The sequence below is a fragment of the Candoia aspera genome, chromosome 1, assembly GCF_035149785.1.
Source record: "Candoia aspera isolate rCanAsp1 chromosome 1, rCanAsp1.hap2, whole genome shotgun sequence".
In the NCBI taxonomy this organism is placed as follows: Eukaryota; Metazoa; Chordata; class Lepidosauria; order Squamata; family Boidae; genus Candoia; species Candoia aspera.
Genome location: NC_086153.1, coordinates 296649869 through 296794047, shown reverse-complemented (window position 1 = coordinate 296794047; position 144179 = coordinate 296649869). Strand labels below are relative to the sequence as shown.

General features: G+C 39.5%; 1 protein-coding gene across 3 annotated transcripts; it reads right to left on the bottom strand.

Annotated features, from left to right (window-relative positions):
- Nucleotides 1-46266: 46266 nt before the first annotated feature.
- Nucleotides 46267-105839, bottom strand: ESRRB (estrogen related receptor beta). Of its 3 annotated transcripts, none has more exons than XM_063290143.1 (6): nucleotides 105430-105839; nucleotides 85969-86085; nucleotides 61368-61478; nucleotides 59149-59310; nucleotides 49399-49668; nucleotides 46267-46872 (listed from the first exon to the last, which is right to left on the bottom strand). In XM_063290143.1, exons 1-6 carry the CDS (start codon nucleotides 105824-105826, stop codon nucleotides 46628-46630), a joined length of 1302 nt encoding a protein of 433 aa, XP_063146213.1. In that variant the 5' UTR covers nucleotides 105827-105839; the 3' UTR covers nucleotides 46267-46627. The 3 variants fall into 3 exon arrangements, with proteins under 3 accessions (XP_063146213.1, XP_063146214.1, XP_063146215.1); XM_063290144.1 differs by having other exon boundaries at nucleotides 61362-61478; nucleotides 105430-105826; XM_063290145.1 differs by lacking the exon at nucleotides 85969-86085 and having other exon boundaries at nucleotides 105430-105826.
- Between the last annotated feature and the right edge of the window lie 38340 nt (nucleotides 105840-144179).

Sequence of the window (144179 nt, the reverse complement as noted above, 5' to 3'; positions counted from 1 at the left end):
CACTGAGCTTCCTGTTTGCAAAATCATCTGTGGAACTGAAAAGAGATTGGCAGGGGAAGGCTTAGCACAAATTAAGGTAGCTGAAGAGAGTCAGGAGTAAATACCTGGCTACAGCAGTGTTTCTCAAGCTCAGCAATTTTAAGATGTGTGGACTTCAACTTCCAAAATTCCCCAGGCAGCACGGTCTACAGGGAGAGAAAGAACTGTTTCATTTGAATTCTGGAGTCTGGTAGATGGATGAGGGACAGTTAGGAGTGTGTTGTGTGAAAGAGAATATGGGAGAAGGACAAAAAGGGGTAGCTCCTTAAAGTGATTTCTGATGCCTGGGCAATTCTTCTCCAACATCCATCTACCGTTTTCCTACTCTAAATGCTTTTCCCAGCACTGGAACTGTTTCCTGGATAGGAAGTCTGCCTTGTGTGGAACAGCCCCACAAAGATGGGCAGATGTTGCCATTCTTCTTCCACTCTCAGATGGCATGCTTGATAGACAGGCAGACATTCCACTGAAGGAAGTAACATGTGTGAGGGCTTCACTGGTCTTTTTTAACCAGATGTTAGTTGAAACGACTAGATCAGTGCTCAGCAGGGTCCTGCTGGGGTGCTGTTGCTTCTTCTGGGTGGAACAGAAAACTCCCAGTTTCTGAGAAGTGGCATGTATGGCACATCATTTGCTTGGCTTCTAAGTCATGCTGCTTCTCAGATGCCCAGGAGGCCACAAGGTGCAAGTCAGGGCGATGGGGGTTCCGGCCAGCCTGTAGCATACCTTTGTAGTATAGAGCTTAACCCTTTCAAGTCAGGGATCTGGAGTCCTGGTTTTCCAAAAGCTTCATAATGCAAACTTCAGCAAAAGGAAAATGGAATAAAAGAAGCAGAAAAGTAAGAAGTGCAGGAGAAAAGAAAACTGATAAATAAATTAAAAAGTGCTTAAAGCGGAGAGATTCTCCCCTGCTTAGAATTCATGAACTCCATTCTTACATTAAGTCTATGTATGACACTTGGCCTTTAATGGGAAGCTGCCTACAAACATTAAAAATTAAAAGCAGAAGGTAGGATCCATCTATCTCGAGCCTCGCTTCTCCCCTCCTATCTGAGCTCTGCACAAAGCTATTACACATTGATAAATTATTTTGGGTAATAGCTGAGATATTACATTGTTTCTGAGTGAAGGTAAAATCTTTCCATGACATGGGCATTTATCAGGAGCGCATTTCATGCTATTTATTACAGTCGAGACGAGATCACGGCTGTGGGCAGAGCTGGCACGTTGGGCTGCCCCCTCCCCCCGCCTCCCATCCTGCTGTCAGGCAGATGATATGATATTGATGGAGTTCATGACAACTTAATTATTAACTAAAGATATGCAGTTCACCTTTGTCAAGGGAGGGGGCTTGGTGTGGAGTACGGATGGTACATTTGTTTTAAAGTATCTGTGTATGTTTATATATACCACAGGGGATGTATGTTACTCCCTTGGTTCCTGTCCTATGTTAATCATGGACCAAAATCATACAGTTGGAACCTATCTTAGAGGCCATCTAGTCCAACCCTCTGCTCAGTGCAGGAGCCACTATAGCATCTCTGACAGATGACCCTCCTGCCTCTGTTTGGAGACCTCTAGTGAAGAAGGAGAACTCACCGCTTCATGTGGCAGCCTGTCCCACTGGCTGACAATCTGTACCATCAGGAAGTGCACAGCTCCTTGAATCCACCTCTCCAAAGTAAAGTTGGTGAATACAGAACTTCCATTCCTCCTTCCATGTAGAGCAAGGTTAGCTGGAGAACTCACTGAAGTTTAGCAAAGAGTTTCTCTCTCCCTGCGACTTAAACTGCCTTTCACCTGTCATGTTTTAATTGAGTTTCACAGCGGAGTAACCTGTACTGTGTACAGCAAAACATCTCCCTCCCTGCCTGCTCTCTTGGGAAGAAGATCCCAAAGCAGTGTGCAAACACGGCAAGGCAGCTGCGTCTCAATAGAGGGGAGGGCAAACATTTCCTGCTCCTAAGTCTTTGGACCAACCATTTCATTCTAGTGTGTTTGGATTTCCATCATCCCTGATTACTGCTATTGCATTGCTCTGGGTCTAAACCTCTTCCAAGTCTGCACTCCTATCAAGAATTGCCTACATGACAGCAAATACTGATACACACATTGACTCCCACCTGGGGAAGCAGCTAAATGAAGATCAGAGACCCAAGTGGCCTGTGTTGCATGCTCTCCTGCTGCTGTGGGATTATTGGATTTCAGAAGGAGTGATCGGGGTAAATTCATTCAGTTCATACTTTACAGAAATCTATGCAAATGGAACTCCCCAAATTTACATGTAATCTAGAACACAGCTGCATACCAAAGATCATACCTTTGCGATGCATTTCAGAATTCAAAGCAACCTGTCCATAGTCTAGAAAGCAAAAAAAAAAAAAAGGCCCTCAGGCTTTTGTTCCTGCCCATGCTGGCCAGCTCATCGAATTACCAAAACCATTTGGGCAGCCCACTGAGGCCCCTGCAGCACCATCTTGCATCCCTGCCATCAATGGATGGTGGCTTGGAGGGAGGAGGTGGTAGAAAGCTGATGGTTTTCCCCCAGTTTCCCATATCTTCAAGATAAAGTTCATTTCAGCCCATTTCCTCATCAGTTTAAAATTAAAAAATAATAATAATTGAACAGTCATGGAGATTCACATTTGAAGTTACCCATTTTCATATTTATGCATTTTTCTAACAATTAAACATTTTTGCTATGTATTTTTTTTACCAAAGTCAGCAATTTTTCCCTCATGGAACGTGTTTTTACATGTATTATTTTAACTGGTGCATTTTACTCCCTCTGTTAATGAATAAACTGAATTTACTTGTGGTTTTTATGATTAGCCAGCTTGAGTCTTCTTTCTGAACAGAAAGGCAGCACATAAATTGGATTGAAGGATGATTGGATTGGGCTCTCCTTTTGCCCACTTTGGCTACAAATCCTTTCTCCCACCACTGGCATGTAGCTCAAAGAAGATTTATTAGAGAGGGAAATATTGTAAATAGTGAGTGACATAAAATGGCACAGTGGCCTTTGTTCCTTTTACTGTGATGGACTAGCAGGCCTATCCTCCTGGATGTTAATATGAAGACATGACTGTAGCCTGCTGCCTAGTGTGTAGGACCAACATGGCATTATAAGTTCTAGCAAACAAAGAAATAAATTCATGTTTCAGGGCCAAATCTCTTTTTTACATCCCCCTAACTGCAATTTGAACATTCCCTTTTTTCTGTCATGTTCTCATGAAGTTGACTTCATCTCACCCCCAGCTTAGTCCTTTTTAGCTGTCTTTAGCAGTGCTTTTTCTTCTCCCAACATAGTTTTGGCTGTGGATATGATCTGGCATGCTTCATCAACAATGTGGTTGTTAGTGTGGTTAGAGGGTGTGATTTGCCCAGCTCTAATGGACACTTTAGGCTGCTCTTGGCACACCTCCTCCACCCACTGGGAATTGTTACCCATGGGCATTTTAGGCTGCAGAAGAGGCCAGATATAGTATGTGGCTTCTGAAGAGGCATCTGCCTGCACAGTGTCTGATGGGTGTTTTCTACAGTGCTTGTCCTATAGGATTCCTTATAAACACAAGTTTAGCATGCTTCTAAATTACAGTGCTGTTTTTTAAATATGGGTTTAGCACTCTTTAGACCTGTGTTTCAAAATCAGGATTAATGCTCCAGGGAGCTGGGCTATTTCTCAACAGGGATTTAAAAAATTTTCAGAGAAGCACTAGAGCCATTTCAGAAATAGCCCAAGCAACAGATCATAGGCATAGAGGAGGGGAAGAGTTGCATTGAGCAGGACTATTGGGGATGCTGACTCCCATGTCACCTCATGCACCTCTCCAAGCCTATAATCTGTGAATCAGGCAATTTAACAGGCAGCTAAATCTGTTCTAATCTGTTCTGGTGTTCTAAGCACCAGCCTGTCATCACCTAACTGCCCCACTTCATGTTGGGAAGAATTGTAAGTGGTTGCAGCATGTTAAAGGAGAAACAAAATTAGAGGAGCCTAATCTTCTCCTGAACTTGGCCCAGAAGTACATAAGGACAACACCTTTCACCCACCCCATTACTGCTGCTAATAAGTGATTGGCAATGGAGACAGCACAATTCATGCAGGCATACTTTTCTGGCAGCTTAAGACTGATGGAGAACACTTTAGTGCAGCCACCTGGAAGAGCCAGATATGTAATTTTGGGGAAAAGGGATGGGAACGTGGCAGCATTTTTAAGCAACTCTGCTGCCATTCTAATCCTGATCAAGTCCCCACAGCAGCCATTTCAAGGTCTGGATTGTTGTTCTCTTATCACATAATTCCTATACATTGTACATAACATATAGTTTGGGTCTCATATAAGAATACATAAAGGATAAACAAATAGAATTATGAGTAGCTTCAGAGACAAATGATGATAGTACTGCAACACTGGGTTACACGTTCCAAATGGTAAAAGGGTTCAGAACTCTCTTCTCCAACCTAGTCCTCTCCAGCTGTTGGCTGGAAATTATTAGAACTGAAGTGCAATGTAGTTAGAGAACAGTATCAGGGTTGGAAGATTGAATTAGATGATCCTAGAGATTCCTTGAACTTCTTACTGACTTCTTTATCATTTTTGCACTATTATGCAATAAATATGTTGCATGCCAATGTGAATCTTCAGTGACTTTACTGAATGTATTCTTACCTACATTTTGCACGTATTGTATTAAGGACAGCAAGAGACCACAAGCTTCCCTAAGGATCCTTCAGGGTTTGCCGCTATTCCAAAAGAGTTGACCTCATTGTAATTATGTGTGGGAAGTAAGAGGATCATCCGATGGAAGTTGAGGAGTTTCCATAAACCCATCGCCTCAGCTCAGGGAGCCTGCTAAGGGGCAGTGGTCAGAGAGAAACAGAGGGGGAGAAAGAGATATCAAGTGTAGTAATCAGAATGAAAAATGGAGCTCCAGTTACTTTAAACAAGAGCTAATTTATCACAAGAATGAGTGGATAAGTAGCTGAGTTTCAGGCGTTCAGTAAGTTCCCCGTTCTGCTCCAAAAATTATTCCACCCCTGTCTCCATGCTCCCATAAATCATCCCCCCTTCTTCACTTCTGCTCCAATTACCAATTACTCCTGCCTTCAACATGCTTTCTACTGCCCAACACAATCTGATGGGGCCCTGCTTTTTAATTTTACAAATGCTTTCTTCTCCCTCTCTCCTAGTCTCCTTCTTGCCTTCCATTCTCAGCCCCTACCTTTTGGGAGAGAAAATGTAAAGGGGAACCCCCCCTCCATGGTATCTTCCATAAATTGGAAGACCTACATTTTTTTTCTGGGAGTATTGGGGATCCCCAAACTATTCTAGATTAAAAAGGCTTGTTGACAAAGCTTCATTTTCTTCATAAGTAAAAAAGGGGAGAGAAAGTTGTAAGGACCTATCATGTGACTGCAAGTATGGCCTTTAGTTACTGTATGCAGAATGAGACACACCCTTGCTCTTTTCCATCACCTGATATCTTGATCATGGATTGCACTAAGGGCTGGGGGAGGCTGCTTCAAGCCCATAATCTTTGCCACCTAGGTAGAAGAGGCATAAACGGAAATCTTTCATAAATGGTATCTGGCCAAAGAAAGGAAATGCCATCAGAAAACTAGAGATTTAGAAACATACAGTATACAACACACTGCCAGCATCTAGCTAAAAACAAGACCTTCGTTTTCCATTATTACTGCTGTGGCAAAGAGTCAACATGTGAACACTTCATGTTCTGGATATATTTTTAGGTAGAGAGAAGAAGAAAACAGATTTATCATTAATGTGGAAAAAAGATTAAAAATTATCTCATAAATGTGGAAAGCCAGTGTAGGCTGAAATGGTTGAAACAGGACAGAGGATTCTCAGGTTCAGAGTGAATGCAAATATGTAGCTAGTGGGGTTATTTGGGCAGAGTTAAAAGAGGTTTTCCTGGATGAGAAGAAAGAGCAATGTAATTCTATATCTTGCCTGTGCAATGGCCATCAAAATGGCTGTGACAAATCTACTTTCCCATTTGTAATGATTGCCTATCCTAAAACACCATCAGACTCATGAACAGGTTCATAAAGATATCTGATTTATTAAAGAATAGTATGCAGGATCACAAAGAAAGCTGAGAATGGGAAAAGTGTGCCAAATGCAAACTAAAAAACCCTCGGTACAAACGAGATCCCTCCCCCCGTAGAATCTTCCCAGGCTCACAATCCCAGGTGCTCCTAACGGCCTCTGCTGGCCTGCGGGAAACGTCCTTGAGCAGAGCACATAACCCAAACACATTCCACAGATACAGAGCTTGGCACAAGGTTTCCCAGCAGCTCCCTCCCACCATAAACGCGCATCAGCACCATGGCATGTGAAACGTTGCGCAGTGCACATTGAAACAGTGAACATAATTGTTCTTCCTCAGCAAATTTTATTCAGAGGCATTGGAACACTGATCTTGGTGGTAGCATTTAGTGCCATCATGAGTAGTAATAATTCTGTCTTCCATGATTATCCAAGTTGATGTCCATCACCACAAATTCTAGTATTTAACTATGTATGACATGAGGAAATACTTGCTTATCCGTTATCTATCCATGGAGAAGATACAAATGTTAGATGGTACCACAGAGAATGGAGCCCATAATGCAGTTTCCATCTTCTATTCCAAATACTTTCTTCAAGGCAAGAGATCTGTGTGTATTCCTGCTAATGTGAAAACACACATTTCCTATTATAAATGTAACAATTTTTGTGTTGAATCTAGGCAGATTTCTAATTAGAGGTTGGTTAAATTTAGAAGTTCAGAAGGGTGAGCTGCTGAAGTTGAAAGATAGTAAAACTATTTTTCAGTGGATTTACAGATGCTGTAGATGCATAATTCTGGATTGCAACCAATAAGGGCTAGTTTACTAATCACTTAAAGCTTTACATTTCAGCTGAAAGTATCCTGTTTACTTAAAAGACACCAGTAGCTAAATCTATATTTTTTAAAGCTCTTAATATGTAAAATCAAATGTGTTTATCTATCTCACATTTAGCCCAAAGTGATTGCTTTAAAGTTGTATCTCTTTTACAGTTTTCTACTTGCAAAAATAATTCTACTCCTTTGGCTTTCCCAGTATTATTCTCTGCTAATTGTTGAAAGTAAATTGGAAGAGGAAAAGAGCAAAGAAGAAGAGGAACTGGTTAGGTCCTGGTGAGGTAGCCCAGTATTAGGAATATCTTGCTGAGAGAGGGGAGCTTTTCAAGGGTTCTCTAGGCTGCACTAATGTTCTTTGCCACATTCATTCTGTGTCTTGAAAACAAATCTCTGTAGGGAAGGTTATCTCAGAGGCTCTTTAACCAATCTCTTCTTGTGTCCATCACAGCAAGAAACCAATTAGGAGGCACCTTTTGGCTGCCTGAGCCTTGTTTAGAAGGGGGAAAAGTCTGTCGCATTAGAGTTGGAGAAACTGATTCACCAGGAAAGTTGTCCTCCCTTGCTCGCAGGTAAATTTGGGTATGAGCAATCCATATAAGAGACCAGTTTGGTGTAGCGGTTAAGGCAGCAGGCTAGAAACCAGAAGACTGTGAGAGTTCTAGTCCCACCTTAGGCACAAAGCCAGCTGTGTGACCTTGGGCCAGTCACTCTCTCTCAGCCCTAGGAAGGAGGCAATGGCAAACCACTTCTGAAAAACCTTGTCTAGGAAACTGCAGGGACTTGTCCAGGCAGTCTCTGAGAATCAGACAAGATTGAATGGATAAAAAAAAATCCATATAAACTTCTTCTCCAGTTTGGTGATCCTTCCCATAATCCCTCAACTAGCACAGAATGATGCATGCTGTCAAACCATCTATTCAACCCATATAAAATGCTTATAGAATCAAAAATGGCTACTGCTTTAGTTAGTCTTCTGGATCCAGTGAAATTACATGGCACAAAAATTCTCATTTTGCCAGGATCTGATTTTGCCAAAGGCCCTTGATTGTCTTTTGCTTTTCAGAGAAATTGATTGTTTTTTCTTTTTTCCCTTTTCTTATATTGTTATAAGCCTTAAGACATCGCATTGCTTCAATGTAGTGATATTTATATAAAATGACTAAAGATGGTTAACATTCTATTGTTTAAAAATAGAGAAAGAAAGGTATAAATTCTGTCAACATTAATTACCATTTAGGATGTCAATATTTCAAGCGTTAAATTATTTAGCTTTCCATTCAAAAGTTCAGTATAACATTAGACGAAGAAAGAAACCACTGCTACTCATGTCAAAGTATTAGTCATATGAAAATATAAGTCACTCTCTGAGTGAGATGGGTGGTGACTAAATTTGAAATATAAACAAATAAATAATAAATAAAATGGTTTCAATTTTAAGCTAATTATTTAATGTTAAAATTTCCATTGCATTGTTACTTCGTGTGTGTGTGTATGTTGATAAAAAGGAAAGAGGAGAGTATAGACGAAGCAAGTTTAGCAAAAATTAGAATACCTGGAAAGGAAAAAGAAAAAGAAAAAGAAAGGAAGTAGTTGTATTTAAAGAGAAAACAAAAAACAGACAAGCCTATGGGTTTCTGACTCTCCTGTTTGTTAACTGGTGATATTTGTAAGCATTCAGACCCCCTTAAAAGCTTGACTGTATGTAGTTATATTTACCATGCTGTATGATGTGTTGTGTGCAAGGGAACCATTCTTGCTTACATTTAGTTAAAATTCTATTGGGTAAATACACTGTTAGTTTTGTCATTGCAGAGTATTTTCCAAGTTTGAGTTCCCGGTCAGATATTGTCTGGATTGTGTCTTTTTTCCAGTGTTGAGTAAAGTTTATTCTCACTGTTGCAAGCATATCTAATTAAATTGTGATATTTCTTGTTATTTTTTTCTGAGATTATACCTAATAGGAAAAGTTCATATTTGATCTCCCAAATGTTCTGCATTATTCTATATATGTCTTTCCAGTACTTTTGAGTTCTTTTACATGTCTACCACATGCCATGAATGTATGATTTGTCCATCTTAGATAGCACTGATGCAGTTGTATACCATCTATAAAACGGTTTGTTCCAATTTTCCTTTAAGGTAAAGGTAAAGGTTTCCCTTGACATGAAGTCCAGTCGTGTCTGACTCTAGGGGGCGGTGCTCATCTCCATTTCAAAGCCGAAGAGCCGGCGTTTGTCCGTAGACACTTCCGTGGTCATGTGGCCGGCATGACTACACGGAACGCCGTTACCTGCCCGCTGAAGCGGTACCTATTAATCTACTCACATTTGCATGTTTTCGAACTGCTAGGTTGGCAGGAGCTGGGACTAGCAACGGGAGCTCACCCCGTCATGCGGATTTGAACCACCGACCTTCCAATCGGCAAGCTCAGCAGCTCAGGGGTTTAACCCGCAGCGCCACCGCATCCCTTTTTCCTTTAAGTGAATATAAATGTTATAGATTTAGTCCATAATTATTGCCATTGTTGTACTGTAACTGTTTCTTTGAAATTTTGCATCCATTTTATCATGCAGTTTTTTGTTTGTTCTGTCTCTGTATCATATCGAAGTAAGAGTTTATAGGCATTGTATAAGAGTTTCAAATTCTGTTTTTTAATTAAAATCCTTCCTTCCAGATAAATTATTTATTTTCTGTAGGTAGGGTCCTATAGGCCTTGGCAGTAGAGTGTCATATAATGGGAGCAAGAGGAATAGAGGGATTGGCCCTTCCTCAGTTTAGTGACAGGACAGTTGCTTTCTTATTCTTTTGGTGGAATGAATGAATCATATTCTATCCAGAATGTTCAATTACGGGGCAAGGGCATACAAAAGGGGTGCCATCATTTGGGGGCTGGTAGGCATATTGGGAATTTTGAGAGATAATATGGGCATGCTCAGAAAATGACTGCTATGATGGCCATGGCTAACAACAAAACAACAATTTCTCAGAAGTCAAACTGTTCAGCTTCTGAGGTAGGCCAAGGCAAGAAACAGGCAAAGGTAGGGATTCCAGAAATGCTCTTTACTGTAGTAAGGTAGAATGACAGAATTCATGTAGATAAAAAGTGCAGTGGTTGAGGTGAAACAACTTTATGGAGATGAAGCAGAGATTTGATTATTTAGATCAGAAAATAGTGGAATTAAAAGCCTTAGTGATTCACATGAAAAATCAATCAGCCATCTTGAGAATTCAGACAATCAGCATGCTACAGATGTTGAAACAATTTTGATCTATTCACAAGGTCTACTTTGTAGAACTTATTTATTATTTTAAAATATTATTTACAAAGGTGAGCAATATCTGTTTATAGTACCCTTTGTGGAGAAATTTGTACATGAGATTCTTTCACTACAGCCTGAATACAAGATGGAAATTGAAACATCATTTAGGTTTCTGTGTCCATTCAGTTCAGGAGCTTCGTCGTATTATAGTGAGATTTTGAAGATCTATAGTATGGGATTATATACTGCATTTATTTTGGTAAACTGGATCTTTACAATAGAATACAGAGAAGATACTGATTTTTCTAAACCAACCTCCATGTATCAGTCAGAAATGCAAGTTATTTATGAAAATGCAATGGACAGAAAAACAAAAGGCAGTAAAATCCCCCTCCCTGCCCCCATTTTCAGTGATTATTTTTTATCCTGGATTTTGGGGAGACTGCAGAAAGGTTTATTGTGTTAGATGTGAAGTAAAGAAATAGCCATATTTTTTATATCTAATGTTTTTTTAAAAAAACATTTTTTGTAGCAAGATGGGCCACCTTGGCCTGGGACGGGGAATTCCTGTACTATGTTTTCAGTATGTTTCTTCCAGAAGTCCCTGCCAAACTAGATATGGGGGTGGGGGGAGGGGAGAGGTAGTTTCTTATTTAGTTTGTATAATTTATCTTATTTTAGACTTTTATTATTTTTAATTTTCTAACTGGTGTTTTCCATTTTTTTTTCTATTTGTAATTTTTCATATTTTTCTGTTTGGTTCTGTAAAAACTTGAATTAAAATTCTTTGTATTTTTCTTCCTGACCTACAGAAATACTGGCATTTCTTTGCATAGTTTCTTTGTACAGTGTCATCTTTAGTTGTTTCCTGGAATGTAAAAGCCCTTAGATGTCCTTCCAAGAGAAGTCAGGTACTTATTAAATTGGAGAATTTAAAAACTGAAGTTATTCCAAGAGAGGTATATATCAGTGAGAATTCAAACTGTGTTAAATCTGTAATAACTTTAATGGTCTTCAACATTTGTAACAGAATAAGAAATAAGTAACCCAGAAGGATATTTTTAAAAAAAATTGGTGATTAAGTATTCTAATAATCTTATTGCATTTATCAATTACTATGGTCCAACTAAAACTATCCACATACTTTACAGAGGTGTTTTGAATGTCTCCTTAGTTAAGCTGTGGATCAAATAATTATGGCTGAAGAATGTAATCAAAATTTTAGATTCTTTGTTAGATCAAAGTATTAATCCAGCTAAATTTATCTCTTGAAAAATTCTGTTGGTGCATATAGTGATTTTTAAAACCTTCATACCAAGTGGTTTTTGGAGGTTTTTTTAAAATCTTCACACACATTCTGATTATTTTTTAGCATTTCAATTTTTAGTTGATCAGATAATTTCAGTACTGGATCTATTATAATATCTGATTGTGCTCCAATAACACTTCGAATTATTATTAGAAAAAATGATCCTATTTTTCCCAACATGGTATTTAAATACATCATTATTAACAGATCTACTTTTTATAAAATGAAACAAGATTTTTAAAAAATCTGCAAATTTGAGATCTATTGTTAAGGTACTTTTTTAGAGCATATCATTCCAATGGAATATTCATCGACTGAAATAAAGCAGAGCTATTAGAAAGGAAGGGAAAGAACTGGTAAATTCTTGGCCTCTCAGTTGAAACAATAGCAACAATGCAATATTCTTTCTGCTATTAAGGATGCTCAGGGCAAAGTATATAATGACTCTGATTTATAAAATGAGTAGTTTAAAAGAAATTTCAACTCAACTTTATATTACTGAGTATTATAAATTGCTTTTTGAATAACAAAGGGTTTTCAAGGATTACTCATGACCAAGCAGATTACTTAACTGTTCCTTTATCTCTTCAGGAAATAATAGTATTAAATCTATGAAAACAGGAAAAGCTCCTAGTTCCAATCTTGTCTCCTGTTGAAGGCTGGCTGTATATGGTGAAGCAGAGAAGAAGACTTCTACCAGTAGAAGCACTCCTTTATTGCAGAGGCATTTGTTACAGCACAAGAAACTGTGATCGATTTGCGCATTATGCTCACTATGGTTTGCTTAACCATTATTGTTGCATAAACTGCAGTTGGCTGGGTTTACACAATATTTAAGTACAGTATATATCTGATTCCATGCCACCAAGCTGATTTCAACTCTTAGTTGCCACATGTATGGAACTTCTCCAAGATGACTGCTCCCCAACCTGGTCCTTCAAGTCTTTCAACGGTACACCTATTGCCACTGCAATCAAATCCATCACCCAGCTGCTGCTCATCCTCTTCTTCTCTTTCCTTCCACCTTTCCCAGCATTACAGACTTCTCAAGTCTTTGCATAATGTGCCCAAAGTATGATAATTTGAACCTGGTCATGTGAGAACTGTGGATTGATTTGTCCAATGATCATTTGTTTGTTTTTTTGGCTATCTATGGTATTCTCAGGAGTCTTCTCCAACACCAAAGTTCAAAAGTATCAATATTCTTTCTATCCTACTTCATCAAACTCCAACTTTCACAGAGTGTCACAGGGAAAACCATTACCCATATGATTCTGATCTTTGCAAGTACAGATACATCACAGCATTTGAATATATTTTCAAGGCCTTTATTGCTACTCCACAAGTGCTGGTCTGTGGGTATTTTTTGACTGCTGGTTTCTTTACTGTTGATAGTCAATTCCAAAGGCAGAAGCTATCTACCACTTTAGTATCTTGATCGTCAGTTCTAAGGCTGGTTGCTGTACCTGCTGTCATTAATTTGGTCTTCTTTACATTTAATCTTTGTCCCATTTTCCCCCCCGCTGGGCTCCTTGACTTTCATTATAAGAACTTGTAGATCATTTGCATTTTCTGCTATCAAAGTAGTATCAGCATAGTGTAGGTTATTGATATTTCTTCTCCAATTTTAAAAACCATACTCTTCTTCCAATCCAGCTTCTCTTAATATATATTCTGCATATAGGTTAAATCATTAAGGGGAAAGCATACAAGCTTATTTCACTCCTTTGCCAACCTGGAGCAAGTTTGTTTTGCCATGTTCCATCTGGTCCATGACTTCCTGATTTGTGTATAGGGTTTACATAAGGACAATGAGATATTCCAGGATTCCTATTTTCCTAAAGACATTCCACAGCTTGACATGATTTGTACAACTGAAGGCCTTTCTATAATCAATGAAGCATATATTGACTTTTTTATATATGTATGTATGTATGTATGTATGTATGTATGTATGTATGTATGTATTTGGCTTTCTCAATTATCCAGCATGCATCAGCAATAAAGTCTCATGTTTCTTGGCCTTTTCTAAAGCTAGCTTGAACATCTGGCATCTCCATTTCCAAATAGGGTTCTAATCTGTGTTGATCCTAAGAATTATTTTGTTAGCATGTGAAATCAATGATATTGTATGATAGCTTGCACTTTGTTAAGTCTTTTTTTAAAAATTGGAATGTAGATTGACCTCTTCCAAACCACTGACCACTGTGTTGTTCTCCAGATTTGCTGGCATTGTTTGGTTAGAACCTTTAATGATTCTTCTTCTTTGCTTGCCATATTTCTGTAGATACTCAATTAATGTAGCCTTTCAGCTTGCCAAGGACAAGATATTTTCTAAGATATCTCAGATGTTGAGATCTTTACTATATGGAATTTCAGCACACTCCTTCCATCTTTGTTTGATTTTCTTGGAATCAGTTATTATCTGTCCACTGGTGTCCTTGAGCATACCAATTTGAGGTTAGAACTTCCTTCTAAGCTTGGAGAGCTTTCAGAAAACTCTCCTTGTTTTTCCATGTCTGTTTCTATCTTCATTGACTTTACAGATGTAATACTGCTTCGTGTCTCTTCTAACAACTCTTTGAAATGCTTGTTGACTTCTTTCCTGAGATCTTTGTCTTTCTTCTTTTTGGCTTCTCTTGCTGCCTTTGCTGTTATAACTGTGTTATGCAATGTACCACTCCATAAACTATAGCTTTCAAACTACAGTGGTTGGATTCACACAGTGGATAAGCCAAAACTAAGCAACCAGCATGATAGCTTAATGCATTTACAGTATGTGAGTATGTTCTGAGTGTAGCAGTAGAATCAATGGTGTTGCTACCAAAATATGGGCCTATATAGAATATTCCAGGATTATAGGGCAGCTGTCTTAGAGTAGCTTGGATTCACTATACCCAAAGCCCCCTCTTTCCCCACTGAAAGATATATTTGTGATTATATCATGACGTTATGATAGGAATCATATATATTTGTACCAACAAATCAGTTTCAGGGCTGAATGGGGATTTAAACTTTGTGTTTAAACTCTTAAACACAGAAATCAAGGTCAATGTTCTAAGGCAACTTTCACCAACCTGGTTCTTTTCATATATATTTGGACTATGTCTCCCGGACTTCCCTTGGGCATATTGGCTAGGAATTCAGAAGTGTTACTTCCAGTGCACCTGGAGAGGAAAAACTAATCTAAGGGTTACTACACTATATTATACTATAGTACTGTATACTAATTTTTGAATGTCAGTAATTGCAAAGTCTGATGCTGACCAGATCTATGATCATATTTCGTATCTCATATTTGTCCTTTGAGGCATGTATCCACAGGTTACTTATCAGGCTAAACACAGATAGTGTCTTTTAGATAGGAAAATAATTTCTTCTTTATTGCTATCTTTATTATGAATAGTAAACATGTTTTTAAAAAAATAAAATTGCAAACAGATGTTTTAAGTTTTTATATTGTGGTTTGGTGTATAAATTAATACATAAATCGTTTTAGCACTATATTTTCCATAGAGTGAATACATTTGCATCCTATATTTGGTTTCTCTTGCCATTTAGAGAATTCTTGGTGATCTTTTTTCCAAGTGTGATTAATGTTCAAGCTAGAAATCCAGTTTCTTAATTTATACAGTTTATCCTGTAAATTATAACTGCAAAAACATAGCTTACTTTTTCATAATGGCCTAGAATTGAAGAACTATTTAACAGTTTATTAATGGTATCTCATTACCTTCATTACTTTAAGCTTATTTCTCCTATTATTTATTTGTGGATATTTATGTTTCATAAGGAAGTCCATATCTTAGTGATACATGCTTTGGATGTATATGCTATTCAGGCCTTCATATCTCTAAGTAAGAAATTTTAGATCAGAGAAGTAGGAATGTATGATTGGATGAACAATGTTGCCCTGCTCAGGCTCAGAAAATCAATTGATCTTACTCAAGAGTTGGAAAATAGCTACTTATGCTGAACTCTGAGTCTCTAGTATAACTCTGATTCTGTCATCAGTACTGAAGACCCACTCCATGAACTCCAAAAGTAGGTTCCATTTAGTAAGAGTGGATGTAACTTCTGAGCACTCAGATATAAGACTGGGCTGCATATCTAGTACAGAGAGATCAGAACTCCAGAGTGTGCCATTTTAAGTAGGACTGCCAACTTTAGTGGTCCTATCACTACAGTGAATGAGTGATGGTCAGCAAGAAGCTTAAGAAAAGCAGTCTCCCCACCCAGTATGAAAATGGTAATAAAAAGGAAAGGTGCATTTGTTTCTCTGTCTTATGTCAGTAAAGCATCTGTTAAATGCATAAGGCCTTTATAAGGACCCAAAGTAAGAATGTTGGGCTAGAATTGGGGAGATACAGGTTCTGGTCTCTTCTCAACTATAAAACTCACTGGGTGACTTTGGATCAGTCAACCTAACTCAGAGAGCCATTTTTAAAGGGATGGGAATGGAGTAGAAATATATATGTGGTCATCAGCTCCTAGAGGAAAATCCAGCTAGAACTGTAATAAATAAATAAAAATTGCAAGATCAACATAACACAAAAAAGATGAACAAATTCATAGCAGAGAAGAGGGGACTCCAATTTTACTGCAACTGCTTCTAACATTTTCACTCATGCATTGTTTCATATTTTTAAACACAACTTTAAATTCTCTATTTATATACAAACAGAACCTACTGAGTTACTTCACTGTAGGATTATTTTTCCATAATTTAATTAATTTAATTAATAGAAAAATACAAATGCATACAACAGCACTAAAGTATCAACACAGCCTCAAAATTAATAAATATAGCAATTTTTGAAAAAAGGGAAAGGGGTCTGGATATTATGTTACAAAACTTAGTAACTCCAAAAACAAGAACCATATTGCTTAACACAATAGGATCATGAAGACTAATACAAGCAGGTTTCCTACAGAATGGAAGTTTTAGCAATGCCATTGGAAAGGCTAGTTAGATGGGACAACATGAGGAAAAGCACTGGAAGATCATGCTGGGAATTTATTTATTTATTTATTTATTTATCAAATTTGTCACAGATTTGTCAATTAGGTTTCCTTCCCTCCTTCTGACTGAACCCTGCCTCTCTTATTTCTTGCCTTCTGAATTCCATCTGCTCCTGTTCTGAAAGCAAAATCTTAGGTCCCTTATCAGAATTCTGCATTGCAAAAAGCTGTTTTTAATCCTCTCCATATCTCCCTTATTTTCCCCGTTTGCCCAGCTTGCTGGGCTGTAATGTTTTCCTCCACGTAATCCATCACAGACACAATGTCGCTTGTGCAAATTAAAATGCACCTCAGAATAATAAAAAGGGGGCCTTCCCCCCTTTCTTTTCCAGCAGCAGTACCAAAACACAATCCATTTGTCACAGGGTAGGAATTCAAGGGAGTTAACCCTGTGCGCACTAACTCGGGATGGAAGTTGCAGACCCTGTATGGAACCGGTCATTGTTGATCAGGCTGCGACAGTTCTGTGAGCTAAGAATACCCAGTGTAGGGACAAAGTGGCTTTGTGTGTGTGTGTGTGAGAGAGAGAGAGAGAGGAAGAGAGAGAGGGAGAGATTATCTTTCGTTATGATTATCTTTCGTTCTGCTATCATTATTTTTCTAGCTGGCAATTTCCCACGCTGCAGTTAAAATCCAGATTGAGGAAGAGATCTTAGAGAGGTGGTTTTTTTTTTCCAGATCAGGAAGCCAAGTGGCTTTGGGAGAATGCAGGACAATGTACAGATGTGCAATAGAAAGGAAAACACATGTGTGCACACACAACTCTCCACTTGAAAGCTGAAAATTACCCCCCAAATTAAGCAGAAAAATGAGATCCTGTTTTGCAAGGAAATTGGAGGAGACTGTAGGCAACAAATTAAGTAAAATCCTGGTCAGAAATACACTACTACAGATCATCAAAGTATTATCAAGGCTGCAGAATGAGTCTAAGCGTCAGGACCCCAGGATCCGTGGGCAGCTGCTTCATGTAATGACACTGTGAACAGCAGGTGGCAGTTTCTGAGGTATATGGTCTGTAATGTACAGGTATTGTAAAGCAGCTCATCCCATTTCTTTTAATTCTGAGTACTTGCATGGTGGGCCAGTCAGGATCAACATCACCAAGCATAGGAAGGAGGGAGTCTAATCCTAAACTTGCAAATGTTGAACAACAACAAAAGAATTCTGTGGGTACCAGTGGAGGGGGGTTTAAAAGAAAGTGTTTATGCACAGGATGCCTGTGTGGATTTTTCTGTGTTCTTTCTTAGAGATTTCCTGAGCCAGTTATAATTTAAAACTATTATTACATAAGAGTTTAGACTAGCACTTGTGCAAAACTCAGTTTTCTCTCCAACCCTCCCCTCCTAGGTCCTTCCTCTTCCTGCCTCCTGGAAGGACTCCTGGAATTTGTAGTATTACACTATAAATCTTATTAAGAAAGGAAGGAGCTGGCGATGGGAGGAGGAATTTCCTTTTCTCTCTTTTCCAGAGTACAGGACAGGGAATAATAGATTTCAGTTACAGGAACACAGATTCTGACTAAACGTTGTTTTTTTTTTTTAATGTAACAGTAAGAGCAGGAATTAATTGCACAGAGAGGTGGTAGACTTCCTTTGGATCTGCTAGCAGAGTCTAGACCAGTGTTTCTCAACCTTGGGAACCTTAAGATGTCTGGACTTCAATTCCCAGAATTCCCCAGCCAGCATATGCTTGAGAAACATTGGTCTAAATCAATGTTTGAGAAACACTGGTCTAGATCAAGGTTTCTCAACCTCAGCAATTTTAAGATGTCTGGACTTCAACTCCCAGAATTCCTCAGCATGCACTGGTTTAGATAACCACCTCTCTGCTCTCAAGTGGTGCAGAAAGTGTATGTATGAGAGAATGAGAGCATGTAAGGATAACTGGCTGAATATGGCAGAGGCTCTTTATATGTATATTTGTTTCAGCACAAGGAAGGAAATAGGAAGCTTTGTGCATGAAAGTCGGAATGAAGGGTTTAGTATCTATGGCCATTAACTACTACCATGATGAAATCTGATTGTTGTCACCAGTGTATGGAACCTCCAAAGAACCAGCCATGCAGTCCTTGTAATGAAAGATTGTCCATCCCAAACTCTAGGGACATTTCAAACATGCTGCTATTTTTGTACTTTCAAAAGAATCTGAAAAGTTATTTTACTGATATCCATGTTTACTCAAGGAAATAACCAAAGCAGTCTTCCAGTGTTATCCTCACAACAGCCCCATAAGATGGTTTGGATGAGAGGGAGAGACTGGCACAGACACTCAGCAAGCTTCTATAGAGGAGGGTAGGTGGACAGTTGGGTTTCCCAGTCATACACCACACTGGCACCCAGATGCTGGGGTAACTCCGGGGACTGGGTATATCTATGAGCCGTATCCACATCAGGAGGAGCTAGCTGATGTGACAGTGGAGAAGTGACAGCAAAAGGCTAAGCTAGGTGCAGATTGCTATTATTCTTAATCAGTATTTGAAATGTAGAAATAATGCAATCATGTTCAGAATTCTAATTAGGGCTAATGAAGAATAATGGGATCATAAGTGTTGCTTCTATATGTCCAAAGGAAGCCAAAGGCATAGCTATTTCATTTGCATAAAAAGTGGCATTCTGGTCTTCAAAGAAGATATTCTTTTATACACTGGAAGATTTATAATGGGTATAATATATTGCCCAATTTAACTTAACAGAAGCTGCACAAAAACTGGGAAGGCTCCTGGTGGGAACACTCTTGTGTCAGTGGCAATCAAGCGTATCTCTGCAGCTCTACTTTCTGTGTGACTGGAGTTGATTTCATCTGGAAAGTTTAGATTATGATGTTTTGCCTCAGTTTGTAGTTCACTAAAATTTGCTTTGAAGATTAAACCCTGCTTTTATTAGTTGTCTGACCAAGCACTGCATGAGGTCCTAGTAAAAAATTAATAAGAAATGTAAGAGTAAAAAACTGTGATCTCAAAAGTGAGTTGCTGTTGTTGCTGCAGCAAGTTTGATTTTCTTCCTTTCTGGTGCATACATAGCAGGGGGTGATTTTTTAGGGCTGCAGGAGGAATCAGGGGAACTTGCTTGCAGAAATGTGTTCTGCAGTATAAAATGCACATGAACATGCACACCAGGGTGCACAGCACCCCTTATTCAGTTTCAGAAAGGAGTGTCAGAAGTTTTACTTCTTCCCTTTCTCTTACTCTCTCTCTTTCAAGGAGGAGGAGCAATGCCAGCAGGAGCATATGCCCACCATGGCCTGCATACAATTCAAAAGATGGCTCCCAAGTAGTTTAAATCCAAGTGGCAGATGTACAATTCATGTATAACAATCAGCAATGGCAACTTCAAACACATGACCCTTCCAGAACACATGACAGAGTCAGTAAACTCAACATTCATTTGAAACATTAACCAAATCTCCAAATAGGCTGTCTTACCATCTTTATTCTTGCTCCCTATTTATATGTAAATTGTTAAAAGGTTTCAATTTTGCTTCTTAGCCTATTTATTTATTTGTTTGTTTGCCTAGTTACTGCTGATGTTTATTTTTCTCAAGACACTGTCTGTAAATGATTTGGTAGCCATCTGCCTATGCTTCTGACATGATTCTATGAATCAAGAATGGGCAAACTGTGCCTTCCAGATGTTTTGGAGTATGAATCCTACAATCACTTGTGGTCTTGTTGGCTAAATATGATAGGAATTCCAGAATTTCTGAAGAGTACCACAGAGTTTCCTCCTGTTGTAGACAATAGTTACTTACTATCATAACCAGTTGATGTCATTCTCTTATGGAAAACATCCTTCATCCTTCAATTCCCTGATTATGTGGAGGACAGACTATTGTTTACCATGTGGTGGCCAACCAAATTACCAATGGGAAGTCTACAAGCAAGAATCACATCCATAGCATCTTGTAGTTTGTGGGCTTTGCTATGTTTAAAGCTCTCTGAATTCCACAGTCATTATTTGCATGCACCCTTCAGCTTCCTTTGCAGTTCCATGAGAAGGAAACTATGGAAGATGAATAGATATATTGGCTCTGATTGACCAAAAATGACTAGACATTTTGAACCCTTCTGAAACACAGCAGTCTTCTGAAGCAATATCTTGTTATGTGCCACCTTCATTGCTCTGACAGCATGAAAGATGCTTGGTTTTATTCCTGCTACTGTTGCTATTCATCATCCTCTTGTAAAGCCAAAATCTTGTGTTTGTTCCTCACTGGTTTAATACTCCCTTTCCCTCTTTTTGCCAGTGAATGTTCTACATTCAGGAAGTGAACGTACTTCAGTTGCAGAAACTGGGAAAAATATTAGCAGTGCCTATTTTGCTTTGGATAATTATTAACAAAATAAGAGTGCAATCAAGGAAGCATGGTGAGGACCATTGTTTTTATATACTGTAGGTCTTACAGGCATCCACAGGAATGGGGGAGGTAACAACATGGGCATGATGAATCATGCAAATGCTCCAACTTACATATTTGAATCCAACATCCTGATACAATATGCAGTCATGGCATCTGTGTGATTTCATCATTGCATGTGTGTCATCGTTTTGACATCACTGCAGTTTCCTGCAGATACTGCTGATTAGGGCTGGGCAGAGAAGTTCCCCTGCATTTTTTGTACTGTACCTACTAATTTTCAGTTAATTTGATGAAAGAGAATTTGCTTTAGAAATGTTTTTAAAGGAGATGATTTTAGGGAACCAATGGGAGTTTAGTACCAATGGGAGGCATTGTAAGGGAACTCCTCCCATGGGGTTTATCAGTAACAGTGCTACTCTCTCTCCACTAAGGGGGAGCTCTTCCACTGGAGAAAGCATCCACAGTTTGAAAGAGAATGTCAAAAGGCCTTTTGTGTCCCATCTTGTATGAGGACCTCTACAAAACTGATTTGCCAGCACCACTGTCTTCGTTTGTATTTTCTTTGTGACACTGAAATTTCTGTGGTGTTTTTGGAGTTTCTCTAAATAAGCAGTACACTCTTTACCTCTAGGCTGACAAAAATAATAGCTGGAACTCTTACCTTCCATCTATGAGGTACTTCCTCATTCATTGTCCATTCTGTGTTGATTTCATCATCCTGATTCAGTGTGAGTGCCATTATAATTCTGCCCAAATAATAAAGAACATGTTTCCTTTCCCATTTGCCCTCTGCTTTTTGATTTTTCCAGGATGCATTGTCCTGTGAACTTGTAGTTCTTCAGATCTCTTCTAGAGATCTAAGTCAATTTAATTTAATTTATTCAAACCGCCCAACTTCATCCAAGATGTGTAAATTAATCTGTAATCTGGTTCATACTTAACTCTAAGCAATAATACGGTTTGCTTGTTTTTGATTTACCATCCTATGTAAACCTGCCTGGTATCACTTAGTGCTAGGTATGATCAAGCCAGTACAGTTGATCCATCAAGTCATGGTTAAAAATCCTGGTTCAGCATGATGAGAGAACCCAGCCTATCATGGTGTATGTTATTGTTACACATATTCAGTTAGAAGTCTATCTCTTTATTTTGCATAATAAACAAATATATTTTTGTACCAAATTTTGCTTTATCTTGTATGCCATTTTTGTGCTATGAAATATCTTCCAATATTTGGAGTAATGTGCTATCTGAAGGACAGCTATTCCAGCCTGTCTATTGAATATACAAAAATGCCATTAGTTTAGTTTGCTTAAAATAATAGACCAACAAACTTATTTGACTTCCCATCCCTTCCATTTCATTTTTTTCTTTTAGCCATTGGCTTCAGGATCAAAGTTAGAATACAACAGAGGTATATGCTAAGTTAGTACAGCAATAAGAAGCTAATTTATTCTGAGATTGCCCAAAATTTATTTTGAAGTGCAGAGCTATAAAGACGTGTCCTTTATTTCAGTTACTCATTTTGAACTTTTGTAGACACCCAAAAAAGGAACTGGGATTTAGGAATTCATGTTAACTTTGTCTTGCTTCCAAATACATCTACTCAAGATCACAACGTGGCTTCATCCAAACTAGCCACATGATAACACTATGATGCCTATACATTTGTCAGTTTCATCTATCCTGTTTTTCTTGTATAACTGCATAACACTCCTTCACCTGTTGCTTTTGCCCTCTGCAATTTTCCTCTTTTCTTGATGCCTTTCAAATGAATAACAAACGAGAGTAAACTATTATTGCATTGCACCAAAGGCACTGACTTTGTAAGATCCATAACAGGACAGCAGTGTTATATGTGAGATTTGCCTATACAGCTGTTTAAAGGCTTCTTTGTCCCACTTATACCATTCCCAGTGCTAAGCTGTGTATGTAAGGATCCCGTATAAGACCTCACAAATGCTATGGGAAGTGCTGGTCAGGCGTTACACAAGCAGATGCCCTTGTGGAAGCTAGGTGGAAGCTTGCAACCCTGCAATGGACGGGAGGGTCATATCTGCAGCAGCCTGAAATTATCAGTACGATATGGACAGATTCGAGTCACTGACAGCACCAGGGACCAAATAATCAATGAAACGTGCCAGATCATATTTGCAGCAAAAATTGTGTTGGGAGTATTGGGCGGGGGAAATGGAACAGCTAAGGATGACTATAAACTGTCTCAGGTATGGGCTGAGGATGAGAAGGAGGCAACATCATGAAAGGGCAGAAAAAAAATAGTAACCAGAGCACACTTGTCCATGGTTAGGAATAAATGAGGAAATGCCCAATGTTTATTTGTAGTTCATTTTCAGAGAGTAAATACTCCGAGTAACCAATGGATAGAATGATGGAAAATACACAGTTGGTCAACATGGCCCTGGCTTCATTTTAATGCTACCTGAAAAAGTGACTTCTGAAAGCACATTTTATTCTGCTGAAACAGATGTCAATTCCCCCCCTTTGCTCTTGGGGCTATTGGTAACAACTTCTTATTGCCCTTATTTATAAGGTGCCATAAACATTAACCACACTTTACAGACACATAAAAGATAAAATTCTTGCTCTCAGAGGAGATGACAATGTTCTTCAGACTTAAAAGATAAATGTAGGATAATAATTCAAAGTGATGGTGCTGAACAGGGAATTAACTACAATGGGTCTTTGCATATAAGCATCTGTACAGAAACATCAGTGAAGGAGAAGAAAATTCTCTGGAGCCATGAAATTTGGAAACCAGCCCAACAGATGTTGTGTCATATGCCAAAGGAGAGAGGGTAAAAAAGGTGATGAAATGACTATTAGATGGAAGAGCAGGTAAGGGCCACATGGGATGGAAGGACAAGGAAAGGGAAATAGATTTTTTCCAGTAACAATTACAGTACCTTGATACCTTTGGGATCCAGTAATAGTAGTTGCAGATGTTGCTGAAGAGTGTGTACTTGGATTTGTTAGGACATTTTCACTTTTCAATCCTTCTGAATCAGTTGAAGATCTGTAATTGTCTTCAAACCAGTCTATCTCAAATGTTTGAAACAAGGAGCACACCCTACTTTACTAAATCTCCTTACCCCATTCCACACAAAGAAGAAATAAAATGAATTGCTTGCATACTTCCTCCTCCTCCCACTCCTTACATTGTTTTGTGTTATGTTTACATACAATGTACATTGCAGAATAGGTTCAGTGTGTGCAGTAAGCATTCTGTAAACACAAAGACATCACATGAAAAGCACTGTTGTTAACTTCATCTACATAGCTCACCTTCATGCTATTTGTGCAGGAATGGATCTTCTCAAGATATTACAGCCTCTTTCTATTGTAGAATTGACGCACACTCATTGATCATGTACAGTAAGAAAAAGCTATGATGACATGTATTGAAAATAAGAGTGGAGTTAGAGCAGGTAAAAACATGCCCCCCCCAACTGTTAGTGTCAGTGCTATAGCAGATTGCAACTTCATAAAAACATGCTTGGTGCAGGTGAGATAATTTAACACTGTGTAATCTTACAAATTTGTTAACTGGTTGTTTAGTCCAGTTTTCAAGAACAGTGCATTTGAAATAAAGGGCTTCCCCTGTGTTTTGTAGGTCAGAATGGCTTAGAAAAGAGAGTCCTATCTATTGAGAGGGTTTCTGACACGACAAAAATCAGGCAAAAGTGTGAGTAGACTTGAAGAGCCTGTTTAGTATTATGCCAGATTACTCTTAACTGTAATTAAAAGTATCTTCCATTGCAAGTTCAAGGGGGATGCGGTGCCATTTACAAATGTCCATTACATTCGCTATATCTCATTTTCATATCACTTGCATTATTCTTCACGCCCATAGTTTATGTCTCACAGCTTCTAATGTGCCGTATTCCTGCCGCAGTACTAGCTTTTGGAACTTGAAATAAATTATTAATAAAGATAGGAAGGGTGCTTGTGGACAGACATGCCCAACTTCAGCTCTCTCATTTAGAACTGCTAAATGACTTCTTATCACTTTATAGCCATCTTTCCTGGGGCAGACATCACTGGCCCATCAGTGTTATGGATGTCGTCAGTCACTGGCATGAACGTGATTAGGACAGCAAGGAATAGCTTAGACAGAGAACACTTCCTTATGGTAAGCATTTGCCTGCAGTGATTGATGCTGATGCATCCTCTAAACACATCTACATTTTGCATTTTAAACAAAGCTATTGCAACGGAACTGCTCTCTGTCAATCAAGGCAAAAGACTTTGTTTCCTCCTTGTCTACCTGTTTGTAGTAGATTTTTTCTCCTAAGATAGGACAAACAGTATAGGGAAATACAGCAAGGATCTACAACTTGGCTACCTTCAGTTTGAACAAAAAGGGGCATCTATATAACTATTTTATATTATTCTGACAAGGTGGTAAAAAAGAGGATTCTCAGTGACATGGGGAAAAGTGGGGCCAGTATTTAGGTCCCCAACCTAAAATAATGTAACTGCATCATTGAGAGAAGAATGCGGCTTGTAATAGCATGATTACAATTTATTATACTTTGAGGACACTCGAGTTAAGTGTCAATAATTTATAGGAAAGTAAATCAAGCCACATGGCCCAAACCTGGACATTTGGTTATGGGTTGTGTTGGACCACCAAACATGCATTTATAATCAAGCAATGCAGAAAAGCTGGAAAATATTCCTTGGGCACTAGATTGCCTACATTTCTTTTCTGCAGGGAAATTGCTAGGGTTTTCTTTTCCACCAGATCCTTGAATTTGGGGAGTGAATTAAGTCAGGAGAGGAGGCGTGTCATTCATTACCATATATACTCACAGATAAGCCAAGAATTTTAGGTTCCAAAATACTCCTCCAAAATTGGGTTCTGCTTATCCATGGATGGGCTTACCTGCGAGCACATACAGTAATACTTTTTAAAAGTACCTGTATTTACTCATAGATAAGCCCATCCACGGATAAGCTGACCCTCAAATTTTTAACCAAAATACCATGAAATAAACGCCACCCACAGATAGGCCAATTGTGAAAATTTAAAACAGAATCTCTTCTGGAAAACAACATTTATTGATACAAAATATGAAAACAAATGAAGTCCTTCAGAGTATATTGAAAAAACATTTGAAAATTTTGAGGGTTGGCTTATCCACAGATGGGATTATCTGTGAGTATATATGGTATTCAGAATCAGTCAGCAAAATTTCAATGTCATATCAGGATTCTTCCTTGGAGAAGGAGGACAGGTCAGAGAAAAGAACTAGGAATTTGGGTTCCCTGTTGTGACTCAGTGCTGTGGAGGCTGAAACAGAACCAGTCCCTGTGATGTCTTCAGGCCCTGCAGCTACATCCTGTGATCTGCAGTCTTTGACTGCTAAGCAACATGGCAGGAGAGCACCAAATTGTGCGGTTGGGCTTCCTGGGAATGCTGGCTGAGCCTTGGAGGACTGATTGCTGGGAAGTCTACCAGGCAATATCAGAGGCAGAACTGGTTGCTGGAAAGAACATTCTTTCAGAATGACTTGAACCCCCTCCTGTTTGGAGTCTGTGACCATGAACTGCTTTCTTGGATACACCAACCATCACTTGAACTAGAATCACCTTCTAGCCTGATTCTTCTTGCATCTGGTTCCTTCCTTCCTTCCTTCCTTCCTTCCTTCCTTCCTTCCTTCCTTCCTTCCTTCCTTCCTTCCTTCCTTCCTTCCTTCCCTACCCCACTCTTGCTTGCTCCCTTTGCCTCTATGGGACAGAACATTGAGCTTAGACATTATATATCAACATCTGAGATAGCTTTCTCCCAATTATGTGTTTAAATGAGTGGACTAGAGCTGGCATATTTATTTTCCTCTATCTGTCCCTTTCTCTCTCTTCTTTTTGGAACACACCCTTCCCGCATTCTCCCTTTCTTTATCCCTTCTTTCTCATTTGGTCTATGAGCTACTGGATTCTCACCTTTGGACCTCAGCAGATTACCTATGAGAGAAGGGAAAGAAAAACAGATTGACCAAGTGAGGCAGTTGTAAGATGTTCAGCAAATTTCTCTGAGATAAAGATGAGGTCCGTACAAAGGCCTCTCTTGCTAAAGCTTGGAGGCAGCTGACAGGGGTAAGTAATGGTAATCGTAATTTGTAGTGCATTATCCACAAAGCAGCCCAGTGACAAAGCTGCAATAAAGAATGTGTCATGGCAAGTGACATTCATCATTTGTCCCTAATGGGCATTCTCTGCACACTTTTTTTGTCATGAAGCCAGAGCTTATTTCCCTCACCCCACTCCAATTTGAATGAGCTGAGGCCAAATTTGAGTAAGCAAATTGAGGAAGCTGGACATGGTTCCCTGGAAGACTCTGCAAACTTCACTCTTGCTTTCTTCTATTCTTTGTTTATTCATAAATAAGTAAAGATATTTATTCATTCATTCAATTTCTACCCCACCTTTCTACTCTAGCAAATACTGAAGGTGGTACTCATGCTGTTGCATATGCACTTAAGGATATGCAGTTGCTGTCTGTGTTAATACTCTTCTAGTCTGTGAGTTTATGAGTGGATTTCTAAGAAAAATCATGGAAAATCTGCACGTTTGTCATTTTTTGTTGTATGTGGGCTTTAAATAGGGCAAAGAGGAACATGCGGCCAGAGTGAGCCTGAGCGTGCATAATAGAGAGGAGGTCACCAAGAACAGATTATCAGGAGACAAAAGGAACAACAGTGCAAGGAGAAAGTTTCCGCAAATCAATTCCTCCCATGTTGAACCTCTGCTAGTTTCAGTCCTAAGTTATGTTTAAAGGTAAAGAATTAGAAGAAGAAAGATCAGGGATCCTGAAAATGTCATTCACAGTAAGCATCTCTGACTTTTTAAATTTATATCTGCATGTAAATCAGCATGTGCATATTCTGTGCCAATCAGTGTTGTCTTTTGCCCTATTTTTCTTTAGCAGTGAGTACAATGATCATTCTAGTTCCACTGTTAATCCTTACCAGAACAGAACTTGCCAGACATATTGCTCAAGAAACCTTAGGAGAACCTCACAATAGGAACTAAGGAAAATATCCAAGAATCCCAGTGGTCACCCTTCATGACTGTCTTAGTCTATAGAGTGGAAAGCAATGGCTCCATTTCTGGTCAGGCAAGTGGGATCATTTCATTAGGCCTGAACAGAAAGCTAAGAATAGTTATCTGTGAAATAACGGAAGAAAGCAAGTCAGCTTTCTCTAACCTGTTTAAAGAACAAATTGAAGTGTAAAATAGAGTAGCTCCCTCAAACTTGGTGCCCAGCAGAGGCAATGAAGCTGTGAACCTCAGTATTCCCGTCCTTTAGCTAACTTCTTTGAAATATTGCCATCTGGTGGCACCTTAGAGATGTTCCTTCTCCATGGCTGCCAACCTGGCTCTTCACCCAGGCTTGGGGCTAGGATAAAAGTGAACACGGCAAATGCAAGAGTATGTAGACTTTATGGGATGTTGTGGTGCTGTGGTCGAGATATATGGTGTTGTCATGGGATTTGGCTGATTTTATCTATTTTTCTTTTAATGACTATTATTCTGAGCCACTTATATCTTGCTTAAGATAGACAGCCATCTAAATTCTAAATTTCTAAATAAATAAAATTCTGGAGATATTACTGAAAAGCAAAACAGTAAACTGAGAAATGCTGGGCAGGAACAAACTGCAATTATAAAGCAGAGTTCAAGGGCTACATCTCATATTATACTGGAATGTACTGCAGTTTGTAGATGTAATGCTGCAAGTACTGTTTTGGCTATGTCCTTAGCTATTTTGCAGCATGTATTTTAGGAATAGAGGTACAGCAACAAAACATAGAAATATGCTTTCTAACCCTGAGAGGGTACTATGAAGAGTGTGGCCAGTCACAAACCACCTATTTAAAAAAAAGCAACATGATGAGATTATTCCCTCAAGGTACAATGTTGGAGATTTAGGCTTTAAATCAGACCGTGTTCACCAAATAGGAAGAGATGTCTTTTTTCCCCACTTACCTGTGAATTGGAGAGGAGGATCATCTGACATTTTCCGGGAAGAACAGAAGAAGCAAAGGAATGGATGGGAGGTACAGATGATCGCCCATGCCTCCTAAGAAACATGGTTGCCTTTGAAGATCAGCCACCCCTTGGAATAACTTGAGTGCATAGTGAATGTTACCCCTTTTTGTAACACCTGAAAGGGACTCCTCCCCCTTTCTTTCCCTGTTCAGTTGCCGCTTCTTCCTCCTCCACCCTTTTTTCCAAAGTTTCTGCTGAAAGAAGGAAGAGGAATGGGTGTATGTATTTATGTCTTTCTCCATGTGTGTCGGCTGTGTGTAGGAGAGGGAATAGTCAACCCATTAGGGCTACCAGATTTGGGCTGCAAAAATCCAGACAGGCACAGCAAAGAAATACAGACAACTCTAACTCTTTCCTACCATCTGGTGGTTATCTGGATTTTTGCATTCCTGACTTGATAGAAACATAGAAGGAATAAATTAATTGAATAAATTGGATAAGTTGTTTTTACAAGCAATTAATTTTCAACAGTAGTTATTAATTCAATTAATATTAATTTATTAGCCTGCCCCTGGCCTTTATTGGAGCAGCATGGCTTCTGGCAAGTTTATATACACATATACATATATGTACAAACAACTTCAGCAAAGGATCGTTACCTTGTCGTGGTGCTGGAGCTTGAGCACCTCAGTGATGCCATGAGCTAAACCGTGAACGGCCACCCAAGACGGGAAGGTCATGACAGAGAGGTCAGACCAAATGCGATCCCTGGGGAAGGTAATGGCAACCCACCCCAGTATTCTTGCCGTGAAAACTAAATGGATCAGTACAACCAGAGATATGTCGGTATACCATCGGAAGATGAGACCCCCAGGTCGGAAGATGGTCAAAATGCTACTGGGGAGGAACAGAGGATGAGCTCAACTAGCCCCAGACGTGATGACGCAGCTAGCTCAAAGCCGAAAGGACGGCTAGCGGCCAACGGTGCTGGTGGTGAACGGCGAATCCGATGTTCTAAGGATCAACACACCATTGGAACCTGGAATGTAAGATCTATGAGCCAGGGCAAATTGGATGTTGTTATTGGTGAGATGTCAAGATTAAAGATAGACATTCTGGGCGTCAGTAAACTGAAATGGACTGGAATGGGCCACTTCACATCAGATGACCACCAGATCTACTACAGTGGACAAGAGGACCACAGAAGAAATGGAGTAGCCTTCATAATTAATAGCAAAGTGGCTAAAGCAGTGCTTGGATACAATCCAAAAAACGATAGAATGATCTCAATTCGAATTTAGGGCAAGCCATCTAACATCACAGTGATCCAAACATACACCCCAACCACAGATGCTGAAGAAGCTGAAGTAGAGCAGTTCTATGAGGATCTGCAACACCTACTGGACAACACGCCTAAAAGAGATGTTATTTTCATCACAGGAGACTGGAATGCTAAGGTGGGCAGTCAAATGACACCTGGAATTACAGGTAAGCATGGCCTGGGAGAACAAAATGAAGCAGGACATAGGCTGATAGAATTTTGCCAAGACAACTCACTCTGCATAACAAACACTCTTCCAACAACCTAAGAGACGGCTTTATACGTGGACTTCCCCAGATGGACAACACCGAAATCAGATTGACTACATCCTTTGCAGCCAAAGGTGGTGGACATCTATACAGTTGGTAAAAACAAGACCTGGAGCTGACTGTAGTTCAGATCACAAACTTCTTCTTGCACAATTTAGGACCAGACTAAAGAGATTAGGGAAGACCCATAGATCAGCTAGATATGAGCTCACTAATATTCCTAAGGAATATGCAGTGGAGGTGAAGAATCGATTTAAGGGACTGGACTTAGTAGATAGGGTCCCGGAAGAACTATGGACAGAAGTTCCCAACATTGTTCAGGAGGCGGCAACAAAATACATCCCAAAGAAAGAGAAAACCAAGAAGGCAAAATGGCTGTCTGCTGAGACACTAGAAGTAGCCCAAGAAAGAAGGAAAGCAAAAGGCAACAGCGATAGGGGGAGAGATGCCCAATTAAATGCAAAATTCCAGAGGTTAGCCAGAAGAGATAAGGAATTATTTTTAAACAAGCAATGCACGGAAGTGGAAGAAGACAATAGAATAGGAAGGACAAGAGACCTCTTCCAGAAAATTAGAAACATCAGAGGTAAATCCAGGCCAAAATGGGTATGATCAAAAACAAAGATGGCAAGGACCTAATAGAAGAAGAAGAGATCAAGAAAAGGTGGCAAGAATATACAGAAGACCTGTATAGGAAGGATAACAATATCGGGGATAGCTTTGATGGTGTGGTCAGTGAGCTAGAGCCAGACATCCTGAAGAGTGAGGTTGAATGGGCCTTAAGAAGCATTGCTAATAACAAGGCAGTAGGAGACGACGGCATCCCCGCTGAATTGTTCAAAATCTTGCAAGATGATGCTGTCAAGGTAATGCATGCTATATGCCAGCAAATTTGGAAAACACAAGAATGGCCATCAGATTGGAAAAAAATCAACTTATATCCCCATACCAAAAAAGGGAAACACTAAAGAATGTTCAAACTATCGAACAGTGGCACTCATTTCACATGCCAGTAAGGTAATGCTCAAGATCCTGCAAGGTAGACTTCAGCAATTCATGGAGCGAGAATTGCCAGATGTACAAGCTGGCTTTAGAAAAGGCAGAGGAACTAGGGACCAAATTGCCAATATCTGCTGGATAATGGAAAAAGCCAGGGAGTTTCAGAAAAACATCTATTTCTGTTTTATTGACTATTCTAAAGCCTTTGACTGTGTGGACCATAAATAATTGTGGCAAGTTCTTAGCGGTATGGGGATACCAAGTCATCTTGTCTGCCTCCTGAAAAATCTGTATAACGACCAAGTAGCAACAGTAAGAACAGACCACGGAACAACAGACTGGTTTAAGATTGGGAAAGGAGTATGGCAGGGCTGTATACTCTCACCCTACCTATTCAACTTGTACGCAGAACACATAATGCGACATGCTGGGCTTGAGGAATCCAAGGCTGGAGTTAAAATCACTGGAAGAAACATTAACAATCTCAGATATGCAGTTGATACCCACTTTGATGGCTGAAAGCGAAGAGGAACTGAGGAGCCTTATGATGAAGGTGAAAGAAGAAAGTGCAAAAGCTGGCTTGCAGCTAAACCGCAAAAAAACAAGATTATGGCAACCAGCTTGACTGATAACTGGCAAATAGAGGGAATAAATGTAGAAGCAGTGAAAGACTTTGTACTTCTAGGTGCAAAGATTACTGCAGATGCAGACTGCAGTCAGGAAATCAGAAGATGCTTAATCCTTGGGAGAAGAGCAATGACAAATCTTGATAAAATAGTTAAGAGCAGAGACATCACACCGACAACAAAGGTCCGCATAGTTAAAGCAGTGGTGTTCCCCGTAGTAACATATGGCTGCGAGAGCTGGACCATAAGGAAGGCTGAGAGAAGGAAGATAGATGCTTTTGAACTGTGGTGTTGGAGGAAAATTCTGAGAGTGCCTTGGACTGCAAGAAGATCAAACCAGTCCATCCTCCAGGAAAGAAAGCCAGACTGCTCACTTGAGGGAATGATATTAAAGGCCAAACTGAAATACTTTGGCCACATAATGAGAAGACAGGACACCCTGGAGAAGATGCTGATGCTAGGGAGAGTGGAAGGCAAAAGGAAGAGGGGCCAACCAAGGGCAAGGTGGATGGTTGATATTCTAGAGGTGACGGACTCATCCCTGGGGGAGCTGTGGGTGTTGATGACCGACAGGAAGCTCTGGCATGGGCTGGTCCATGAAGTCATGAAGAGTCGGAAGCGACTAAACGAATAAACGACAACAACAACAAACAATGGTCTCATATGCACGTATTTGGGATTCAAACTGGAGTTGGCAATTCTAAGGTGAGGAAGTTAGACATGGCACAGTTGTTGTTGTTTTTGTTCTGTTTATATGTTTTTTTTCTGTATTTGTCCTGGGGAGGGTCTTCATAAATTTAGGGTCAACTTTCTGGGGTAAATTCAGTATCCTCCCCCCATTTGCTTATACTCATGCCTCGTAACCTGAGCTCAGTCACTGCTGAGTGGTCAGCAGGGCTTCTTCCTGAAAGACAACCAGACACAACTTTTCATCCTGCGTTTCTAAACAGGGCCCATCTGGTCTGGACCTGCCTCCTCAGATTTTGTCAGAATCCCTTTGATCCATACAAATAATTGATGCTGTTTCTCTTCCACTTCTTTGTCATCTTTGAAAATAAAATTATAAATCTACCAGATAATTTTTTGCCACCAAAGACACCATGAATGCAGCAAGTCAAAATGCCACCTAACAATGATTAGCAGGAGATGCCATGTTTAGCCATCTGAGTAAACTTCTTAAAGAGAGATAAAAAACTTTTTAATTGTGTCTGTGTGTGTGTGGAGAGAGAGAGGGAGAGACTCCTAACCCTCTTCATACAGAGAGAGTGAAGGAGATCTGAAAACACATGAAGGAGTCTATGTTTGAAGCACAAATACCCTCACTGAACATCTTACTATGAGCAAGCATGTACTATAACAAAACAGGTAACTAATGAGAAACGAGATTGGTTTTGACAACCAGGTGATGGCTTTTGTATAGCATCATCATATATAGTTTGGTCTGGCTCTTCTTTTAAAGGAAAACAAAATATGCTGCCCTAAAAGATAGTTGTCCTGGCTGCTGTGTATAATGGGAGATGCTCTTAAAAAGAAAGCAAGTCCAAGCTTCCTTTTAGTAGATTTCATATCATATTGCCATTAAATCAATACCAGGGCTGAGAAGTGAGGCTTTTATCCCTTGTGCTTTAGCCTTGCCAAACTGCCCTTCATGTTAAGCCCTTTCCAGAATTCTCTTCATCATAGTGGGAAATACTGCTTTTCGTAATTTCGTGATTGTTCACAAAAGCACTGAAAGTGTTTGATTATATTGGGAAATGCAGGCAGAAACTATAGAGTCCTCCATCCATGACTTATCACATGAATTAATGCATGTAAGTGTTTTTCTGATTGCTTATATTCTTGGAAGGCTTTATCATGGTATTACAGATAGTCATAACTGGTTCCACGTCTTTGCCTAAGGATCATCAAGCTCCTGAAACTCTCTATTGCTGGGTAATCATAGATCTGCAACTCAGGTACTGTGAGCAGCTTATATACTTTCAAAAGTAGCACCTGTTTCTAGCTTTTTCTCCTCATCTGTGTCAGGTGCCTTCTGAAATCTTCTCTATTTAATTTTTGCCAGCAGGTGGTCCATTCCTGGTTGTAAGCAAAGACTTAAGAAGAAATTACCAACATATGAATAACTTTATGAAAAAGCTCAGCAAATTCTTTGATCTGCCCATGTATGTTTCCTGTCATTGTGATGGTTCCAGTAGTATACATCATGCACACACCAGTTCCATCTCCTAGCATCATAGCAGTCAGCTTCCCATCCTTCTTTAGAAACATCTGGGATGAGTTACATTCTTTGTAATTGTTCAAATAACTCCTGTAGCACTTTTGAAGCCTCTTGAGTAAGTAATTTCTAGTCAAAGATTAGGAGTGCAAAGCTTGCACGCTCCGAAACTCATGAGTATGCCCCCCCCCCGATTATTTCAAAGTTTGAGATAAAGAGAACATTATTAAATACATGTTTAGTCACTGGCTACTTAATCCCTGAAGAGATCTGATGGAGGAAAATGAGGTTAACAGGAGCTAGATAAACTATAGAAACTGTTTATAAATGGGATTACAGAATGACAGAAACATTTATAGAGACAGAGTATATCTGGAACCAACTCCACTAAAAAGTTAAGTATGAGAGGCATTATGCCTGCTGTTTAATAGGAAAGTACCAGGCACAGATGAAATAACTACAATGCTGCTTAATTGCCGATTCTCCTGCAGTTTTAAAGTGTTCACAGTTCTCTGTCAACAAATATGAAACAAGATGTGGCCAGATAAGAAAAGTGTGGAGTCCTTGGTGCTCTCTGAGCCTTGTTGTTTTCTTGCAGATGTTTCATTGCCAGACTAGGCAACATCTTCAGGGCGAAAAGGGAGTGGGCCTTGCTTTTGTAATGCTATGTCTAGAAAGGATAGCATTCCCACATATACAACCCAAAGTATGGATCTGGTATGTAGATGACACCTTCATCATAATAAAAAAAGAACTGGAGGAAACACATGAAACCATCAACAATGTCTTCAATGGAATAAAATCCACAAGGAAGAAGAAAACAACAACACACTACCCTTCTTGAACATCCTCATCGGTAGAGGAAATGATGGCAAGCTAGAAACACAAGTCTACAGGAAAGCTACCCACACCAACCAAGTGCTCCACTACCAAAGCAACAACCCAGCCTCCTACAAGAGGAGCTGTATAAGAACATTATTCAGACGAGCACTGCAGAAACCCAGAACACCAGAAAAAGGAAACAGATCATCTATACAGCATCTTCCAGCAAAATGGATACCCATTCACTTTATCAAAAAGTGCCTGACCACCCAACCCACTACAACCCAACCAATGGAAACTATGAAAAGGATAACACTGCCATACATCAGAAACATCTCAGAAACTACCAACAGACTGCTACAACCACATGGCATCACCATAGCACACAAACCAACCAAAAACCTTCAAAACATCTTAAGTAACCCAAAAGACCCAGTAGCCAAGAAAAAAAAAAAACAGGAGTTATTTACAACATACAGTGTAAGGACTGTAATAGCCACTATGTAGGACAGACAGGCAGAAGACTAGCAGAACGCATCCACAAACACCAACTAGCAGTCAGAAGACACGATGAGAACTCCTTAATCTCACATGGACAGACTTAACAATACTTTCAACTGGGAAGCTGTGAGCATCTTAAACCAAGCCAAATCCAAAAACACTAGAGAATTCCTGGAAGCTTGGCACTCAGACAAAGCAGCCATCAACAGACACACAGAGGTAAACAACATTTACATACCATTCAAAAGAGACAATAGAAAAGCCAAAAGACCAGAACACCTCTTCACCAGCAATCAGCACCCAGATATGCAAAGATTAACACCAGGATTAACACCAGATGAACCATCAAAACAGCACACTATACCCTAATCAAGGAACTATTAATTAAGTCAATCAACCAAGCAGCAAACAACAGCCCAATCAAGGAACTCCCAAGGAGAGAACAACACCCCTACCAACACAAGCAGGACAAACCACAGTATATAAACAGAGAGCAAGGCCCTCTCCCTGTTTGCACTGAAGATGTTGCCTAGTCTGGCAATGAAATGTCTGCAAGAAAACAACAAGGCTCAGAGAGCACCAAGGACTCCACAGTTCAACCCTGAGCTACAAATATTCTCTTTGACTGAGATCAGAAAAGTTCAGTACATATAGCTATGCCAATGAGGAAGATGCAAGAGACAACCATACCATTGCACTATTTTCTCATGCAAGCTCAGTTTTGCATTAGATCTTATTAAAAACCTATTAGAACTGTACAGGGAACAAGAAACACCAAATGAATAAGCAGGCTACAGAAAAGGTAGAAGGACATAAGATCAGTTAGCTACCATAAGATCGATAATGAATAAAGCAAGAGAATCTAAGAAAGAGGTTACTGTTGCTATACTACGTACATCAAGGTATTTTTTGACTCTGTGCTCAAAAGTCTCTCATATAGTTGAGGAGTGGTGTTTCGCATTCTGGGAGGGCAGGGAAGGGTGAAATATCAGGAGATGTTGATACACAAATGGACCTAAGAACAAGCTGGGGAAACGTCTACCATCCAGCATGGGTACTGGGTTCATTGTGGGGGGCAGGGGGGAGAGTGACCTGTGTCTTTCAGATGTTGCTGAACTTCAATTCCCAGCATCTCTCACTATTAGGTATGCTACTTGGAGCTATATCAAGCCTTGTGTGGCGCAGAGTGGCAGGTGGCAGTATTGCAACTGAAACTCTCCCCATGACCTGAGTTCGATCCCAGCGGAAGCTGGATTCTCGGGTAGCTGGCTCAGGTCGACTCAGCCTTCCATCCTTCCGAGGTCGGTAAAATGAGTATCCAGCTTGCTGGGGAAGGTAACGACTGGGGAAGGAAGGCAATGGCAAACCACCCCGCTATAGTCTGCCAAGAAAACGTCGCGAAAGTGGTGTCCCCCCAAAGGGTCAGACATGACTCCGTGCTTGCACGGGGGATCTTTCACCTTTCACACTTGGAGCTATGGGGAGTTCTAATTCAGAAATATTTGAACAATTATTGATTTCCTCATCCTTGCTTTACTAGTATGTTTTGTGAATCAAATGGAAGGGCTCATTTAAAGAGTATTACCATTAATTAAAATAGCCCAAGAAGGGACCTATGTGGCTTGCTGGAGTTATGTGTGGTATAAATGTAGCATTATTTTTAAGTAATGTGTAAACACAAACACTAGTAGGACATTCTTTATATAACCGGTGTGTGTTTCTTCCAGTTACATGAAAAAATTACATGGATAAAGATTTAAGAGTTCTGAATATATAGGACTAACCATTGTATGTGTGTGTGTGAGAAAAGTGCATTATTCAGGGATCATGCAGGTTGCATTGTAATTTCAAACTGATTTCTAAAGGGTTGTTTCCTGATGCTAAGATGACTAAGCTCTCAGCTTGTTTCCATGCATGTGATTTTATTTATTTTTTATTTATCAGTCAGTCACTTGTATAGCACAAACTTCCAAGAACTCAGGGCAGTTGACAAACATGCACAATACAATCACAAAGAATAAAAATAAAGCCCAAACTAACAATCATCTCTCTACCAAGTAACCCCATTCAACTATCTGCATTCAAAGTTTGTTAGGAACAAAAATATTTAAACGTCTCATGAAATGCAAGCAGAATGGGAGTCCCCCACCCCAACTTCAGAGAGCAAAGGGTTCCATAATATGGGGGCCACAACCAGGAAGGCCTGTCAGGAGCCAAGCCATCCCATTTTAGACAGTTGCAGCTTCTGAGTTGTATTCCAGGGCAGCCCAATATAAAGCGTATTGCAGTAGTCTACACACAGGCTCATGTGGGCACGGATCACAGTTGTCAGGACTTCCCAGTTCTGATTATGGTTGGTTTTAATGATTATGAAATGATTATGAGAGGTTTTAATAGTGTAAATGGCAATATACATTATTTGCAGGATGGAGTGGCTTCAATATTAAAATTGAAGTCAATTTACAATTTTGAAAATGGAATTGTTTGAAGTGATTTAATCTAGCTTTAGATCATTTTCTGCCCAAAAATAGCATTCTTCACTCCAGTATGATTATTCATAACCAACTTACTGCACTCAGTTTAATTGACAGGCTACAGGCTATGCAAATTCCTTCCTCATTGCCACATGAAAACAACATTTATGTAATTTGTTGTTTTTAACTTTGCTATTAAATTGAGGGTTGGGTTTATATCAATCCCACCTCACCCCACCCCCAGTTTAGCTTAAGTTATTTTCTCTTCTAGCTTACCTCTTCCTCTTCTGATGAGAGTTGTCCCTTTAGTATTGTGTATTGAATATACTGACAAATATGTTTGATATTTACTGAAATTAGTGCAGTTAATGAATCCATGTTATTGAGCAGAACAATTCTGGACAGGAGTTACTTGTATTAAAATTATGTTGTTTATGTGGTGTTTCTGGAATGAGTAGACTGAAAGGAAACTTAAGTATGGCATATGCTGATGCACTTAAAACATTTTTCCATTGTTTTTGCTAAAAATTAGAGTAATATGATATGACAACCAGGTAGCTTAACCTGAAACTGATCGTATTGGTGATACAATTTCTTATTTTCTCTTTGGAGCTAAAACCAAGAACATTCCATATAAGTGGTGGTGGTGAAATGGGAGGGTTGTCCAAATTTCTAAGCAAAGTGATAAAATATGGAAATTAAAATTATTCCCTGGGTTTTGCACTCCTTTGAATTTTGTAATATACTTATAAGCTAAAAAAAGATGGAAATACATACAAGATCTGCATTTTAGGTAATGTGTGTAGGAATATGTGTAAAAATGGATTTTAAATTATATGTTTATAAATTTATATTATTTTATATATTATTAAAAATGTCAAAACCACTATGTCAGTATAGTTTTTAAAAGGAATAAATTGACATGGAAATGGGACAGAATTGACTTACGAAAGAACAAATGCTAACAGGGGTGTCCACAGGGTATGGTCAAAAAAGTCAAGATGGCAGCCACAATGGTGTGATCAAAGCTCTGCTATCTATCTATCTATCTATCTATCTATCTATCTATCTATCTATTTATCTATCTATCATCTATCTATCTATCTATCTATCTCACAAAAACAAACTGTTCTTCCATCCTAATTTTAAGAATGCATATTGAATTTTCACTGATTTGAATAAAAAATTCTTTGATGATGATGATGCTTCTATATTGATTTATCACTGATGAAAAATTGTGGGCTGTAGATTTCCTTTGATAAGTCATCCACATTGTCAAGAGGGAATACTATGATGCAAAAATACTTCTCTTATTAAATATTTATATTCTGTCTGTCCAACTTAAATTGACATACGTCAGTCTTCCTCAGTTTTTTTTCCTGCTGCCTGGACATTATGGGAACTGTGGTCTGGACACATCTGAAGTATTCCTAGTGGGAGAAGACTACATTAAGAATAATCATACATGAGTTTAAACAATAAAGAATACAGCAGCTAATTAACTGCATAAAATTTAACAGCAAGAGTAGAAGTCAGATCATGCTTACATATGATAAACATTGCTCATTCTCAAATTTAGTAGCCACTGGGCTATGTTGCTTTGGTAGTCCTCTCTCTCCTCCATGGTGGACATGGCATGCTTATGTGGTGGCAGTCAGCAATGCTCCAAATTATACCATGGATTTTGATCAGCCACAATTTTAATTTTCCAATGTGCCATCAGAGACAATGCAAGAAATTTAAATGGCAACTAACCCAATTGCTCAGGGCTACTCAGAGCAGATATTTTTAAATATGGAAGGCAGGCCAGACAACAGCTGTGGGCCCTGCTATAACACCAGGATCACTGAAAGTACCCCAAGATGCCAGGTACTGGACCTGGGAATTAAAATAAAATTTGATCTCTGAAATAAGATTCATTAAAGAAAGGCTACCTAAGTCAGAGTGATCCACAGCATAGTGGGGGGGGGGGGGGGTTAACTCCAATGTCCTTCCAGTCAAGCCATCTGAGACAGTAGACTCTGACAGTGATCAGCATGGACAGCCATTATCATAGACAGAAGTCTAATTCTATATTTAGAGACTTCTAGTGTACACTCATTGAAATAATAGCACTTACATCATAACTAACTTAAGGCTCATTGATTTATGACCGGAACTGGGATCCAGCCCAGAGGGTACAATTGATTCAGAAAATATGTGGAGCTTTTTATTACATTCACTGATTTTCCAGGCAGTTTTTTTTTAACCATAACCAAAGATTCCCCCTTCCCCCTTTACTTTTCTACTGAGGATTGTTCTTCTATAGCTACTGAATATAGTCCATTCTAATTGCACTTGGAATTAAAATCAGAACACCCCTTCCAAACTTAAAAGAAGAATTTGATCCCAAAGTGGTCTGACCTGGAAAAAGCATCTCTTGAGATTGCCAAGCTAAATGAAATTAAGGGTTTTTCCATAGCTAGCACAGTTTCATGTTGTCCACTGTGCTTTCAGAGATTACTGAAGTAATACATTTCCTGAATCCTCAGGATAGGAGATAACACCCCTTTTGTGCCTCTAAGCTATGGAACACCCTGGCTGTGTTAGCTGTGATCAGGAATTGACAATTATTGTCCTCCTCCGGATGAGAACTCCAGTCATTTTGGCCCTAACACCGGAAAAATGGATTTGTAGTGCCTTTCTAAAGGCCACTGGGGTTGGGACCAACCATGTGTCAGTGAAGACTATTCCAGAAGGCAGGTGCTACAACAGAAAAGGCACACCTCCTACATCACAGCAGATGGCACTGTTTTAGGGAAGAGACCTGGACGCCCACTGTGTTACAGCATGTGGAACAGGCAGATACCACTGGGGAAAGGGATCCCGTAGTCCTGTACCATGTAGGGCTTCATAGGTGATAACCAAGACCTTGAATTGCACCCAGAAGCCTACAGGGAACCATTGCAGCTTGCAAAGTAATGGTGTTACATTGGCATGTAGAGATATGCCCATAACTATCCCGCCACTGCATTCTGGAGCAATTGTAGCATCTGGAGGGGGGGGGGTGTCTTCAAGGCCAGCCCATATAGAGCACATTGCAATAAGCTAACCAGGAGGTGACTAAGGCAGGAGTGACAGTAAGTGAAGTCTCCCGATCCAGGAATGGGTGAAACTGGTGCACAAGAAGTTGCCCAAAGGCTCTCCTGGCCACAGCTGTTAGTTGCCATCTCTCAATGTCAGCAGCAAGCAACGCTGGTGTACTATAAAAAGTATATATTAAAAAGAAAGAAATGGAGAATTCTTCCTTCCTCCACCATAAGACCAGGTGGGATATGATTATTTGCATTTCTCAGCCTGCTGTCCACATCTCAAAATAGTGTGCCATTGCTCAGTTTGGGAAGAAGCTCGGTGATAGAGGCCACTGTTATTCCTGGAGAGAAGCCATAGGAGGAGAAACCGAGAAATGTTTAGGTATTAAGGGGAGCACTGAATTGAACATTCAAAGCTGGCTTCCTACAAACTTCACCCCACATCTTCAGTGCAGATATTGAAAACAAAGTGGGATGAAAAAGGGTTGCATTTATCCTTGTGGCTGACTTGCAAATGGAACAAACTGTGGGATGGCTACAGTCAAAATCCAGATGCGCCTTGAAAAGTGAGTACACAAAGAAAACAATTAGTGTGGAAGCAAACTTGGACTATAAAAATGGGAGCTGAACTAGGTATATCCAAACCACTGTTAGCTGATCTAATTTACATGAATGCTTATGCCATTAATTTATGTATTTAGTGTGTAATAAAAGGGACAATAATACAAGGTAAGGCAAGTGTGCCAATGCCATGTGTGTGATGATGCTAAATGCTTCAGAATACTCAATAAATGCTATTTCAGCCAGTTTTGTTCGTACATTGTTTTATTTCTCAGATTGTTTGAAATGATCTGTAGCACAAGAATACAATTTATTTATTTATTTATTTATTTATTTAATTAATTTATTCAGCAGGGCCTTTTTCCTCCAGAAGAGGATAATAGTTGAATAGATACTGTTGATTTTGCTCCTAACTATGACACCCTGCCTAATTTGCACAGGCTTCCCATTGTGTGTGTGTGTGTGTGTGTGATAATTATCAAGCCATAGGAGCTAAGCCTGGTTTTTGCCGCATTCATTGTAGAATGGCTACAAGTTGGAAACTCAGTTCGAACTTGTAAAAAGCTCAACCAATTACATTCTTCAGTCTTTCTTCATGACTTTGCCCCCCCTCCTTTTTTTTTCCTTTTCTTTTACAGTTGTTTTAGCTTGGTTTCAAAATATGCATTTAACAGTTTCAGAATGGGAATCTAGTTATGAAGAAAAAGATAATAACCCCTATTTGGCATAAACAATACTGTTTGGCTGGGGGTTTGAAGTTCCTTTACATTTCCACTCCAGAGTAATGCCCATTATTTCTCAGATACAAGTGGAACGAGTATCCATCCATCGGTCTGAATTGATCCCCATCAAACTGAGGGGGTGATTTTTCCAGTCAAGGCCAGAGATCAATGTTCCAAGAGAGGAATGTAAAATAAAAGCAGCATCTGTTGCCTTCAGGGCTCACAGAAAGGGCTAAGTGTCACAGCAGAAGACAACTACTGTCCGTGTATAAATATGCAAAGCTTTGGAAGGGAGAGAGTACATTGCAGGATTTGGGCACAGGCTCAGAAGAAGAATGATGCGCCTCTCTGGGAAGGTGCAGGGTTTCACTAGCGTCATCACTATATCCTAATGAGGGCACTTACCTGCATGCCTTGTCCTAAACTAATCCTGGATTAGCACTTGGATAAGATTTCAGTATTGCCTACTCCATAGAAGCTATAATTGTACTTGCAGATAACAAACCATTCTTATACTTAGGAGACTGTTCCTTACATTTAACCACTGTATATCCAAGATTGTTTAAACTGCAGTAAAGAACAAAATATATCTTTGCACATTCACAGATACTTTTCTGTATGGGACTGCCTGTTTTGGTTAAAATCTATTGCTGGTCAAGGGCATTCTTTCCCCCATAAATTGCTGCTGTAGTAGATTGCTGTAGTCTTCCTTTGGAACATGTTTGATCATGCTAAACCAAAACATGTGTTGCAAATGGCCCTTCATGTATCACTTTCAAATAAGAAGGAAAATGCTTTTCTTTTTCTCATCCTCTTTACATTCACTGAATATTACATGGTCTATTTGGTTCAGAGTGTTGCAGCTGTGGGCTTTAATGATCCTAAAAGGGCCCAGTGAGTAGCAGAGAAACAGGATCTAAATTTCTTCTGACTTTCCAAAATATATTGTACTGTACAACAGTAGAATATATTCTAGATAGCCCAAAGATGTGGGCTGTTTACTTCCATGTCAGAGCCAGAGATGCTGCTGTTTCTGACGACTGAATGCTGGAACCTCTGGGTCTGGACAGGTTAACAATGGCCCAAATAAGTTGCAGGGCTTAGTCAACCTTAGCTGATCTCAAAAACTATTTAAGATCAAATTTGATAAGTATCAGGATAGCAGATCACCAACAAATCCCAGAATTATAGGCTAGACTTGGAAGCTCCCCCCCACCAAAGCCACTTCCATACTGCTTCTAAGAAAACTATGGGGAATGCCTCCATTAAGTCACTAGGAATCAAACTTAACTTGAAGAGATTTTACTTTAGCCTACAAATGATTGTAGGTTATGTACAATCAAAAAATAGATTCACGCATTGCACTAAATCATAATGTGACTTGTTTGGTTTTGCCTTAATAATGCTGTATGATCAGCAAAGTTATTCAGACTCAGAGACTTATTCAACATAGAATGATGAAGGAAATTGTGGCTTAGAACAATTTGTGAAGCAAGCATATTCTCATCGGTAAAGGAAAAAGGAATAATAGCTCCTGCATTGATCTTCCTCTTTCCTGTTTGATAGAGTTTCTTCTTCTTTTTATTATCCCTAAGTGACAAGGAGGAGTCCTTTCTGGAAATGCCTTTGAAATGTGCCTCCCAAATGTAATCTAAGCCATGCCTGTAACAACAGGCCATGAACAAAGAAGCTGTCTCATGAAAACAGACTCTTGGTCCAACTGGCCCAGCATCTATAATATTTGGCAGTGGCTCTATAGAGTCTCCTGCAGAGGTTTTTCACATCTGCAAACAGAGACACCAAAGAGTACACTTGGGAATGTCTATATGCAGAGCAGGTAGTCTGTTCTTTCTTCTACCAATGATTGCTGTCTTGAAGAACAACTGTTGTTAGGACAATAGTAGTAGTAAGGGAGCCTACTAAAATGATGTGGAAAGGTCTTCTCACTCCCCCTACCCCATGTGAAGAGAGGAGGGAAATTCCAAACTTGGAAGAGTAAGGATGAATCAGTACATCCTCTGCCATTCCAAACCATAGGTGAGGTTTGCACTTCCCAAAACAGAACTGCCAGGACAATGTTACAAGACTCTACTATTTTAATGGAGTTTGGCCACAAATAGTTGCTAATGGGAAACATAGCAGTAACTTGTTTATTTTATTTTTTCGGTCCGAGCCACAGAAGAACATTTTGCACAATTGGGTGCTCTCCTCTTGTTTTCCTCTCTCTAATCTTATATTAAAAAAGTCCTTTGGACTAGAATCTCAAGACAGCAGAGATTAGTTCAAAACAAAAAGATCAAAGCTTCTGTTCTCATGATCTGCGGAAAGATGGTAAGCATCCACTTGGCAATAGACTTTTTTTTTTGGCCATCTATATCTTTTATTGCTGTGGTTAGCTTCATTTCACTGGGGTTTTGGAGTGTGTATGTGGTGTTTTTATTTGTTTTTGACAACTGCTTTTCTAAACCAATTTCATCTGTTTGGTTACCTTGTCTCTTTCAGTGTAATTAACCCTTTAATTCATTGCTGTATCTCAAAAAGTCTGTGAAAATACAAACACAAGATACCGTCCCCTTCTGTTGAAATGCTACAAGTCAGGCAGTCGAGATTTAACTGTGCTTTTGGTTCCATGGGGTGATTTGATGAAATTCAACTCATCTCCCAAAGGGATAATCATGACCCAGGTCAACTTGGAAGAAAATTTTTCATGACCCTGAGGCTGTACCTCCTAGCATCTTCATCCTGGTGAGGGAACATGTACTAGCAGATTTGAACCAGGCATTCAAAAGAGCTGAGAGTTAGGCCTTCAACTAACAAAGTAGGGGCTAGACAACTTCTGCCTTTCCACCTAATTCGATAAATCCTATGTAAGTGACCAGCTCTCTGGCAAGAGCTGTCTGTCCTCCCACTGGCAGTTTTCTAGGAAGCAGGGTAGTGGTGGAGAGGAAGAGACATAGAGGCCACACCCATGTCCTGCTGGCTTTGGCTCAGCAAGAAAGATATTTTGTTTCCCTACACTCAGCTATTTAGATTGGATTCAAACAAATGGCTGAAGAATGAAAAGAAGGTATTCAGAAAATAAGACTTAAATAACTCCCTTAAGGAATTTGATATAAATCCCTTAATATGGAACACAAGTCCAGCAGCCTTCTTGAGATATTTTTTCCTAATCTATCAAGGGATCTATCTAATATAAGGATTTGCTGAAAGAGCTGAACAAAAGCCCTAGTTCAGGACACCTTTTCATTTTGGCTAGATTGTTGTGGACAGCCTGGGTCTTGGGATTCATGCCAGGTGGGGAAGAAAGAAGGCAGGCAGAGGGTTTTTAAATAACACCATATATAGGAGAAAAAAGGAATTCTGATGGAAAAAGCTTTGGAATAAGACAGGGGCTGGGCTTGTTCTCTCTGCATGCTCTGAAACAGTAAGACCTTCTTCTCCCCAGGATATATCTCCAGCTTGTGTAGCAACTACCAGTGGGAATGTTCTGATTGCACAGGAATAGGAAAAGCCAGATGCAAAGATACTGCTCAAGATCACACAATATCTTACACAGTCACACCTGCTTTTCCTGATAGGAAATAGGCCTCTATGTACACATTACAAATAACTTGAATTCAGTCTGAAGGTGCTCCTTTCCAAAGAAGCAAATGGCACACGGGGCTGTGCCTTGAAAAATGGTATCAAGCTCCAGGTGCTGGATAATGATGCCCACTTTAAAAAAAAAATCCTCTCATACCACCATGCTATAAATGCTATACTTCTGTACCCCACCATTTCCTGCTTCTGGTTTCCACTTCCTTTCATTAGAAGGTGGGAAAAGCTAGGAATCAGCTGCCCTAGATAGTGCAAAGAGCATCACTGCTCAGGGGCTCCAAATTTTCCTTGGTTCCCTCTGCAAGTGCAAGAGCTTAGTTGCGAATTTCCCACAAATAAAAAAAAAGATGTTGATTAAAAGAGTTTCCCTCTCTGTACATGATATTCTTCAGATGGCAGGCTGCCAGATGAATGTTAAATTACTCCTCCACAGTAAATGATTGAAGATAAAAGCCAGCTGCCATCTTGGTTTGGTTTGCTCCATGGCTGCTCCTGTTTCCAGTTTGTTTCCTGGGCTTTCTAGGTGGGGCTGGGCATGTCAGACCTTGGCCTCAAGCATCTCTAGGAAGAGTTTGTGCATGGGGACCTTGCCTTGAAGTTTGATGCTGTAGAAGTGCTGCACAGCTTTGGCAGCTGTTTGCCGCAGGAGGGGCAGGGTCAGCAGCAGCTTTCCTGCACGTCGTGGTTCCTCGTGACGTTGACTCAGCTCGTAGTCCTGAAGGGCTTCATGGAGAAGATCTTGCAGTTTCTGCACTGCCTCCATGTCTTCTATGTGCATTGAATCTTTAGAGGGAAAAGCAAAACCAGTGAGGGAATCAATTTAGCTAAATGGTCAGGGAATGTATTTAATCTTAGAACACAGAGCTCCATGGTAGAGAGGTGCTATCTGAAGAACCAAGAGAGACAGCTTCTGGGAGGTATGCCCTACCTGAGAATCTATACAAAAGGTGTGTTGGAAGAAACAGACATACCACCAGGCCAATCTACTCTTGCATTAAATTATGTAACAAAGTTATTAGAATATGACTTTTGATATACCTGAAACATACAGTCCTATAGAAGAGAATATATGTAGCTCAGGGTTGAACTGTAGACTCCTTAGTACTCTCTGAGCTTGGTTGTTTGCTTGGAGACATTTCATTACCAGACCAGGTAACATATACCTAATCAAGGAACTAAACAATACCCTAACCAAGGAACTACCAAGGAGAAAACCACACTCCCACCAAAACTGTCAGGGCAAGCTACTGTATATAAATAGGGAGCAAACTCCACACTCACTAGCACTGAGGATGTTACTTAGTTGGGTAATGAAATGGCTGCAAGCAAACAACCAAGCTCAGAGAGCATGAAGGATTCCACATACATTCCTCTCTTGTTAGACTTTTGATTTCACAATGAACAACAAATTCAGCACTTGGAGCTTTATATCATGAGCTCAAAACCTGACCTAATTAATGTGCCATACTAACATTCTACATTCTCAAGAGATTTCTCCTTCTAGATCAACTGGAAAATACTGAAAACTAATTTAAGAATCCTTGAAAAATTGGAGGGCTTTGCTTGCTTTTTGCTAATCAGCTATCAGTTTGTTTGTCTATATTTCTGCTTTCTAATTTGTACACCAATACATGGATTTTCACTCGGGAAACAAACAAAAAAAATGTATAGGAATGGAATGAAATGGGGAATACATAGCTTCATACTTGTGAAAAAGACACTGGAAAAATAGTTGATTGCAAACTCAGAATGTAATTTTTAGTTGCATCAATAGAAAAATAATTTCTAAATCACAGGAATTAATTTTTTGCTTTATTCTGCTTTTATCAAACCACCTTTGAGTACAGTAGTGTAATATTACTATTGCACTACTCCTACAAGGAGCTGGGTGTGTTTAGCCTCAAGAAAAGAGAGCTGAAGGGAGGTTTGATAGCACTTTTCAAGGATGTCATATAGAAGAAGCCCATGACCTGCCTTCTTTTATTCCAGAGTGCGGGACATGAAATAATGGATTTAAATTACAGGAACACAGATTTCAACTGAATGTGTGGAAAAAAAACCCTCTTCCTAATAATAACAGCAGTTTAACAACAGAACCAATTGTCTTGAGAGGTGGTAGACTTCCCTTCATTAGATGTGTTCAAACTGAGATTAGATAGCCATTCATGGGATGCTTTAATTTGGATTCCTGCACTGAGCAGTGGGTAGGGCTCAGTGGTATAAATAGCCTTTTCCAATTGTGTGGTTTTATGGATGGTTTTGTTGGCTCTCTCTCTTCCCTCTGCCCAACTCTGGGAATTCTTCCTAGTAGGATGTTGGTATGAGTAGACAAAACAGTCCAAACTGCAGATTTCCAACAAGCCAGAACTAGAAGTTTGGAAGGCAATGGAATTTTACCAACATGATGACCACAGAAATATGGGAGAACGCTAATAACTTACTCTCTTTTATTTCTGAATAGAGGGGAAAGGGATTTGTGTTTAGATATGGAACAGGTTGTAGAGATATGGCACTTGGTTACTTGCTGTTAAGCAAGCCAGTAAGTAATTGGCTGATAGCTCACTGTGCTCAGTTTTTGGCCAGAAAGTAAAATCACTGATTGACTGAAGGGTCTCTGTAACTCTAGATTCACAAATATATAAACATACTATACTCATAGCGTCGTACCAGCCAAAAGATCTAAAAATAATCAGACCACCCAGTTTATTTTCAGGTGCATTTAAACTATTCAAAATCACTGCAAGATGATAGGCTGGTGGAAGAGCCCTCTCCATGTGTTGGTACCTGAGAGGGTATGTGTGCATCCATTTAAGTGTATGTGAAATTCACAGGGAACAAGTCAGTGCACATTCTATACTGCCTTTTACATTTAATGAAGGGTAATACAAAGAAAATATATGTAGCAGCTGCAGAGTAACAAGTACCCTGATCAAAACAGACTCAAAGTGGCAGTTGTGCACTCATCAAGCTGCCCACCCTTGTTCTCTCAAGTGCACATGGGACCTAACTTTGATACGTGATTGTAAAACTAAGCCAACATTATAGGATTTATTTCCAGCAAGCCAATGCTGAACTGTTATTGATATAGCTCTGGTGAACTGTTAATTACAAAATCAATAACTATGATTTTTTTCCCCTACAGCTGTCAGGAGATGGGGAGCTATGAGCCTGAATCCAGATGTAGGGCAATTTCTTCCCACGTTGTAACCATGGGCTTATTCTTCCTTTCAAAGCACAGCTACTATTTTTGATGCTCACAAAGGATCTCCCCACATTCCCAGCTGCTGACCATTGTGTTCATGACTTTACCTGAATTGGCGAGAGCCAGGGCCTTAAGAGTGACAAACTCTTCCTTCTCCACCTTCAGCTTTTTGTACCTCCGCACCAGCTGCAGGATGGCCAAATAGAGCTCCAGGAGCCCCGTCAAGCGTGAATGCTCCTCATCCATGATGTAATCTTCAGCGTAGACCAGTTTATCTTCATAAGGTAATGAGCGATACACAATACCCAGGATGAGGATTTCCATCCAGGCGCTCTGCAGTAAGCTCATCTGGTCTCCCAAAGAAAGGTTAGAAAAGCCTGGCAAGGCAAGGGCACAGCAGGTGAGGTCCATGGACCAAGGAGAAGGCACTGCATTGCTGCTTCCTAGAAAGCTGGCAGATGCAATTCACTATGTCTTTTTTGACATAAGAAATTAACCCCAAAATAAATGCAAAAGTGTATCTTAGATTAACCTTCCAAGTTGGTTGCCCTTTGCTGCACTGTGACTGCAACTCACAGAATCCTCTGGCTGTTACAGGAAAAATGTCCGTAGACAAACTGCTCAGTGAAATGATTTTGATTTTGAGCCAGCCATACAGACATACTTCGGTAAGATAGAGGCCTATTCAGATTTTCAAAAGAGAAAGCAGCTTCACATAAGGAGCTACTTCCTATTCATCTAAATATTTATCCCTAGGGCTGTACAAAGCATTCCCAAGAGATACTTCACCAAATACCCTCCTTGAAGTGTTGAAGCAGCTGCCTTTGCCAGAAGGCTCTCCCAGCTGACTCTGTATGTATGGGCACACAAAGACCAGACTTCCACTGGAATGACCAGCAAAGCAAAGTGGTGGAGCTGTGCAGGTGGAGACAATGGGGAACGACTTCAAAGCAGCTGCACCAATCCCTGTGGAGAATGCAACTGCTTTAATAGTTCAAGATCTAGTGCTTCAACGTTGCCAGCATGCCTTGTAATATGCCCTTTTTGGATGCTTTGTAGAGGCCTAGTTATTGCCATATTAACACAAAAAGGAGAGATGATATACTTAAAATCACCCACCCCATGTGAAACCAATCACATAGTTACAGTATATGATCATAGAAACCACTCCTTCAAATGCATGTGTTCCAGTGGCAACCATGGGTGGTGGTGGGAAGAGGGGTCAAGAAAGGCAAAATGGTGGTTGCAGCAGCATGATCTTTTGTACATGTGTGCAACATTGCTATACAGTATGTACAAAGGGACAGGGGTTTGACCATGACTCAAAGAAATAGGGACTTAATGTTAGCCACCATTGAATCATGTATTTCTTCTCTTCCTTAATAAAGGGTTGAAATTTCACTCATAGAAGGACAGTGAGGCTTATAGGAAGATACAAGCTATCACCTTATCTGGATAAATACCTTTGTAAGCTACTTCAGTCAAAGCAGCAGTACCTAACTTTAAGACAAACATCAAATCACTATGGAATCCTGAATACCATTATTGTATCTTCAGGCCAAGTGGAAAAAGAACTCCCATGCAGACATGTGCATTGATTTAGCTGTCAAAGCAAAAAGATAAAAAACAAACAAAAAAACCCTGGAACTAAGTCCATCAGAACCAATAATGTCTAATGGCTGAGAACAAATGTAATTGCAAATAAAAGAACTCTCATCTGCTTTCCAACTATAGATCTGTGAAAAGTCAAAAGGAAGCTGCAAAAGGAACTATTCCCTGTCAATGAAAACGTAAAATTGGGCATTCTAGCAAATGTGGGAGAGGAAGCAGGGAGTTGATTTTGTTGTAGTATAAAACACAAGGAAGTGTAAGAATTGGCTTATCTCCCAATACTCCAATTTAAAATCCTTGAAGTGCTAAGAAATTTACACCAGTGTCAGTAATGATTCCACTCTGAAATAAAATGCCTTTACAATTACAATAGTACTCAAGAGAGTATCATACTATTTTCATTCTTGCAATGTGAATATGTTGATGTTTGCTTGTGGGATACCCTTTCAAAATGATCAAGAGTCAGACAAGAGTCCTTGTGTAAAATAAATATTTTTTTTTCCCTTGCTAGTGGTTGGAAAACAGAATTATTGGCAAATACAGCCATGACCCAGATATCTACAATGTGTCCATATACCATCTCCAATCTGGTGCCTTTCAGAATGATTAGAACTGTATCTCCTAACACTTCTGGAGGTACTAATTTGGGGAAGACTGTACTAAGAGTCAAAGCTTTGATGTATTGTGTGAAGATTTAGTTAAACCAAACAACATACATGCTTCTTCTATAGAGGATACTTTGTTTTCATTTTTACTTGGTAACAAATGGATACAGCAGTATAAGCAGTTGGGATAGCAATGGCCTCATATTTTTCCATGTGTCTTATGAGATTATTCTCCTCTTTCCTTCTTTTAGTTTAACTGCTTTCACTATTACCCTACAGTTCTTTCTTATGACTTACCAATGTGCATGTCTCACTAACTGTGATATATCCTTATCCAGAAGCCTTTATTCCCAGAAACCTCAGCTCACGCAGTTGGGTGTGCCTTCCTGCACTTGGGCCAAGGGAACCAGGATGATTTGATTCCTCTTGCTATCAACCTGGCAATTAACAAAAGAGCCAGTGATTGCTATATTGACTGGTCGGGAGTTCTATTTTTCTATCTCAGCCATCTCAGCTAAAGGAAGGGAGGGCAGAGGGATGGGTCAGTGGCATTTATTTATCACTATACTATGTTTTGTATTTGTGTTGCCAGAGGAGGTAAGGGATGATAATGGCACAGCAGTCCTTAGACATCCAATTTCCCTTATCAGGCCACTGAATAGAAAAGAGGCTCCAAGCCACATTAATTAACAGATACCAATCAGCTGTCACATGTTGTATGTGTGTGTATGAAGTCTGATGGGTATGAGGTAGGGATCGATAAAGCACTGGAGAGGAGGGCAAGAAGAAATTAGAGGACAGCTGAAAAGGAATCTGGGGCACTCTGGAGATGAATTATAAATCTGATCCTTGTTTGGCAGATCTGGCAATGGAAAGGAGCTCAGCTTGGCACAACTGGGCTGCAATGCTTTGGTGACGACAAACTTTTGCTCTGTCCCCTATGTCTGAGCAACAACCATCTACACTCAGCCATAGGAAAGCAAGGGAGATTTTATTTTACTGTTACACTACATTTACTTAGCAAAAAATTGTGTTCATAAAGCTCTGGATTTATTGGAGAATTACAATGTACAAAGTACACAGATTATTTTGATGCCCATTCTTCAGAAGAAGTTTCTAATTTCCACAGTGAAAATGACCAAGACACAAAGACTGCCCACCTATTTAGCACATTAAAGAAATGAAATCTACTTTGAGTCAGCCAGATGAAATCTAATGTGAGATAATCCATGCCAACCAGATAGAAATGTCTTCAGCCAGGTAAGGACTACGTCTAATTTTTAATTCAGGTCCTCTTCTCATTTTGACAGGTACAGCTAAACATTTTAACTACTGTACATGCTTTGTGCTTGGATCTTGCATTAAGATATTCATCAGGCACTCTAGTTTGGTTTTTGGTAATCTGTGAAACAGTCCCTCGGTGAATTGCCTCAACACTGCTGAATTTAACATAGTACATACAACTCCAGATCTTGGGCTATAGCATTCTCCATCTCTGACTGGAGAAGATGGTATAAACCTCTTTTTCAGATTCAGGTCTGTCAGCCGCTGTATCATTTATGCTTGCACAATCTTGACAACTAATATTGTTAAGTGTTCTATGTGAGAATATCATTCTTCTTTCCTTAGTTAACAATAAAAAGAAATAAGCACTGATTATTCCTAATTGATTCCTACTGTTTTTAGAGATTAAATTTTGTTTTTCACTATTTCCCTTAATCTGAAATAGCAGGAAGGTGCAGAATGCCTCTAAACTCCAAATATATCTTATTTTTCATTTCTCTATAGCTTTTTCATTCATAATTTCATTCATAATTTCTGCTCCTTCTCTGGTGCGCTTGTATTTTGTTTCTCAGAGTGTCATTCAAGCTAGTCAGGGATCACACAGGCAGTAAAATGTTATACCGCCATGTGCCCAACCAGATTGGTAACATAATGGTGTGAAGAAAGACAGCATTCCCACTCAGTTACTTAAGCAAATTCCTCTGGTGGTTCATTGGGAAGGCAGTCAATAAAATCATTATAGTGCAATATTAAAAGTGGAAGCTTAGGCAATTTAGGCTGAATTCTGAAAAGTCAGAGACTTTGTGGAGAGATACTTACAAGATACTAAAACTGAGGAGTCTGCCTGTAAGTCTGTACTCTCAGAAAGTTTGGGAATGGTCTTACAATTATTGTCATTAGAGAGCCAAGTGATCCTGAGGTCAAGAGTGCCAATCACCAGTTTTGGTTGGTATACCAATTATACCTATTCCTGGACAGGAACAACCTTGCTAAATACATCTATACACTGATAACCTCATACTGAAACGATTGCAATGAAATGTATATGATATTCCACTGCATATCATTCAAAACCAGCTGATGCAAAATGCAGAGGGCAGATTGCTGGGTGGCCTGTCAATTAGCTCCCAAGTCAGTTTTAGTGCTCCCCTTTCACATACGGTGCCTTAAATATTCTGGGGCCAGGATATTTGACAGACTGCCTTCAGTTACAAACCTAGTCAGTCACTACGATCATCAAATGATATGCTACATACTGTATGTTGAATCTGACAGAATGTTTTCTTGTAGTCTCTGTCTGTCTGTCTGACTCTCTCTCTTAATCTAACCACTGCACTCCAAACAACTCTTAGTACTGAGATTATGCATTCTGGAATGTTCTCCCCATCCTGAAATTTGTGATTGTACCTTTTAGGCTTCTGCTGAAAACTTACTCCTTCATCCAGGCCTTCACTGAATGTTTGTTATGGAGGAATGATTCTGTTTTCTTCAGTCTGCCTTCCCTTCCCCACCTTTTTAATTAATGCTCTTTTGACATTGCTTTATTTTATTTTTATTACTGCATTTTAGTATTTTTAATTGTAAACTATTTTGTGATGTGACTCTTGAGAAGCAGGACAGAGATACACTGAATAAAGAATAAAGGTGTGAATGCATTGCATCACTTCTGAGATTCCACTGAAGTGATTTCATTTCCCACCTTTGCAATGCAGAATTTGAAGAGGAAACACCAGAGAGTTTGTTAAATCCCCATAAGAAAGAAAAAGACAAAACTAATTACAAATGAAACTGAAAGCAAATGCCCAATATTACATTTTATAAAATCTTGACTTAATAGACTGTTTAAGAGGGAAAGGGTGTCCATTAAATCCAAGTGTCTATTAAATCCTAACTTATGTCATTGACATAATTTATGCCATCTGTCCAATTACGCAATTGACATTTGTATATTTGTGTCAGGAAGTGTGATTTAAATGATGTAAAGATGTAAATTTCATAAATACACAAATGTCATAAATTGACACAAATGACTTACATTATGTCAATTATCCAGTGCTTCAGAAACAACTGATGTTGTCCATTGTTTGGCAGTGAAGTCTGAAGTAATTTTTTTCTGTTGCATCAAGAATCTGCTTAATGGAGGTCTGGAAAATCAAGAGTTTACTGTATATGCTGCAACTCATGCTCAATAAGGGAATGCAAATCAGCTTTGATCCGATTCAAATTCCTAAATTGATTTGAAAAGTTGAACCAACTTGATCTGGATTTTTGAATTTGAAAAATCAATCCACATTTGAATTTTTGAACTGATCTGGAAAATTGAATTGATTTGGACTTTCAAACTGATCCATAAAAAGTGTGTGTTTGCCCATAAGTAGAAGTCTTTCAAATCTCCAAACCATGTCTAAATCTTTCCGAAGTGCCTCATTTGATGCTTTGAATCAGCTCATAGATTCAATCTGAAAATTTAAAAAAAAAAAATTTTTTTTGCAGATTAGAGACTAAACAACATTGGCCCTGATTAGTACTTCGATGGGGGAACTGCCTAGAAATTTGAGGCTTGTAGATTGGACTGGGAAGTTAAAAGAAGAAAGAAAGAAACTGGGAAAAGGTAATGAGTAATTGCCAACCACTTCCATACTTCTGCCAAGAAAATTGCATGGCTATAGTCTCCAACAGTCAAGTTTGACTTGAGGGCACATTTACTTTTTCAAAGGTTAGTGTTCTAAGTTAGAACATTTTTTATTATGAAGAAAGATTTAGTTGGCTAATTTATTATATTTTAAAAAGAAGATCACTGTAGGTCAATCATTAGCTTAAAGTTCAGGACATATAAAAGAAAAGATGATGAGAAAGATTCCATGCATGAATAATCAAATTTATGAAGATGGCAGCAAATTGGGTACCATTTAAAAATGATTGAACACATTAGATCTATTAGTAGCTCTTAGGCAAGACACCTAAGACAGAGCTTTCATATTCAGTGATAGAATGCCACCAATAAGGTGGAAGATAGGACCAAACAACAGATATCTATGTATATCATGATTGGTTTGTGAAAATCATAAAGGCATCTCATGCAACTATTGGATATGAGAAACCAGAACCAAATACAGAGTTCAAGACTGTTGCTGCTGCTTATACAATTAGGAAATGTGCACTGATAATGGTTCTAAGCACCTTCTCCTCAGCCCAGAAATAGGTTTTCCATAGAAGGCAAGAATAAACAAGAGCACCCAACTTTCACTACCAGCTCATTCAAACTAACATTTGGGCAACTTTCTGGATTTGTAAAAGGCAAAAGATTTACATGGTATGAATAGAAACCAGAGTATACTGCTCAGTGGCAGTATTTACAATAACTTATTTTGACATCTCAGTTTGGACCTGTGGCATTTTCAGCTTCAGAAACATTGAACATTTTGCAAGTGCTTGAGTTACCATTAGACTGAAAAAAATCTAAAATTACTTTTTAAAAAATATGTTGGTGTTGAATCAATTTGATATTTAAATTTTAATGGCTGAATGTAATATGGAATTAGAGATTTCTGTTTTGTGTAGACAGTGGGAAGAGATGTTAACATCACTATCAAAAATTTCAATAAATCTTAGATTGCAACTTATTCAACCACAAAATATTTTGGGCTTATTGGATTTAACTGTATTTATTTATTTATCATATTTCTTCACCTCCCACCTCGTGTTGCGACAACTCTGGGCTGTTTATATAGAAAAGGTCTGAGTAAACTGTCATGTTGTTGGAGACACATGCTTAGTGTAAATGTATGTTTATACAGCATCATATAATTGTTTTATTTTGGGAAGATTACTTGAACTAACTCTGTTTTAATATTCTCAGTTGTTTATATTCTTTTGAACTATGTTCCTATTGCATGGAAAATAACATCCGGACAAAGAAAAGGGATTCTCCAGTGCTCTACTTATAGCTACTTATTCTTCAGCATTGGAAAGGTAAATGTATGACCTACACTATTCAGCAATCTGCAGAGTTAATGTTACCAGCAACCTATGAATGAATCACTTATTGATGTAGATTAACTATGGATGATTAAAATGAAATATGGCTGCCATCCATTAAAATGCTTATGCAGAACTTTTATATGTATCAACAAATATATGCCCTGTACATTTTTCTTTCTTTCCTTCTTTCCTCCCTTCTTTCCTTCCTTCCCTCCCTTTTTCTTTCTTTCTTTCTTTCTTTCTTTCTTTCTTTCTTTCTTTCTTTCTTTCTTTCTTTCTTTCTTTCTTTCTTTCTTAGTTCCCTTATTTTCCTCTTTATTACTGTCTGTATTATTTATTTTTTATTTGTGTCAGTTTTTTGTATACAATTAGTAAAAGCAAAAAGGTAAAAAAATCCTTCTGGCATCTGTCATCTGTCATATTAAAAACCATTGCATAAAACCCTGACATGGCATCTAAGGGACACTATGTCCATTCCATCCTGCAGAAAAAGCTCCATTGCCTTTACACGAAAGGAACCCCAGATGAACTTCAAACACTTCTATAAAAGCTGTAGTATTTAAGTTCATGGAAGTCATAACCTTACATTCTTTTTCAGCATTTGAAAGTGAGAGTTTTCAGAGAGAGAGAAAACGCATAATTTGTAGCAAGTAGAGTTCATAATCTGTTAATTTATTATCATTTCTGTCGTCCTGGAGGGCCATTAGCAGCTGTAATAAAGAGAGATGTAATTACAGGATCTGAGGCCACTCTAGACACAGCTGCTGTCATTCCACTAGCCGTATTTCATCCTGTGCATGGCTTTCGTCTTCCCAGCCAAGGAAACAGCAAAACAGCCACCCTGGGAGAGCCCCTCTCATCAGAACTTCTCAGCAGAAGTTTCCTTTTCCTGCAGAGATGTCTGGTGGAAGTGGAAGCAACATACCAGCCATTAATGCAAGGGTAGTTGCAAAGCTGGAGGGAATGGATTGCCAGGGAAGAGGGAATATTAGATACTCTATTAAAACATATTTTTATATATTCAGTGGTAGAAAAAGGGCTTTAAGTTTTTTACTCTCATTGCTTGATACGACGAACAGGGAGTTTGCACTAGAATAAGAAACTTGTAGAGGCAAGTTCTGGAATTAATGCAGACCTAAAATGTGTGTATACCACAATAACAGAGAACTAGCAAGTGGGTTATATGTTCAGGATTCTTATCCCCAAATGCAAAACGAAACATAGAATTGATTCAATTACTCAGGGAGTTAATCATTTAAGTACTGTGCCCAAGTTCCAAATAATGGACTATATTTTACAAAATGCCACACTTTGCTTTAATAAATAATAAGGAAGAATGCAGTCAACTGTGGACCAATGAAAGGTGACAGTAGTCCACATTGTATCCAGAGAAACAATGAATGTATTATCTGGGAAATGCTTCATATATTTTTAGGTAGATACATATATTTTATGTCCCAGCTGCTAAGAAAATGTGGTATTGCTGCAACCAAAACTCCATCTGGGCAACAGAGTGTCTGGCTGGTTAACTACAAACTGATTTCAGAAATTCTCAGACAGGAAGAACCATATCAAAATGAAATAATTGGCCTGAGCTTTAGAGAAGCCATTGTCTGCCTTGGCCTGTGATTATCCTCCCTGTTAATTCTCTTCAGCTTTTGGGTCTTCAGGCTGAGTTGCCTTAATCAGTAGCCTAACTCGGTTGGTGCTGAATCAGGTCCTGTCAGATTGTGCAACTAGTGAGTGGTGTAATCCCTAATACAACAGGCCTCCTTCAAGAAGGACACTACCAGGATTAAGATTTGCTGAGAAGCAGTATCCAAAGACTGACCTCTTTCTCCAAATCTCCATCTACTTGAGTTTTTCAGGTCAAAGCTAAAGCTATAACTTAATCACCAGGAGCTATGGGTACAGTAATTTACATAAATAAATCAATAATTGCACTGGAATTCAGACTACAAGCAAAAAGGTACTGAAGCTACGAACTGTCCTCCTGTAACCTTGTTTGCTCAAGAATGCAGATTTTTCTTGTGTCCCCTGTGTGCATTAGCTCAAGAAGCAAAAGCAACACAATAACAACAAATATTTGTACAGTTTCATTTCCACTTCCTGTTCATACTGGTGACATTAGAAAGTGGAACACATAGATTTCTTTATTAGAAATGCATGTTCCCCCCCCCCCACATATTGGAAGCAGCAACAGAAAGGTGTTGCCAATCAAGTTTTGTTATTCATGACATGCAAAAGAAGAGTGGATTGCTCCCATGCCCCTCAGTGGGCAAAGATCCGTTACAGTTTAGCCCCAAATAATAAACATCTCCCTGCAAGAGTAATTTTAGTCCCCACTTTCTATCCATCTTATCTCCCACTTCTTACCTGGGATGTGCTTTGCCCAGCCAATGATGACAACAAGTTCTCTGTCTGCCAAGTCACAGAGCGTCGTCAGTGCTTTTATGTCACTTTCTGGCATGGTAGGGTCAGGCATAGCATAAATCTTCTCTGGCTCTGCCACCAGCAAGTGGGAGACTACCTTAGTCACTGCAAACCCCAAAGCAGAAATTAGTATATACTTGTGGTGAACTCCTGCAACTGAAAAATAAAAAACCTTGAAAAACAGAGAGGGTAAGACTATTCTTGTTCCATTGTTTGTTTGGGATTCCTAGGAATATACTATTTGTTCATCTTGATCCAGCAGCTCAGATGATCCTTCACCTGATATTGAACACTTTTTAAATGGAAACACCATGGACTGAACCTGTAACTTTTAGCATGCAAAGTGTGTGCCCTACCACCAAGTTATGATCCCTTCCTGATCCTCACAGATCTTTACATGTGTTAATTACTATTTAAGATTCCTGTATCAAGAAATTAAGTTACATTTCTGAAAGTGCTGAATATTGTAGCTAATTAGTGTTGTATTTAAACTAATTAATTTTGTTAGGGTAACCATATCAGTGCATATTTTATATAAAGGAAATGGAACTCCTGAAATAAAGTGAGAATGCAAAATAAAACAGAAACAAAAAACAAAAAACCCTTAACCCAATGCCTGGGAGAAAATGCAAATGAAGTATGATTCATTTCTCACTTCTACTTCATATGTTTTTCTAACTATTTATATGAGCACTTTTTATGTGAAGTGCATTGGATTCTGTTAGTGTACATACACAGAACATACCTGTTCTGATCTTGCTCAATCTATTAACTACACACACTGCAGAACCAACACAGATAGTGTGGTCCACCCAGTTCTCCAAAAAGGAGGATGCCCCTATTGGAAAGGGGACTTTATCTTTTTCAGGGATATTTTCTGCTCTTATATAGTCTCAAGCCAAGCCAAGCCAAGCCAAGCTGCTGTTAAGAGGACCTATTAAGTTAGGGATGGGCAACATTTGGTGGTCAGGAATGGCATTAATTTGGAGGGGGGAAGGGAGAGAATTGGGAGGTAAGGGCAACAGAGGTTGGGATCACCTTACATATGTGGGTTGAAATTTTAACAGTGGGTAGTGTTTGGGGTCAGGTTTTTTTTTGTTTAATTTTGCCTTTAATTATATTAAGCTTATTTACACCACAATTTCTTGTGTTCGTATCTCAAAATAGTTGCACACTGATTTTCAGCAATTACAATCAAAGGAGGTTGTGGGTCAGAAAACAAAAGTTTGGGGGCCATATGTGGCTGCAGGGGGATAATTTGCCAAATCCTGCACTAGATATTGTATGAGGAGGGCCCTGTTAATCTATGGTACTATATAATTGATTCACAAGAAATGCACTGTTGAAGAAGGACTATAATTAAAGTGTACGCCTCATACAGGTGAAAACATCAAGCTAAATGTCCATTTGGTGTCAGGATTAGAACTGCTTTTGTAGTTTGCCAAATGCCTCTAGAATTAAACTATCATTACCACCACAACCTTCCAGTCATGAAATACTTGAAAAGGTTATTCTCAACTGACTGAGAGAAAGAGTATCAGCAATGGACAAGCTGATAAATTAGCAAGTTAAAAAAAACTGGAGAAAAGAATTGGTGATGGTAGGCCATCATATCTGCATGGAAGTTGATGACTGGACGGCTACATGAGTTGGGAAATAACAGCCCAGAGTCCCCCTCTTGGGGGAAGATGGGCGGTAATAGAAATGTGAAGAATGAATGAATGAATGAATGAATGAATACATAAATAAATAAATAAATAAATAAATAGAGTCTTCCTTATATTTATACTAATATTCTCCCTTTCTGATCATTGTGATTGTGAAAACATAATCCTTTTACTGACAGAATGGCCTCCACTGCTGGATCAGCCCTTCCTTCCATTCTGTCATGTCTCCCAAATTTATTTTGGAAACCCTGAAAAACAGAATTGAGGGACCCACAAGGAGAAGCTGGAAAAAAATGCCAGTGGTGTCAGTGGAAATGCTTTCTATATAACATTAGTCTTGAAGACTATAGCCTCAGATTACTATCTTTAGACAGTGCTATTTAATTGCTGCATATTTAAAACTATTGAGAGTTTGTTTCTTTCAATGAAAATTCAAGCAGATAAATGCAAATTGAAAGTTTAGTCCATAAAGAAGAGTGTGATGCTGGCACCTACATGGTTTTTTGGCTGGAGGGGAGATCTGTAAGCTCAGATAAGTACTGCTTTCAGAGTCCAGTCTTCTTTTGTACTTCTGGCGACCTCCACGCACTCGATCCAAACGCACTCCTGCAAGCAAAAGAAGGAGATCCTAAGGGTCTCATATAAGATCCTGAAAGGGGGGGCATCTTTTTACCATCTATAGCAATGACAGATGAAGAGAGATTGATGCTAAAAAGAAAGGGGGAAAAAAGGATTCCTAGTAGTTTAACTGTCAAATATACTGTACATAAAATGGCTTTTAAGCTTAAGAGCTTAGAGAAAAGTGTACAATATATGTATACATCTGCAATTCCTTCTCAGTTAATTGGACAGAGAAAACAGCTTCTTCCAAGCTGCTATCCTCCAGATTTACTCGGCTTTAATTTCCATGATTTACCAGCCAAATAGTGCTACCTGATTGGGAGAGCTGTGATTATGTAAATCAATGGTAGAAAACATAGTGTCCACCACATATTTTAAATTACAGCTCCCATAATCATCACTGGTTGACTGCGCTGCTGAGGATTATGGGACTTGGTATATAAAAAAGGCAAAGCTCAGTTGTTGTTCCTGGAGTAACTCATTAAAGTCCTTTTGATCAAATAACTTCCTCAATAAATTAGCCTGCAGATACTTTCTAAAATCAGGATCTCTGAGGGCAGCCATTGTGAGAGAAGATTTCACCTTTGCTTTGTACAAAAAATGCCCAGTATGGAATATTATCTGTTGTAATATACTTGTGACAATCTAAAAAACAAATGTGTGTTTCCCACTCAGTAATACTGTTTTATTCCCATTAATTTCTGTAGATACAGTATTTCAACTATAACCTAAATATACTTTTCAAAGAATCAGCCCCAATAAGAAAAAAGGCTTAACATTGCATTATTAATTAATCCTAAAATGGGCAACACCGTTTAAGATTTCTTTCACTGGTTATTAATGAATGAATGAATGAATATATATATATTCCACTCCCAAATTAGAGATAAATATATATAACACACTTTAAACATTATCCCTTCCTGTCTCTCTAAATCAATAAAATTGTTTTTCTTTTTTATCAGTTGTTCATTAATATCCATGGCAACCTGGCCCAACCATTAGGCATAATGAAGGAACCATCTCAAGCAGCAGATACAAGAAGGCAGACAATGGCATTGATTTGGAAAATGGAGCTGGTTGTGGATGGTGCCATCTTGGCTTTTCCCTTAAGCAGAAAAAATATTTGGGCAGGCTGAAGAGGACACCAACAGATATTGACCCAATTCCCAGAACACCAGTCTAACTCTTAGGTAATCTATAGTTTGCAAAAAGGAGAAGCAGTCAGCCTTCATAAGTCTTACTGAATAATTGTGGCCTTCAAATTACAAGGAATTCTTCTTGCCAAATCACTCTATTTTTTTAACAGAATAAGAAAGGGTTTCCTATTTCACTTTACCAATGAATGGGCATTCTTTTTATCTGTTTCTTAAACGAAGTCATGCTGAACCTTCATTCAGGCTAATAGACACATACCAAAACATGGTTCAATGATCTGAAAACTACCTATTTTATTTTAGGAACTTACATCTGAGTTAAAATGCTACAGCTTTTTGTTAACAAGGACACTGTATCAGATGTACCAAAGCATATCCAGGTTTGTGCATCGTAGTCACAATCAAGCAGGAACTTATAGGGGAAAATAGGAGGAGGAAGGAGTACTAGCTATGTTCCCCGCCTTGAGTTATTTATAAAAATAATAAAGGCGGGATAGAAAATAAATAAATAAAATTAAAAAATAATAGTTGACAGAATTGTTTATAGAACACTTTACAATAACATTAACTTAATTTTATAACGTGCTTTCTGAACTTAGATCTGGATGCATCAGAAGTCCAAATCAGGACATTCATGTTTTGTTTGTTTGTTTATGCAATGTATATGGCTGCCCAACCTGCAACTCTGAGTGGCTAACATAAAATTAAAACCCCACAACCCCCCCAAACCACACAAAACCCCCATAAGCAAAATATAAAACAGCACAAACTGAGATCAAGCCCAACATCTTCAACAACACAAACTATTAACTAGATGAGGTAACCCAACATCCTGATCCAGTGGTTCCAGTAGATAAAAATCAAGTTTTTAAAGCCTTATTTAAGGCCAACAGGGCCACCCAAATCTTGGGAAGCAGAGGGAAAGATGACTATGCTATTCTAAAGGGCAGGTGCTCTAACAGAGAAGGCATGCCTTCTGAGGCCCATTGGATGATATTACTTAATAAAGAAACCTGATGTATGCCCACTCTGCTAGATCTCATGAGACAGGCAGATGTAATCAAAGATAAGCAGTCCCTGGTCTAGCTCTCTGCTGTGAAGGGCTTTATAGGTGATGGCCAGCACCTTGCACTGCACCTGGAAGCCTATAAGAAGCCAGTGCAGCTCTGGTGTTACACAGGTATATCATGATATACTGTAACTACCCATGCTGCATTCTGGGCCAAGCATAGATTCCAGATGATCTTCAAGGATAGTAGAATTCATTGCAATAGTTCAAGTGGGAGGTGACGAAAACATGAGTAACCATGAACAGGACCTCCTGATCCAGGAACGGGAGGAGTTGTGTGATGACCCTCTCGGCCACAGCTGCTACCTCCTCCTCAAGCAGGAGCTGTGAGTCCAAGGGGACACCCAAATTGTGTACCAGTTCTGTCTGAGAGAGTGCAACCCCACACAGAACTAAAGATCTCAGGATCTTGGAGGGGCCTAAAACCCACAGCCACTGGGACCTGCTTAGGATGAGACAAAACTTAGCTATCTCCATCCAATCACCAGGAAACACTTTGGCCGGGGAAGAGATTTATAACTGCATACCGTCAGTGAACTGATGATACTTAACCCTATGCCTACAGATATTATCTTTCATCCTTTTGTTTCTTAGTTCTGCACTGACCACACAGATGAACATCATCATCTGTCTCTACCTGGCGAATGGTAAAATCACCTTATCGGTGCAGATTCACCCAAAAAGCAGTTTAATGTGCATATGGCATGGTTAATATATCTGCATAGCATAAAACTGGTACAACTTTTGGCTATTCCTTGGTATTCTGAAAATACCAAGATGTCTGTAATCCACAGAGTACTTTCCAAAAAAATATCTCTGTTTACAGTTATGGTTTTAATAGCATCCAATTTCAAACTGGATTTCTGCCAGGATCAGTTAAGCTAACGTACCTAAAGGGAAGCAATATTAATATAATATAATACAATATAATAATAATCTGCAATTGCCTGATTCCAATGGATATGGAGCTTGTCATTCTGTCTGAGAAGATATATGCTCTTACATTTGTAGTGGTATATATGTACTTGCCAATGTATATACCAAAGCAAAGGAAAAATGAAGGAAAAATGGTTTCTCCTGGCCATGTCCCAACTGCCATGCACTTGCATTTGGAGTGAAAGATGTCTAATGGATGTTTGATATCCCACAGTCATACTAATATCTAATGTGGAGCCTTTCAGGATAAGTTCTGGTATTTGGAAAAAGATAAGCACATAGCAGCCAAATAATATTGAAAATAAAATACAGCATGACAAAAAATTAAAAGCATAAACCACACAAAATGAAATAAACCACACAGATTGAGAATATATATAAATATATTTGGACCATTCTGAAATTGGCAGCATGGTTAACAGGCCTGGTCTTCATATGTTCAATGTATGAGACAGGGAACGTCTGCACAAGGCTATAGTAAGTGTCATGATAACTTGACCATATGTTTCTTAGGGCATGGACTGGTTAGTAAACTGAACTACCCAAACTGCAGCTGCAGGGCCAAGACTATAGTTACAGGATAAGGGAAAGACTCAGAGAATTTACTAAAGAAGTGTACATATGTATGAAACATTTTGTTCTCAGTGCTTGGCTGGGAAGATGGCTGCACAGGTTGCAGAGGAATTAGGCATTCTCAATCAGATTAGAGTGACACAAAAGAACTTAAGTGTATTAGAAGAGATAAGAGACAGAAGTACAAGAAGATTTAACCTCCACATCTCTTTTCCTTGTTGTGCATATGTCTCTTCATTCAAGGACTTTACCTCATTAATTTCCAACAAGACATTGTTCTCCTCCTGTTCCTGTATCCTGTTCAACACTCCTTGAGACAAACACTTTAAATAAGGTCACTGTTGATTCATCCCAACACAGACATCATCACAGACAGTGTTAAAGAGACAGCATGCAGGCTAGCCAGTGTGATAAACATCCCATCCAGCCCTGCAATTGCCATTCAAAGAAATTCTAGATGTTTGGGCAGCAGAAAAATGAGCTCCTATTTATTCACTGAACAAACAGGCTGAAAAGATACATCCATGCCCTAACAAGTTTGCAATCTCACTCAAAATTATGGAAATGCCACTCAGCAGGTGAGGAACTATATCATCTTTGTCATCCATCTTGAAAACAAATGAGAGAAGCAGATACATTAGAAAAGTGTGTGTTCATACAAATTTGTTGGATGGCATAGCAATTATCCAAAATTCTTATGGTAACAGGCAGCAGGTACCAGACTGAAAGATAAAAGCTGACTAGAAACAATTTCCCATAGATTCTGCCAACAAGGATGCAATAGAGGAGTGGCCAATTGTTGGCTTACCCTTTCTCACTTCTTTAAGGCAATGTTGGTAAGTAATATTTATCCCCCCACCCCAAACAAACAAGTTCTCCAGGTTTAGAAGTAGTAGCAGTAAGCACCTTTTTTTTTGGCAGCTATGATCAGCTGCTTCACATGGATCCAAAGCAGCAGTGACAGGCAGTGTTAAGGAAGTGATGCTTGATATCAAGAAACGTACTGCCTCTGATACTGGAGGTAGTACAGTATAAACATATATCAATCATGACTCTTGCCATTGATGGTCTTATCCTATTATTATTATTATTATTATTATTATTATTTACACAACAGTGTGAAATCACAGCTGCCAGTTCTTCAGCTGGTGTTGGCCTTCATTCGCATTAGGTTCTTCCCAGGAACCTAGGATGTTGTAATGTATCAGCATAGTATATGTGCAGATCCAAGCAGTGTGGCCTTTTTTAATTGACAGATGGAAATTTGTCAATGGTGGAGATTTTCTAAGTGCTGTCCAAGGTTTTTTGGTATGGCACCCAGTGCGCCGGTCACCACTGGGGCCACCACTGCATCATCATCATCATCATCATCATCATCATCATCATCATCATCATCATCAATCATGCCTTTGAATCAGTGTCAACTCTTGGCAACTGCCTAGTCACATATCTGCAGTTTTCTTGGCAAGATTTTGGAAGTGATTTGCCATTGCCTTCTTCCTAGGGCTGTGAGAGACAGACTGGCCCAAGGTCACCCAGCAGGCTTTGTGCCTAAGGCAGGACTAGAACTCATGGTCTCTTGGTTTCTAGCTTGGTGTCTTGATCACTACACCAAATTGGCTCTCTTTATCCAACAAAAACATATCTGTTTTTTTTAAACTGTCAGAGTGATGTTGGTGACCATCACATCTTTAGGTCACATATGCCATAGTTGCACCATAGCACCTACAGAATTCTCTCTTTTTAAATTAAAAATGGCCAACATTTTGTAATACTGCAAAATCTCATAAGGTTTTAATGTTCTTGCCTAAAACCATACAAGATTGTTTGTGGGGGAGGGGGGTTGTGAATACTAGAAGTTTGGCAATTTTACAAAATTTGATTTTATTGTTTAATTACAATTTTAATTTGTGGCTCCTGTAATATTTTACAGTTCCATGTAAAAGTTTAGAAAAGGCTGTCAAATTTAATCTTTCGATGAATCCCTAAATTGAACAGAAGCTGACAAAACCTCTACATGGGACAAAGTTAAAGCATGGCAGACATAGAAAGAGGGGCTCCAGATGTTGAGCTGGTAAAAGAGAGGATTCTGGGAAGAAGCAGAAAGGAGGAGAACTGCAATGGAGGCTTGGGAAATGGCTCACAACTAAAATGGAGAAGAGTTATGCTTGGAAAAGAATCACATTCAGTTCATGCAACCATGGGCACTAAGTTGGATGATGGTGACCAAGTACTGCTGTCACTTCAGCTTGCCATCATTCCCACTCACACACACCATGACTTAAGGGATCTCTTATTATCATGTCCCTTCCTTATACCTTTTGGTCTTAAACCCCTCATACATTGTAACTTTTAAGAAAAGCACTATTATAGGTGCACACTGGGCAGCCTTTGTGATGTGGATGGGCTACAAGAAGCTGTATTTGAGCAACTTTAGGAAAGTTACACACTGTGCACCCACATATATAGCCCAGCATTTCATTTCCATGATGGCCAACCAAATAACCATGGGAAGCCCACAAGCAGGATATAATACAGTGGTACCTTCCACTCATTATGGAATAGTTTTAGCCTTAATTATTTTGATTGCACTCTCTCATTCTCTCCATCTTTACAATATACTGTTTAATGGGCAGGTAAATGGTTTAACTATTATTATATACTATGTAAGGGCATTATGACTTTGACAGATTATCTCCATGCATTTATTTTATTTATTTATTTTTTCTATCCCGCCTGAAAAATGGTCATGATTTATAGATTCTGAAAATGTACACAGAATGATTTATGGAAATTATATAATTTGAACAACTTACCGTTTTTGTTTCTTTTTTAGTCTCAGTCCATAGAAATTGGAAATGGAGAAGTAGATAGATGACAGAACTGAACAATGTGCAGGAATAGGAATAGAAACAGGATGGATATACTAAGCACAAGATGCCAACAAGAGGATGCCAATTGAAAATGAGATCATAGTAAGTTTCTGCATTTGATCTAACCGCTGAGATTCAGAAGTCTGACATTAGCTGAAGTTCCATAACAGTAGAGTCAAGTCACTATCTGAGAGTAGCTGGGAATTGTTAGCAAAAGGTTCTGCAGAGCAAGCTGTCATCCTACAATAAACCTGATCTAGTTTGTTGCTTCACTGGACACAAAACAAGAGGAGAACAAATTCTCCTGCTGCCTTTTGAAGCAGCTCCCAACCATGATTTAGTACTTTTGCATTGGGAGAGGGAGGCTATCTAACACAAAGCTGTTTTAAACAGTCCCAATTAGTTTACTTGCCTAATTAAAAGAAAACAAAAACTCATTCTCAATTGTAATTTATCTGAATCATTAAATCTCCATGCATTTAAATGACTTAGCATATGAAGATAACAAAATGCTTTTCTTTCCTCTGGGAAACATAATAAAGATGAGTGTGTGTGTGTGTGTGTGTGTGCACATGAGAACATGCGCCAGTGTATGGAGTGATATGGAATACAGAGCTTAACCCAAAATTTTCAGAACAGACTTTTTAAAGGAAAAATTCTGAAAATTTTCTTTTTCAGCCCTATGCCAAAGGAGGGCATTTTGTTGAATATCTTCAAAATGAGCATGCACTGGTCTCCATTTTTTTCTACAACGTCCAAAAACAATGTTAGATCTGAAGCACAGCGGGAGATGCAAAATGGCAGCTGGTCTGCCAATATAGGAGTTCATCTGTGTCAATGCTGTTACTTCTGACAGCCCAAACATAAATTCCTGGAGGAGAAAGGGACAAAAGGGCAAGAATGACCATCCCCCCGCAAGTAAAAAGTGGGAATTAGTCAAGGAATTTGCCTCCAATTCTATCACTTCTGAAGACGATGGAGATATGGGGATAGCATTTTAGCTCAGTTCCTAAGATTCACAATTTTTTATAAAATCTGTTAGAGAAAATTACGTTCTGAGGCAATAAAGCTTGCAGTGCATGCTGGAATGGGTCCTTCTTTAAGCTAAGTTTTTCCATGAAGGCTTGCTCCTCACTAAATGCAATGTAAACTGTTTGAGGATGGCCCTCAGGTATACTTTTCCTGGTCACCCTTCTTTTGCGATATCACTGTCTTCGTGCTAACTTTATGAAAAAAAAAGAAAACACTAAATTGATTTTACAGAAGTAAGCATTATTTATAGAAGATATGATGAAAAATAAAAGACCAATTCTAGTGATGAACTGGAATGCAAAAGCTAGCAACTGGGCACTTCTCTGGGCACATCTGGGATTGTAAAAACTGCTCTTATTATAACCCAGAAAATGGCCTCCAGCAATCCTGTCACAATCCTATAGCTGAAACTTTGGAGGCCTGGTCTCCTAAGGTTGCTCAGTCCACACACTCAACTGCCCTGAGGATCTCAGATGAAGGCTGGGTTGTATTTCCAATAATTAAACATGAGCACTGGATTGGGGGGAAGGGAGTTTCTCATCAAATGAAACTCGTATAATGATCAACTTCATATGCTACACTTGTTCCTATTTATCAAGGTCAACCCTCTTTCATGGTCCTTGCATCTCATAAATTACTGCCCCTATCTTTATCGCTTTGGGGAAATGTCTAGGGAAGTATGAAATGCTAATTGTTGTTATTCTTCAGGGTACAATCCCCTTACTCTTGGAAGTCTCTACACTTTAAATGCTACCCTTGGGTGCAAGGTGGTGGTGAATGCTTCTTGTCTTACGTACAAATGGACTGTCTGTATGAATACTAAAGCACCAAGCAGTACAAAGTCAATGAACTCATACCCTGCAGTTTGACTGTATTTTTTAAATCTTGATCACATTGCTGTAAGAAAAAAAAAATCTTCCTTTATCCAAAAGAGTAAATAGTTTCCTGCTTTTTAAATTACTAGCAAGGCAGCTATTTAAAAGTAAAACCATGTAATTTCCCAACCTGCTTGCTGATGTTTTCAGAAATATCAAGTAAAGGTTTTTCTTCTCCTTCCTATGCTTTCACTTTCTGCTTTGTTTTGTGTTATTTTCGTTTCTGAATCAAGTGCTATGGTGTGGAACCCAGCAATTAAAAAAAAAGTCTGCCTGCAATATGCCATTACCTCATGCCTCAAATAAGGCTGACAATTTTCTAACCATCCTGTTGGTGCCACTCATGTTACAGAAGTCCTTCAGAAACATCTGTGCCCCTATCCGTCCTCTGCCGAACAAGTAACTGTTCTAAGGATCCATTCAAGTGGCAATTCACAGTGTGGTCCAGCCAGGAGACATCTGTCCAACAAGTTTGAGATCAGATGTTCCCTCACTGACTTGATAACATCAGCCTTTGGAGAGGGGTGGTGTTTTCCCCCGCCCCCTTTTCTTAATGGATGTTAAACAATTCTATCATTTTCTTTTCTTTCAAAAATATTGGATGCAGCCCCAGTTTGTTACAAGTAAAAATAGCCAAATGTGCAGAGGTAGAACAAGCAATATAGTTACATTTCCTTTTTTTCCTCTGGAGACTAAAATACCATTAAAATGTCCAAGAAACACACCAGACAGTGGAAAATGAACTTCAGGCATAGTATTAGGTGTCATGTTGAATTTCCAGGACAGCGTAGTTCTCAACTGTATCCTTATGATAGCAGAGGTATCCTGACCTATGATTCCTAGAGAAATCTACATCCTAAACCTATGCATTTCTGCACTAGTATATTGAGAATGTGTGTATGTAAATATTGACGAGGTTTTCTACATGTTAATTTATAATACAACAGAGGTACCTGAGATAGTTGGGATCAGCTACTTTATACTACAGTAAAAGTTGTTCTTAAAATAACTCAGTGTCTTTACAAATACACTTATAGACCCTAAAAGGACCTGCTTTAAAACTTGTGCTGTTCACTGAGAAAATTTTACATCATTTACTTTGTTCATCTAACTGTGTGGAAAAATGGTATTTCTGGCACAGGATTGAAGTAGAATGCTCTATAAATACAAAGCCATTAAACCCAAGGCAGCAGCAACCTGATCAGAGCTGCCTTTTAATTTCCTGACATGAGCTGGCCACTAACCCAATTACCCAGAATCCCCGGAGGAGTCCTCATCCTTCCCAGGAAGCACAAAGAGAAAGCACAAACATACTGCCTGGATGTCAGCAGAGCTTTCACTGAAATCAAATATCCTTCAGAAAACACATGGAATGGAAGCTGGGATGGGGGAAGGGAACTCAGCAGGGAGGTTTGACAGACAGAGTTCTAGAATGGCAGTGTGCCATTGAAAGGGACTTAAGGAGAAAATGAGGAAGGGGGGAGATAATTGTTTCTATTCTAATATTTATTTTTTAAGCAAGTGCCTTGATTATAGCAGTAGCTATAACAGAAGTCACTTTGGATTTCTGGTGCTTGCAGCACCCTATTCAGTGACATAACATCTGTCTTGGTCTGTCTGGCCTTGATCTTCCCTCTGCCTTTGAGAACTGCATGACATGCAGAGATTCAGCAGCTGAAGCATTTTTCTGCAATGGAAATGCTATCAATGGGAAAGATTCCCTATTAAAATTTGGCCTGTAAGTTAGTGTTGAAGACTACAGGGTCTTATATGGAATATAATAACAGTGCAATGCCTTTGCAAGTTTAAAAAGGTTAATGCAAAGTTAAAAGAAGAACAGCTTTAAAGTCAAGGCTTGTCTCAAACCATTTTTAGCTGGATCTTTAGTTGGATCTTTAGTCTTCAGAATGTAGCCAATCTGCTGTGTATTTGACCAACGTATTTCCAATTCTAGAGCATCATTCAGCAAAAACACAGCTCTGGTTCTCATTCACTGTCTAGAGTAGCAGGTGGGACCCCAAAGTGCTTTTTCTACTTATAGAGATATGCCTTGTAGTGCCCCTTTAGATCTCTCTTGTCTCTGTGAATGGCAGGATCACGGAGATTGTATTACAACATATTTGGAAGGCGCCAGGATGGGAAAGGTTTCTATAGATCAAAAATCACATCTACAGCAGTCTTATGAGATTTGGTCTAGTGGTTAAGGCAACGGGCTAGAAACCAGGAGACTGAGAGTTCTAGTCCACCTTAGGCATGAAAGCCAGCTGGGTGACCTTGGGCCAGTTACTCTCTCTCACCCCAATTCACCTCACAGGGTTGTTGTTGTGGGGAAAATAGGAGGAAGGAGTATTTGGTATGTTCACTGCCTTGAGTTATTTATAAAAATAATAAAGGCTTATTTATTTATTTATTTATTTATTTATTTATTTATTTATTTATTTATTTATTTATTTATTTATTTATTTATTTATTTATTTATTTATTTATTTATTTCCAATAGAGTTATTCTCCACTTGAGCATGAAGCTGATCTGGAATAGGGTGATCCACGTAGTACTTGATATGGAACTGAAATGTCTAATACATCCTGTTTCCGGTGCAAAAATCCTTTGGGCTCCACCTCTAAGAAGCAGGCTGGGAGTTCAGCATGTGGTAAAGGATGAAGATAATGACAAACTTCCAAAAGACAATATATTTTCAGATAGGATCTTTTGGTGCTTCTTCACATACCACTGTGATTGAGAGGAGGAAGGACTGAATTTGGGACTCACAAACAACCATATTAAGACTTGCCTGAGCACTTCAGCAACAATATGGAGGAAAAGCATACCTCAGTTTTTAAAATTTTCCATTTAAAGGGAGAAAAGTTGCCTGTAGTCCCCGAAAGCTGGTCCAATGGGGAGATAATAGGAATCCTGAAAGTTCCTCCTTTCCCAAGGCCCGATACATATTGTTATAAGTTTCTGTCTTCTTCCTGCCCTTTGTTCTTGTAAGTTGAATCTGCCCCTCATCCTACTTTGACCCTATTGATAGGTATGTTTATACGTTAATATAGCAGACAAAATGTCCCCAAATTGAGGGAGTGGGTCTCAGTCCAACAAAACTGCTAAGAGATTACTGGGTACTCTTGTTTTGGTCAAAGCACTGTAATACCTACACTGATTCCATTAACATTTGACAAGCTTCACTCCTGCACAATGATCTAGATTTTCTGTATGTTGCATTTGACTCTTGTGGAAAACACAACTGATTTGGCACTCAGGTAATGCACATTGTAAATTAGTGTTATTCAAAAGCCCCAGTATGGATTCCTGTGGAATCTGGTGGACTCTATCCCCTCATAATTTTATCCTGTTATAATAAAAATAAATAAAAAATAAGAAGTATAGGTACCACTGGGCATTCTGTTTTCCCCATGCTAGATGGGTAGAGTATTCTGCTTGCTGTATTCTAAAACCAGATATCCTTCACTGCTTCAAAGTACATGTTCTGTAACAGTGGGATTGGATGACAAGTTGTTCTCAAAAGCCTCTCAAAGAAGCACTTCCATTACAAGTTGCATAATTGTCTAGGTGAAAATCCTCAACACTGGAACTCATATTTCACTCATAATCTGTGGTCTGTCAACAGCGAGATTTCTGACAGCATGTAACTGGCTACAGCAACTGACTGCTGCTCTTAATGCTTTGCTCTGCCTTTCTACTTTTTCTCTTGCATCACTTATGAGACAGAACTATTGAGAGTATATTGATTAGGCTGGTTGTGTTTTATTTATTTATTTATTTATTTGTTTGTTTATTTGTTTTCTATCCTGCCTTTATTATTTTTATAAATAACTCAACGCAGTGAACCTACCTAATATACTATCCAACAGGTTTTATGGAATTTTAGCTTGCTATCCAACTTAAGGATCTTTGAATCAAACGGTAGAATATGAGCCTTACAAATACATACAGACATTTTGGAAAATTAAGGAGATGCTTCTTTAGTCTATTCAAGAACCTTGCAAATAGGTTCCGTCCAGGCTTTTTCAAAGAAAGGCTTTCCCAGACTATAGGATTCTGCTGCATTGTTCATGTTCAACATAAGCTGCCAAGAGACCATTGCTCTCCCCATGCCTGCTAAATGTTCAAAACTATCTAAGCAGTTGTGCAAAGCTTTGCAGCAACTTTCTCACATAGAAAATGTTCAGAGTAGCATTTTTCTGCACCAGTACTTTGGAAGTTCAAGATCACAAAAGAATGGCCTCAGCATAAGATCAGAAGTATGAACTGAAAGAAAAAAATATGCATGCATGACATTTGATCTCAGTTACCCATTGGTGTTTCTCCTGACTTTAATAAAATAATAGCAGAATTTGAAGAAGCAAATGTCTAGTATCTTCCAACACGCAATCTTCCCTATTTCAAGCATGCTTGAAGGTCAAATCCTCCTGGCCAAAATCTGGAACCAAATTTTTCCTCCAGGGTGAATTTCATATTTCAGAGTTATGAGAGCAAAACTGTATATTCAGCAAAAACACATTATGCCACTTTGGACAATCTCTACAGATTTAAAGCCCCTGAAGGGGTATTAACTGACATATTTTTGTGAGAAGGATGATTAACAGTAGGTGACAAAGCCAACATACTGAATGCATATGCTCCAGACTTATATCTCAAAATTTAAATAGGTAGTTTTCCACTTAGAATTTTAGGCATCTCAGGGAGTCTCTACTCTGCAGTGCAATAATGGAAGTAATTGAGATGGCCCTATGCACATACATTCTTTGAGTTATACTGCATTGATTAGGGCTCTTTTGAAGAAAGCAGCCATGATATCTGAGAAACCTATTGATTGTTCACTCTGCTCCCTTCCTGCCTCTGTTTCTTACTCACTTTCTGTATTGCTCTAGCAAGCCCCACTGCTATCTCCATCACAAGGGCAGTCTTTCAGAGTCTCGAAGTGTCCCTTTGGAAACTCGCTTTTTCCCCTTTACCTGGAATATCAGCTTCCACTGACCCTATTTGCCAATGACAAACCTTACCTTCTGTCTTTTCTCCTTGGGGATGCCAATCATTATTTCCTCAGTAAGTGAGCAATACTATGCAGATGATACATGGGTAGGATGGATGGTTATGGTGTGAGAGTAGCTTGCGTTATCAAATTTGTTGGAGGGGTCCAAACCCTAAATTATGAAGTATCTATAGGGGTGGTTAGTGGGAATCAAGTATGAAAAATGCTAATTTCTACTGAAGCTTCAGGGGAAGTGTTGGGGTCTTTTTTTTATCAGTAATAAAGCGTAAGAAAACCAATTTGTTGTTTATTTGTTTAGTCGCTTCCGACTCTTCGTGACTTCATGGACCAGAAGCTTCCTGTCCACGCCAGAGCTTCCTGTCGGTCGTCGACACCCCCAGCTCCCCCAGGGACGAGTCCGTCACCTCTAGAATATCATCCATCCACCTTGCCCTTGGTCGGCCTCTCTTCCTTTTGCCCTCCACTCTCCCTAGCATCAGCATCTTCTCCAGGCTGTCCTGTCTTCTCATTATGTGGCCAAAGTATTTCAGTTTTGCCTTTAATACCATTCCCTCAAGTGAGCAGTCTGGCTTAATTTCCTGGAGGATGGACTGGTTGGATCTTCTTGCAGTCCAAGGCACTCTCAGAATTTTCCTCCAACACCACAGTTCAAAAGCATCTATCTTCCTTCTCTCAGCCTTCCTTATGGTCCAGCTCTCGCAGCCATATGTTACTACGGGGAACACCATTGCTTTAACTATGCGGAAAACCAATAGCTTGATGAAATTTGAAATTTGAATTTCAAATTTGAACTTTCTGCTTCCTTTCCAAGTGACAATATATGGAAAAAGACATAGCTAAGGTCTATAGCTGGTGATATGACTAGGGTGTAATAGATTGTTAAACTGAGGAATTTGCAGGGCAATAATGTATTATAGAATTTATGGCAAATATTCTGGAATTTGATTCCACATAATGCAGTGTTGACTATTAATTTAGATGAGTTTATGGGGAGATTAGACATATTCATGAAGAATAAGGTATTGCTAGCGCTAGTCATGCTGGCTATATATTGCCTCCAGTGCGGAAAGCACAAGGCAGTATGCCTTTCAACAAGGTACAGGTATGTGTGGTACTATTACATTCATGTCTTCTTTCTGGCCTTGCCATAGACATCTGCTGAGAAGAGAATGCTGAATTAGGCAGGACTGTGGTCTCATGAAGCAGGCCTCTTAAGGTCTTGCAATCGTACATCTGAAATGAAATTGCTGTCAGAATAATTTTTTTTTTCATCCAGTTTGGACAGTTTGAAATGGCCCTAGATATAAACACCAAACATGGAAAAGTTTTAACCCTCCTGTTAAAGAGATCAGCATTTTTATTAGTATCTGTTGGAATGTTATTGTAATGATGAGTATTAGGCTACTAGAGAAGCAAGGTTATTTTTTTAAAAACTAGACAATAAGAAGACAGTGTGGAAGACCTGTCTTTAATTACAAGACATCCTATAGTCTGGGGTCACTTCATCCTCTGTAGTATATAGGCATGCTGCATGTCTTTCAGAACAAAGGCAAGTATTATTTAACTAAATGTTAAGAAATGGCAAATACAGGGAACAATTTGATTGGCTAGATTCTGGAAAAGAGAAAGATGGGGTATTAACTTGAGTATCAAGATTGTCTTCTGAACAGTGAACATGTAAGGGCAGCTCCTCAAGAGAAGCTCCCTCCCTTATAACTGTTAAGGCTGATTTAGATACAGAATGAGAAAAAACAGAGCCTGCACTCCACTCACTGCGAGGTGGAATGGATACTTTAATAGAGCTACAGGAACCAGAAGAAAGGAAAGCCAATGATTGCTTTAGAAACCAAACCCCCAACCAATTCTATATCTCTGCAGCAAGTCAAACAATTGTGGTTTTGTCCTTCACAGAATATTGCTGACTCCTTGGATGCTAAAGATGATGAAGCTGTATTTCTTTGATGGAATTCATTTTTTTCTGTACAGCCCTACTGACTGAAATAATACAACAACAGCATCTATAATAGTTTTATATTGGGAATAATTCCTAGCTAATTAGATACATTCATAGTTATCACAGGTAAGAATCTATGTTATGGCAGACCCAGAGCTGTTGCCAGAACAGTGGTGTTGCCTTTCCTCTTTTTACTTTCTTCTGTGCATTTACAAATATATCACCTTGATTTTTTTTCCTGCAGCTTTTCACTGACTGTCTTACATGGGGAGAATGAAACCCGCATCACCATCATGTTATATTTCAAGTATTGTATTGCTGAATCTTAGTGGAACAGTTTTGTGAGAGGAGACAAATGGCAGCCATGTATATCTAGTTCTGCCATTATGCTACTAATTCAGAGATGAGCACACTGTGGGTCTTGGGCCTTAAGTGGCCCCGGCCCCACCATTCAAGCAGCCTAAGATCACTCAGCCAAAATTTGGCACTGCAATTTTGGCCAATTTTGAGGTCTGGAGAAAGAGGCCTCCCCCTCAGAGGCTTCCCCCTATCATTCCTAAAACCATACTTGTTGTTGTTTATTCATTTAGTCGCTTCCAACTCTTCGTGACTTCATGGACCAGCCCACGCCAGAGCTTCCTGTCGGTCGTCAACACCCCCAGCTCCCCCAGGGACGAGTCCGTCACCTCTAGAATATCATCCATCCACCTTGCCCTTGGTCGGCCCCTCTTCCTTTTGCCCTCCACTCTCCCTAGCATCAGCATCTTCTCCAGGGTGTCCTGTCTTCTCATTATGTGGCCAAAGTATTTCAGTTTGGCCTTTAATATCATTCCCTCAAGTGAGCAGTCTGGCTTTATTTCCTGGAGGATGGACTGGTTGGATCTTCTTGCAGTCCAAGGCACTCTCAGAATTTTCCTCCAACACCACAGTTCAAAAGCATCAATCTTCCTTCTCTCAGCCTTCCTTATGGTCCAGCTCTCGCAGCCATATGTTACTACGGGGAACACCATTGCTTTAACTATGCGGGCCTTTGTTGTCAGTGTGATGTCTCTGCTCTTAACTATTTTATCGAGATTTGTCATTGCTCTTCTCCCAAGGATTAAGCGTCTTCTGATTTCCTGACTGCAGTCAGCATCCGCAGTAATCTTTGCACCTAGGAATACAAACTCTTTCACTGCTTCTACATTTTCTCCCTCTATTTGCCAGTTATCAATCAAGCTGGTTGCCATAATCTTGCTTTTTTTGAGGTTTAGCTGCAAGCCAGCTTTTGCACTTTCTTCTTTCACCTTCATCATAAGGCTCCTCAGTTCCTCTTCACTTTCAGCCATCAAAGTGGTATCATCTGCATATCTGAGATTGTTAATGTTTCCTCCAGCGATTTTAACTCCAGCCTTGGATTCCTCAAGCCCAGCTTGTCACATGATGTGTTCTGCATACAAGTTGAATAGGTAGGGTGAGAGTATACAGCCCTGCCGTACTCGTTTCCCAATCTTAAACCAGTCCATTGTTCCATGGTCTGTTCTTACTGTTGCTACTTGGTCGTTATACAGATTCTTCAGGAGGCATACAAGATGACTTGGTATCCCCATACCACTAAGAACTTGCCACAATTTGTTATGGTCCACACAGTCAAAGGCTTTAGAATAGTCAATAAAACAGAAATAGATGTTTTTCTGAAACTCCCTGGCTTTTTCCATTATCCAGCGGATATTGGCAATTTGGTCTCTAGTTCCTCTGCCTTTTCTAAACCCAGCTTGTACATCTGGCAATTCTCGCTCCATGAACTGCTGAAGTCTACCTTGCAGGATCTTGAGCATTACCTTACTGGCATGTGAAATGAGTGCCACTGTTCGATAGTTTGAACATTCTTTAGTGTTTCCCTTTTTTGGTATGGGGATATAAGTTGATTTTTTCCAATCTGATGGCCATTCTTGTGTTTTCCAAATTTGCTGGCATATAGCATGCATTACCTTGACAGCATCATCTTGTAAGATTTTGAACAGTTCAGCTGGGATGCCAAAACCATACTTAAAACCAGTAAAAACTGAAAAACAGAAAAATTGGTTCCACCCTTCCAATGACATCATGACAACACAGAGTCAGTGGACTGCCTCCTGTAGCCCTCTGGAAGGATTGGGAAGGTAAGTTCTGGCTCCAAGTCAGTTAAATGTCACCCATTCCTGCACTGGGTAGTAAGCTGCCCATATTGCAGAAGTGGAAACCTAGAATGGTGGGCTGTCTCAAAAGAAGCAACAGCAACCAGAAGAGGCATGTACTCAATCATGGGTCAGGCTACTGCCTTCTGAAGCAACTGCAAGAGTTAGATACACAGTGGCCTTCTGGATGATAATGAAGACCTGGCTTTTCCTCCAGATGCTGGACTGAGATGTTAGATGAACCAAATAAAAGTGTGGTTTGTGTGGTTGAGTCTGTTATACAATGCCTTGGCTATTGTATTATAATTAATTTAATTATTTTTTTGCTTTAGCTTTAGAGGTTTTATTACATTGTTTTTGTTGATTGTTGTTAGCCACCTAGAGTTCATATATGGTATAAGCGGCCATATAAATTTTCTAGAATAAAACAATTAATTAATATTACTGCATAGTACACAGAATAATTCTAGATTTTGAACCTCAATAACAAAACAGCCACTGACTTGACCTGAATTAAACTCTATAATTGGGTGGAGACAAACATTTGCATCCTTTTTGGCCTGTTTTGGAAAGTTTTCAGGGGCAAAATGCATGCCTTAAGCCTTGCAAGTGCTTAGGTTGCTTATTTTACCCATTAAAACTTTCAGACCCCCTCCAAAAAGGGCCTGGCCTTGCCTGCTTTTGGAATTTCTCTCTTGATGTGCCTTGCAAAGACTGATGCAGCCCTCAGGCCAAGGGAAGGTGTGCCCTCCTGAATTTAGGCAAGCTGGTATAAAGATGTCTTGGTATTATAAGAAAAAGGAAAAAACTAGACTAAATCACCTCAACAGCAAAGGATCATTACCTTGTCATGGTGCTGGAGCTTGAGCACCTCAATGATGCCATGAGCTAAACCGTGAAGGGCCACCCAAGACGGGAAGGTCATGACAGAGAGGTCAGACTAAATGCGATCCCTGGGGAAGGTAATGGCAACCCACCCCAGTATTCTTGCCGTGAAAACTAAACGGATCAGTACAACCAGAGATATGCCGGTATACCATCGGAAGATGAGACCCCCAGGTCGGAAGATGGTCAAAATGCTACTGGGGAGGAACAGAGGATGAGCTCAACTAGCCCCAGACGTGATGACGCAGCTAGCTCAAAGCCGAAAGGATGGCTAGTGGCCAACGGTGCTGGTGGTGAACGGCGAATCCAATGTTCTAAGGATCAACACACCATTGGAACCTGGAATGTAAGATCTATGAGCCAGGGCAAATTGGATGTGGTTATTGGTGAGATGTCAAGATTAAAGATAGACATTTTGGGTGTCAGTGAACTGAAATGGACTGGAATGGGCCACTTCACATCAAATGACCACCAGATCTACTGTGGACAAGAGGACCACAGAAGAAATGGAGTAGCCTTCATAATTAATAGTAAAGTGGCTAAAGCAGTGCTTGGATACAATCCAAAAAACGACAGAATGATCTCAATTCGAATTCAGGGCAAGCCATCTAACATCACAGTGATCCAAATATACGCCCCAACCACAAATGCTGAAGAAGCTGAAGTAAAGCAGTTCTGTGAGGATCTGCAGCACCTACTGGACAACACACCTAAAAGAGATGTTATTTTCATCACAGGAGACTGGAATGCTAAGGTGGGCAGTCAAATGACACCTGGAATTACAGGTAAGTATGGCCTGGGAGAACAAAACGAAGCAGGACATAGGCTGATAGAATTTTGCCAAGACAATTCACTCTGCATAACAAACACTCTCTTCCAACAACCTAAGAGATGGCTTTATACATGGACTTCACCAGATGGACAACACCGAAATCAGATTGATTACATCCTTTGCAGCCAAAGGTGGTGGACATCTGTACAGTCGGCAAAAACAAGACCTGGAGCTGACTGTAGTTCAGATCACGAACTTCTTCTTGCACAATTTAGGATCAGACTAAAGAGATTAGGGAAGACCCACAGATCAGCTAGATATGAGCTCACTAATATTCCTAAGGAATATGCAGTGGAGGTGAAGAATAGATTTAAGGGACTGGACTTAGTAGATAGGGTCCCGGAAGAACTCTGGACAGAAGTTCGCAGCATTGTTCAGGAGGCGGCAACAAAATACATCCCAAAGAAAGAGAAAACCAAGAAGGCAAAGTGGCTGTCTGCTGAGACACTAGAAGTAGCCCAAGATAGAAGGAAAGCAAAAGGCAACAGTGATAGGGGGAGATATGCCCAATTAAATGCAAAATTCCAGAGGTTAGCCAGAAGAGATAAGGAATTATTTTTAAACAAGCAATGTGCGGAAGTGGAAGAAGACAATAGAATAGGAAGGACAAGAGACCTCTTCCAGAAAATTAGAAACATTGGAGGTAAATTCCAGGCCAAAATGGGTATGATCAAAAACAAAGATGGCAAGGACCTAACAGAAGAAGAAGAGATCAAGAAAAGGTGGCAAGAATATACAGAAGACCTGTATAGGAAGGATAACAATATCGGGGATAGCTTTGACGGTGTGGTCAGTGAGCTAGAGCCAGACATCCTGAAGAGTGAGGTTGAGTGGGCCTTAAGAAGCATTGCTAATAAGAAGGCAGCAGGAGATGATGGCATCCCAGCTGAACTGTTCAAAATCTTACAAGATGATGCTGTCAAGGTAATGCATGCTATATGCCAGCAAATTTGGAAAACACAAGAATGGCCATCAGATTGGAAAAAATCAACTTATATCCCCATACCAAAAAAGGGAAACACTAAAGAATGTTCAAACTATCGAACAGTGGCACTCATTTCACATGCCAGTAAGGTAATGCTCAAGATCCTTCAAGGTAGACTTCAGCAGTTCATGGAGCGAGAATTGCCAGATGTACAAGCTGGCTTTAGAAAAGGCAGAGGAACTAGAGACCAAATTGCCAATATCCGCTGGATAATGGAAAAAGCCAGGGAGTTTCAGAAAAACATCTATTTCTGTTTTATTGACTATTCTAAAGCCTTTGACTGTGTGGACCATAACAAATTGTGGCAAGTTCTTAGTGGTATGGGGACACCAAGTCATCTTGTATGCCTCCTGAAGAATCTGTATAACGACCAAGTAGCAACAGTAAGAACAGACCATGGAACAACGGACTGGTTTAAGATTGGGAAAGGAGTACGGCAGGGCTGTATACTCTCACCCTACCTATTCAACTTGTATGCAGAACACATCATGCGACAAGCTGGGCTTGAGGAATCCAAGGCTGGAGTTAAAATCGCTGGAGGAAACATTAACAATCTCAGATATGCAGTTGATACCACTTTGATGGCTGAAAGTGAAGAGGAACTGAGGAGCCTTATGATGAAGGTGAAAGAAGGAAGTGCAAAAGCTGGCTTGCAGCTAAACCTCAAAAAAACCAAGATTATGGCAACCAGCTTGATTGATAACTGGCAAATAGAGGGAGAAAATGTAGAAGCAGTGAAAGAGTTTGTATTCCTAGGTGCAAAGATTACTGCGGATGCTGACTGCAGTCAGGAAATCAGAAGACGCTTAATCCTTGGGAGAAGAGCAATGACAAATCTCGATAAAATAGTTAAGAGCAGAGACATCACACTGACAACAAAGGCCCGCATAGTTAAAGCAATGGTGTTCCCCGTAGTAACATATGGCTGCAAGAGCTGGACCATAAGGAAGGCTGAGAGAAGGAAGATCGATGCTTTTGAACTGTGGTGTTGGAGGAAAATTCTGAGAGTGCCTTGGACTGCAAGAAGATCCAACCAGTCCATCCTCCAGGAAATAAAGCCAGACTGCTCACTTGAGGGAATGATATTAAAGGCAAAACTGAAATACTTTGGCCACATCATGAGAAGACAGGACACCCTGGAGAAGATGCTGATGCTAGGGAGAGTGGAAGGCAAAAGGAAGAGGGGCCGACCAAAGGCAAGATGGATGGATGATATTCTAGAGGTGATGGACTCGTCCCTGGGGGAGCTGGGGGTGTCGACGACCGACAGGAAGCTCTGGCATGGGCTGGTCCATGAAGTCATGAAGAGTCGGAAGCAACTAAACGAATAAACAACAACAACAAAGACTAAATCACATGAAACAAATCAGAGAATAGAGGAGAAACATTCTTTTGGCTTTGATTGGCAGAAGACAATGCTTTAATATGCCAATCCTCTGCCTTTAAAAGAGGCAAATGTTTTATTAGGTTTCCATTAACATCCTAAACCAAAAGAGTCACAGGGCTGACCTCACCAATGTAAAAAGATCCGCAGGCTTCAGTCTGAAATATTTTGTACACGTGTGTTTAGGCCACATATCACCTGAAAGCAGATTTTTTTTTACTCTGAGGAGACATTTAGCTACTGGGTAAAGCAACCCAGCTCATGTTCTCTTGCATAAGGTTATGCAGCTTTTTACATTTACCTTAAGATCTCCAGCTTTTAAAATACAAAAATAGTCTAGTTTCATTCTGATCCCTTTTTTTCCCTTTCTGCCCAAGTACCCATTTTCTTCAAGTAAGGATGAAGACAGATCCAGATAACAAACAGAATCTAGCCCCGTGCCCCTTTCTAAAAAAAGAATATCCTACATTACGTTTTTCATCTTAGTATTCTTAGGGGCAGTCCTAGATGCAATCTGAAACTTTCACGGTATCTAGTACAGCCTAATTTGAATGGCCGCTACCTCTTCACTCATTGCATCTTGAGAGTAAAAGTACAGAGACTCAATCACTTTAACATCATCCATCTTTTAACCTGTTTTCCTCTTCACACCTGCTGCTGCAGATGAAGAAGCCCTGAGGACTCAATAGCTTGCATGCTGTATTCTGTGGAGGATTTAATAAATGAATTGCCCTAATAATAAATGGGGAAGTGAAGGCTATTTCACAAATGAGATCCTTAGCTGCTCATCAGAGAAACAGAATCTATAGGAAGTTTTTCCCCAACTTCATATAGCAAAGCCAAGAAAATGATTTCTCTCTGGTGAGTTTCTATGTAGTATTTATTTATTTAATTTATCCTTGGTGATTTACAAAACAGTAATTTAAATAACCAAAATATAAATGCAAACAGCACATCAGATTAAAAGAAGTGACAATATTTGATGATGGTAAGCCAGTACACCATCAACACATATCTGCTGATGTACTATTCCACACACCCCTGGCCAAATATAATTTAAGGCTGGGGTGAGTAAAAAAAAAAAAATCAAGATGGTGGCTGTGACTGAAACCCTGCAAACCAAAATAGTGCTTCAATAGTGCTACTACTATCTTGCCTTTTTTTTAAACCTCCCCTAACAATGCCCTTATCTAAAGACCTTCTCTAAGATCCTCTACATTCTGAGGCAAGGGACAGTGAGATGAAAGTAATTGGACTGATTGTTTTTCAGCCATTCCCCTACTTTGTTTTGCTTTTATATTCTTGTTTGCTTTAATTATAAGCTGATTCAGAAGTTTATTTATTATCAAAGATGATGGATGGATGGATGGATGGATGGATGGATGGATGGATGGATGGATGGATGATAGATAGAGATGATAGATAGGACTCAAGCTGTCTAACTGAAAATAGGGTTCAAAATATTAATTACAGTTAAAAGCTTGAGTATTCTTCATATACAATAGTGACTATATTTTTCCCATAAAGAAAATACAAGAAAAACAGACCTGAAATAATTGCCAGGCTATAGGATTAGAGCCACCCAGAAAGACTTAGAATTGTGTCCTGTCTTGATCTTAGAGATATCCTGGTCTAAGCACTTAACCAGTAACAACACTAGCAGTAAGAGTACAGCCATTAACCAGCCATGATATCACAGTTACATGCACAATTTTGAACTTTTTGGTGTCTGCCTAGTTTGGCAAAATTCAGCATTTTCAATATTAACTTCCTTGAGTTTTGAATCAGTTTGTCCTAACATCCTTGGGTAACTGAGAGAGCCCCAGTTAATGCCTGAGTCACAGATGCCACAATATTAAATTTCCCTCAAGATCCAGCAACACCCAGTATAGCATCAGTCCAGAGCATTCCGGAAAATGTTAAATTGTAGCTTCCCAGCTTTCTCTTACTTCCATCTATTAAACCTGTAGTCATGGAGGACAAGGAAATCTGCAAATAAAGGATGTTTAAAATGCACTTCGCCAAATTCCTCCTACCCACTCCTGCTACCCTGGTACCAGCCTTAAGATTGTCTATAGTGAACTGCTGAAGAAAGGTGAAAAATAATAAAGTGTGAAAAATCATCTACCAAGATCCTTTGTATATACAGTTGGGAACAAGTGATGGCCTGAATGGGGGCACACTCTTTCAGAATTTTCCAAATAATTCATTGCCATGTTTAGCAGAAACACAGTTCTCCTCACTGCAGTTTGGAAACAAATCCTCTAGAAAACTCAGTGATGATAATGTTGCTTGAGAGACTGCATGTGAGAAACAGCCCTTTGGGCCAATGTCCCCTGATCAATGCATTTTGGGAGATTTCCTCATTACTACAAAAAACCAGAAATCTTGCACATAATGAGAAAGTATACTGTCCACTGGCAGGTTTACTCAAAGTATACCAATAGATGATTTTCACATGTCTGTTAATGGCAACAGAATGCTTTTATAGATCAGGCTTCTTCAACCCACTACCCTGCAGACATTGTTCCCAGACAGAAAGACCAGTGACTAAATTTCATCTGCTTTTGCTTTTTCATCCAGGTTGCAACAGAATTTTACTATATGGCATGTCGTTATGCTCCTTTTCCAATCACCTCAAATTCTAACCACTTATGCCATTTCTTCCTGCCTACACCAAAACATCAGGTTTTTTCCCCCCTTCAGGTGCTCACAAACAGATAGAAAGCACACTGCAGCCACACCTTACCTTCTTTCAGCATCCCCACTTTGAGGCATTTCATAAAGCGACAGGCCTGACAGGATTTGCGCCTCCGTTTTGTGATTTCACACTCATTGGTAGCTGGGCAACTATATTCAATGTTCCCTGCAAATAAGAAGTGAAACAAAAGTGAGGACAGATGCAAGCATGCTCTTAAAATACTCTCCTGAAAACACATAGGAACTACTATGTTGACCAAAGTCTGTCTGCCGGAATCAGAGGAAATACTAGTACATTAGAAGCACCAATCTACATATGTTCCTTGGACCAATTCACTTGTTTGCCCTGGAAATACCTTAACAACAAGGTTGTCTGGGGATTCCTGTACTGGGCCCAATATGTCAAAACATAAAGAGTCTGAATAAAACATTCATTCATTCATTCATTCATTCATTCATTCATTCATTCATTCATTTGACTTGAAATAGAATAATCCCAAATGGTGTATGTGAATCCTGGACATTTCCCAAGGAGCCTCCATTTTTCTCCTCCAAGATGCTTTATGGTACATTTAGCCAAGGGAGGGTAACCAGCCCAAGCGGAGCTTTGTGACTCAATAGGAGTTGCCACTTGAATCTTCTCCTCAATCTCCAATGAGAAACTGGCTCATTCTAAGAATCACATGGATTCTTAGTAAAGATGTTTGGAGATATGTAATTTTGGCAAATAATTCATCCTTAAGACAGATAGAAATAGTGGAACCATCAGAACAATACTTTGGTTTCATTCTTCAGAATGACATGGAAAGCACATGAACAGCTGGACTGGCTTACCACACTGTAAAGTGATGCAATGCATGCTCCCATCTAAAGAACATCCCTCTGCCCAAACACCATTAAGTCTAGAGCTGAACTATATATCTGGAGGCAAATATTTCTTTTCCTTCTCTTGGACACATTCATACAAGCACAATTACGTAAACGTAGGTTAAGTTTTTCTTGGCTCTGATTAACTCTAGCAATCAAGACTATTTCACAGTAGTTTGCAAAAGCTCTTTGCATGGAATGAGATTTGATGAGATTGATGGAGAAAGAAATGCCAGAGTTCTTGGGCAATCGAGAATTAATTCTTCTTGCTTTCTTACTAAAATAAAAATATTCTATGCACAACCTAAAACAGCAAGGAAACAGCTGGGGAAGCTGAAAAGTATTTCCCCATTTCAGCTTCTTAGTTTGTGGTGTGGTGGCTTTTGAACAAGGCTTCCACTGCTAAACATTCATTCCAAAGGAAACATCAAACAAATCAGCACAATTAAATCATTTAAAAGCTAAAACAGATTTTTAGTGGGCTGCCGTAAAAACCATCCTTGTTGGTCTAAAACCACAGTTGTGAATTTTCCTGCCATTGTTGTAAAGCGCTTCTTATGGGTCTGCCTCAACGATTTGCTAAAGGAGATATCCAAGGGGGGGATTTTGGGGTCATGAATGTAATGAGAAAGGTGACTCCTGAGTTGATCCATCAGAGCCAATTCTGAGAGTCAAACAGCTTTCAGGCCTCCAGGCTGCCACTCTGAAATCTCAAGCAATGAAGCACATACGTTTCTATTTCCTTTTCTTTGACTTTCCTCGCACTGTCAGATTTGCTCATGAGGACCTGCACTTCTACCTGGCATATTATATGGTCTCATACCTGAGTTCAAAACAGTGCAGTTATCAGATCAAGCACTGTGGTTGAATGAACCCATGACAAAATACTATTTATTGCACTCCCTTCTACATTAATAACCCCAGCCTCGATTTCCTACATTGGGTGTGTTTCTCAGAAAGGACAGTATTTGCTGATTCAGGGCCAGACACAAACACAAATAGATAGACCTCTGAAGGGCAAAATGCATGCTATGCTAAATATACTCCCCATATCATCTTTACTCAAAAGTAACAGTGAATGCCTGGACTGGATTAAGGCCACAGTGCATGGGAGGGGAGGAATAAGCCCCCCTTCTCAATTTACGACTACCATATCAGAATCCATCAGAGGCAGTAAAAAATTCTCCACTCCCCTTAGAAGGGAGTGATTCTAGGGAGATGGAAACTGTGTGTATGAAAGGAGGATCCATCTTCTGGATATGGTTCCAGGCTGTAATATCGTAAGAGTGGAAAAAGTCATTTAGACTGAAAGTGTCCAACCCTCGCTTCATGCAAGAATCCAAATTAAAGCAGGCATGACAGGGGGTTTTCTAGCTTCTTATTGGACACATTCAGGAAAGTGAGCCCACCGCCTCTCTGATTACATCTAATTACATCCACTATTAAACTGCTCCTAATGTTCAGAAGTATTTCCTATCATTCAACTAGTCTTGCTGTAACTTAAAATCATTATTTTCCAGTCAGTACTCTGGGATGATAGAGAACAGGCCTTGATATTTAAAGAGTGCTATCATATCTTCTTTCAATCTTGTCTTTTCAAGGCTACACATTTCTGATTCCTTCTGTCTTTTTTGTTTTGAAGCCATATCACACTATTGCTTCACATTCCATTTATAATCATCTACTGTTCTAAGACCATTTTCTCAAAAACAATTACATTTACTGCTGAGGAAATGAAATGCAGAAACTCTGTTTCACCTCTTGAACAGGAACAGATCTGTTGCAAGTGGATGCTACTCTTCCTCATCCATCACTCACCTCTTTAATCATAGAAGCTAGTCTAAAGCTTTGCTTTTTAAATAGTGCTACTTGACTTTCCTCATGTTTCATCTCTGCAGGCACTCTTCTCCCAACTCAGCAAACCTAACCCAATCTTGGTGAATGTCTGTCTTTGGTCCTGGATGGGTTAGCACTTCTCCATTTGGGATTGGTGCACAATCTCAGGGTTTTCCTGGAGTTGCAGCTTCTGCCTGAGAGCAGTTGGCAGCTATGGCTAGGAAGGCCTTCACCAGGTTCATCTAGTTGCACCTGTTTCTGGACTGGGAAGCCCTCCAGTAACTCATACCCTAATCACCCCAAGGGGTTGTCCTTGAAAACTATTCAGAAACTTTAGTTGGTCCAGACTGCACTGGCACAGGCAGTATCGGACATACCTCCACTGTGTGAGCTCACTGGTTGCCAATTAGCTTCCAGCTGCAATTCAGGATGCTGGTTACTACTTATAAAGCCCCTCATGGCATAGGGCCTGGCTATCTGAGGGACCATCTGTCTCTGGTAGTTTCTGCCCATCTGTTTGATTGGACAAAGTTGGCATGTTCCAGGTCCCATTGATCAAACAGTATCATCTGATGTGACCCAGGAAGCAGGTCTTCTCTGTTGCTGTGCCTACCCTGAATTTCTGCTTTGCTATGGTTCTGTACTGTTTTTATTGTTGTAAGCCATCCAGAATTATCATGGAGTTGTGTGACCTCCCATAGAAGGGAGGGAGGGACGGAGGGATTGGTTGGGAAAAAAGTGCTTCAAATGACAGAGTGCAGAAGGCCAGCTCGAGGTTTGAGGGAGTCTTCAACAAAAGGGCTCTCCTGTGTGCCCTTTCTTACATTGTTGCCATTTTAATTCCATAATTTCCAGAGAATCAATATGTTGAGAGCATTATGGGACATTTTACTGAGGGCTCCTAGCCACCTGAAGATATTACAAAATGCTGGAAAATAATTAAAGGGAGGCACAAGATGAGTGTTGGAAGTGGACTCTTCTTGGTCACTGGATTTTTGGTATCTTCCTGAGAATGCCACACAATGGACCTAAAATGAATACAATAGTGGAAACTGAACAGTTAATAATGGCTTCTAGCTCACATGGATTAGACTTATCTTATCCAGCAAATGCAACTAGTGCCAACACGTGAATGAACAAACACGGTTTTCCCCAGTAAGATCATTCTGACCTAAAGGGAAAAAAAAACGTTTGGAAACAAGAATCAGTCAGCAGTAGTATGAGGTAATTCAAGAATCAGAGCTGACTCTAGTTTTTCTCCCAAGATCAAACTACATGCTGTACTAGGAGACCTGGGGGGGGCGGCGGGGTGTTGCTTAGAAAAATGGAAGCTGGGACAATGAGCTGTCAACTCCATAAAGACTGCCTCTGCAATCAAAACTGCTCCTCTCAGCCTTCCTTTCCAAAACAGGCATTAGAGGAAGAGGAATTATACATGCCCACAGATACAAATACCTCTCTGACACATTAGCAAATACTAATTTTCATGCATTCATAGAAATAGCTTCAGAGGCTCATAGGAAATGTAAACCTCAGGGGGTATAAAATGGCCTGAGATACATTTTATTTTTGTATTTATTTATAACAAATTTAGCCTGCTTTTCATTAAAATTAGTCCCAAAGAGGATGCAATAAAACAAGCCAATAAGACCATATAAAATGTCATTAAAACAATTCAAAGGCATAATAAGACAACTACAGCATCATATTAAATGATGCATCAGCATAAATTAATCCTTATGGTGAAATAATTAAGTCTAGAAATGGCACAGTCCCTGCCCAGAGGTCTGCTGCCTAGAATGAGAAAAATATGTGTTTGTTGGGAGAGGGGATCATGGATTTCTAAGGAAGCGGTATGAATTGGAAGATTATGTTGCAGAGGAACAGCCATGAAGATTCTGCAAATGCTTTGATATAGGCCTGGTCTGATATTACCTTTTCACTTACCTGCACAGACAGGTACAACTTCCATATACTGTATAAAATGCTTACATTTTACAAATCTGAAAGTTAGCATTTTGCTGGGCATGTAATTCCTACTCTTTCAGCAATGAAGCATTAAATACAAGACTGAACTACACAGAGAAGAACTGTGATGGATATGATGAAGCCTCAGAGACGATGATATGGGCATTAATATGAAAGAACAGCTCTTTGCTGGAGGGGGGGAGAAATGGGTTATGGATTGCCCTAAATCACCTTCACATTCAGGTCAAGAGTCAGAATGATCAAATGAGAGTCTTCCACTGCAGCAGAGACCTCTGTTGCAAGGAGAGGTATACCATGTAGCATCTCTGTCCTTTTTAGGGATAGACTCAGATGGATTGAAATGTGCAACAACTGAAAGGAATATGATTTGATTAATTGACATGAGAAGAAGATGACCAGGTAGGACCCACTTAGGACAGTCATAGGAGAAGCTGTTTTCTCCATTGTCGAGCTGCATGCTGACGGCCTTGCTGCTACAACAGATTTACATTCAGGATACAGAGCTTGTTCAGAAGTTCAATGAGCTGTATGCATCTGCTTCCATTCAGTCTACAACCTGGCACTGCACAGTAATTTCAATAGTCAGGGCAGTATCAAATGTCTCTAAAAGCTGGAAATTAAATGCAAGCTTGATCTCCAGTTAAGAATTGTACTGCATTGGCAAGGCATACCTGTCCATCCAGTTGCAGACTTTAAAAAATAGGAATCTTTGCTTTTCATATACGCAAAGAAGGTAGAATAAAAACAAAACAAAACAAAACAGAAAATTTGCCCTTTCCATATTCCTGCATTTTATCTTTCATTCCTTTTTTTTTTTTTACAAATCTGAGAACGCAATTCCTACAAAGTATATTTAATGCACAATCAATTTCATATAGGAAAAGCTATGTCCAGTGTTGTCATTATATATCTGGACATTGTTAGACTACAGTTAGAAATCTGTGGATCTCCTAGTATTGCTGAACTACAATTCCCAGCCCGTCTTGCCACTGTCCATGGTGCCTGGGGCTGCTGGAAGTTGAAGTTAAGCCATTCTACAATTCCACACATTCCCCATCAGGGAACTAGCGGAATGGCCCTTCTCCATACTCAGCCTAATCCCAAATCTGCTCCACAGAGCTTGAGATCCTATGGAGCAGACTTGGGCAGATAGGAGACAGGGAACTGACACCACTGTGGCCTGACCTAAAATCTGCTCATGTATGTTGGCTACTGTCCAATATCCTGTGTGTATTTGGGGGGCAGTGTGTGTGTGTGTGTGTGTGTGTGTACACATACACACACCAGATCTCATCAGCCAGTAACATTACTTAGTACGTTGGAACGCTTTTGTTTAAATATTGCTTTAAGTCATATTAATTAACCAAACTGTGTCTGAAGATCATCACTTTTATAATACACCTCATTCAAAAGAAAGAATCTAGACAAACACTCTCAAAATATTGTAATGCCACTAGGTGACCTTGTATGTATTTATAAAGGCAACATGCTGCAATGTGTGAAGGTAGGCAAGGACATTTCCTATAAGAATGAACGTAGATGACCCTGTTTGTTAGGCTCCCCATACACAGCATTAACATAGTTCCAAGGAAAAATGCTTTTTTCCTCTACTGCTGTGTCAGTTTATAAATTTTAAGTCTGCACAAAATTTATATACATGTTTGTATATCCCCATTCCCCCAATGCATGCATTGTTGCAAGCAAATGTTCTGCATATATGCCTTATTACAGGCTATTTTAATCATGTGTGCATTTTATGATTAGAGAACTACAATGCAAAAAATGTGAGCCAAAGGTAATTGCATTCTGGTTTGTATTTTGGAAATTGTATACAGTATTAAGTTTGTATTAAAAGAAAACAAATAAATTTCTCTTCTACCCTTACTTTTATTTGAGGAAAAGCACACAAAAGATGAGGATGTATGCCCCACAAGCAAGCAATTCCAGGACAAGATAAACTACCGTCTTCAAATATTTAACAAAGTCCTCTGCTCTGTTGTTATTTTATCTCCCCCTGCCCCCCATCACAAAGTCTGTCAATTTCTTTTATGAGTCCTGGGCTGGCTGCCAGAAGAAAAGAGCTACTCACACCACCTTGCAATTTCTGTAAGTGCCTTGTGATAAAGTGATGAGATTAACTCATCAGGATTCCAGTAGCCTTCCTCTACCTGGCAGTCATGCTGTCACCTCAGTCACTGTGGACTAGGGGCAATCTGGCAGACAATGATGGAAAGAGCTCCAAGGTATCCTCAGCAGCTAGAAGAGGAAGCGGTGCATGCCAATGAGCAGCAAGAAAAGACGCATGGATGTTTGCAGGCTTACACCTGTCCATGAGAATATGCTCTCTGAAAGTGAGTTACTGTATTCCATTGTATCATATCTAGCTGAATCAAATGAACATTTTCCAACAATCCTTGAGGATCCATGGAATGAAAGTGGAACCTAATCTAGGAAGCAGCTCTGAACTTTGCATACTTTTTCAGACAAAAAAAAAGAAATAGGGATGTGTGACATTAGCCTTTCTACGTTGGTACAATTACATATGTCCTGTCAGGTTAATTGGCGAAAAAACAACTCTGAGTCAAAGTTCCAACTCTAGTTCTTTATTGTTTCTACCATACACAGAATCTTGCCAGACTAAAGGTTCCTTAACTGAGCTAAAGGGAAAAATACTTTTGGGAATCTAGGGCAGTGCTAGTCTAACTTTCTTCCTCAGTCCCTCTGCACTCTCCAAACTATGCAAGCTGTGGGAACGCTTATCTGCCTGGAATGCACTCCCTACTCCCTCATCTCCAAGCTCCATCACGTGGTCCTTGAATTGCAAAAGATGTGCTCAAAGCCCAGATTTCTTTCCTGTTGGATAAACAAAGTCAAAACTGTTTCCTGATATACTGCAGCCTCCAGAAATCTGGTAAATAAGGCAGGCAGTCTCATGCAGTAACCACAGGTACCTTCCAGGACCCATCACAGATAGCACATATTCTGCTTTTCCTTTCTCCTGTCTCACCTTCAGGTCAGGCAACTGGGACTAGAAGCTACTGCCTACTATTTTTATGCTACAGTGCCTTTGGATATCACATTGTTCTGGGATAGAATTAAAACAATTACTTTGATTTTTTTGCATTGATTTTGTTTTGACCATAACCTACCTTGTATATTTGTTAGAAAATGTCTGATAAAAATGCTGAAAATAAATAAAATGTTTGCACTCATGAATGGAGACCGCCATTTTTATTTCCCACCATTTCTCAAGGATAAACTATAAGAAGATTCCTGAATGGCCATTGTAATGTATTGGTTCCTTTTGAATGATTATAAAAAATCATTAGATGTTCTTAGGGACTATCTCCAATTCAAAATACTTCATGGAAATCCTTAGAGGTAACATCAACAGGCTGCTTAAAGAGCAGCTTCCACACGCTTTTTTATTTTATAGATTGTGTCCAAATGGTTTAACCAACTGGAATGCATCAAACAAGGAAATTTCATCAAAAACAGTTTTTAGAAGCTAACTACTCTGTCTGGGTTTTTCCCACGCTTCTTCAGTTTGTTAGGATTCTGTTTTATGTAGCAGTAATAAACACTAGAGACCTACTCCTCATCTCAGCATGATTTCTGACTGTTAGGACATCAATCCTAACAAACTCAAGAAGCGTGGGAAAAACCCAGACAGATAAACCCCAAAAGTTAAGGCGGGTCTGATCTGTGTCTCTTTGAATGGCTGCTTAATTCCTCAGTACTACGCATGCATTTTCCCCCCTGGATAGAGGCCCCTTCCAGCTCGCCATCAGTACTCATGACATACTCAATGATATTTATGCATAATCTCCAAATAGATTACACTCTTGGGGGTTTCCCAGATTTCCCAAGTTCATTCACAAGGTATTCTATTCCTTTGCAGCAATGCCCTATTCTTCCAAATGGCCCACAGGAATCATGGGACTGAGACAATGAGAAACAGTATACATTCCATTATTGCTCAAAATTGTACTAAAGCAAACTTCATGAATCTTGAAGAAATGTCCTTCCAAATAACTCCAAGAATACCTCCTCAAATACCCCAGGGGCCATTTATGAGGACTGCATCATAATAGGTATCTGGATGCTCTTTATTTTTAGTGCTTCCCATTCCTTGAAGCAAAAGCAAAGTGGGGCATTACAGATAGTTCACAAACACCTGGCACAGACCACAGTACTACAGCCAATAGATAAATCTGCCAGGAAAAGCATCAACAAGCCCTTTTGCTGAGGAGTCATCAGCAAAAGGGCTTCTCAGGTTGGAAGCTACACCTGCACTAGCAGTAAAACCATTACTACAGTCACAATAGGTTGCTGACAAATTAAGAGCATTTTGTTCCATTCCCCAGACTCCAATTCAAAATTCCTTCCTCTGTTGGGACTGAATAGCACTTGGCTGCAGTTACACAAATGTAAAGGTATTTCTAAAGTAATTCAGAAACTATTACTCCGAAGTGATTGTCCACTAAGTTCAGGGGGCATTTCCTGACTGTGTACATCATTTGATGGACATTGCTACCTCAATTCTAGGTTAATACATCTTCTATACTTGCATTTCTATCTAGTTTTGAAAAAGCAATAGGTACTAAGATTCATGTAAGCCTTCAGATTATCTGGTGATCTTACAGTTTTGCTAAGGTAATAATTGAAAGCATAGGAATCCACAGTGAACATCTTCTATGAAGTTGCTTTGTCTAAAATCACTTTCACAAACAAAATGCTAAGCTTTGATACACAACAATTGTCAAGACTAAACTGTAAATGTGTCACAGGCTCTAATAAATCTGTGCACAATTGCATTCAACAAAGCATGACTACGTTCTTATTTTTAATGGGAAAAGTGGGTGGGTTAATAAAATTTTTTGAGTAGAACTTTTCTATCACTTTTAAGAAGCTACATGAGGGTAAAATTTGTTATTAGAGCAGTTGCACTGGGAAGAGTTAAGCTACTACTAACCTGATTTAAACCTCTACCCTCCAAACAGCACTATGTAACAGGAAAAAAATACACAGGGAAAAAGTAAATTTTTGCAGTTGTAATTGCTTTCCTGGGGGTTAATAGCAAATTCAAGAGGAAGGATTTAGATCATGGCAATGGCACAAGAGGACATCAAAAGCACCTGCATCTGCTTATCAAGTAAATAGACAGTCAGAAGAGCCAATCAAAAACTGTCTGCTTTGGCCCCCTACAAATTAGGCAACAGGGCATAATTAAAACTTCCTCATTAATGCTCCTATTCCTGTCACCCAAGGATGGGAGGGCCAGTTATGAGATTTGCTCCAACATGGGTAACAGCTATCAAAGAAAAGAATAGGAGCTGAGAAAATCTGGATGATCGCCATCCTTCCAAGATGTCACATCTCTAACTGATTATTTCTGAAGCCCTAGGTGCTTCATAGGCAGCTAGATGGAGAGCCATCTGGGCCTGGCACTGTTCAACATTTTTATTAATGACCTGGAGAGAAAGGTAGAAAAAATACTGATCAAATTTTCAGATGAAACAAAACTGGGTGGGATACCTTATATCCTTGAAGACAAAAATAAAATTCAACATGCTATTCTTATGTTACAGAAGAGAGCTAAAAATATCAGAATGAAATTTAATAGAGACAAATGCAAAGTGCCTCACTTAGGGAAAAAATCAGATAAACATGTATAGAATTAAGAATACAAGGCTTGATAATAGTATGCAGGAAAGGGATCTTTGAATTGGACTTGATCTGAAAGTTAATATATGCAAGTAGATGTGACATGGTTGCAAGAAGGGCAAATGCAATTTTGGACTGTATCAACAGAAGCATAAGTTCTATATAAATTGCAGAAAGTAATAGTTCTCCTTTACTTAGCATTGATCAGTCTCACTTCGGAGCACTGTACTCAGTTCTGGCCACCACACTTTAGAATTCATGCAAACTGGACCAACTACAAAGTACAGCCATGTGGATAATCAGAGGATTATAAACCAAATCTTATGAGGTGAGATTAAGGGAACTGCTATGTTTGCCCATGAGAGAAGACTCCTGAGTGGAGGTATAATAGCACTTTCCAAATGCCAGAAAGAATGCCACAGAGAAAAAAGCATTACCCCATAGTGCAGGGCATGGAATAACGGACTTAGCTACAGAGAGGCAGATTTTGATTGAACATTAGAAAATTTTTTCTAACAATAAGAGCAGTTCAAGAGCAAAACCAATTAGTAAAAGAGGTGCTGCACACAAATTCACTGGATCTGCTTACAGGGCATCCTTCTGTCAGGGGTGCTTTATTATGATTTCTACACTGAACAGGGGTCTGAATTTAGTGTCTAAATTGTCTGTTCTGGGTCTTTGACTTTTATGTAAGCATGGATGGCTTGCAGACCTAACCCAAAAGGTTGGGAAATATAGCGATGTGCAGAGGCATCCACTGGGGTGAAAGAGAAGGGCAGGGAGGCAAGTGATGAAGCATTGCATGGCAATGCAAACTTCACTCTGAAGGGCTTGTGTGCAATTTCACAACACAGGTATGAAGAGGCATAGCTTGCATTGTCATGTCATGATGCATGTCTTGCTATTTTGACTCATCAGGGCTAACTGTGGATCTCTATGCTGGTGTGGGAATTCGCCTGCTGTCTCCGTCTTTATGTTTCTGAAGATACCATACAGAGTTGACCCAAAGGAAGGGTGTCATGAGATGTAAGGAAGGTCTGGGCAAAAACATTCTGGGAGGCCCTTCCCCACATCTGCTTTAGACGGCAGTGTCAGCAGTGCTGCCAATGCAGCTTCCTTTTCCTCTCCCTCAGCTGTCATTGGCATTGCAGCTTGACCACCAATGACTCTTCTCCATTCCTCTTCCCCTGTCTTCTCCTTGATGGTCAGCAGGATCTAAAAAAATGAGTCTAAAAACTATGGGGCAGGAAAATCAGATGGTTGGGGGCAAGGCACCCAAACGGCAATGGAGTGGGCTTATTCATGGTTTAATGCCTTATTGGCTAAGCACCTAAAAAGGGAGCATCAGATTGAATCAGCTGCTTGATGCATACATTTTGAGGAAATCTTCCTCTTAAAATATAATGCGCTATGGCAGACTTTTACCAGCTGGCAGCCTTCAGCATACTATTAGCACTAAGCTCTGCAAGTTCTTCCATCACCTTTCTTGAACGGTGGGCCCCCTATATTCTTGGGCCCAGCTCTAAATCTTGCTCAGGGTTCAATATTTGTTTGAGAGCTGAGGATGATTTTTTTTTTTCTAGTACTGGTTTATCTGAAACTGAAGCAAAGCTGGCCTTTCCTTTTGCAGCAGTGCATTTCTGGAGAACTTGAATTTATTTTCCCACGAGTGAAAACTCTTGGCCAACCAGACCTCCTTTCTGAGTTCCAGGATACTGCTTCTGAGGCTTTTTTGTAGATATTGTTCAGAATGTATCTTCCACTTTTCGCCTACTTCAGCCACTGAAACTGCGTGGAATCCTGGAGAAAGTAACTGACTACAAAAAGGCCAACGTGCTGATCTTTCACCTTCATGACTTCCAAGGATTTTAAACAAAGAAGGCAACTTTGCAGGCACAAAGCTTTTCCTCAGAGCAATTGTTCAGATTTGTTTGCAAATAACCAAATATAGCATGAACAGAAAGGGTACCCAGGGGGTGGGGGGCAGAGGAAGGATTCTAGCAATTTATTTTATTTCCTTTTTCTGTGAAATGGAAGTGAGGGAACTTTGAACTGTCTATTGTGGCTTGGTGTACAGACTGAAGATGGGGGTACACTTTCTTATGCATAAATTATGGTTCCTACATGTTTTCAAAGTAAGCGTAAGTGAAAACAAACACAAATCTCTTTCAAACTACTTCATGAAGGATGGGGACTGGAAGCTGTGGTGTGGTTGAAGTTTCCAAAGAGATTCTAAAGGAAGTTCTCAATTTATTACCTTACATTACATATTTGATATGATAGTCCAATATAATATGCAACTCTCAGATTAATATGCAGTCCAGAATGTAGATATCTTCTTGATTTTGCAATACAGTTACTGACTCAAACTGATTTAAATGGATTTTATATGTACATTTAAAAGAAGTTAGATCAGCACTCTGGTCATTACCAAGTCAGAAGGCTACAGGAACTGATAGAATAGCCACAGAAATATGGCAAGCAACAAAAGAAAATCAGTCAAGGTTCTAACCAAGCTATGCCAGCAAATCTAGAGAACAGCATACGGGTCAGCTGACTGGAAGAGGTCAGTCTACATTCCAATGCCAAAACAAGGAGACTTAACAGAGTGTGCAAACTATTGTACAATATCCTTAATTTCACATGCTAGCAAAATAATGCTTAGGATCATCCAATGCAGATTAGAGCCCAACATGGAAAAAGAGATGCCAGATGTTCAAACTAGCTGTGAGGTTTCAGCCAGTTTCTGACTCAGAAAACAAAACTCTTTCTGAGTCAGAAGGGGAAACAGAAACTCACCAGGCAGAAACCGGGAAAGCAAAACCCAGAAGTGACTCAGCAGGACGGGAGAAGTTACAGATGCTGATTGGCCAGTCTTCGGAGGATTTGAATCCTCAATCAGCATGTGGGAAAGGCGTGCAGAAAAGTGCACGAAGGAGAAGGCAGCCCAATTGGCTGCAGAGGGGAATAGGCATGCAAGGGATCAGCATAAAAGGCAGATGTGCAAAGAGCAAGCTGCCGAAGACAACCGATCCTTTGAGCTCACAGGCACAGAGGAATTGTGCTTACCTGCATCAGAAACCTCATCTGTAGCCAGAGGAAACACAGCACCTGCATTTCCTATCATAGACAACCGATCCTTCGAGCTCACAGCCCTAGCAGAAGAGTCCTTACCTGCATCAGAAACCTCATCTGTAGCCAGAGGAAACTCAGCGCCTGCATTTCCTATCATAGAGGACCTGTATTCTGCACATGCTGCCACAGAGAATCTTCTCCCTGCCAAATCCAGCAACCTCAGCCTAGCATCCAGCTTTGGACCTCACCGCCACCATTCTGCATGTTCCAAGCGCATTCCCAGCCTTGTTCCTAGCTCTCAGCCATGCGTAGGATCTCCAGTCCAGTTTCATCATGCTTCCAGCTTTGCCCAGAATCTCCAGTCCAGTTTCGTCATGCTTCCAGCTTCCAGGCTTGCCCAGGATCTTCAGTCCAGTCTAGTCATGCTTCAATCACCAGCCTTGTTCAGGAACTTCAGGCCAATCTTGCTGTGCTCCAGGTTCTCAACCTTGTCCAGGATCTGCAGTCCAGTCCAGTCATGTTCCAAGCTCCCAGCCTAGTCAAGAGCCTTCAGTCCAGCCTAGTTGTGTGCCAAGCTCCCAGCCTAACCCAGAATCTCTGGCCAAGTCTAGCCTTGTTTCAAGTTATCAGTCTTGTCCTGAGTCTTCAGCCCAGTGTACCCAGTCTAGCCCGGATTGTCCAGTTTAGTCCAGTCCTGCCTACAGAGCCAAGCCTTGCCCGGTGGTTCCAGTTCGGTCTCCCCTGGCTTCCAGGTGTCAGTCTAGTTCAGGTGGTGTTGCAGATCATGGACACTCACCTCCAGTTCCAGTTTTGCCACATGCCCTAGCCTCTTCCAGTTTCCCAGCTCCGGTCAGCGAATCCTGCCTAGCTGTTTTGCTAAAGTCTCCTCCTGCAACCTTGCCGGTTCTCCCGTAGTTGCCCAGGTCACAACAGAAGCAGCCTACCTCATTGATCACAAGGACTTATTATTGTAAACAGTTGTATTAATAAAGAGTGGTTTTGATTATAACCCTGTCTGGCCACCTCATAGTCTGAACAGGACACTAGCTTTAGAAAAGGCTGAGGAACCCAAGACAGTATTGCTGATGCATGCTGGATAATTGAGAAAGCCAAAGAATACCAAAAAGAAGTCATAATCAATTATAGAAAGGCCTTTGATTGTTTAGATCACATCAGGCTGTGGAATGTGCTCAGAAAAATGGGAATCCCAGAACATCTCATTGTCCTCATGAGAAACTTATATACAAACCAGGAAGCCACAGTACTGACAGAACATAATGAAACAGACTAGCTCGAGGTTGGCAAAGAAGTGTGACAAGGCTGTACACTTTTCACTTACTTATTCAACCTATAAGCTGAATATATATTAAGGGAAGCTGGATTGGAAGAACATGAGCGTGGTTTTAAAATCAGAGGAGGAAACATCAGTAACATGTGCTATGCTGATAACAGTTCCCAGATAGCCGAAAATGCAAAGGATCTGCAAGCCCTAGTAATAAAAGTCAAGGAGTACAGTGAAAAAATGGGACTAAAATTAAATATAAAGAAGACCAAACTAATGACAATAGGTAGAACAACCAGCCTTAGAATTGATAAGGAAAATACTGAAGTGGTGGATAGCTTCTGCCTTTTAGGATCAAACATCAACAGTAAAGGAACAAGCAGTCAAGAAATATGCTACAGATTAACACTTGGTAGAGCAGCTATGAAGGCCTTGGAAAATATATTCAAATGCCATGATGTATCTGTACCTACAAAGATCAGAATCGTGGAACCATGGTATTCTCTGTGACACTCTATGCAAGGGGAAGGTGGACTTTGAAGAAGCAGGATAGGAAGAGTATTGACACTTTTGAACTTTGGTGTTGGAGAAGACTCCTGAGAATACCATGGACAGCCAAGACTGTCCAACAAATAAATAGATTATTGAACAAAATCAACTCAGCGTTCTCACTTGAGGAGTAAATGACCATGCTCAAATTATCCTACTTCAGGCACATTATGTGAAGATTTAGCTCTCTGGAGAAGGCTCTAATGCTTGGAAAGGTAGAAGGAACGGAAAAAGACGATGACCAGCAGCAAGGTGGATGGACTCAGTTTCAGTGGCAATGAGTGCCCTGTTGAAAGACCTGAAAGATCAGGTTAGAGACATATTGTCATGGAGAAAATCTATCTTTATGGTCACTAAGAGTCAACAATAATTTGATGGCACATAATCAAGAGAGGTTTAGAAATGAATATTTGGGAAGAAAATACATTTAAAGAAGCATATTTGGGAGAAAATACATTCAAAAACATACATTGAAATACAACTTTCATGTGAATTGTTAGCAGATGTGGGGAAATAATGGATTTATAAATAAACATGCAAGCATGACATTTATTAGAAATAAACTGATCCATCAGGCTTTAGGGAAAGGGAATTTTCAAACTGCGTAAGCTCTTTGGCAATTTAGTATTTCAATATCAAAGGCCTCTTTTTTCATTTTAAAAAATTATAAGGGAAGAGTATGAAAAAAAATTCATTCCTTATAGGGTATATGCTGGAATAATTTTGTTGTTGCTGTTGTTGTTGTTAGATTTTGAATAGTAATAACTCCGTGTTTGTTCTCAAATTCCAATATTCATGCATATGTTTTAAACCCACCAAATTCACATTTTAAATATACCGAGTGTAACTGATGGGTACATATTTTAGCAACTGAAACACCTAGCAATTCTACGTGTTCATGGATGTGGGTGATCATTAAAAAGAAATGGCTGCCTCCCACCTTGGTGTCTCTGGACTATGTTGCGATTACAACTTTCAGAAATCTCTTTTTAGCCAAGCAAGTTTTACAGAAAGAAATAGAAAAAAATACAAACGACCAAAACAAAAACTGACAGACAAAACCAGAAAAAGAAATACAATTTCTTTCTGTTTTAAGCTGGAATGATAGATCATACAACTACAGCTATGAAATTCAAATAAAATGGTAAATGCACATTTTTCTGTTCCTGTGAAGAGGCAGAGTATTGAAGATTCCATTAATCCATTGTAATTGCCACTGTGGCTGCAGAGAAGAAACACTATCCAAGCTGTCCCTTTGCAAGTATGGCCTCTCCAAAACAAAGATCAGAATATGCTTTCAAATGCAAAATGTATTAATGTGTGAACATTAAACATTAAAGCATCATTCCATAGAAAATGAAATGTAAAAAAACACTGATTGAAATGATAAAACCATCACATGTTGTTTATTTTTCTAACTCAGTGCTGTTGCTTATTCTAAGCCTGCATGAATGTTAAAAAAAACTCAGGCATTTGCAGGATCCAATCAACATGTGTGACAAAAAAGTTTTGGAAGCCACATAGCAGGTGTTCTTTCAATCATGTATGGAACAAGAAGCCACTGAAGAACTTTCCCTAAACTGCGTTTAGAAAAAGCTACATCCCTCTGTTTATCCTGGCAATTACATCTGACATGTAGCTCTGCTCTCAAAAAGCTACACAACACAAAGATATTTATTTCTATGTTTTCAACAGAATATACTGACGAACCCACACTGCCTAGCTTCCTCTGCACAGAATATAGAAAATGCTGATTTGCATGTCATAAAGGAAGGTAACTAAAAAATCAATTGGATGAAGGAGCGTAGCAATCTACCCTACTCAAGCCCATACAGAATTACCCTCTGCAAAGTTTGGTCAGATTTGAACACCCTTAGCAGCAAAAGGTGAAAACAAAGTCAGTTTTCTTTTCACATGTCTATTTCATTTCGCTTTACAGGAGTCAAGATAGTTTTTGGAGTGAATGCAAAATACTCTCCATTTCAGACTCTGCTGGTGTGCAAAACCTGTAGATAAGGGGACGTATATTATAATACACTGAGTCTACATAAGAGCCAGTTTGGTCTAGTGGTTAAGTAACCAGGCTAGAAACCAAGAGACCCTGAATTCTAGTCCTGCTGTAGGTACAAAGCCAGCTGGGTGACCATGGGCCAGTCACTTCCTCTCAGCCCTAGGAAGGAGGCAATGGCAAACCACTTCTGAAATCTTGCCAAGAAAATTGCAGGGACGTGTCCAAGCAGTCACCAGGAGTCAACACTGACTCAAAGGGGCAACAACAACAACAAAAAGAGTCTATATGTAAAGTATTGATATACACACATATTGAAAAATGAAGCAGATATACCTTTGTAGCTTGAAATGTATTGATTGGTAAACTGACAGAATAGCAGATTAATGATTACTGTTTATCACATTATATTACCATAATAAGGTCAATAAAACCCAGTGATTTTTGCAGCATGGACATTCTCTGAAATGAAGATTTAAACCTTCTAGCACTTTTCAGGTAGATACCCTTATAATCTTTTATAATTTTTTTCTTTTGATGCAAGATCAATATTTTTCTTATGTTATAGAAGGGAAACTGAATGTGATCTGTCAAAGTCAGCTCAACTGGTACAAATACAGTTTCTATCTGTTGAACAAGTATATTTTACTTGTTTGATACATGCTTAAGAACTAAAAGCAGCGAGAAAGTAAAGCAAAATGTCGTATTTCTTCAACATATGGTTTTCACTAGTGGTTAGTTACTTCTGACAGTTTCGTTACAATCAATAGAATATGGAGGAAACAGATTCTTCCATATAAGAGATTTAGTACAATAGTTATATTATGTGATATAATTAGAAAATGGTCACCATCACGGTCTGTTAAAAAAAAGAAGAAGTGGAATTCGAACGTCTATTTATTTGGATATAAGAATGACTGTACACAATAATACATAGGCAGTGGACCAGTAGTTAACTTACTGGGATGTCTACAGGAATGGTTAAAAACAGTCAAGATAGCAGCCACAACCATGTGATCAAAACCCTGCCCTTTTTAGCATGCATTGTAACACATGTAAGAGAGGATACAGCTTTTGTGGCTGCCATCTTGTGGCTGCCATCTTGATCCCCCCCAGGATGCCCCTATAAGTTACATTTTATTATTGTAATGTCAGCTATTAATCTGAATCACTCTGTAAAAATATTACCAGTTTCTTAGTTTGGCATGAGCTTTATAGCACAAAAAACCTGTTGGTAGCTTAATACCACAGAAAATACGTTTATTTTCAAAAGCAGAAATTTTCCGTAGTAGTCTAAGGGTATTTCTCTCTCTCTTAGAGAAGCAACAGTAACTGAATGAAAGACTGCTTGAATCTGCAGGATGAAAGCTTAATTCAACTTTCTCATTGTTAACAAGAGAGTTAAACATCCACTTCTGAAGGAGAAACATTTAGTGACATCTTTGGTACTCAACAGATTTATACAAATTAAAGTCCCCAAACATCTAAATTCTCAAAATTTGCAGCTGAGAGCTTAATAGGTTGAAAGCCCATTTATCCTTAAATGAGAATACCTTATAGCCCAAGGGAGTTCTCTAGACCCCATTCTGGAAGGTGCTGTACCATCTCATTCTCTGAATACATCTTCCACCCACAAAAACAGATAGTTCTTCTGGCCTGACACAGTGGAGCTACTCTTGTATTACTTCCAAATTTTGGAGTGCTTTTTCTTTGATTACTAATTCTCACCCTTAACATTTTGAAAGGAGGTAAAATAGATATCTTTAACCTGGTCTTTTATAACTCACAGTATTGTTTTTCCAACTATAAATATGGTTTATGTTATTTCTATCACTGAAGAGAACTTTATTTTCTAAAACATGTTAGACTGTGTGAATGAGCAAACAAGTATAGAAATCGTATAATCTGATTTACATAGAGATGCAAAAAACTGAAATAAGCCAAGTTATTTACTGCCAGGATTCAGAAAATTCACTCAGGGTTTTGTGCCAAATTATAAGACAAGAAAAATGTTGCTAACGTTAGCAAAATGGTACTGACTGTTCAGGCTTTATTGTGACCCTATGCTGTCTAAATTCACATTGCTCGCTCTTCAGCCCTAATCTCCCCTGAATATTCAACATAATTAGCCCTTTTCAGTTCCTGGGTAAAACCCTACAATGGGTTCTGTGCGTCAGCTAACAAAAACAGTGTTTCAGATAACCATTTCACTTGCATTCTCTCTCCCAGGCCCCTACCTTGAATTGTTCGTTTGAAGAAGGCTTTGCATGCTTCACAAGAGGCCACTCCATAGTGGTATCCAGATGCAATGTCCCCACACACTAGACATAGCCTTTTGGGGATGGCGTTGAGCATATACTCGCATTTAGTCGGTGAATCTTCCATAATAGCACTGGCACAGTCGTCATATCGCTTGCGGCAAGGCCCACCACCAATCCCTGCACTGCCGAACATGGGTGGTGAGTCCAGGCCATTAGGATGGCCACCAATAGTGATGCCATAACCACCACTGGCATCAGATGAGCCACTAGGGCTGTGGTGGCTAATGGCGTCAATCCCAGAGGATGGACTGGATGGCTCAGTCTTGATGAAAGATCCACAACTGGAGGTCAGGTGCCGCTCATCTGTGGACATTCTGCCTAGCAGCCTGTGGGTTGCAAGGATAGAAAAAAACATTAGCTGATGGAATATCTAGTCCAAGTAGATCCTATTCTGACTACTGAATAATACAACCTCTACCAGCATACTTTCTGATCCAGCCTAGCTAACGTGTTAAATCTATGGAATGGGGGAGAAAAATGGATTCAGTCGCACTGTAAGTTGGGCATCCATATACTGTACACTGGATCTATAAATAAATAAATGTTAAACTTAATAAAACTGAAGCACTGAAATTGACAGATTTGTCATCCCTAAACTTCCCCAACCAATATATAACCAAAATATAGTTATCACTCAAGATTTATTTGAAATACGTTTTTCCTTTAAAAACTATACTTATTAAAGAAAACAATATACAAAATTGCATTGGGAAAAATGGCTTGAAAAATTTAATAAATTGGGCAAAATAATAAAAACATGCTAAAAATGCACATGACCATTCATATGGACATTATCAAAATAACAACAACAACAACAACAAACTGATGTGGAAATGTGACAGAAGAATATTGGAAAAACTAAAAGAAATGAAAATTACCAGATTCATTTGTCCCTGGATTTCTAAATGATGTAAGATAGTTCCAGAAAAAAAATATACATTCCTAACTACAGCACAAACAAATGGGTTTCTAACCAGGGCATCACATAAACATTATCTTTTTTCAGTTTCCTCTCTATGTCTTTATAATACTACCCCATGATCTCAGATATCTATTCTCTTCTGTTATATCTTTTTAGAAAGAAATATATAGTCAGAAAAAACAGCTGCTAAATCTCTAAGAACAGAGCAGACACGGCAACAGATGTCTGCCTAGCTCCTCTATATGTATGGGACTTAGATGCGGATGAATGTAACTTGTGCCCATCCTCAGCTAACATCCCTGAAATCACTGTGGTACATACTGCAGCAGGATTTGACCATTTCTGCTAGCTGCACCCATCTCTGCAAATTCCCATATAATATTTTTTCCATATGAATTATAAGAATTATCTGGCTAATTGGCATGATTAGTGCTTTAAGAGCTTCATGCAATTTTTAAAAGCCAGAATGGTGAATCATAACCACAGCAGACCTGCATGCAGATAACTTTCATGAAATCATATTGGAGAGCCAACGTAGAAGCCTCTTTCCAACTTTTTAAAGTTCTTCTGATTGTAGTAATAATTAAAACAAAACAAACACATGGGTCTTCTCCACAATGGAGGCATAGTGTCTAGGGGCTTATTTTAAAAAGGGGGAAATGATAGAAGATTATAAAGAATATTGTGGAGATAATTAATAGAGGAAAATGCAGCCCTTGCTTGGAACACTGCAATCCATGCAGCTGGTTCACTATATGGCACAGAATGGCAGTACATGCAGGGCAGACAAAATTCCATGAGACTGATAAAGAAGAAGAAAAGGAAAGGAAGATGGTTTCCTCAGCTTTGCTGACAGACCAGATCTCCTTCTCCCGCATCTGTCACCCTGTCATTCCATCAGTTGGTTTGATAAGAATGTAATTTATCTGTTGCTCATTTTTTCTCTCTTCCCTCCCCATCCACTTTTTTCTTTTGCATGATGTCTTTTAGACTGTAACCTTGTGCAAAGGGACTTCTTTCTTTTTTTCCCCACTTTTTAAAAAATAACTGCTCAGTAAAGTAAGTGAGGAAAGAAAGGAATAAAATGGAGTACCCAATGCAAAATGAACCTATTGAATTCATTGTCCTGAAATGTGGTGGTCCCTGGATGAGAGAATTTTAAAAACCTTTTAGACAAATTATGGAATTAGGATATATCAAGAATTATTAGACCTGATAGCTAAATAAAACCTGCACATTCAGAAGCAGTATTACTATAAAAATATGCAAGGGGCCAACAACAATGGAGAGCCTTTGTCTTCCTCTGTGCATCCTGATGCTTGACAAATAATCCTCGTAAAGCTCTTCTTATACTTTTATGGCCATCCCACAAAGTCCATATTCAATGCAGCCATCATTCTAATAAAACTGCCAGGTTTTTTTTTAAGTGAAACACCGTCCCACATTTGCTCTGCTGCTGGACCAATGCAAAATGAATGCAAGTATAAGAAAGGCACCTAGAATTCAATACTACTCAGTAAGACAAGGACGACAGGTCTTTTTATCCTAGGACCCATCCACAAAGAAAAGCATTTTGCTTGTGTCTGGTTACTTAAGCAAGGATGTTAAATGAGAGAGATTTGATCCAGCTCTCCTAAGAACTGATAAAGGTATCTCTATTGCTATTTCTGGTCTGATGGAATAGGCTTACAAAATCTAAACATGACACTATTTTCTTTCTTTTCTTTTCTTTCTTTCAAAATATTTCCTATAATCCTTTTAATATCTTCATTGCCCTTCCTTGGATCCACTCCAAATTGTTTTAGGAATAGCAATATACCCAGACAAGAATACTGAACCTGAAATACAGATGGATTATTCAGGGAAGCAAAGAGTCTGCTTCCTAAATATGAAGTCTGAACTATTACTTATATAGCCATCCTACCACTTACTCACTAAGCCATATATCAGGTTGCAGACTGATATCATTTCTATCCCCTCAGATTTCTCTAGCACAGCATATTAGCCCCTTTGCAATCCATTAGCTGTTGCAATCCTTCCTGCTACTTTCAAACTCATGGCTACTGGCAGAACTTCTATGTGCTCCTAGGAGTTTCTTAGACATAAACTTCTCCTTTCCTAGTGCAAGATGCTCCCAAGACAGCCAGGGAATTGCTAGTGAGATGAGAAACCACATGGCTCCAATGCAGAAGCAGTTACGTGTGGAAAGCTTTGGATTCTAAATGCATCTCTTTAAAATTCTGCCTCCATCAGGAGTTTCTCTGTCTTCCCTATCCTCACCTGTACCTTTCCATCACTAACTTTTCCCCCTTGAAAGCAGCAAATGTTACCTCTAGGGTTTTGCTTACATAAAGGCAGCAAAAGGAAAGTCTTTCCCTTTAAAAAGGTTTTGCACTCAAATGCAGCCTGATTTTTTTTAAAATGAATAGATATTGGGGTTTTTAAATATAAAAAGGCTGTAGAACTGCTAAACTAATTTTTATCACGTGCTTGTTCCCAATTCAGTCTTCAAATATTTCAGTCTCACCATAAATTTAAGACATACTATCGGTATTACATCAGTGTCACAAATTATACATTTTGTACTGGTCCTGGCATTCAAGAAATGAAATACTTTTGATAAGCCTAATCCTACTACCAAATTCAATTGTACCCTATCCCAATTTTTAGAATTCTTTGAATCCTGTATTTATTTTATTTTATCCCACTTCATTTTGGGATATTTTTGTAGCCTACTTCATATTTCTTTAAGTCTTGCTCTCTCTTGCTGCCTTTCTCCTCCCTTGTCTTTGTCTTTGCTTAGTTTGGGTCAAGGGAAAAGAATGAAAAGGGATACCTAACAAGAGTAATATTGTATCGCACCATTAACAACAAAAAGTTTCAGTAAACTTTTTAAGAGAACTAGTTTGGCATAATGGTTAAGGCACCAGGCTAGAAACCGGGAGACTGTGAGTTCTGGTCCCAGCTGGGTGACCTTGGGCCAGTCACTCCCTCAGCCCTAGGAAAAAGGCAGTGGCAAACCACTTCTGAAAATCTTGCCAAGAAAACTGCAGGGACTGCAGTTGTCCAGGCAGTTGCCAGGAGTCAACACTGACTTGAAGGTAACACCCCCCACCCCCCACTTTTAAATAAAATATGACTCCCTAAATAAACTATAAGGAAAGTTTTCCATTTCAACAAAGAGGTTCCTGGAGCTTGGCATTAAGCTCTTTCCAAGCAAAAGGCAGCTCTGCTCTGATGCTACAGAAAGCAGTGAGTTGAATGGGACATCTCTACTCACCTAGTTCTCAACAATAGCTGAGCAGCTCAGTGCACAAGAGGCAAAGGTCTAGCAAAAAATGATATGGAAAAAATGAAAATGTTGCTAGTAGTTATTAAGTTTATGTTTTGTCATACTCCCTTATCTGATTTCTGTTTTAAAAGACTTGTCCTAAAGAGATCTAGAATAACAATGGACATTTGTAAAGTCCTTTGAGAAAGTAACTAAAATGCAATAGGCAGGATTAACTGAAAGAAGACTTTCACAGGACGTTTGCAACTCTCTTTACTTACAAAAAAATCATGAGATGCATACAGTGGTTTAGAGGGAGGGGATATGATATTAATTGGCAGATTGGATTTGCTTGGAGAGTTCACTAATGAAACACTGGGAAACTGGTGGTTTTAGATCTTCTCATTTTAGCTCCCTCTGGGGATGAGCTGCTTGGAAGATGATGAACTGATTTTGAATCTCTGGGATAATCTTAGTCTTGGATAGTTGGGCATGTGATATTATGGAATCAATAAATTAGGATTTTCTGTCTCAGGCTGATTCATGGGATGAGTTTTATGGTTTTAGAATCCAAAGGGACAACAGAAATGAATGTGCATCCCAAATTAATTAGCAGTATACTCAACTGAGCCATGCACATTGATAGTTTCTTGGTCTAAAATAGTTGCTGCAGCTTTTTTGATGCTGCAACTGACAGTGTTAATGAATTAAAACAGGAAAGTAAGTTCAAGGGTACTCAGATTGGCTGGGTTGAGATATTTTGATTTCCAGCTTTACACATCAAGAAAAAGACCTAATATTACATATTGGATGTTGTCAAAAAAATCCTAAATAAAATATAGAACTTTTCTACCAACTGTATTTTAATTATCTGCCATATTCATCAAAATAATTTCCAGAGAGCAAAGCTGACTGCACACAGGGTATGCTCAACCAACTGCCTCGATGTTGAGGTCCAAAGTTAAGATTGTCCTAAAAATCAACAGGTTTTTATAAAGCGGTACTGTACTGGATATCTTCCATCCAGTAGCATAACTAGAAATGCTATTTATTAGAAAAACCTCCCTCTTCTGAGACTAGAACCCCCTTTTAGAACAACTGTAGAATTTTCAAGGTGTTGCCATAGTTTAACAAACTGCTCACAGGTATCTCAGCGGCCTGCCATCTACGGGCCAGGGGTTGACCACTCCTGCTTTACAAGATGCCTTTGATTCTGAGCAATGAAGGAAATATACTCCTTTCCACTACTGATAAAAAAATTTAATATGCAATCCACATTATGTATTTGTACTATAAAGCATATGCATTCAGGTACTCTTCAGAGATGTATTGTTAAAAGCAAGGAAAATACAGAATAACAGTTTTATAAATAAAGAAAATTCATATCCATAGTTATATTAAAATAGCTGAAACAGTTTTTAAAATCCAGTGCTTTCATGTACCGCATATATTCTAACCCATATAGTATGAGCAACTAGCAAATGGTAGGGAATATAGCATTTTTGGAAATTATATACTTAAGCACTTTCTGCAGAGCATACATGTAACAGAGGTGGGAAACCTGTGGCCTCAGCATTACATGGAGCTCTTGAGATCGCCTTTGGCATTCCTTTAGGCCCTTCTAACATGGCCCTCAAGAGATATTTTGATTTCTGCAGTTTCCCATCATTCTAAGATAGTAACATTGTAGTGCAAGTCCTCAAATGGGAATATCCTGCTTTAAAAAACTCTCCGTACATGTGAGTTGTGCCTTCCACACATTTTGCTATTCTTGGTCTGTTAAGGAATGTTAAGTATATCCTTCAGCCACAAAAAAATTGGCCACCATTAAGCCCAACAGCAGATTATATGGGTGAAAACAACTAGAAATAGGAAAACTGAAAATAATATTTCTATCACATAACTGTGAACAAACTTTAACCATGCATTTTACCATTCTTAGTCCAGAAAATGTAAAATACAAATTATATAGAATGCTAATAAACATCATGGTATACAGACTGATAATAGCAACTGCTGTAATACAAGGAGAGAAAGCAGGAAATAAACTGAAAAATACTAAAACCCAAAAACAATGCTGTGAGATTGAAAATCAGAGAACAATTTCTCAGAAGGAAATGTACAGAGTGTGATCAGATTGAAAATCTCCTTCTAGAATTTACTGGATTTATATGGCATCCTCAATAACCTCAGCAGTTTCTACATTCAACAGTAGAATAAAATCCCAATGTCAACAAAATATTACTTAACACACATAACACATCATTAAATAATATACAAAATATCATGGCACAAAGAAGGTATGCACTAAGTGTATGAGAAACAAATATGTAAAGTACGCTGTGTCAGTTCAAAAGCATGTACAGAAGGGGCAGAGTTCATTTAGGAGCATGTAGCTATTACTTGTGTGGTATTTCCCCATCATAGTTTTATGCAGGAAAAATATGGCAATATAAGCAGAATTACCAAAGAAATGAAGAACAGTTTAATCTACTGAACGTTTTATAAAATGTTTATAGAATTGCTAGAGAATTGACATGATAAAAGGTAATCGAATCTACAGTAAACACAAATCCACAGTATAATATATATAAAAAAACAACTCCTTCTCACCCCTATGGGTGGTATGTGTCTTCCTCAACCTCGGGTCCTCTACCAGAGGCCTGGGAGTTTGAGGGTTCTGCTCAGTATCTTAGTTGTTCCTAGCACTGCACTCTTCTGGACAGAGAGCTCTGATGATGCTCCTGGGATCTGTTGGAGCCACTCTCCCAGCTTGGGGGTCCCAGCCCTGAGTGCTCCTACCACCACTTGGATCACTTTGGCCTTCACTTTCCACATCCTCTCTAGTTCCTCCTTCAGGCCCTGGTACTTCTCCAGCTTCTCATTCTCCTTCTTCCTGATGTTGCTGTCACTTGGCACCGCTACATCTATCACCACCCCTAAAAAAAAAATACCCTTCTCACTCCTATGGGTGGTATGTGTCTTCCTCAACCTCGGGTCCTCTACCAGAGGCCTGGGAGTTGAGGGTTCTGCTCAGTATCTTAGCTGTTCCTAGCACTGCACTCTTCTGGACAGAGAGCTCTGATGATGCTCCTGGGATCTGTTGGAGCCACTCTCCCAGCTTGGGGGTCCCAGCCCTGAGTGCTCCTACCACCACTTGGATCACTTTGGCCTTCACTTTCCACATCCTCTCTAGTTCCTCCTTCAGGCCCTGGTACTTCTCCAGCTTCTCATTCTCCTTCTTCCTGATGTTGCTGTCACTTGGCACTGCTACATCTATCACCACCACTGTGTCCTGGTCCTTGTCTACTACCACGATGCCTGGTTGATTGGCCAGTACCTAACTGTCCGTCTGGATCTGGAAGTCCCACAGGATCTTAGCCCTGTCATTCTCCACAACCTTCTGTGGAATCTCCCATCTGGACTTGGGAGGGTCTAGCCCATACACTGTGCAGATGTTCCTGTACACAATGCCAGCTACCTGGTTGTGCCATTCAGTGTATGCTGTTCCTGCCTGCATCTTACGCCCTGCCACTGTGTGTTGGACTGTCTCTGAGGCCTCTCTGAACAGTCTGCACCTCAGATCCTGTCTAGTGTGGTAGACCCCTGCTTCTATGGATCTGGTGTTTAGCACCTGTTCTTGTGCTGCTATGCCTCAGTGTTGTCTTTTAGTCCAGCCCTTTTCAGCCACTGGTACGATTTCCCAAGGTTAGCCACCTCAGCTATCTGTCAATGGTACATCCCATGAAGGGTTTTGTCTTGCCATGGCACTTCCTCTGCTTGATCCTCCTTCCATGTCTGCTGCTGCCTCAGTCATTCTCTCAGCAGCTCATCTTTGGTGTCATCTTACTGATGTACTCCTGGATGCTCTGGGTCTCATCCAGAACTCACCAGACCCTGCCCACCCTCTTTCCGCCTGGTATACAGTCTCTGTGTGTTGGACTTGGGATGGAAGCCTCCGTACATTGGGAGGAGCTTCCATGTCTTCCTTTGGCCAGCTCACTATACCAGCAGGGTACATGTCTGGCATACATGACTGGCAGGGCATACATGTTGATGGCATGGATCTTGTTCTTCCCATTGAGCTGGCTCTTTAGGACCTGTCTTATCCTTTGGTGGTACTTGGATGTTGCTGTCTTCCTTGCCTCCTCATTGTGGTTCCATGTGACTGTGGGATTCCAAGGTACTTGTAGCTGGTCTGTATGTCTGCTATGTGGCCCGCTGGTGTATGTATGTATGTATGTGTAGATGCAGATACAGATACAGATAATATGTATAATGTATAACATACACACACACACACACACACATACATACTGTATGTACAGTGTGTGTGTGTGTGTGTATTAGAGAGATAAATTATAAGATAAATTTAGATCTAAAATACTAGATCAAAGATACAACTGGTATAAAATATGTCTAAATACTAAAATATTTTAATCCTTTTATCAAAACAAACAAACAAAGCAATCCTTTTTTCAAAAGCAAACAAGATAGAACAGAAAAATCTTTGGAATACATTTCAAAGCCAGGAACTAACAGAGCCAGGAACCACCAGGAACCTCTCTTGTCACCCCCCAGATCTCAGAATGAGAAAATACTTGGGTGAGGGGAGGCTATACTGTAGTAGATGATCTTGGGGTCAGGATAGATACAATTGGAAAATGTGGAGTCTTTGGTGCTCTCTGAGCCTTGTTGTTTTCCTGCAGACATTTCATTGCCAGACTAGGCAACATCTTCAATGCGAACAGGGAGAGGGCCTTGCTCTCTGTTTATATACTGTGGTTTGTTCTGCTTGTGTTGGTGGAGGTGTTGTTCTCTTCTTGGGAGTTCCTTGATTGGGCTGTTGTTTGCTGCTTGGTTGATTGACTGAATTAATAGTTCCTTGATTAGGGTATATTGTGCTGTTTTGATGGTTCATCTGGTGTTAATCCTGGTGTTAATCTTTGCATATCTGGGTGTTGATTGCTGGCAAGGAGGGGTTCTGGTCTTTTGGCTTTTCTATTGTCTATTTTGAATGGTATGAATGTGTTGTGAGATTAAGGAGTTTTCATCGTGTTTTCTCACAACACATGGACAGACTCAACCATAGTTTCAACTGGGAAACGGTGAGCATCCTAAACCAAGCCAAATCCAAAAATGCTAGAGAATTCCTAGAAGCTTGGCACTCAGACAAAGCAGCCATCAACAGGCACATAGAGGTAAGCAACATTTACATACCATTCAAAAGAGACAATAGAAAAGCCAAAAGACCAGGACACTCCCTTGCCAGCAATCAACACCCAGATATGCAAAGATTAACACCAGGATTAACACCAGAGGAACAATCAAAACAGCACAATATACCCTAATCAAGGAACTATTAACTCAGTCAATCAACCAAGCAGCAAACAACAGCCCAATCAAGGAACTCCCAAGGAGAGAACAACACCCCCACCAACACAAGCAAGACAAACTATGGTATATAAACAGAGAGCAAGGCCCACTCCCCTTTTTGCACTGAAGATGTTGCCTAGTCTGGCAATGAAACATCTGCAAGAAAACAAGAAGGCTCAGAGAGCACCAAGGACTCCACAGTTCAACCCTGAGCTACAAATATTTGCTCCGATTGGTACAGTTGGAAAATGTTCCATCAAAGATCCAGAGCCTTACTGTGTAATATAGTTTTTAAAGGTAACTTGAATTGTGACTGAAAATAATTGGAAGCAGTATAAGTGACAGATTTGCATAGCAGGATTGCAACACCAGATCTTAGTCAGATTGACTTCCATCTGGACCAGGCACCTGTTTTATGCATGCCAGAAGTAAATAGTCATGACAATCAAGAACTGAGCAGACAAGTGGTCCTTAGTGAGCATTTTGCTCCATAAGTTATTTAAAGTCTCAAATCCATTCACTTCCAGTGGCAGGCTATCCTAATAGTTCCCCCACATGAAGGCTGTCACTGTTAATTTAAATCTCAGCCAGAAATGAACTGACAATTACACGTTGTAAATTCTTCAGGTACTGTTCTCCTTCCAAACAGAAAAAAAGTCTACTATGTATTCCACTCACATGTTAGGACAGCACATGTTTGCCATAGCAGCCAAATCTAGTGAAATATGAAGAAGCTGGAAGTTAATCTTAGTTCCTAGAGTACAGCACCATGGACAGTTCTAAATGGGCCCTCATTGCAATTTTATTATACAGTCTGCTCAAATCTTGAAATAGCTTGTGAATTTTGGGAGTTGTAACTTCTCCCAAAATTTAACTTTATATAAATTGAAGAGGGGAACAGATTAGAAAAGGCGGTATCAAATAAACGCTATAATACAAACAAGAAGTGTGAATTATTTTTGTTCCATTTTTAGAGGTTACCTCACTTTGCTTAAGAATCAGTTAATTGATTAAACATTATTGACAAAATAGGCAATTGTTTAATTGCTTTGCATCAAATTTTCCTTACTGCAGATAAATTAGGAATAGATGTTAAAGTTTTTAATAATAGTATTTGCTTTAAAATGTCTTACTGGTGATATTTCTAGAATGCAAAAAGGGATAAACTATACTGCTTTGACCAAGGGACGCGGTGGCGCTGCGGGTTAAACCGCTGAGCTGTCGATCGGAAGGTCGGCGGTTCGAAACCGCGCAGCGGGGTGAGCTCCCGTTGTTAATCCCAGCTCCTGCTCACCTAGCAGTTCGAAAACATGCAAATGTGAGTAGATCAATAGGTACCGCTTCAGCGGGAAGGTAACGGCGTTCCGAGTCGTCATGCTGGCCACATGACCCGGAAGTGTCTATGACAACGCCAGCTCCAAGGCTTAGAAACGGAGATGAGCACCGCCCCCTAGAGTCGGATTCGACTGGACTTTACGTCAAGGGAAACCTTTACCTTTACCTATACTGCTTTGAGACTACCTTTCTATTCCGTAATGTTAGCTTCTCTCAATTTAAAAAATTAAGGATAATAAATCTCAGTATATCCTAAATTAGGTTTCAATCATGCCAAATTTAACTGGGAACAAGTACTATTTAATTGTGTAGGCTTCACTATTGAGTAGATAGATAGGGCTACTTATATGTGCTTTTTTATTTATTTATTTTATTTATATTTCAAATTTCATCACCACTCATCTTGCATGAAGCAACTCTAATTAATATAATTAGGAATGAAGAAGCTCTTTCATCTACTTAAACTGTTCCTTAAATTACCACCTTCAGTGTAATAATTCCTTGAGATAATTTTTTAGTAAAGAATAATACACTTATCTATATTCATAAGTAAGTGAAAATAGAAACATTTACATCATACATTCTGAATGTTTAAACACTTCTTACTCATCTATTCATACATTCAGGAGAAAATATTAGGAGTTTATGTGTTTAATCAATATATATTGTCCCACACTAAGTTCCTTCTGTATATTTCAGTCTACTAACTGGGTTGCTTGAAAGTTAACAAAAATCTCTCTGAGATTGGGAACTTTCATAAACATGAATCTGTCTTCAGTAGTCTTAAAAAGAGTAATGTTCATCTATCTTCATGTATTCTGACTATAGGCATTTCCTGTACTTTTACAACTTTTCCAGTTCCATCCTAATTCAACTAAAATGCATAAATATTCACATTTTGTGTATTATTTATATGAAAAAATATGTTTTCGAGACTAATCCAAGGTTGTTTCCACAGGGCACAATAGAATGAATAATAATGTTAAAGCATGATTTTTAAAACTTAAATGTAAGCTCATACAAGTTGACAATGGAGGTTTAATTCATGCAGTATATAAAATTCTGGGGATATGTCTTTTTTAAATGTGTGCACCTGGTACAGATATTGTAATGAAATAGGTGTCTGGTTATTCCCTCTACAGAAAGCATTCCACAACTTGGGTTGATGCTCAGTTGCCACCAACAAGTCCATATCTAAAGGTTCTCCAGCAACAATTTCAGCAAATGAACAAGTGTACAAAGAACAGGAAGAACAGTAGCACAGAATTAGACCTATGCTTCACATTAAGAAAGTTCCATCTTTAATTGCTGGTTAATGCAGCAGAAGGGATCTTTGGTAACTGGATTGCAAAAGACCTCTGTTGGGCAGAACAGAGCTAAAAAGTCCAGTAAGATAAAGCAGTTTCCAATATTCACTTCAAACTGAGTTTAAAAGACACAGCAGCTGGAAAAGCTGTAGAACCCAGCAGGCAGGTAAAAATGAGAAAGCATTATAAAAGGCATAAAGAGTTATTCAGATTGAGCTACATCCTACAGATCTGTTGGATTTCAACCATGGCAAGTCCCACACTGAGATTGGTTGAAGAAGACTGTATTGACTGTATTTGTGGTTGAAAGAGAAGAAGAAACTCAGATGTAAACAACTCCCCAGCCAACCTAATGACTCCCTGCCCTGTGATCCCAGTGTCAAGACCTGGCTCCAAGGATGAGTCTTTCTAGCAACCTGAGAAGAATTGGGTAATAGTCTGCTGATGAGAAGTTGGTGGAGACCCAGTTATTCCAAAGGAATTGAAAATACTGGGGTTTTTCTTATAGCGGCAAGAGGGTGACTTGATTCCATATCTTTCAACGTGAGACTGAACAACAACAGTCTTAGAACATTCAGAATTTGGAACAACAACAAATCAGTAGAGAAACTGTATTAGAGATAAACGGTATTCTTTTAATTCAGCATCCAGGCAGGTCCTGCAGATGCCTGCTGTCTACCATCAAGTTGCCATAAACATAAAATGGAAAGCTAGAAATATATATTGTACAGAGCTAATAATTCAAGGACCTAAATTCATCCATGTACTACTTATCAAATCACAAAATAAATAACATGAATACATTTAGCTCATTATCAAGTAATTAAATCAGATGAATATTTTCTACTATGTCTAGGCTGATTTTACAGATAAATTATATTAATGACATTAAGGCTAAATTTTTATACAGAGCTAGGAGTAAATCTCATTTAATTCAGTGAGATGTACTTTTAGTAAACATATTAAGATTGTGCTACTAATTTCCTAATATTGTATTGTTTTCTACTACCTGAAATGACTGATTGCTAGAACTTTGAAAACTATTTAGTCCAGGTCTTTACTTTAAGATAAATTGGTAGGTTGATTCTGCTCATAGAGTACTTTCCTGTACATACTACAAATTCATTCTACTGTCAATCAATATAATCTAAAACTTAGACAAAAACTGTTATAACATTCATATTATGGTCTGGTAAGTGATAGGCAAATAGGATTTCCAGTTAGGATTTGATCTATGGCTTGATGTAAAAATGTAGAATAAGTTCACATAAGATCATTTATATCTAACCAGACTCAGAACAAATTCCAGGACTTCATTACTGCAGATGTTATAGGAAAAGAATAAAGTCACGTAAGTATTTCCCAACTATAACCTATACATACCAAAGTGGATTAGAATTCCTCTTTTTCTTTTTTACTGCCTTTCTGTGAAACAGTGGGTCTCTTCACTGATAAAAAAAGGAACTTGCAGGTGGTTATTTATAAAACTGTCTCCTGAATCCTTATCAGTCTGGGAATTGACAGAAAGTAACCAGCAGAGAAGACTTAATGGATGAAATAGAAGTAGCAAGAATATTGCAGAAAACTGGCTATGTAAAATTGAAAATCTTGATTTCTAAATCATAGGAAATAATAGTTCCATTATCTCAAGTCCTGCATCCATTCTGGGACCATACTTTTTAAGGGAGATGCAGGCAACCCAAACAGGATTAGAAAAGAGCAACAGCGATGATCAAGAAACTGGAAACTAGATCCTATAATAAGAAACTGAAGGAACTGGACATGGTTACGTTTGAATAGACTGAGTAGCATCAGGACTCTTGAAAAATCTGAAGGGACATCACACAGAAGAAAATCAAGCTTTGTCCTCCATTGTTCCAGAGTGCATGTCACCAAATAATGGATTTAAAATACAAGAAGGTACTCTAGTTGGATTTTGGGAAATATTTTTAACAACAAGCATAATTTGACAGTGGACCAAATTATCTAAAGAGATGATGGGGTATTTTTCATTGGCTCTGCTAAGACAGAGATTGAACTGGCACCTGTCAGGGATACATTAATTTGGATGTGGTGTACTAAATTAGGAGGCTAACTTAGTACACCAGAGCAACAGCTTATATAAATGTTTGAAAACTTTTGCCAAAGAATTCAACACAAGCTTCATTCAACAAATTTATTTATTTAATTAATTGATTAATTAAATTTAGGTCACTGCCCATCTCCCCCAATGGGGGACTCTGGGCGGTTTACAATAAAATGATACTAAAAACATATCCACCTAATTTACCATTAGAAATATAAATAAAAAATAAATATAAAATCCAAGTGGAGATGGAACCATAATCAATAAGGGGTGCTATGGCGCCAGCCATCCCCAGGTGGAGCTGTCGCTCTCCCCATCCCAAGCAAGGCGGAAGAACCAGGTCTTCAGTTTCTTCTGGAAGTCCGAAAGTGAGGAGACCCGTCTCAACTCCAGGGGCAAGATATTCCAAAGGGCAGGCGCCACTGCAGAGAAGGCTCACCTCCTGGACCCCGCTAGATGAAATTCCTTTGCTGATGGGGTCCATAGCATGCCTGCCCTGACTGACCTGGTGGGGCGGGTTGATGTTATGGGGATGAGACGGTCCCTCAGGTACCCTGGTTCCATGCCATGTAGGGCTTTAAAGGTCATAACCAACACCTTGAACTGGACCCGGAAGCAGACTGGAACCCAATGCAGCTTGTGTAACGGTGGTGTCACATGGGCTGATTTTACAGCACCGGTAACTGTCTGCGCAGCTGCATTCTGGACCAGCTGAAGCTTCCAAATACTTACTTCCAAAAATTACCACACTCTTGAGAAAGAAAGTTTCCTGATGGATTATATGGATTATAGCCATTATTTATATAGGTGTACTAGGATGATATATAGGATTATGTTGGTATATTCAGATAACTATTTCAGCACCTACATATTTAATCAAGACAAAAAAATAAAAGACAACATAGAAGCATGCCTAAAAAGCAGCATGATCTTCTGCCTACTACTTTCTGTTCTCAAATTAACCTGTAAAATTGCAGTTAAAAAATAGCATACTATAAACTGAGAACAAGTGCACATCAGGAAAATTCAGGCAGTTGAGGTAAGTCAGGCAAAGGGACCCAAACTTTCACTTAATGCAAGAAAATCACAAAGCCCAAGAGTTCCAAGGCAAAATAAATTGGACATTTTTTTTATATGCAGTAACAATCAATGCTATGTTAAACATGAGCAAAGCACATACACTGAGGTATCTCAATGCAAAATTATATTCCAACATCTATACTCTAGTTGTGGCAGCCCATAATGGTGCAAAGGAAAGGGAAAAAACTAACAAACTGTCCTCTGTTCAAACGGTCACAATTGGGAATATAAAAACACATCACATCCTTCATAAATACATCTACTGTATATTTTGAATCAAGTGTGATTCTTTATTCCAGCCCAATTCAGGAGTGAATATTCCAAACAATTCTAAAAAAGCAGTTTAATATTTTCTTCTAAGTTTAAATACAATTCCTCAATATTCAGTGTTTATATACTATTTCTTCTATTTACTACTTCTTTAATTTGACCTATTGTGGTATGATGTTGATATATTGATACAATGCTGTCATATCTTTTGAGCACATCTTTCTTCCAGATTAAATGAGCATTCTTGTGCTCAAAACATTTTGTCCTTGTTGCCATCTTAACTGTCTTTTTCCCCCTTGTTTGGACACAACATTCTAGATGTGATCTACAATGTAAGGATACAAATTCAAGTTATTATTTATTTCATCTTCTGCAAAGGTGAGTAAATTTAGTTCATAAAACTTAAATTACAGTGCTGAAAAATCTCTCCTTTTTTAATGCATGCTGAGGTCAAAGTTCATTTCTGAGCTGTCCATCAACCATCAGATCAGCTTCTAACTCCAGAGAGAAAATGCATTCACAGTAAATTACAGAAAATAAATAGAAGAAAAATAAGTGAAGGTAAGATCTTCACGCTAACTCCAAGAAGTTTATGCTAGATGTAAAATGAATATGATTTTTAAAAACCCACAAACATACATTATTCTAAAAAACTTATTTTAAACTGGTAAGAGGGTCAAGGTGGAGGGTAAGTGAAAAGATGATCATGATAATGAAGATGAGAGAAGATCAAGACTTTGTTCCAGAGCATATGTAACTAGCTCTGGGCAAACTGAAACTTTTTCAACATATTTTCCCCCTTTCTCCCCATGGCAATAAGCAGGATGCTTTGAAAGTTAAGGGGCCTTCAAAGTTGATTTATCTTGTAATTAAAGCACTGGAGGGATTTTGTTAGTCTTACTGGGTTCATGAAAGTGACCTCTCCTGCTTAACATTTGCTAGTTTCTGATCCAATCAGTATCAGTATCTTGTCAGTGGAAGCAATAAGGATAAATTCCATTATAACTTGTTAGGTCCTCTTACATACTTACAGCCATTGAGGGCCAAACATAGACATGACATCAGAGAAACATGAATGCATCTCCTGTCATTGGGGTGGTGGTGGTAAGAGCAGTTCTGAAGGATAAATTCAATGACAGCAAAGCATCTGTCCTGCATATTAATTACATAATGCATATAATGCCTCCCCACAGGCACAACATCAGAACTGCTTGCCTAGCAACAGAAGAGGTTATTAAATGCCAAATAAAAAGTCTTAAGGGACTTAATAGACAAAAATTTGGGGCTGATGCATTGACTTTCAGGTGACAACATAACCTTTTAAATTTGATTTCTAAAAGTGAGTTAGAGATCTTACAAGGATAAGAAAATATGAAGAGATAGATCTGGCTACCAGAAGCACATAAGGAGTATCAAAATACGGTGTGACTTGATTCTATAAAGAGAAACAAAGGATTAAAATTAGAGATGAAATAAGTCTCTGCCATGTATTCAGCTATCAGCAACACTTTAAAGGAGATTCATCTTTTCCAAGAATCATGTGGCTGCTATCATGCAGCAGCTGCTACATGATCCCAAGAAAAGACATATTTGCTTTAAATAGTTCATACCCATCCATCCTCTGAAGCACTTCCTTCCCTGCAAAATGGAAGCACTTCAAAGCCTACTAACTAGGCTGTGCAAAGAAAGTACACACAGAGCATCTCTTTTTTTAATCATTAAAGCAGCTGCATCTTATTTCAGGCTCATATAGCTGTTCCAGATACCATTCCATGCTGTCTCCATTGTGTGTGCATGGACAGCCACTTCATTTGGTGAGACAGACTCTTTATTAGTTCTACTACTTTTCACAAATTCTAAATATGCCTGGAATCCAAGTCAGCCAGTTGTTTAAACATTTTGAGAATAAAAAATGGAAAAGAATGTACTGTATATACCATAGAACTAGTGGATTAAGACTATCCATGACGACTATGGAAAATCTAGTATACAGATAAATTGATTGTGACAAAATATCATCTTTCCTCCCAAGGTACAGATCCCCCCCCCCCCAACCATTCTAGCCTTCTGGAAGCTTCTAAGACCTGGCTGCTCCCCAGAGCCTTAGAGGGCTAATGGGGTGTGGCCTGCCTAATGGATAGTTCTTTACTTTAGTTTGCTCAAGGTTTTAAGAAGGTATTCTTGGTTAGTGTACTTGCCTTAAGTCCAGGGAAAAGGACAGTCTATAAAACTGTGTAGTAAATAATAAATAAATTTATTACATCAGCCCAATATCATACATAGCAAAGAAAATCCTTATAGATAACCTAGCTGAACCTGGTCCTGAGCTCTGCCTTTCTTGTTTCCTACCAGAAAGGAAACTTCTCCCTCATGGATCTAGAATTGGATTTGATGGGCTATTTAAGGGTGTTGGCTTTCCTCTAGCTACATGTGGAATAAGATGCTGCTGTCCATGGTGAGCTGCCAGGAAGGCAGCACCCTTTGAGAAGAAAAAGAGATGGGGGAGCATGTTTTCAAGACACTGATCACACTGCACATCCCACCCACCTCGCTGGTCTTTCCTGCTGTGTGTGTTCCACTTGCCCTTGGAATACTATCACTTATTATCACACTGACTTCTCCAGATGGGGCATTTGGGCTATTGATCTGATAAATAAACAGCCTGCTCGCTCGATCAAAATGTTATTTTGCATTTCAATTACTGTTCACTAATGCAACCTTCATCCCGCCAAGAGCGCTGCTGGCAATGACACTCGACCTGGCGTAGGCACTGCTGCAAGCACCTAACAGGACTCACACACACACACACACACACACACCATTATTAAATGTAAAGAAGGGAGAAGGAAGAGAGTGTCCTGCAAGGAAAGGGGACAGAATGGACAGAAAGCAGAGCCTGCTTGAGCTTGTTAGGATCAAGAGAAAGGTCACGCATATCTGAAGCAGAGTTATTCCTGGCTTTTACTTAATTGGAGAGTTCATTAGACCTCTGATGGGTTGTTCTGAAGCTGGACTGAGTCCAGTTAGTTACAACATCTGAGAATTCAATGATACAAGGACTGGAAATCAATTTGCAGTGATGGGCCAGCAGTGTAAACATTGAAACAGAAAGGGCAGGGGCGTATGTTGTAGTTGTTGCTGCTATTTCTTTTTTATCTTGCCATTTTGGCAACAGAATTCCACCCAACTTTCAAATGTTAACTACTTTTATGTGATGCTCCTATCACTGTCAGTGCCAGAACCAAGGAACTGGCTGTGTTACAGCTTGGTTGTCTGCCAGTGCTACAGCTTCTTGAGGGTGGCTGCAAGGTGAAGTGGTAAGCAGATGCTCTGCTCTCTACCTGCGCTGTGATCTGAGTGACTTTGAAGGACCATGCTTGAAAAGAGACATTAGTTTAGTACATCTGCGAGGGAATACAAGACAGGATTGCCAGAAAGGATATAAAAGAGGTTCCCAGTGATAAGCCTCTAAAGCAGTGTTTCTCAGCTTTGGCAACTTGAAGATGTGTGGACTTCAACTCCCAGAATTCCTGAGCCAGCATGGGAGTTGAAGTCTTCATCTTCAAGCTGCTAAGGCTGAGAAACACTGCTCTAAAGAAAGATTTACAAACCATTATAATCAGCCATCCAGAGGAAAACAAAATGAGGCAGCAAAGCCATTTTGTGCCAAAAAAGAATGTATTCTATAGACTTCATCAAGGTTCAGCATTTTAACAACCACAAATAATTATCCAATTAGATTAATCAACTTTGCATTTCCCAACCCATTGGAAGTGAGACCTCCCAGAATTACAATCCAGCAGGATCACCTACAATCTACAAATGTCCTCTGTTTCTCCTCTCTAGGTTTTATTGATTTTGTCACTTTAAAAAGATTTATTATTATAACAGTAAACATGGCTTAAAACAATTAAAGGTCACATCATAAAAATCAATGAGATAACAGAAAACACTATGAAAAACAGACAAACCGAGAGAAGGACAATAATAAAGCATCTGAAAACCTCTGCAAGACTAAATGAAGTTAAAAGCCTGGGACAGCTTCTTCACAATCAGCAGGGGAGGAAAACTGCTTTGAGAAGCAGGAAAGTGCTTTTTGTTCTGTTCTTTTGCCCTTGTTAGGAGCATGTCCACAATGACTCTGCACCACTTCAGAAGCAGTTCTGGATCTCTGTGATCCTACAGTGTTGGCTGAGTTTGGTAGCTGAGCCAATTTACTTCTGATTCAGCTGCTTTGTAACCCAAACTGTAACTCCAGTTTAGTCCCTCTCCTAGCTCCTGAGAAACAGCTGACCTTTTAAGAGAAATGATCTCACTCGTATTGAGTTCCAGTTTCTGCAATCTAAAAGATTTCTTTAGAACTAACCACCCTCACTTCAGTCACCACAGCATTCTACAACCATGTAATACAGAGAGCCAGTGTGATGTGGTGGCTAAGGTTAGTCTTAACTGAAACCACTAGTCTCCCTCAAATTGAAAGCTCACTAGCGGCTCTGCATCAGTCACTTTTTCTCAACCCCATCTATACCACAAGGTTTTTGTTATGAGGAGAAATAAGAGGAGGGAACACTATGTATGCCACTTCAAGCCCCCAAATGAAAGGCAAGATAGAAATCTGATAGATGTTGATAGATAGGTAGGCATGAGGAAAAGTGCCTGGCTGCAAAATTGATGGGATGTTATTATGCCACATTCATGGCTCCCAGTAAAAAAAGGAGAAATGATGTCTTGGTAGCCAGGCAGCTCCATCCTACTTATTATAAACACTCAAATTATTTGCAAACCACCAAATACACACAACATATACTGAAATCATGGATAGGGAAGAGTGCTAGGAATTTATTTCATTTTATTTTGCATCAAATGGGAAAACAGGGTCCATTGCAAACTCCTTTGGAGGAGTGCTGAAATGGAAATAGTCCTGTGTGGAAATGCTCTAGTATCTGAGGTTGCTTAGGTCTTGGAATGAGCTACTTTTTCCAACCCACAGCACTGTCCCAACCCTATATACCCTACAGTCTTTGCTATGCTTCTTTTCACCTCCCCTCAAACCTCAAACGGGGTTCTCACTTCCTGGAACATGGAAAAGAATGTTGCTGGAGTTTCAGAGAGAAGAAGCTAGCTAAATAACTACAACCTTGAAATCACAAGGAAAAATATTGGTACTTTCTCAAGGACAATCCTGAGAGTACTGCAGTTAGAGTTGTTTTGAGAACAATGGTTTTAAGATGCATTATATACAATGTCACCTATGTAGCACATAGAAGCAGGAATATAAAGTTTTTTTGAAAAAATGACCTAATATCACAAGTGATGGGGTTTACACCTTTTATTTGTTTGTTTAAACAGAGATTATTTTAAAAATCCTGACTTCCAGAAACTCTGAGCGCTTGACACTATAAGGTAGATTAATAAAATAAAAGAAGAGATGTGTGTCCAAAGAAAGAAAAACCATGCCAAACAAAACCAAATCTTACAGAGGCTCACCACCATCCTACCTCAAGGCCTGCGAGAAATACCAATTTTCAATGCCTTCCAGAAGGTCATCAAGGTGAGAGCCATATGGATCTCTGGGGAGATACTATTCTAGAGGGCAGGTGCCATGATAGAGAAGGCACACTTCCAGGGTCCCACTAAATGATATGTTTAATTGAGGGGACCTGTAATATACCCACTCTGCCAGATTGTCATTCCTTTTATTAATATATCAGTTATGCATCATAACTGACAAGCCAGCTAATACAAGATCAACATGTACAGATCTAGATGTATCTACCTTAGAGGAAGGCAAGAAAATTCTCTTAAATCGATGCATGGGGTCAAGGCTGCCTATCCCTGCCCTAGGCCCAAGAAGGCTACTCCTCTGTATCCTAATGTATTTGGGTAATAATGACCCATATTTGCTTTCTGTATTTGTCATGAGTACTGATGGCGAGCAGGAGGGGGCCTCTATCCAGGGGGGAAAACGCATGCGTAGTACTGAGGAATTAAGCAGCCATTCAAAGAGACACAGATCAGGCCCGCCTTAACTTTTGGGGTTTATCTGTCTGGGTTTTTCCCACGCTTCTTCAGTTTGTTAGGATTCTGTTTAATGTAGCAGTAATAAACACTAGAGACCTACTCCTCGTCTCAGTGTGATTTCTGACTGTTAGGACAGTATTAACTATCATGTATAACAATTGTGTGATGAGACTTTTCAGAAATGGTCTCCCAAACTATCTCACACCAGTCCTGCTAATAAATACTTTAAAATATTGAAAAATGAAAACATGCATACATTTACACCAAGGGGAGGGGAAGGCAAAAATTAGAGGGAAAGTATCACTTCTTCAATATCAGTTGGTGGCTTCACACAAACAGACCCTGGTATGTATAACAGCCCTTCACCTCTCTCTCGTCTCCCTTACCTATAGGCACCCAAATGACTCTAGTCTCAGGAGAAATTTTGCAGAAGTGGGTGACAAGGCTGCAGAGTGCAGAGCAATCACACAACGTTCTGGGCTATTTGCCTGTATTCTCCTTAGTAATCTGTCATATTTTTAGATATTTAATAATCTGTTATTTGAGATGATATTTTAATCAATGGGTCGGGTTTTTTATTCAGCTATTTTTACTGATATTTGTGCTTTTGCTCTATTGATTTAATCAGACCTTATATACTTTATTGTGATCCTGTTACAGGTATGTTGTGAACTGCAATAGTTAGATGTTAAGAAGGATTAGATTAGATTAGATTAGATTAATATTAAATTAATCTAATAAACTGAGTAAAAATGAAAAGTAAGTCAGGAACTTACGTACCTTTCTCTATTAAATGCTGGAGCAGCAGAAGTTGGAAAGAAAGGGAGGAGCAAGGCAGGTAATCAATTCACTGCCAGAGTGTTTAGTCAAAGCAGCTTCCAGGGACCCTAAACCGGATTGGGAAGCAAAATAGCTCTCCTGACAAGCTAACCTAGGACTGATGAGGAGAACCAGCAGGGCTCTGAGAAGCAGTAAGAGACAGGGGGACATGGAATCAGGAACTTTTGGGGAGAAGACCTTCCGTTGATACAGTATATTGCTCGTTCACAGAAATGTTTGAGGATTTTATCCACTTTTTAAAGTCAACCAGCCTGATTTGATTGCTTGAATTAATTATACAGATCAAAACACCATTATTGTCTGATTTTCATAGTACTTGGGCGAGGAGGGGCATGGCTATATCCTTGCAGGCATACCCACACAGAGACATTACTCTGTGTTAGGCAAAACTGTATGAAGTGCATATTATAGCATTAAATGCATATGCGGTGTATGTTTTCTGGAAAAGTAATGCAAATTTTGTCTAGTTTTTAAACACTGGAAATCCATGCAGAATTGGGAAAGAAGGACTTATACAAAAATGAAACGGACCAAAAATAGAATAATTCATCCATCCTTATATTTACATATAGCTGCAAGATTTCATCAATTATATTAATTTATTTCAAGCCTTCTTATTTAATTAAAAGGTGCTTTTGCTGAATTGTGCACCAAGTCTAAAAATTTTTCATAAACATTTATATAAAATGAACACCAGCCCAGAAGTTATATTCTACCCTCTCTCACATATAAGAGCATTTATTCCAAAAGGATGCCAGCTAGAATATCTTCATGCATCAGTTGAAAATAAAGGAATCCTGCTTCTTGCTTCAAAATTATGTACATACCCAGATGCAAATTTCCTTGAGTGATTTATTGATTAAAGCTCCTATGATTAATCAACTTAGGCTGTAACCAAATGATCTCTGGGACGTGTCAGAACAGCTGTAGGATTTTTCAGATCACTACCTTCAAGGACAGAAAAGAGAGCTCTGTTTTCAGAGGGGAAGATTCATCCTCTCAACCTTCCACCCCTTTAAGGCCATAGAAAGGTCCAGCTAGTGCTTGTGACATTCCAATACGTGGACGGCAGAAAAAGGAGACATTTCAGGAAACACTCTGGATCCCAACTCTCCCATACCACACCACTATCATCACTACCCCTAGCCCCATAAAACTCTGAAATGCAAGAGAATTACTCAAACCTTGGAGCTTCTTCAGGCCAATTCCATTTCATTATCATCGATTAGGGAAAAGCTGGTATGGCGAGGAAATCCCCAAAGCATAAAAGAAGGAAAATACTACTCTTCTCTCACTTCTGTCTGATCTTGTGCAAGACAAAGGAGTTCTTTCATCTTTGGATGTTACCCCCACAGTAAGGTTTGGCTAGTGTGGTAGCCTTACTCCTAAGTCATTAAAGCACCATTCTTCTGCTGGCTGTCAACTCAAATATGTGCTGGACACCTTTCAAGACATTCTGATATTGCTTTGGAATTGGACAGCCAATCTGCAAATTATATCAAGACAAAAGTAATAAGGAAGGAGAAAAGTATTAAATGATTCTCAGGATGTGGTATGTAGCAGATTATACTGCATCACCAGTAGGGCTACCAGATCTGGGCAGCAGAACGTGGGATGACTACTTGACAGCAGCAAAGAAATACAGACAAATCTTACCCTTTGCTGCCACCTAGTGGCTGTCTGGACTTTTGCAGCCCAGATCTGGTAGCAACAAAGGAATTGTTGACTGGATCAGGCATGGGCTGAAGAAAAGTATCTTTGTAATCTGAATGCTAGCAAAGTAAGAAACTAATAAGAAATGAATCACACATAGATATAACCACCACATGGGTCCCTTAAGTAGAAAGAAGAATGTTTGGATTCCCTGAGAAAACCAACAATGGTGTAATCCTTGTGCAATAAATAATGCCCTAAATTCATTTCCATGGAAACAAGTGAACTTTAGAGTTAGGACGGAATGCAGTGATTTAAGTCATGCGGATAATTTGTATTGGAATGTTATAAGTAACACTTCATATAGAGATGTATATGTATATCTATATATAGGACTATCACAGATAGAATGGACCTTGCAGATCAATTTTAGCTTTTCTCCTATTATCTTTACCCTATTCCTATTTCTACATGTCCATTGCAGACCTCTCTAGTCTTTTCTGCCCCGTACGCTTCCGACTTCCTACACCTTCTTTTGTTATGCTCCAAACTCCTTTGCTACATGCCAAGTTTGCACTTCAGGCCAACAGTGCTTTGACCTCATCTGCAGCCCACTGATTCAGCACTTTGGTTTTCTATCTATAACTCTGTATTGTATGGAAAAAATTGGAAACCCAGTTCCAAGTTCAGATGGTTAAAAAAAATGTACACATAATTCAAACTGTATCTAAATGACCTGAAAGCTAACAAAATACATCACAGGGACCGTAGGAATTCAAGAGTCCACCACCCAGTCCGATAATAACTCACAAGTAATGAATGCTCATACTGTATGTACAGTATATAAATGCAATTTGCTATACAATCTGCATTTCCTTAAAAATACATATAAACAACTAGGGAGAGGCTGACAATGATCATGAATGCAAGCATGGAAGACAGGAAATAGTAGATGTGATCCTTATGATTATTAGGTACCCAGCTTCACTGGTCATCCAGCACATAGCTGATGCTATTTTCATTTTCATAAAAAAAAAACATTTTCCTGCATATTAAATGTAAGTTTGTCGTTTCTATCATGGTTCACACATGTATTTGCTAGATATCAGTTCCCAAAATTGTACTATATTTTAACAAGTCAAAGAAAGAATCAAGAGTTTCAGTATGCAAATTAAAGGATGGGGTTATGCAAATAAGATTCTGCAAGACCAACGTCACCACATGAGGGGGAAAGGTGATTCGGCTGCTCGTGATTGCCATTTACTCATACTGGGAACTGCAAAAAAGCTAAATTTACCCACCATTCCTGACCCTGAACAGCCTTACTTCCTTGACAGGATGCAAATCACCGATCCCAGCAGAAAACCTCGGGAGGACCTCGAAGCAGCCTTGCTCCGACCTTTCAGGTAGGGTGTGCTGCTTTGCAGCTTCAAGGAACAGAACCAGCAGGGCATTACCTCACTAAATGATTTGCACTACTATAGTCTGTATGCCAAATGGGAACAACATCATCACAAAATGAAGCCTGCCCTATTTTTAAAGTAGGGCATATGCAGAGAAGTCAAGTGTGTTATCTGATGTCACTGGAACTTTTTACACACTCATGTTCTGCAGCCTGACTTGCCACCATTGCCAATATCTGAAAAGTGCTTGATTTAAAAAAACTGTTTGCTGTGAAACAACAGGAACCATGTCGTTAGCTCCTGCACAAAAGAAAAGCAGATGCTATATTCTGTTTAAGGACATACTATTTGGGACTGTAAAAACGATTTTATTTACTTGAAAGTAGTTTTAGCACCTTCAGTGATTTGATTTGCTATGTCATTTGATTCATTAAAGGCCCTTCAGAGAAAAATGTTAAAAGAGGCACCCATGTTTGACACCAATGCTGATTGTGAGAAAAGAGAAAACTCTTAATTAACTAGATTTCTAGCATTACAGGGGGCAGACACACATATGCCAACATCAAAATATTTTTTAAAAAATAATAATACACAAAAGATTTACGGAGTCACTACCATTCAGTTTAAAATTAATCAATATCTGTTTGGCAGCCACTGTAAAATATTCCAAATTAAAATATTTTATGCACTTCCAGAGTGAAGTGAAGAGGAACTGAGGAGCCTTATGATGAAGGTGAAAGAAGAAAGTGCAAAAGCTGGCTTGCAGCTAAACCTCAAAAAAACCAAGATTATGGCAACCAGCTTGATTGATAACTGGCAAATAGAGGGAGAAAATGTAGAAGCAGTGAAAGACTTTGTATTCCTAGGTGCAAAGATTACTGCGGATGCTGACTGCAGTCAGGAAATCAGAAGACGCTTAATCCTTGGGAGAAGAGCAATGACAAATCTCGATAAAACAGTTAAGAGCAGAGACATCACACTGACAACAAAGGCCCGCATAGTTAAAGCAATGGTGTTCCCTGTAGTAACATATGGCTGCGAGAGCTGGACCATAAGGAAGGCTGAGAGAAGGAAGATCGATGCTTTTGAACTGTGGTGTTGGAGGAAAATTCTGAGAATGCCTTGGACTGCAAGAAGATCAAACCAGTCCATCCTCCAGGAAATAAAGCCAGACTGCTCACTTGAGGGAATGATATTCAAGGCAAAACTGAAATACTTTGGCCACACAATGAGAAGACAGGACACCCTGGAGAAGATGCTGATGCTAGGGAGAGTGGAAGGCAAAAGGAAGAGGGGCCGACCAAGGGCAAGGTGGATGGATGATATTCTAGAGGTGACGGACTTGTCCCTGGGGGAGCTGTGGGTGTCGACGACCGACAGGAAGCTCTGGCGTGGGCTGGTCCATGAAGTCACGAGAGTCGGAAGCGACTAAACGAATAAACAACAACATGCACTTCCAGCAGATGGGCAAACTCCTGTTTCATAAGCCTGAGGGAAAAGAATTCCCTACTGTCAGCTGCACTGGTGGGTACAACGTGCCTATGAATGGCATAATCAAAGGGTGCCCTTGACGATCATGATCAAACATAGGGGAGAAGGGCATGTCCACCTTATACAGATTTCATGCTATGTTACTTTGTTATGATGTGGCTACAGCAATAAACCCATTTACTTACTTATTCGCCACATACAGGATAATCCCAAGACATTTAGGGATTTATAGGTCAAAATTGCTCCCTTTAATTTTGGCTAGACAATAAAGGTTGCTGGTGAAGCCACTGGAGCAGTGGAACTTGAATCACTGAATTCTTAGCCGTTGATGCTTACAAAGGCCTATCAAGGTCACAGTAAGATAGTTCCAGATTATGAAGGCATAACTGACAATTACTAGGGGTGAAATGACATAAAAAGTCCTTAGAGGAAGATTATTTAGATTTTCATACTCCTGACCCAGCACTAAGACAAGAGAAAGGCTATTGCTGCAATGCTTTGCACACAGAGGCTTCTAACATCCCCACGAAGGACTGAGGGAAAACACTCTGCCCAATTCCAAGGAAAGCCACTGTCACTCCAGGTAACAATCCTGAATCAACAAGATTAATGCTCTGACTTTAAGCGTTCTCTACTCAACATGAACCATTTAGTTCTGTCAAGGCCAATTTTACTTGTGTTATAATTTTGCCCAGTTTACATTTCTAAGAAATCTGTATACCCCTGTTCTTGTAATACCACAGAATAGGGCACCAGATTTCAGGGCAATTCTGTGTATAAATATGCAGAACAAAATCTGAACATAATTACTATAGCAAACTCTCACAAGACTAGAAAATACCATGGTTTGCAGGGTTAAAAAAAATGCAAGGACTATACCACTGGGGAAAATGAGGAGATTCATGCAAGAATAGGTCACGATGTGATCTGCAGAAACATACGCCATGGAAATGAATAGTGCTTGTCTGTGCTCATTCTTGAATTTTGGTAAGTGCTGAATTTTATCATGTTTTTTTCCTGTTATAGGCCTGAAAACAGAATGCTTGTTTTCAGGCCTATAACAGGAAAAAAAATGATAAAATTCAGCACTTACCAAAATTCAAAACTGCCCAGATAGATACCTCAGCTCTAGTTAAGGGATTTCCATCACGGCAACTCTATAGCAACACACATTATTGGATGCTTCTTTATTTCCTCATCAGTGTCATAACAATATATTCTGTAAGAGTTCAGATCCATACACTGCACACACACATCCAAGTAATTGACTATGTTAGCCTATTATAATAGAAACAAGTCTCATAAGAGCCCAACAAATTCATGTCATAACAAATTTGTTCCAGTGGTTACAAGATTTTTATGTTATTGGTTGCTATTGCCATCAGGCTTTCGTGATTAACCATTTCAATAGAATCTTGAGACCTATCATTTTCGGCAATATATAAAAGACAAACAGAATTTTAAGGTCCAGCATTAGTATATGTTGGGGTCTAGCATTTCTCAACATTCTCTACATAAACCCTAACCTAAATTGTACTGTACCTAGATTACACTACCATCTCTTTGTTTAACTAAAATAATTTAAAGTGGGGCTATGCATTTTATTGCTAGTATTCTTATACAACTACAGATCAAAAATCCTTACTAATCAATTACTTAGCTTTGCCCACCTTTTCTATAGTAATACGTCCTTCAAAATGCTACTCGTCACCGCATCTATTCCATTTCTCTTTTACTGGGCTGCAGAGTCTCTCCTTGAAAATTCAAAGGATTGGAATAATGAAGGTATTAGGTTATAAGGTGTGCAATAACCTGTCAGATCACTGTTTATTTTAATCAATCGACTCAAAAATAACAGTAGGGACTAATTATTAACAATCAAGTAAAATTTGATTATTTCTCTGCAATGCAGTGCTGACTGGATAGAGACGTAGGTACAGAACTAAAGTTCATTGATGCAATCTACAGAAGTTAAAATGCTGACTGCTGCAATTTGATGAGGAAGGTGGAAAGAAGAAACACACTAAGCACAGAGTGATAGTATCTATCAGACCCAGTAATATGTGGTCACTGCTATTTTGCAGACCTATCAGCATTCCTAAGCACGAAATACCTTTATACAGTTTCAATATGAGGCCAGGCCAATGGTACCACTATCCCATAGCATTCCCTCTTACTGACGGTGTTTCTGGGGCCTCAGGAAGCATGCGGTATTCCCAGTCGTTAGTCTCCTTCTTGCAAAGTATACCTTCTACTGCTAACCTACGGTCCAGCCCAAAACAAGAGAAACAGTCTGTCTTCTCTGGCAGGCGGAGCCTCTCTGGAGACTTGAATCAGTCTAAATTAGCCTTTACCTAAAAAACGAATATTCCGTATTTCAAAAATACAGACAAAGAAAATGCTTAGTTCTTGGTTTAGGTATAGCAACATGAATCACCACCAGAGAACTGGCTATCAAAAGATTAGAAAATGGGGCTTTTAGAAATCTATAATACTAAAGCTTCAATCCTAAAATGAGTTTATGTAATTGTTGCACTTAAAAGATTTGTGCATACAGGAACAACCCTGCATACAGGATTTCTCTTATATATTCCACATTGGCTACCACTTAGATCTCAAGCAAACAACACTTTCTAAATCATATCAAAGCCTTAGATATTGCTTTAAAAGTCTGGCTTTGTTGTAGACATTTTTCTAAATTATTGTTTAAGATACAGCTTTTAAAAAGAAGCTGTCTGGTAGCCAGAGGAAACCAAGAATTCCATGCAGGCAAATGAATGGGTTGATGGAGGAGGAATAAATTGTTCTAGTCTTCTTCTGTTAGCGCTCATAATTCTTGTCCCAATGTCTCTCTCCCTCTCCCTAACTAGTGCAGAAATGTAATGGGCTGGCAAAACGGGCACCGAGGACAGAACTATTTTTTTAAAGAAAAGAATTAGCCTGAGTAACTTATAGTCTGTCCGTGCTGGCCATGGAATAGAAGGCTCTTTTTCTTCTACCCTCCTTCCAACTTCTCCTAACTTTTGCAAGCTTATTACAAGACACTGTAGAGAAAAGACAAATAGAGTTTAGGACAAGAATTCTGATGGTGGACTAGCACTTTTGCAAAACAGCACTCAGGAATGGTCTTTAACATACTGAATGTTTGCTTCGCTTTTCCCAATAATTTTCAGAGGTGACCTATCCCCTGTAGCAATGTTATCTCTCCTACTCTCCCATCCAGGGACTGTTCCACAAATGGGTGAGAAACCCACAGCTTTCTTAAAACACCAAATTTCTGGCTCTGTGCCTCCATCCAAGAGCAACAAATAGTCCACTGGCTGCATAACATTGCTTCTTCTGCGTACAAGGTTCACTGATATTCACTATCTGAATCCCATTAGTTTAACTTGAGCTTCTCTCAGCGGATTTTACTCTCCATCCATTTTAAAAAGGAAAACAAAGCTCCAACAAAGTATATCATTATTGAACAATATATGACAGCAATAAGCTAAAGCAGATGATACTGTGATCCTACGAGTGTTCTATATGAGTAATACAGCCAGAGTTCCCTTTTGCTTATCCATCACTGACAGGTCTGTCATTAGGATGGCTAATAAAAATCAAAGCAACCTACACAGCTACTAAAACTGTGGGACTATAGATATTCAGTAATGGTTTGCAGGGAAGTCTGGAGAAGAGAAAGGAAGACTGTAGAACAAATAAAGAAAATGCTGCTCTCAGAACCCACTGCTGGATCTGTATTTGGGTGGTGGTGCTCAGGGTTAAAACTGCTTGAAAGTTTTGTTTGTTATTTATGCAAATCTGACAAATAACCAACAGTGCAGGAATGTCTTGCTTAGCATCTTGGCTGAAATCTCCACTAGTCTATCAAGCAGATCTTTCCCCACCCCCACCTCTCTGGAATGCCTCACCCCTAAAGGGGCCTTCTGAGTTGGTTTTGCTAATGTATTCTCAAACCAAATTAGGGACCCTGAGTCTCAGTAAAGTTCATGAGTTAGTTGACACAATGTACTGAATTAAAGATACCATCTTGGACTTAAATCACATTAGAGCCCCAACACACACATGCAAAAGCCCAGTTTCTAATCAATTTTATAAAGGGCCATCAGCAGAGATACACTAATGGTATTGAGCTGAGATCTTTAAACGAAGTCTTCAGAAAGGCTGCAGAGATAAAACAGGCACTGTAATAAAGAGAGAGCCCTTTGCTATTCCTTTCTTCAATGAGATTGCCATATACATTACGCATGGGAAAATCATTTTATGACACCAAACTCCCCCCTTGACATCAAAACTTGCCATCCAAAGCCTCCTCACTTCCCTGCATTATGTAGCTACAAACACATGCTTTTCTCCTTCAACCATATCACCAGAACATTTCCCCTCACTTAAAAGACTTTAAATCATTTTATACTATTATTCCAATATCAGCAGGTTCAGTAAAACCGAATTCCTTACATTTAAACCACAATGCTTATTTAAGATGGTGGCGTTTTTTTTGTCAGAAGAAAATAAATACTTAAGAAAATGGGTCCTTGACTGAGATAGCAAGGAAGGAGCTATCTGCATAGTTGATTTAAATATCTAAGGATTCTGACTGAAAATTACAAACCGTTCCCCTCATTGTAACAGCTTGTAGCACTCTCATTATTGTTCCCAGTCATGTTCAGTAATCTCAAACTCCTCCCCCAGTTCAGAGGATAATCTAGACGTGAGGTCTTTATTCCTCATAATGGGTCCTTCTTACCATTTCATTCCTGATGCAACTTCCATCATCCCTGATGGGAGAACCAACAACTAATGATTTAAACAGTACTCTGAAAAACTTCTCAACTTGGGTGCAACATCAGCATTTCCAGTCAGTCCAACCTTTATAAAGTCTCAGAAGAACATACACTTTGCTGAAACAACAATTTCCTTTGTTATAAGTGAAAAACTTATAACAGTAGGTGATCTGTTCAAAATCCTGCCTAGCTCTAGCTTAATTCTGCTGTATCAGCTGACTTTGGGTTTTCTCCTTCAAGAGTTAATGTTCAAATTTACCCACATCAATAGCTATGTCATACATTGAAGAGTCACTGTGATCAAGGCTTAGATCCCTGAGAATTCTGAGACCAGAGGGAACCCATGATATCATACCTTTCCAACCATATCATATTCCAAACTTCAGCAGAAAGTTCTTGGGCATCATCACCATCCAGAGCAAGGAATACCAGCTGAAACAGGAAATTGCATGGAAGTTCACATCTCTCAGATGTTCCTGTTTTACAGTTAACTAAAATGAACCCCCATACCTGCTTTGTATATGAATTAGAAAAGTAAGGTGTAAAACTAGAAACTGGGAGACCATGAGTTATAATCCTTCTTTAGGCTTTGAAGCTGGTTAAGTGACTTTGGGCCAGTTACTCTCTCTTGCACAATCCCTGTCACAGATTTGTTGTGGTGAAAACAGAAGGAGTATTATGTATGTGCCCTAAAATGTACAAAATAAAGATATGCATCAAATTGATAAATATCCTGAGCATTTATCAAAATGTTCACCTGAAAAATTCTCACCGATCCATATTAAGTAAAGCTCTTATCTGAAATGTTTGGTTAGGGAGTTGATCTGGAAAGATTTTTTCATGCACACTTCTGAGGAGATAGGCCTGTGGGAAAACAAGGGGTCATAAGCCAGTTATGCAGAAAAACATGACTACCATCCAGTTAAGTAAAGAAATTAAAGAAGTTCTAGCTCCTTCATCATATTCCAGGCTCACCTCTCAGTACTTCTACTTTCTTTCAGTCAAATAAGTTTCAATAATTATAAGTGATAGAAGCAAAAGCTCAGGACTGTCTGAAGGAAAAAATGTAACTGTGCACCAGGAGTATGCCTTTGCTCTAAGTTTATTTATGTCTTCCATACAAAGAAAGAACTTTGCTTTGGTGGAAAAAAAATAATAGAAAGGAAGCATTGATACCCCACCTAAAAACAACCACTTTCCAATAAATAAACGGAATACACTGCAATTTTCAGGGCAGAAAGTAGCTTTAATTTTTACCAAATTAATAGCCTCTCCAGGGTTCCCTAGAAAGATCAGCTCCTGCTGCTTTGTACAGATCCTGACATTCTTACTGCAATGAGGAAATGCAGGACATGGGTACAATGGGGCCAAACCTTGTGATGATTCTGCAGGACAAGGGCCCTACCAGCGTTGGGCAGCCTGACATTCTTCTGTGATGGAGAAAAGCAAGACTACCCATGTTCCTTTGCTTTGCCCATATCCCATTACTCTTCCACAAAGGGAAAAATAAAACATGAGCAAACCAGCGTAGGATAGACTTTGGGAGAGGGAGAAGACCTTCACTCAAAGTCCTGTATGACAAATGGTTTGGCTGGTGACCAGGTTGAACTTGCAAACTGGAACTTCCTTAAACTATAGAAATCCATAAATTCTTGGAAATATGCAGTTCCCAGAGATCCTTCAGAGGAATTGTGGCAATTACTTGGATTTGTCAATCAAGTTTAAAACTCAGCTGTTCCAACTGTAACAAACTGGTTGATCTGTCAATATTGTCTGTTCAAAAAATTATCAAAGTGCTGAAATGCTGAGAACTTACAATTATACTGTAGACTTCTACCTGACTGTAGAACTCTCAGTCCTGAAAATTCCCTACTGATCTCAAAGAGGTTTTAACACCTGTGGATGTCCAAAGGATATATTAGTTGGAAGGGGGAAGTTTATTTTCTTTCTAATCTATGATAGAAATTTGTTGCTGGCAATTGCTCATATAGTTTGCCTCTTTGCCAAGCCATTTGTGTTGGCAACAGTTTCCAACCATTGATAAAATATCCTCAGAAAGAGCAAACTAGATGGAGTACTTTATAAATGAAATATTAAGAAATAAAATAAATAAATAAAGCTGGAAAGCTAGAAAGCCCAGTAGAAAGGATATGAAAAGAAATATGGCTAGAACATTGTTTCTTTCAGGTATTTTTAAGCACCTATTTATTGGTGTTTACTTTTGCTTCTATTTAGAGTAATCCAAATCCTTTTGGACCTCCAGCTACAATAATTATAAAAGTGAAGGGAATGCTAACTTTAAATGTACTTAATTTTTTCAGCTTATCATAATGGTTTCATTGGCCACAATGATGGTGAGATCTTCAGCCAAATGATGAAGAAGGAATCACATCATTTTATATGTGGGCAGCTCCTAATCAGCAGAAAGGGAGTTGACACCATCAATCCCATCCTCATGTTTAGAGTAATCAAAGGACAGAGTGAAAACTTGAGTCAAAGTTCATTGACTTGTGTCACAGAAAAAAAGGCTTTCAAGATGGGGTTGCACTGCCCCATTCAGAACCAGTACATAACCTGGAGGTCCTCCCGGACTCATGACTCCTGCTTGAAAAGCAGGTGGCAGTCATGGCCAGGAGGGCCTTTGTGCAACTTCATGTTGTGCACCAGTTACACCCTTTCCTGGATCGAGATGCTCTCCAAACAGTCATTCATGCCCTGGAAGGAAGCAAGAGTATATTGTTTATAAATTTTAGGGAAATGACTTAGGACAAGAAAATGTGAACCTAAAATGATGTAATCCCTGCCTCTTGTTCATAGATCCAACAATATATAGAGTGCAGTGCTACCACTGGAGAACTTGGTAAGTTCAGAACTTGGTAGTTATATCATAGCTTTGGAAAGCACCATGTTCCATTGTCTGTATAGAGAAATAGGGCTACTGTAATAGATTTGGATCATTAGCACTATATAAATGCAGGCCATGAGATACCTGCATTCTTCTTAAGATTACTCCCCAATAACTGCTTTTGTCTTGTCTTGTCTTGTCTTGTCTTGTTATTTATTATTCAAATTTCTATCACCATCCATCTCCCCCACTCAGGGGGACTCTGGGCGGTTTACAATAAAATTAACCATTTAAAACCAGCAACACATAAATTACAAGACAGACAACCGACATAATAAAAATAAATAAATATAAAATCCAAGTGGCAAAGATTATATTCTGTAGGGAGGACTCTATGACACCAGCCACCCCCAGGAAGAGCTACTGCCCTTCCCATCCCAGGCGAGGTGCCAGAACCAGGTCTTCAAATCCTTCCAGAAGGCTGGGAGCAAAGGGACCTGCCTCACCTCTGGGGGCAGAATGTTCCAAAGGGCAGGCACCACTTCAGAGAAGGCCCACCTCCTGGACCCTGCCAACTGGAATTCCCTTACTGACGGGGTCCGTAGCTTGTTGTCTCTGCATGACTGGGTGGGATGGGTCAATATAATGGGATGAGACAGTCCCTCAGGTAGCCTGGCCCCATGCCATGTAGGGCTTTAAAGGTCATAACCAACACCTTGAATTGGACTCAGAAGCGAACAGGCACCCAGTGCAGCTCATGCAGCAGTGGTATCACATGTGCTGATCTTGGGGCACCCATAACTGCCCATGCAGCCACATTCTGGACCAGCTGAAGCTTCCAGATACTCTTCAAGGGTAGCCCTATGTAGAGCGCATTGCAATAGTCTATATGGGAGCTGACCAGGGCATGAATGACTGTTTGGAGAGCATCTCAATCCAGGAAAGGGCATAACTGGTGCACAACATGAAGTTGCGCAAAGGCCCTCCTGGCCATGACTGCCACCTGCTTTTCAAGCAGGAGTCGTGAGTCCAGGAGGACCTCCAGGTTACATACCGGTTCTGAATGGGGCAGTGCAACCCCATCCAGAACTAAAGATGACAACTTCCCGGATACCAAGGAGCCATCAACCCACAGCCACTCCATCTTACCAGGGTTCAGCTGAAGCCTGTTGTTCCCCATCCAGATCCCCACAGCCCGCAGGCACTGAGAAAGGGCAGTCACCGCATCACTTACCTCACCTGGGATGGAGATATGTAATTGAGTATCATCAGCGTATTGATGATACCTCATCCCATGGTGACGGATGATCTCACCCAATGGTTTCATGTAGATGTTAAATAGGAGAGGAGAGAGAACTGAACCACACATCTCCTATCACCACCGATTGGGACCAGCCCTGGAGGAAGGAGGTGAACCAGCATAAAACCATGCCACCCACCCCCAACTCCCTGAGCCACCCCAAAAAGATACCATGGTTGATGGTATCAAAAGCCGCTGAGAGGTCAAGAAGAGCCAGGATGGATGCACTCCCTCCATCCCACTCCAGCCAGAGATCATCCAGAAGCGCGACCAATGCAGTCTCTGTCCCATATCCCAGCCTGAAACCTAACTGAAAGGGGTCTAGATAATCCGTTTCATCCAGAATCCTCTGGAGTTGCAACACTACCACTTTCTTTTTCAAGAAGGGAAGGTGGGAGACAGGACGAAAATTGTCCAACAGAGTAGGGTCCAGTGATGGTTTCTTGAGGAGGGGCTGCAACAGCGCCTCCTTGAAGGCAGCCGGAACCACCCCTTCTCTCAAGGATGCATTAACCATCGCCTGGACCCAACTACATGTCACCTCCCAGGCTGCCTTCACCAGCCAGGAGGGGCATGTGTCTAGATGACATGTGGTGGCCTTTACAATCCAGAGGATCCTGTCCACTTCCTCAGGTCCAACAGGACCAAACTGTTCCCAGATAACAGGGTAAGTACATTCCCTCAGCATCTCCTCAGACTGTGCCCCACACTTACAGTCCAACTTGGAACAGATCTGAGCAATTTTATCCAGCAGATGCTCAGAAAACTCCTCCACATGGCCCTTTAGGTGGGGCACTGAGTCCACCTTGCCTAAAAGAGATCGAGTAATTTTAAACATGGCTGTCGGGCGGCATTCCTCAGATGCAATAAGAGTGGAGAAATGTTGACATTTTGCCACTCTTATCGCCACAAGGTAGGCCCTAATAACAGCTCTAGCTTGTGTTTGGTCAGATTCGGTCTTTGTCTTCCTCCAGCAGCTCTCTAGGCATCTCTTAACTCTCAAAACCCACAACTCCTCCGTAAACCACAGGAAGTGTGGGGTAGAATGGGGCAAGAGAGGCCACACAGGCACGATCCTGTCCAAGCCCCTATTCCAGGCTGCGGCCAGGACCTCCACTGGACCGTGCAGTAGATCCTCGGGTATGACCCCCAGCTCCTTCTGAAACCCCATCAGGTCCATTAGTCACCGGGGGCGGGCCAATCAAATGGGCCCTGCCTCCCTGTGGAGTGGGGCAGGACGAGAGAATCTCAAGGTCACCAGGGTGTGGTCTGACCATGACAATGAGGACAGATCTAACTCTCCCCCCAGATCACATTGCCACTGCTCCAACAAGAAAACCAAGTCCGGAGTGAGGCCACTGTCACGAGTCGGGTCCCGAACAATCTGAGACTTTTCCAGGGTAGAGGCTCTTGTTTACATTCATTTCCTTTCCTTACATGAAACTTCTGGGCTTTAACATAGTTCAACTGTCCTTCTCACAGTTGTACAGCATAGAGCAAAATGAGTAGGAACATTGAAGACCTGGCTTTGTCACCATGCCTGGAGTGGGGAGAGGAAGAGCCACTCTTGGGGTTGGTTGGCTCCCTAGTCCTGCCGAGGCCAGTCTTGCTCCCCTCTGGGTGGTATTAGATCTGCCATTACTTGGATCTCATTACATTTTATATTTATTTATTGATATTGATATTTGAGGATTAATGATATTATGATTTTATTAAATTTTAAACTGTTTTATTGTGAACCACCCAGAGTCCCCCGTATGAGGGAGATGGGCAGTGATAAAAATATGATAAATAAAAATAAATAAATAAATAAATTGGAATTGCTGCATTTATTCTTTAAAATCATGGGGAAAATTTAGTCACCAAGTGTCAGCCTTACCAGGTAGACCAGACAGGAAACACAACCAGATAAACTAATTCTACTTTATTGTAAAGCTACATTAACAGAATCTTGCAAGTCTGAAAGTACAGTTCTCCCACTGTCACCTTTACAGTCCAAGAACATAGGGAGGGTCCCTTCTGAGCCTTTTGCTCTGCCCACTATGCAGCTGCTGGCTATGCTGTCTCTTATCTGACCATTCCCTAGGCAGCATCTCTTCATCCCATCTCCCAAGGTCTTTCCCACATACCATTACACCAACTTTCCATCATCTCACTCCAACTGCATCTTTCCAGACAGCATGGTTCCCTCCTCAACTATATGTGCTTAGCATCAGCTGGGAGGAGACTGTCACACAGTTCTTTCAAATGATATCACAGCACCCCCAGATTTTGCCTCCTTTGCCCTGGAGATGGACCCTGCCAATTATGCATGTGCTCAGTCTAATCCGCTTTGTCCTGTCATCTCTGATTCACAAAACTAAAGGGCATAAACACCTACTTTTAAGGTGTATGTTTTCTCCTAACATACTAATAGTTGTACGCTTTTTTAAAAAAATGATTGATTTTGTTGTGCATTTTTAATACAAGAACCACATCATAAAATTCAGAGAAGTACACAAGCTGAGGTATAATTGCATTTCAACTAGTGTAATATTCCAGGAAGTGAGAATCAGGTCTGTATGATTTAAAATGCAGGCTGGAATCCAGGTTTGGGATTCCATGAATGTTTTAAAATTAATAGAAATTATTGAAACAATATTTCAGTAATAGTTTTGCCTTTTTTCTATTAGAAATCGT

Bases quoted from the DNA above. Each gene is read 5' to 3' on its own strand.
- ESRRB (XM_063290144.1), bottom strand. From the start codon at position 105,826: ATGTCCACAGATGAGCGGCACCTGACCTCCAGTTGTGGATCTTTCATC. The intron at 86,086-105,429 runs GTAGGGGCCTGG...TCTTATTTGCAG, and splicing joins CTTCAAACGAACAATTCAAG to GGAACATTGAATATAGTTGC. The intron at 46,873-49,398 runs GTAAAGTCATGA...TTCCCTCTAAAG, and splicing joins CCTGGCTCTCGCCAATTCAG to ATTCAATGCACATAGAAGAC.